Below are 144179 nucleotides of genomic sequence, written 5' to 3'. Positions count from 1 at the left end.
ATCCGGCTCTAAAACGGAACATCTACTCATCCGACAGGACTCTCCGCAGCAAATGTCGCCGAACTGCGGAAGGGCCACCAGCGGCGGAGGAAAAGTTACAAGGAAAATTTGAACGGCCAGCAACGAGGTCCAAGCAGGAACGCGAAAGAAGTCTCCCGGTTCCGCCAAGACCAGCTGCCATCAAACGGCCAAGACCACAGGCAGAGGCGAAAAAGAAGGTATTCAAGGGTGACCGAACGGGAGAAAAAAAGAAAGCTTCTAGAGGAAATCACTGAAGGGCGAGCCCGCACAAGAAGGAGGATAAATCAAACGAGAATCTCTGCTACCTTCCAGGACTGGGCTCAGAAAAGAATGTCCGAATATAACAAAGATAAGTAAAATTTTATGTCACTTTGCAAACTTAAGTTAATCTTTCATTCTTACTGCAAGTGGCAGATTTCAAGAAGTTTTACGTCATGCGAGGTCTACCTTTATCGCCAAAAAGGCGAGAAATGAGTTGTTACCGATTTTGGTATTATGTTTTTCAATTACTCGCGCGTAAAACTAAAGTTGATGTATAATAGGAATATGTAAAGACTTAAATAAGCTAAAAGTTACTGTGTAAATTTTATTTAAAACATTCTGGCAAGAAAGAAGTTTTAGTCTGAAAGACTTTTTGAAATGTAGTATTTCAATGTAGAAGAATTGGCACTTGATTTGAAAAGAACAGAAGTTAACAATGTGCTACTAATGTATGTTTTCAAATGCGTAAAATTAACGGCATGTTAATATGTTCTTATATACAATGTGAACTGTTATTTTAAATGTTAAGAAATACCGTGATATGGTAAAAGTGAAAGTAATGTTAAATTTTTTTTTTATTCGTGTGACTGTAAAAGGACCAAATCATGGTGAATATGTGTTAAAGGTTGAATGAATGTAGTTAGGCTCTCTGACGCTACACTTCACAGTTAGCCACTTTCAGAATAGTACCTCAGGGTTTAGAGTTGAAGTTAGGGTGTGTTATGAGGTCTTGGTATGTTGAAGGTTTAACACGTTAGTTTTTTGATTGTAGGAGGAAGTGTTGAACACGTATACATAAACACATTCGTGTTTGGTGTTCTTTTACAACACATGTCAGAGAGCACGGGGAGAGATAATTAAAATAAAGTCATGAATGAAATAAGAATGTTAAGAGAAATATAAATATGCATGTTACTTGCCATTTCATTGTGTAACATTTCATTAAACTAGTTTTCCTTCCAGATCTCTGGAAGGAACCAGATTTGAATAAAAGCTCCTGTTTAGATGCAGTACAGATGAAAAATTGCGTGTCCTTGGAGCTGCTATTGTAAAAACAAATTTCTTTTTTTTTTTTTTTTTTTTTTTTTTTTTTAATTTCTAGTTTCTAGTGAGAAATGTTTGTAAAAGATTGGCCTCGCGTTAGATTCTAGAGCTAAAAGTTTTCAACAAGGTCGTTTTAGACCTCAGTTTAAAACTAATTAACTCTGGCGGGAAGTATGTAAGGATCTTAAGTTTTATTAACGTTTATTTTATTTTAAATCTTTACTATCACTTCTTATTTTCTACTTCCGGCCAGAATTAAAAGCGTTAACTTATTTATGCAAAATTTGTCTGGCGAACGCCAAGTACTTAAGTTGTGGCTTTTTGCCAAGGGAGAGAGAGGATGGAGTTAGTCGAAGCAGGCCGCTTACCTTAGAAGTTTTACTCAGTTGCTGGTTGCCTTCCAGGCCAGAGGTTTAATCCTCGTGATAATTTTTAAACGTATTGTAGTGTTAACAGTTCTCTGTACTACATACGGCTTCCTGTTAATATAAGGCCAATCTTCCACGTTTATTATTCCAAAGTTAAGTTAGAGTTTAGTTAAATATTTTTATATTCTTACGTTTAGACCACAAGTAGTTTGTCTTTGTATTCCGAAGTACGGAAATTATTGTAAAGAGAGAAAGACAAAGGGTTTTGTATACCCTTCTTGTGTATCCTGTCTACTTCCCACAGTTATTGAACATAGCTTTAGTAAGCTCTCTGTTCCGAGTCAGGTCCTTGCATGTTCCCGAAGAAAGTAAGAGAGAACATTGAACCTGATACCGTCACCAATATAAGAAGTATATTTTACACCCCTTTTTTCCATGGAACATGAAAAATTGTTTATCTTTCCATTCATTGCCATTTTTCCTGAAGAACCAGCATGATTCTCTAAACAGGCCTTGTGTTCACTTACGCCATTTCCTAGAAATGACTCGCAACCTTTGCAATATAAAGACAGTATTTCTGTATCGATTACTGTGTTGCTTTCTGACCCTATTACGGAACAGACTCCAACCAAAGACGTATGTCCTCGAGTCTTCCACGTACCGTCTCCACTTACAGTCACATATAACGACGAATTTGAAAGAACGATGTGCAATCACAGGAGGGAGATCCATAACGCAGCAGAATTTCTGCATAGCAGCTTTCCCTTGACCAAGAGTTCGCATTGCATACGTAAATCTTCTGTTTAGCTCTGATATATTTTTTTGGAAACCCATCATATTAGAGTTTCTGAAAGTTCTTTTACATGAACACTTTGAGCATAGTAACTCAAATTTTGACCTTAAACCATGATGAAATAGTTCACTTAAATGAACATTACAAATTTTAGAACATAAATTATTTTCAATAAATTGAAATAGGATATCCAAATCAAATAGTCTATAACCACTAATATTAGGCTCTAAAGTTATCTTTATCTCTTGGTGGCAAAACAGTGTCACTATTTAATTTTTTAAACGAAGAACTGACACCACACTTCTTATTCATTGTATCATTATGCTGATTTCCCTGGAACTTTCTTTTCTTTGGTCGATGACCATAGGATCTTTTATTTTTTACATCTTCCTCACAATTTTCCATAATTATCAGGTGATAAAAATACTAAACAAAAACTGCAATGTTATAATAAAAACACCTTCAAAAAAGTCAAAAGAAATTTAGAAATCGCAAAAGAGCTTGTAAACAATCACGTTTCACGCTAATCCAAAGCTGGAGTAAGATTTCAACACATGCCTATGTTAGATGCCTATGTTAGAATAGTGCTATGTATAAATCTAATATATTCCTAAGTCGCGCTTTCGAGACATGAAAAACGCAGTGTGAATTTTGTCAATCGGCCCAGTAGAACGGGAGATATAGCACAGTCCTCCCCCCGTTTTTTTTTTTTTTTTTTTTTAGCTTGATAACACATCAGCACTGCTTTTCCTCCATCTCAAAATAAATTATGAAGATTTGTGCTTTTGCAACTAGTTGAATTTCAACAGAAATACACGTTCATATGAAAACGTTGAAGCTCTTTTAAGGGGCCGGTTTTATACCTTTATGCAAATGTAATTCTACCGCATATAGCAGTACTTCCCTGTTAGCTGAATTACTTTCACACTGAGTCTTCCGATGAGAATTTTCCTAATTAAATACCAAAGGATGAATGATTATAAATTTCAAAGCACCTACTATCTTAACGATCGTTTCACTCAAAATCAAATATTCGAAAAGTGAGCAGAAAGGCAAAATAGACAATAGCTAAACATGGGAACATTGAATTTGAATAGCACTTTATTGTTGGTCTGCTGCCTTTTACCAGAGATAGTACTTGCCAGAAACCGAAGATTATCCAACTGTGGGCATTGTGGTAAGAAGTCCTTTACTGAGTTCTCCAGCCGAGTAAATGGAAATGCGATTAAACTCTCGAAGCCGGCTCGTACAGCAGTTGTACAAGGAGAATGACTTTCTCAGACGCCGGCATTGGTACAACTGTCGTACCATCCATGCCCTCCCCATTTTAGAGAATCGCCTATCTGTAGATCTTTGGGTGGTCCATTGTCGCTGCTCAGAGTAGCCGCTGGCTACGCATTATTTCCCTCTTATTATCAGTTTAGCTACATTTTGGCAAAAACCGCAGGTTTCGTCTCGCGCCAATATACTTGAAAATTAAATAGAGGCCATCTCTTTCTCAATCTGTCTCATAATTTTAATGCTACTTTTTTTAGTACTGACTTTTGCTATGATTAATACGTCAGCGATTTTGCACGCTCTTTAAGCATACCATATTTAATGTTCTTTAATCATAACAAATAAGAATAGATTAATATTTTAGATTTAGTGCCCTTCTAGAAAATAGGTAAAACCGTTTTTATCGTTTACTCGTTTACTTCATTTTCATACTTATGAATAATAAGATTTTATTTTGACATTGTTTTGTGGAGTGCATAAAACCCTTAAGAACTGCCAACTCTTTCAAAGTGCTTCTATTATGCAGGCAATTTTGTCTGATTTATCAGGAGATAAATAAGAGACAATTGTATGCATAATAGTTTTACCGATTTTCATTCATTCAGTGATTGCTTTCAATGATTTTCATTGATTGTAAATTAAAAAAATCAATTTATCTTTACACCCTATTTTAGGATGAGATCTGCCAAAAAATATTTAAATATCAGTAAAGCTCACGTTACTTCTAAACTGAATCAAAACATCAGTTAAATGTTATAAAATATTGGCCAGTTTTATTTGCTGAAATTCTTATACTCTTCAAGAGATAGAGAGAATTCAGACAAGTTGATAAAAAAATATCTTAAAAAAGTTGTTATTTTGTCTGTAATAAGGTGTATGTCAACTTACTACTAAATGTATGAAAATTAGGATTGGATTACGGAAAAGCACGCGAACGCTATCTGCTTAAGGGAATGGATGCTTTCGTGTAAACCTTTTTAAGAGAAACTTGCTCGCATTTAAATTCCTGGTGGAAACCTCCACATGTAATCAACCCGTTCTTCGGTATTGATTGGATTAATTTGTTCGCTTACTGAATTACATCAAAGCACCCAACGATTACCTGTATAAGGGGAGTTATGTCTTCGCGGAGGACTTTCTAAGAGAAGCTGGCTTGCATTTACGTTACACAAAAACCATGAATCCAACTATTTATCCGGGATTCAAATCCAAGCGAGCTTTAAGTGATCAGCCACCTTTACCGCTTTACTGAAGAGCAGGTAAAAATATTGATAAAGGAAAAGTATTGAATTAACCGATTTAATTTACTAACCTATATTTCTCAATCGGCAGTATATAAATTACGCATATGAGGGGGATTATTTGTGAATAAATAAACTGTATTGGACTTTTATCCACTATGTCATATTACAATGGAATTATTGCATTTCAAAGTTATTTCTCATGAATTAATTTTGCTCTTCATGATTTTTGATATTTTCAAAGAGAAAATTCCACACTTTAAATAAAAATATACACGAGAAGATACTTTATGCAAAATTTGGCGTAAACGGTTTTCTTAATTTTGCTTTGAAAATATTGCAGGGTAATCGTTTTCATTACTGGAAGAAATATAAAAAACAAATTTACTGCATGGTATCAACACCCAATATTTCCTTATTCTTTTGAAAACGTGAAAGATTACTCTTTCTAAAATAAATTGGAAAATATATTATGTGCAAATAGAATATTCGTTGAAAATGAAATAGACTTCAACTTTTGGATATAACGATAGTTTTAGACGAAATTTCTACCTATGGAAAGAAATTGACGTATAATTAATTCTTCATGAACATTTAAAACTGTTCTCAAAACTCGTTTGATGATTGCATGTATAAGTCACGAATTTTTTCTCGGCTAACATAAACAAAAGCCAATTTTACAAAGAAAAATTCTCGTTAAAGATATACCTTCTTTGCCTGATAGTCCAATGTAATATTTGTTAAAATTAATTATTAAACGCAACCAATGTATCTCGGATTTTGATTTATATATTATAATAACAAAATTATCGAAAAAAGCAGATTTAAATCTCTGTTATTGTTATGTAAAGCTTTATTATTGCTGTCAGTTCATCTCAAAATCTATTTGTATTGAATCTCATTCTAATCATCTAATGGTAATAAATATTATTATTATTATTTCATTAAATTAGTCATTACCATTATTTTATTAATGAAAATATGTTATTAAAAATCGCATTCCGGCCTGCAGACTTACAGATCTAGTCTGTATTTACTATATTTTGTTAAATTTTGTTCTCGCTTTCTAATTTCTAATACGAAAATACGCGAATATAAATGAAGAGTGAAAACAAAGTTAAAAAATTCACAAATTATTTACGAGATTGATTAGAAATAATGAATGAAATATAAACATTGCATACATTTTGTTCTAAATAAAGTGTGCACTGGATATGCATCCAGTACTGCACATTTATTTACGCACTATTTATTTAGAATTTTGCTTTCATTTAAATATGAAAACAAAATAATCATCGAAAAAATTGCAAATCTTGCAACTCCTCTACTATGGGACGTAGGCGTCCGACAAACATGTAAATTTTACTTCATCCATGGAGGGGAACTGACGACTTTTCTCATTAGGAAAATGTCAAAGAGGGGGCAAAACTGTTTCGGATCGCGCTGGTCTGAAAGCTATAATATGAGAATTTCGGCTCGGTTTTAGAAGGTTAAGCGGGTAATGCTTGAGAAACTATCGTAATAATTTTGTGGAAACATTTATTTGGAAGAACGTTTATAAAAGTATAAAGAAACATTACAATGAGAGAGAAAATATAAATTATTATCAGGTTTTAGTCAAATTATCTGTATATGAAACGTCGAAATGGTAATATGAGGAGGATTTTATTCATTTGTGTAAGCATTTTATTAACTTGCATACCAACGAGTTCTGACGAAAAGTCTGCATAGATTTATTACCTAATTATTAGCACTTCTTAAAGACGCAAATGAGATCTAATCAGAAAATAATCAAGCATCTGAATCAGTCAATCATCAACACGCACATTCTAAATCAGATTTCTGAATTACTTTCTTGAAGAGTTTACGGTCCAAATAAAACTGAAGAAACATTTTTAACACAAAACAAAGCAGCAGAAGTGTGAGAAGTATATATTACTATAAAGCCAACACTCTGTCAGTTAAAGACAAAGTAGTTTGATTAAATAAACAAGGTGAACAGAGACACAGTTGTAGCCGTTTGTAATTTTAAAGTACATAAAGCGCAGGAGTATATGAGAAAACTAGTGAGTAGCACATTGGTTACAATTTTTATTATAAACATGCTGAAACTGTGAATATAATTTCAAGCATCGGTGGCAACATCGAATGGAGACATGCTTCAGTGTCAGATGTATTTCATTAAAAGATATGAAATATTTTTAAACGTTTAAGAACACAGTTTCTGAAGTACTTGACAGTACTGGGATTGATCAATCATAACGACAATAACATACATTGTTATGGAAAGAGAGAAAGTACTTGTGAGGCTTTCTGAAAGACCGAGTCTCAGTTTTAATATTTTAATATTAATCTCTACAAGTCTGACCTAACTGACACTACTGAAATAGTTACGAAAAACTGATTCCCACTGTTAAAAAATTGATCTGCATTTTTTTTTTCGTAAATTTTATTTTTTTAAACAACATGTCTGTAATCAATGTGCGCACCTCATTAATGCTGGAAAAACACTAAAATTTGAATCATCGTTGTACAAGCTAAAGAAAAAAAAACAATATTTAATTGTGAGAATAAAATATTCTAACGACTATAATGATAAGTCAAGAATAAAATCAAATCTGTAGCTGCAAGCCTTTTTTAGCGTTATGGTGGTTAGGGAAAACTGAGTGCGATACCGAAGCGCTCGGGTTCGAATCCCGGAGAAGGCGTGGATGTAAAATTGTATGTCCCTTCATAGGAGGCAATGATGGCCCGCCTACTAGGCGCCTCCATGATAAAGAGACTACCGATCTGGCCTTAGGGCAGCACGATGCCGACATAGGCAAGTACCAACCATAAGAAAAAAAATTTGATTGTAATTTTATTCAAAAATTCCTAATTATAAGACGCAAATTTTTAGACACCTTTCTCATGTTCGTTTTTAATGGTAATCAAACTAATATGAAAGTGGACTGAAAAGTCATTTTTAAATGAACCCCATAATCTTATACGTCTCTGTACATTTGCATAAATCCATAATGGGCCAGGTATTATTTTGTCGAAGGACAAGAGTCTAAATGGAACGATTACTTCGCTTGCTTGCGAGTGAATTCTAGGAGGTCCGACGAAGACATCGCGGACGAAAACGTAGCGGAGAAAACAACGTAAGACGGAAACTTCGTTGTAGAAAACATGTGGGAGAAAAGAAGGCAGGAAAACATATCGTAAGTCTAAAACATCATCGAAGAAAACAATCGTGGTACAAAACATCGACGAAGAACAGAAAGCGGTTCCAAAACTTCGCAGTTTAAAAATATCGTCGTGGAAAATATATTCCTATAAAAGAGAGTAAATAAAATAATCGCATGACGATTATTCTGCAGATATATCTTTTCTACTTTTAAAAGGTGCTGGTGCGTATTCGAGTAATGAATTCTAGGTGCGAGTAAGAATGAGGAATATTTTTACCTCTATATTTCATATATTTCCTTTCATTAATAATTTTTTGCTAAAAATCCAAGAAGGAACTCTTGCATTGAAAAGTTGAAAGGAAGTAGAAAATTAATGATACGTATGGGAGTACTACGCAGTTTTTTATTTTTTATTTTAAGAGAATTTTAAATTTATTTACTTAACTATTAAACGTTATTATTTAATTAAGTCATTTCATAAAGTTGTATTGGCAGTTCTTCATGAACAATATATTTTTAAAAAATTAAAAAAGGGAAAAGGAGCATTTACTTTAGATTAAATGTATTTAAAAGTTTTATGCATGTCTGAAATTTCTAATATTATGTTCTTTGAATAAATTAAGACTTCTTTTGTTCTTTTTCCTTCAGCTTCTTCAAAGTAAACCTTTTATATGAATATCCTTTGCATGTTGCGATTCGTTAGTTGTGATGACACAAGTCAGGATGAACTACGTAATATTTCAGTACCGTATTTATATTTATTGGATTATTGGAAGAGCACGTTAGGGCTCTTTTCCTAAGGGGAGGGAAGCGTTTGGGGAGGACTTTCTCAGGAAAAGTTTCGTACGCACATTACACATTAGAAAAACCACAAAATTATCAAGCAGCGTGTTTTTGTGCTGGGTCTAGCTACCAGCGTTCAACGACTTTACCTCTGGACCACTGCAGCCAGATAGAGTTATTAACGGAATAGATTATTAACGGAAATGCATTCATTTTCACACTATCTTTTTGAGAAAGATCAAATTTAAATTTAGATCTAGAAAATGTAAACGCAGAATTTTACAAAAAGAAAACATAGGTACAATAAATCCTCTTGTCGATTACCATCCTAAGATGACCGATGTTTCTGAGAAAATAAGTAAATATAGGTTTTTCACAATGTCTCTCTAAGATGACCGCATCAACGGAAGACTAAAGGGATATGGAATCGTCAACGATCGCTTTGAAACGAATATTTTATATTTAACTTTACATTTATATATTTTTATAAATGATTCTAAAATATGGTTAAGCTTTTGTGTCTCAGTGTGCCACTACATGGAACACCCAAATTGAATCGCTTCGAAAGCCTCTAAATTCAACCGTAAATAGATAAAAATGCTTTTATAATATACTTTGAACTTTTCGTTTTAAACCGTAGATAGCAGCATATCACAAGGAGACACATAACTTTAATTTATTATGTGTTATTAAAATCCATTTTTTCAAGTAATTTTCTCTGTTTTTTTAATGATATAAAAATTTTATTTGGAGAAAAAATAGGCATAATTTTTTTGGCTGTACTCCAAATTATTTTTTTAATCTTTCATACAAAAATCATACGCAGAATCATTGAATAAAACCAGGTGTTCCATTAGCGGGAACACTGCGCCTTTAGCAATCTCATGCTCTTACTAATCAGAACATCTGTGCTCTTAGGAGAGAACATCCGTTGTTTTCGTTTTCTGTTTCCGTTGATTTTTTTTGGGGAGGGAATGAATTCAAACAAAGCAGCATTGAGGGGCGAGGTGGTTTTTGTGTTATGAAAGCATTAATATTGGCATCTCGAAATTTTTGGGGGAATTTTTAGGCGGGAATTTCATTAGTAGCTTGACTCATCTTTACTTAGACCTACGCGAATTTTTTGCTGTCTTTTTAGTCTCATTCCCGTTTATTTTCAATAATTGTGTAGATATATTTCGTGTATCTCTATATTATAAGCTTATTTTTCTTTTTTGTTAATATTAATCGTAGTTAATTATTTTAATCTTAGTTGGTTTGTGCTTCCATAAAAAAGGTGTGACTTGCTTTGAACAATTTCACGAAGCTAAGAAATAGGAAAATTTATAAACATTTTTGTATATAGGACTTGTGTATATAGATATGTATCTCATTTATCCGTATATATTCAAGAATATTGTGTATATCCAGGGAACCATGTATACAGCCATAATACAGAGTTTTTTCATTCTTATGCAAACGCTTCTACTCATTTTCGTGCTTCACTGCAATGCTCGCTTAGTCGCACTTTTAAAAGCTCTGGCGGCGCAGTGTTCCACCTCATGGAACACCCACAGAATTAAAACGGTAAGTGCAATTTTTACAATATTTTACCTGTATACTTATTTAGGACTAAATAGACTGAATACAACGTTTCTTGCTGAAATTCCGACTTTAACGTACAGTGCGCCGCAAAGGATTAAATATTTTAGTTCTATGTTACGCAAATTGTATTTCTCTCTTTGTACCGAAGAGAGGCGCAGACACAAATTTGTTAGGATCGTAAAGCTCGGGTTTAGAGCTTTTAAGTTGCGGTGAGTTTTAACTAAGACGAGGTTCTCCTGAGTTTACTTGGTGAGCCGCTACTGAAGTCGGAGATTTCAAAGTGTTCTTTGCCGTTCCTCAGCCAACTTAATGTTTGAAAGCCAATAAAGTAGTTTCGGTCAACATTATGACTCTGAGATTTCTTGGGTTCTACACTGAGGGAACATCAAGTGAATTTACAGTCCACTACTTTTGAACGACGAAACATACAGTTTTCACACACAATTTATTCGAAAATGTTTTAGTTATTGCTTGAACTTTTAGAACGAAGTTCTCAGCGAACCACTTTTTTTTACGACCACTTCTTAAAAGTATAGCTGTGGAATTCTGGTACTAATTCTCATCTTTTTAAGATTTCCCATTTAGGTAATATTTTATTACTGTATTTTACAGTATAAAGGAAGTATTATAATTACGAAAATTTTTAAATATCACATTTCAGTGGAAATATCCATTTTGTCCATATCTGAATCCATTTGGATGATTTTTGTGCGACATCTCATACGGACAGAATAAAGACTTCTTCCTTTTCATAATATATTTTATAATGCATTCAAAAGGGATTTTTTCGTGTTCTCTGTATGTATGTAGATATAATATATGTGTGTATGTATCTCGCATAACTCAAAAACGTTTAGCCGAAGAATATTGAAATTTTCTAAAGAGTAGGCTTGCTTCTCTCTTTATATTGCAGGTTAGCTGTACCAACCGTATATGTATATGCTCACGTATATGTACACCAACATCCTTTATCCGGCTTAAAAGTCCCTACACGACCTTTATTTTTGCAATCGTTGCTTGTAGTAATATACTTCCAGTTATCGAAATGTTTTTAAATCACGAAAATATTCATGTTTTGGCGATGTCAAATTTTTAAAAAAATTCTTTTTTGACAAATAAGTAAATCCAAATTTTAATACAGTCTCGCGGTTCGTATACTTACACTTGGGAAAGTTTCATACTTGTTATCTATATAGTATATAAAGAAGAAAGTTTGTGTGTTTGTCCTTTCATAACTAGGTCACTACTATACTTATCACCACCAAACTTTCTACAATTCTTTTATCGTTCCCGGAATAGGTCGACGTCACTTTTCTCCAAAAAAAAAAAAAAAAAAAAAAAAAAAAGTAGCTAAAATCAGAGCTATAAATTAAAAACTCGGAAAAACGATAATTTTCTTTCTCATTTTTCGAGTGGCAACAGTCTCGCAAGCTGGAGACGAAAATCTGCTTTATTTCGAAAGTTGTTACCATTGCTCTCTTTCAAATCCTAGAGTTTGTTAAAATACGAAAATAGACAAAAGATGAAATAAAAATAGCTTTCCCAAACATTAAATACGTTATTCCCGACTCCGAAAATTCGAGGGAAGCCATTTCGACTATTCTCATCTTAACTACTTTCATGAGCCAAAATACTAATTAAAAATTCTGAAAGTTCTAATTTTCGCACTCATTTTTCCTAGTGGTAACAGTCTCGGGCGTTGGAGATAGAATTGTTTTATTTCGAAAAGTGTTGCTACTGCTCGCTTGCAAATCGTACATTTTGTTAATAAAAAAATTTGTAAATTTTACATAACCTATATATATAAAGAAGAATGTCTGTTGTGTGTTTGTTTGTTTGTTTGCGTTATTGATTTCTGATCAATTATGATAAATATTTTGCGACATTGAATCGACTAAAGTTGAATATAGGTGAAATATTGGATGGAACTTGAGCTTTTATGGCCATTTGATTAGAAAGACGAAAATCACTAAAAGCTGAGTGACATTGCTTCTGATACAATGAGAGAGAATTATATTTTTCTATCGAAATTTTTTATGTGGGGTTGCATATCGCACCAGACTGAAAAATGTATAACTATGAATCGTATTTTTTACATCGTTAGAGAAGGATTACAACGGTATCGTTCTCTCTGTTGTTAGATACATTGCTTTCAATCTAACTTAATTGACATCGGGTACTTCCGCTAATAAAGAAATAAAATTAGAAAAAATTCATAAACGCACGACCAAAATTGTGCAGTATACGTAATTTCAAAATCAGCAACTTTCTTTTAGGAATCGGGTATTCAAGTTTGAAAGAGCAATTCGAAGAAATAAATTTAAATGATCAGCAGCAACAAGTGTGTATAATTTAATAGGCCTTATAAGGAAATTCACATAACTTATAAGGAACAACACGTAAGGCATTACAAGGCCTTATTTGTTGTTCGCCTTAGATTTTTGATTTTAGTAAGCACATAATTTTTCGATTTTTTTCATTCGAAAAAATATGCGTCTGTTTCTCGTACTTTTCTAATATACAGTGAATTATTTCATAAGGGCATTACGCGGAAGTTTCTAATTATTAGTTTATATATAGTATATAGACATTGTCAAACATTCGTTTTCTCCAGATGTAAACCACCTGTTTCTCGACCTGGCCCAAACAGCTTTTTGCATATTGTTAACTGCAAACAATCATTCGATTTACTGCATAGTTAAATGGAATGTATTCTGAGAGCTGAAAAATGTCATCTAAGCAATTTGCAATTTGATTCATTACTAGTAAATCTGAAATCAGTTTCGTTATTTTAACAAGAAAGGGCATTTTTATGCATAGTGCTGGAAATAGAATAAAGATTTAATAAAAATTAAATTTTAGGTTCGAGTTCCATTTGACGAATATCAAAATGTTTACCTTGAAATATTAATAAAAGTTTTTTGAAAATAGGAATGTAATTTTTAATTATTTTAAATCTATTTACTCTAAAGCAAAATGCCGTTACATTAAATATCAGAGGCACAAGTAGAAGATATAGAACTGGATATAGATGGCTAGAAGTAAGAAACAAACAGAAAAGAAAGAGAGAGATCAGAGTAAAATTATTCATGTTAAATTCAAATGGAAAGAATTTTAAAATGCTATATTTCAATAGCTAAGATTTAGTTAACTCTAACAGGGAGAAGTACCTCATATGGGCATAGTATACATCATAAGTGAAGTGGTGAAAGCATACGGTATCGTGTTTTTACTATTTGAACACTTTCGAAGATCTGAATGATGAGTTTATATATGTCAAATACTCTATTAATTACTTATCTCTATCTATCTCTAATTTTACACGTACTGTCCACCAATGAATGCTCGATGTATAGGTCACAGCCACTATCCCACCAAAAGAGAAAACTTTCATTTATGAAACTTCCTAGTACGTCTGCCAGGGAAACGAAAACTGGCTTTACATCTAACATTATCCTGCACATTTTTATGAAACATTAACATTTTGATTCGACCCTTTTGTTTTATTTTGTTTTGAGTTTTGTTCAAGCAAACGTTTCGAAAATCATTCCTACTTGTAAATACCTGTTTGTTTCTTGTATGTTTGGGGCACCATTGGTCATGTGGTTAGGATTGCAGAATACTGAGAGTTTTATGGAACTGATCATCCCAATTGTAATTTCCATTATTTATATACAAAAACAATATAGGAGCATGAAAAACACCAATATGGATAGTTTAATAAGACGAAACTTCAGCTCGTAAGTGCTGATAAAAAACAATGTACAATAACTAAATGTTACTGTAGGATGTTTATTATAGCTTAAATAAACAATATTCTGTTTTTGCTCAAACACAGCGTTAAAAATACCAAGTGGTTGACACGAAGCCACATAAATTTCGTTTGACTAATTATTAATATATTATTATATCATAATATTAGTTAGCAGTGGTAAATCTAGGTATTAAAAAACCGTAAACACGAATTTTTGAAAATTTTAATATTTCTCCTTTGACCACGTTTGAATTATCCATTTGAAGGTGGCAAGGGGCCTTCATTTTCAAGGAATGATTTCTACCGGCAGTAATTTTACAATAATATTATAAGATTAGACATAATAAATCTGACAGCATGAATGCATTATATGGAAAAAACCAGGAATTTGCATTATTTTGCTGTAGAATGTTATACTAATTCTCGATTATCCGTGTGTGGAATACCCGTCTTGCAATTTGGAACTAGGTACCGTTGAAGCAATTTTAAGCGACCAGCGAATATATTTTTCATTTAGTCAATTTGTCGAAATTTTAATCTTTTTAATTGCAGTTTTACATATTTTGATTACCATTAAAAACGAACGTGAGTAACACATCTGAAAATCTATAAGCTGTGAGAGAAATCATATTGAATGATCTGAGCATACAGAGGAGACTAATTATATGCCTTTGGCTTTACAATCCTTGTTAGAATATTTCATTTTCAGAGTTGTGTTTTTCTGTTTATTGCAGCTTGTAGGATGATGAGTGAAATTGCTTGGAACTCCGTGCATTAAATAAGTGCAAACATTGATTACAGACCTTGTTAATTAAAAAAAAATAAACTTTTAAAAAATAATATTACAGAATACATATACTTCTTTTACATTCCGAATCAATTTTCCGTACCTAGTTGAGTCACATAAATTATGACAAACTTTGAGAAATGAATTTAAAAGAATTAAATATGAAAAAAAGAATTTAACAAAACAATTATAACTTGGCTGTGCGAGAAATCTCACAAATACTACGTTTATGTTTCTGAACAAATGCATAATATTCCCTTCATTTCTATCCATCAATTTTATCATTTATCTCTCACACACTTTTTTATAAAAATCTGTGATAACACTTTACAAACATTTAAACAAATAAATGAAACTTATACAGATTGGACTGTCAAATACCTCGAAAAATTAGTTGTTAAATTTCAAAAAATTTCAGATTTGATTACGAGATATATCTCATAGATATCTGACATCGAAACAGGTCTCAATTCGATGATGTCATGGATTTTTAGAATTATGTTTACAGTTTGAAATTATCCTCATTATACGAAAAATATTAAATAAATTTGTTAATTATTAGTTTCCTTGCACACTCTTGTGCTATATGTACTTTAACGTACAAAGAACGTTATAGAATAGTGTTATCAAGGGTTATTTAAATCAAACTGCTCTGCGTTTTAAGGCTGAGCGGTGACTTTCCAATTAACACGCTGAGTTCGGCGCCGAATTTGCTGTCCTTTCCATTCAGCCGGCAGCGAGTTAAACCTTAAAGCTAAGCCGTATTATTGTTTAGAATGTTTCAATACATTTCATTAAAGCTAAATTTGATCACATTTCATTGACACTATGTTTATTAACTTATACTGTCGGTCCCGTGGAACGACGCCAGGCAAACGAAAATTCCAGTGCCGGTCCCCAGGGACCGACGCCGGCCACACGGAAAGTTCACTGTCGGTCCCCAGAGAGCGGCGCCGCGATCAACGTGTTAAGAAAGTTTCGGGCCGGTAAGTAAATATGTATTTAATTCAAATATATGAATTAATATGTAATCTATATATATGATTGATTGCATTTGAGTTCCATTTCGAATACTCAAAACTTAAACACAAAGAACTAGAGCCAGCAGATACATAAATCAGTTTATTGAACGCAATTTAACAGAATCGTTACAGGTGATGAGATGTGGGTAGCTCACTTCACCACAGAAACCAGCAACTCACGATTGATTGGCGTCACAGGGATCCACGCGCCGGACGATCCTCAGTCTATGCACGGAAATTGATGAGCACGGTATTCTGGGATAGTAAAGACATTCTGCTCATTGACGTATTGGCGAGTGGTGCTCCGGTGAAAGCTGATCTTTATTACGCTTTACTAGAGAACATCTGAAGAGCCATTCAGAACAAATGGCTTGGGATGTTAAGTGCTGGTGTTGTGGTGTCCAAAGACAACATCGGACGCATACGGGGAATTCCACAAAATATATGTTGTAGACGTTTCGCTGGGAGATGTCTGACCATCATGGCTCCGATCTTGCTGTCAAGTACTTTCACGTGTTATTGCACCTGAAGACGTTCTTGTCTGGGCACACTTTCCTACAAGTGAAATGTTGCAGACAACTGTGACGGGCTTCCTTTCTTCCCAGGCGACAGACTTCTATGACACTCTAATGGAAATAGGTAACCGACGCTATGACAATTGGTATAGTTCCGATGTTTCTTATGCTGAGAAGTAGCAGAAATATAGCTGTATCTTTTGCAATAGATCTTTCCAGGTAATAAGACTTTGTTTTTATGGTTTACGGCAAAGTAATTTTTCGGACGACCCTCTTATTGTTTAAATAATCATTATCAAATGAATATACCTTCATCTAAATAAATATCTAACTCATTGAAATCATCATCTATATAAATTTCCTTCTAAATCCAATCAACTTCATCTGCTAAATTTAAATCATCATCTAAGACATCTAACTAAGCATAACTACCCAAAACACATCTTCATGTTAAACCATCATATATATATTATCATCATCATCGTCATTGAAAATATCGCCAAATTAAGATAAATCATCATAGCTCAAATCAACTAAATAAAAAGCAGTATCATCTAAATCACCACCATCAACAATATGATTCTCATTTGATCATCGTCTTCATCACCACAACCGTCTAAATCACCATCAAAATTGTTATCTGAATAACCAAGAAAGAAATTATAAAATTATCACCAGATAATTCAAAACCATCATTTAAATAATCATCATCATCGAAATCATACCTTCAGTTTAAACCGTCGTATGTGTCATCATCACCATTATCATCGTCGAGATAGATAAATCATAATCCTCCAGATCATCTAAATAGAAAGCAATATCAACCAAATCATCATCTTCTTCATCCTCATTTAATCATCGTCTTCATTGCCTAACTCCTCTAAATTATTATATAAATCACTCTCACATCATGTATAAAATCGTCATCAGTCAAAACTATGTCACCATCAAATTCATCTAAATATTTATTATCACTTAATACACATCGTCATTTTAACCATCATGTATATCGCGTCACCATGATCATCCTCAGAATAAGATAAACCATCATCACCCAAATCACAAAATTTTAAACCATCCTATGTATCATCTTCATCATCATCATTGAAGTGGTCGTCAAAATAAAAGATCTTCACCTAGATACAAAGCCCAATCACCTCAAGTTTTATTATCATCCTACTCAAATATTCATACTCTTCATCATTAAACCATATACTCACGATCACCTAAATAAAAAATCATCAGCAGTTAATCTAAATCCTCGTCCTTAAAATACCAGTTAAATTATTTAAATCATGATTTTTTAGTGTTTCGCTAGTGTGCCGTCAAAAAGAGCCAGTTTCGTTCAGGTACAGACACAAGGATATCACCGGAAGTTCACTATCTTTGGTACAGGTGTAGTAACCAAACGCCCTCAGGAGATGCCAGAGGCTTGGGTACGTAGCCGAAACCTATGCCATCTTAGATAACGTGACACTCGGAAGTGACATAAGAGTTTAAATAACGTAATGTTTCAAAAAGTTTTGTTTTTGTGACAACGAAAATATTTTTTTAAGTTTCATGTCAAAACGACGAATTGTTTTCTTTTTTTTTAGGCAACGGCCTCTTGAATCTCTTGAAATCTTGTTTGTAATGACATTAAAAATTTCCCTTTTATCATTAAATCTGTATTTGATTTTAATTGAGCATCTCATTACTTACTGTTTGTTCATTTTGCATAATTTTAATATAATAATAATAAGCAAAATGCAAAATGTTAATCGTTAATGAAAAATGCGACCAGAGATATAAAATAAAAAATTAAAAGACAAAGAATTAAATTTATATATAAAGTTTTACCAGAATAGAAAAAAAAGAGAAAGGACTTTAAAGAATAGAATAGTTGAAGGGGTGTTGTTTATAGGAGTATCGTTTGCTTCATTTTATTGTTGCAAACAGCGTAAATTCCTTTTGCTTTTCTTCCTTTAGTTTTGAACTTTATGTGTGGCAACAAGATAATTGATTGATAGAATTGTGTTTGTGACAGCCATGTAGAATGGCTCGCTTATTTTGTATCAATTATTTTGCATCGCTGACAAGTGTAATTTAATAAAAGTGTAGGAATACAGTTCATTTGTTGATTGATTATAGTTTGTGAAACATATTAATTTAATAGAATACAGGTGTTGAAAGCCAAAACATTTCATAAAATGAGGATTTCTGATATTTGCATTTTCAAATTCTCTATAATTTTAGCTTTCTTAAAACACCATTCTTTAATCTCTATGAAAATTAGGACTGTACAAAATCTAGCTTTAATTTGACATTGAATGCTTTGATAATTGAGAATTTTTACATAAAATCGCCTTTTTCGAACGTGATTTTTTTATACTCGATGTAGTACCTGTTCTCAAGAACTACTGCTCACAGGTATCCGAAATGTTTATACCTTATTTACTACGTTTCCAAATATTTGCCGAATTGAGCTTTTGATTATAATCAGTGCTAAATTTTACTATGCGTAACAAAATATTCTGTAAAATACTCTAAAATTTAAAATGATAAAAAAGCTCGTTTCAGGATATTCAGCTAGGTATTGTGATGTTCCTTCCCTTAGCGAAAGACGTTTCCAGAACATTTTATCCGCGAGGGGCGAAAGACGTTTCCAGAACATTTTATTCGCGAGGGGCGAAAGACGGTTAAAGGAAGGGATGTAGTTACGCCGGAAAACAGAGTGGAGGCAAGCTGGTGGGAAGAATACGAGACTTGTGACTTTTGCGGTTGGACCGGCAGTCATGCCGTGTGCAAAGAGGTAACTTAAGCTAAATGTATAGTAGTGGTATCTGTTTTATTGTGTATTGTGTAATAAATTAGTGGTTAAAATTTCAAAGCTGATGGAGATTATTTTCCTATTATGGCGAGTGCATGAGGAATAGACAAACCCGCCTCGGAGTTGGAACGGCGCGAGGTGCAAATCGGCGCAGTCCATAGGATAAGATTGTGAAAAAGGAAATCACTGAATAGTGAAAATAATAAATAAATATTATCGTAAAAAGTTACTGAAAATTATAAAATGAAATTCGGTGATAGTTCACGAATGGATCTACGGTATGAGAAGATTTTTATGACGAAAGAAAATGGCGCGTTTAAGGCAATGTGTGCGAATAAATCATCAGATTTTGAAAGCGTGATGTGCTAAAACGTTCACAGCCAGTAAGTGGTAAAATGTGATCATCAGTGTTCATCATCCTAGTGAAATCGTGAAAAGTTAAATCAGGGTAACGTGAATTACCGTGTTGTAATCATGTCAAGTTACGTGCCAGTGCAGTGTGCTCATGATTAAAGTTTACAACGTCAAGTTGTGCTCTTCGTTCGACATTTTCACTATCGGGATCAAAGGTAAGTCCTTCTTAATTTATATATTAACCATATTAACTTGGAAAATTAAAATTGTTTTTATGTCTGGTAATAACATGATTCGAATGTCAGGCGTTAAAACCAGTAGACGCCGAGAAAGTATTTTTTATATGCAAATGAGAAATTAAGGTTCTTATTTTTATCAAGATATAGGAGATATTGATTGTTAAATGAAAGTTAAAATAGTTCGGAAATATGATATCAGAAGTGATTCTGAAGCATTTGATTGTTTACTCAGATTACTAAGCAAGGTCGAACGGACTTGTTTGTTGTCTTGTTTTACCAAAATGTTTTAGTCACTGAAGTTAATAAGTTGATTAAAAATTAATTCGTTTAACCATTTGAAACAATACGTTTAATATGTGTGTCAAAAAGAGCCAGTTTCATTCAGGTACAGACAGAAAGATATCACCGGAAGTTCACTATCGTTGGTACAGGTGTAGTAACCAACCGCCCTCAGGAGATGCCAGAGGCATGGGTACGTAGCCGAAACCTATGCCATCTTAGATAACGTGACACTCGGAAGTGACATAAGAGTTTGAATAACGTAATGTTTCAAAAAGTTTTGTTTTTGTGACAACGAAAATATTTTTTAAAGTTTCATGTCAAAACGACGAATTGTTTTCTTTTTTTTTAGGCAACGGCCTCTTGAACCTCTTGAAATCTTATGCTGCTGCATTGCCGTGCGCAATGCAGCAGTCAGTACAGGAATGCGTAAATGCGATACGGCGCAATGCAGCAGTATTCAAAACATTTTATTTTCAGGATAATTTAAAAGATTAGCATATTTCTTTTTGCATTTATGTGTTTAACAATATATGGTTAAATATATGTTAAAAGTTTCATATGAGAATCTATTATTCATTATTGTGTTCCCTAATGATATTGTATGCTAAGTGAATAATGGTAGTATTCAGTAGTAAAGAAATATGTACGTTTGCCTATAATCAAGTGTTATTATTGTATTGCATGTGTAACGCTGTAAAACGGAAATATCACAGATTAATAAGGGTCTTAAAAGGAGAAATAGGGTGGCAGAAGAATCAGACGAAGTCATAAAATCCATGCAGACTTAAATTAAGTTAAAGGAAATGGGGCTACAGCTAGAAAAGTGTAAGTTGGAGGAAGATGCGGCTAAAAAGCGGTTAAAAGAGATGGGATTTAGGGAAACACAATTAGAGAGAGAGCGAGATAAAAATTAAAGAAATAGAGCGTAGGAAAATAGATAAAGAAGGAAGCGTATCGCAATCAGAGGAGGATGGGGTTTCAGATTCTTAGAGCAAGGGAAACGATTATTGAAACATTTGAAAATAATGAAAGGAGTTATGATTGACCCACCATCGAAAGCTGAGAAATGGCCGTTCTTTTTACATCATGCTGAAGTGATTCTTAATCTCTATAAAATTTCTGAAGAAGGGAAAATTATTTTGCAGAGTTTAAAAAAAAAAGTTAAAAATTTGATCGCGACTCTCGATGAAATGGATTTAAATAACTATATTATGATTAAAGACACCGTATTAAAAAAATTCGAGATTCCTCGGAAAAACCGATCGAGGCAGGGTGGTGGGGTGAATACGAGACTTGGTACATTAGCGATTGGACCGGCAGCCATGCCGTGTGGAAAGAGATTACTTAAAACATGTTTTGCGCGTCTTATATTATGTATATAGATGATATTACTTAAAACATGTTTTGCACGCCTTATATTATGTATATAATTGAATGTATACTATACTAGTGATATTTGTTTTATTGTATATTGCGTACCGTTATGTGTAATAAATTAGAGGATAAAATTTCAAAGATAGAGATTATTTTTTTACTATGGCGAGTGCATAGACGAACCTGCCTCGTGCTTGAAAGAGCGCGAGGTGATAGATGTACTTTAATTACGTAAAAACCTTAAAGCCTGTAAGAACAGTAGATTTTTCAGAAATCCAAAAATGGCCAATTTAACATTGTTGCTATAGGGTTTCCAACACCCCTTAATAAAAAGGAGTAAAATATTTTTAAAAAATGGCATTTATGGAAATAAGAAAAAGAAATATGTTTAGCTTATAAGAGTATATAATATTTCTGTAAAATAAATAAAGTGAGCATTTAAAAGTAATTTTTTAAAATAAAAAACCAAAAGGAAATATTTATAGTTTTTAAAATCAGTATTACGTTTGTAAAATGAAAGAACTTAAAATCTTTTTAAAGTAAAAATAGCGAAAAGAAAAATTTAAATGAAAGTTTCACGTTAGTAAAGTTAAATATTAAAGAGAAAAACATTTTTGACACGAGAAAGGGAAAATAAAAGAATTTTAAAGTCAAAATTACATTTGCACAAGTTGCAAATTTGATAGAGATTCGCGTTCCTTTAAGCCTCGGGCGCATCCCTATGACGGTCGGTTACTATTAAGCTTGTTATTGTAAACTGGCTATTCAAATTACAGTCGGTATGCGCAAAGGGGGCCTGAATCTTCATCCTGAAAAATAAACAAAATTATTGTTACACGTCACATAAAAATATCAGTTAAAATGATAATTCAATTCTGAGTCACAAGCATGAGAATATTTGAGAAGGTTATATCGCATACGCAAATAACCAAAATGAAAGATACTCGAAACGGATGACTGTGCACTGTCTGCAAAATTTTAGACCGGATCTTGGTCGTTTGTGGTGGGCATTGACTTCCAAGTACAAAAGTGTTTTGAAAAACGTAAATGTTTGCGCTTTGGTACTTTTAAATTTAAAATAATTTGTTTTGTAAAAATTACGAAGCCTAGCTCTTCATATGTTTCTCCGACACTCATGATTTTATGAGGAAAAAGTTTGCACTCGTTATGAAATAATTTTGAACATAAGTATCTCCGTCTGATTTCGATGGACATCAGTCAATTGTTTTGTGATTTATTTCTTATAACCAAATACCTAGACAGAAGTCTAGGTATTCGAGGAAAAAATAATTAGTCAGATTTCGTACTTTGTGCAATAATAACCGTTTATTATTCGAAAAGACAAAAAGTTGCGTCATTTAAAACAGATCATTAATTGAAGTATATCCACGGTTGCACAAATAAAGAGCGAGTGAATATTTTGTGGACAGAGCGTGTACAATTTGATGAAAGGCATATGCAGTAGAAAAGTGCCCAAACTGGCGTAAATAGATAAAACGGCTTTTGTGGGAGTAAAATCTTTTTTATAATTAAATTTTAAATTAGTAAGTTATTTATTATGATATAAATAGTAAAATATAGATAACTGGTACTTTTATTTTCAGCTTTTTTGAAATAAACTCATTACGCATCGTGCCAAAAGAAAATAAAAAACTTCTTTCAAAATTTAATGCTTAACGTTTTTTTTTTGGAAATGAAAATATCAATTAACAATAGACAAAACTCTTCCTTGACCTTGCAAATTATTCTAGAAATCCTTAACTTCCTTTAGCTGGTAAAAACCTGAAATCTCTTACTAAATTTGGCATGGAATATGCCAGTAAATTTCAAACGTAAAAATGTGCGCCATTTGTTTTTTCATAAAATTTCTCATATAAATAACTCTTGGATTAGACTTTTTTTGAAAAGTATCTTGACCCAAAACGTCTAAACTGTTTTCTTAAAACATTCGTTTGCTATTGAAAATTTTATAAATATAACTAGACTGAGTTTTGAATAAATGAAATTACAACGCATAAGCACATTGTTGGAACATTTTGTATAAGAAAACGTAATCGCATATAAATCAAGTTCTTATATCGCTTAATTACAATGCATCAGGTCTTTAGTAAATAAAGAAAGCAATAAAATACACATGGTGGTTTGGCAATACCAAAAACATCATATCCCGCAACAGCTCTTCTTGATTATTTCATACCTTAGGAAACACGAGCAAATATGTCAATTGCGGAAACATTGCAGTTTGGCAAGCGATAAGGTGGTGCGCAGGAGAAATGATTATCGTTGAAAATATTTCTGCAAGGTAGGAGGTGATTTGTATTCATTCTGGATGTGGAAGAGAATGTTATTCTAGGACTTCGAGAAACAAGGAACATAATTTGGATAAGAGTGCACTTTCGACCAAAGTGAATTTTCGGAATTAGGAGTCATGTTCTTCTTTCTGTAGTCATTTGAAACCGTGGTTCTGATGTCAACATCAAAGACTTAACGATATCACATTTGATTTTAGTGAAGTGTAGTTCATCCAGTGCTTTCTTCAGCAGTAGTTATGGCTTTTGCCGAACGAAACAAACACAATGCAAGTTTCAAATGTTAAGTCATTCAGTTTGCGAAAGAAAATGGAAATCATGCAGTTTGGTTTTCGTGAGTGCTTCGTACACGAGTGGAGGAAACATGAAATTTTACAATGATTATTGCGCCAAAGAATAACTGTGCATTGCATAAAGAAGTAATGAAATAGCTTACCGTCGGCGAAAGTGTTGGAAACTGCATTGTAGAAAATCCCCATCATCACTAGAATGGATTAATTGTAACAAGAAACAGCGTACGTTTCTAAATCAGTTGCCCTCTGCTGAAACAAACCCAAATGTTCCTGAAATCCCATTTATTCCTGAAACAAGCCCAGATGTTCCTGAAATGCCATTTATTCCTGAAACAAACCCAGATGTTCCTGAAATCCCATTTATTCCTGAAAAAAGCTCAGATGTTCCTGAAATGCCATTTATTCCTGAAACAAACCCAGATGTTATTGAAATGCCATTTTTTCCTGAAACAAACCCAAGCGTTCCTGAAATCCTATTTATTCCTGAAACAAGCCCAGACGTTCCTGAAATCCTATTTGGATTAAGAATGAGGAAAAAAGTGTTATTAAATTTTTAAATCTATAATGTTTGAAAACGTTAGTGACTTTTGATTAATAAAAACTACATAAAAAGAATTGCTGTTACCTGAATACCTCTCTCTCACTTATGTGTTCCTGTTACGAATATTAGGAGATTAAAAGTAAATAACCCAGGAAAAGTGTAAGCAATGTGAAAACGTCTTGATATCAAATTATGCGCTAAATTAGAAATATAATGTTAAGGTTAATAATTGCGTTCAATGTTATTTTTGATCCGTGATTAAACACGCAATCACAATTATTCTTATAGAGGCTACAGGATTAGTGTGTATTTATTATTGTAGAAATAATTATTCTATCTAGCATTACTATCTGCACATTCTTGACATCGAATTCCATGTGTAAATTTAATGTAAGTAATTTTTTCTTTAAAAACCTTTCATAACAGTATCCGTACTAAAGGTTTCCGAATCGATTAATATAAGCTAATTTATCCACATTACCTCACATGGATGTTCCTCATAACTGCAACCCTGCAGAATAAAGAATATGCAAAATAAATATGACTCTATTAAAAATACGTATTTGAAAATTAAATTGTGTTAACATTCAGTTGTTAAAAGTGTGTAAATTTCTTATTAATTTGAATAACCAACTAGTTATCATGAACTGAATATGCAAAGTAAATGCATCTTTATTCAAATTACATAACTGAAAGTTTAATTGTTACATTTAGGTTTTTAAAGTGTGTAAATTTATTATTTTTTGAATAACTAATTGATTTATGGCACAGATCTTTACTGTTACTTTTCTTTCCGTTTCCGTTCCAAAATTCAAATTAGTGCGAGATTATATAACGTGCTATTTTCGGATTGTAAGAGAAATCAAGTTTCTACATTTCGAGGCCATGTTACTAGCTTTCTCAAGCTCAGAAAAGATTGTAGTTTTCAGCTTTGCATTATAGTTGCCGACAGTTAAATGGTTGAGCCAATTTCGCGTTAATGCTTTTTGCAGCCCTTGTTTACTTGACTTACTTAAATCTGTTTGATTACTTAAATCTGTTACTTTTAAGTTACATTACCACAAGTGATTGGCAGATCTCAATTTCGAATCCTGCATTTATGTTTCAATTTTGACTTTATAAAAAAGACCACTGGAAGGAATTGAGTGCCAGTCATTCTTTTTGCTGAATGCAACGAATTTATATTCCTCGAGAACGGTCTAGCAATCTGTATCGCCTGTAGAAATAACTGTAGTTTAGATTTAGAAATTTCTTACTTGAAAAAAGTTGGTTCTTGTTTAGGTCTAGAATTTGTAATCTTATCAATATCATTAAAGATTTTCGTTGTGATTATTTAAATTATATTGGAGAAATACGTAAGGTTAGTATTATTTTATACAACCAGTTATTTTATGATTTATATCTTTCCTGTCACTTCTCGTTCGTTTTCCGAACAGGAATACAGATTTGTTCGATAGTAAATTACTCGAAATTTTCTAATTGTAAGAGAGAATGTGTCCCTGTCTCTCGAGACCACCTTATGGGATTTCGCTAGCTCTGTTAAGATTGCATTTTTCGCCACAAGATATGGCGGTGTGTATGAGCTTGAGAAGAGCATTTATGTTCAAGTTCCGTTTTAATAAAACATGTTTGTTTCAAAACGGAAAAAAGTTTTTTGCAGATGGCGCGATTGTCCCCTCCAATTCCATGACTGCCTCCATGGTAGCAGGGAAGACTAAATTCTCTAAATAGATCATTGAACTGTTTGAGTATCCAATCTGAAACAGGACTATTACCTGTTGAAGGGGAAAACTGTACAATTGTCGACCATATTTAAAATCTTCAAGATGATATTCGGCGCGTTTTTTCGGGAGAGCCACTGTTAAGAAAATAACTATTTTTTGTGGATTTTTATATTTTATATTCTTTACTTCTGGCAACGAAACGTAGTTTGTTAAATATAAGCTATTTTATAACAAGAGATTATGCTTGAGATATTTCGTTTGAAAATTCATTATTGTTTTGGAATCAGCATCCATTACTAAAAGAGACTGTATTTAGAGGAAGTTAACTGAAGAATAAGAATGAATACATTTATGCCGTAAAATTCTGCTTCAGTGTTTATTTTTTCTTGTACAATTATGACAACATATAATTGAAAATTATATGCTGTATCAAATCTTGCGAAATAAGTGAAATAGTCACATTTATGGAATATATACACTAGAATTTTTTAAAAGCGTAATAAATTATAAATTTTTTATTGTTTTAAAATATAAGGCTAGGAAGCACCTGTTGAGAACATATTGTATATTTACTGAAAGATTTTCGTCTCCTGTTTGTTTTAATTTCTGACTGGAGACAACCATCTTATATCTGACTAGAGATTACTTTTTTTTTTTTTTTTTTTTTTTTTTTTTTTTGGTTGTGGTTTTCCCTATTCTTTCAGACGATTTTTTTAACATAATTTGATTAGTTGCTACCTGATGTTGCAACATCCATAAATCATGACTTCTGGTTTTAATTTACGTATCATTGCAAATGGCTCTACCTTCCTGGTAAAATATGTAATACCGTATTTATGCGAATCTAATGCGCCATCGAATCTAATGCGCATCCCCATTTTAAAACTTTAAATAATAAAACAATTTTTTGTCGGCGAATGTAATGCGCATCAATGGTATGAGGAATTTATTGAATCTTATTTTATACAACAATGGATTTGTATATAAACTATCAATCAATGGTATGATAATTTTATTTAAATTTAGATACTATATTTTATACAACAATGGATTTATACATAAAGTAGCAGAACATAGAATTAACCTATTAGTGGGCTATTGTTATGTGAAACAATCATTGTTAATTACCACTACTGTATATACGGTACATATCGTAAAGTATGAACATGAAATAAATCGTAACATTTCTATCTAGCTAACAGTTTCTACAATCAGTGATTAATAGTAAACGTCTTTATTCACTATTTTGATGATAGCTTCCTTAGTCCCCTTCTACGTAATGGTGTAGTTAGGAGGCATATCAAACCAAATTGGCGTCTCGTCAGCATTGCCAATTTGCCCCATTGAAAAATTCTTTTCCTTCCGAAGTGTGATGACATACCGCTAAAATGTTAGTAGTTTTCCCTCAAAATCTGCAGGAAGCTTTTGGCATATTGTTGTACGGCGTCTTAGAGATAAGCCCATCCGCTTCATCAACCGATCCACCCATCCACGGCTAGCTTTAAACTCTGGTTTCGGTATTCCAAGAACTTCAGCCTCCTCTTTTGCTTTATTTCTTATAGTGTCACTAGTCACAGGTTGTCCATTCTTCCTCCTTTCACGTACAAATTCCAAAACTTTTTCTTCAATTTTAGGGTGTCTTCCTTTGCGAAGGCCAGTGAATTTCTTTCTACTAGTTTTAGTTGCAAACAGTGGCAATTTCTGTTGCCGCCACAAGCGAACATTGCTCTCAGCTACGTTTAACTCTCTCCCAGCCTTTCTATTGCCATTTCTTTCAGGATAAAGAATTACTTTACGTTTGAAAGTAGCGTCATATGACATTCTTCTCTGCTAGCCCTCCATTTCGTGACTACGTACTCTGCAGTTTGTATCCTCTATGCAATAATGTGTCAACCATAAATGTAACGGTAAATGTAGTCGAGAAATACAGTAATCCATTGTTACGATTTAAATTTGGTTGACGTCATCGGCGAACTTTGCACTCGAATCTAATGCGCCATCGAATCTAATGCGCACCCCAATTTTGAGTACTACATTTGGCCAAAAACGATGAGCATTAGATTCGCGTAAATACGGTAATCAGATATTGTGATTGCATACGATGCGGTTACATTTCATAGATGTCGCATTTTATAGATACAATTTTTCGTAAGATACAATTTATGGAATAGCTTCAGTATAGCTCACTTTTATAGTTTGGCGAATGTGTTTTGGCGCAAAAGCACATGAAATACGTTGTTTTGAAAATGGTTGCCATACAGATTCTCGACGAAACTCCGTGTTTCAAAAATTGGCGGCCATCTTGATTTCACCAGAAATTGTGGATAATAGAAATAAATTTACCACTATTATACACTATTTTAAGAGAAAGAAATATTAAGAAATGATTAATAAAAATGATTAAGGTTAAAAGGTTGTAATTTTAGAAGAATACCGAAAACCTTTAGCTATTTCATCCTTAATAAATAATTTGGTAAAAGTGTAGAATAGGCTGCATCAACAAAGTTGAGAAGGCGGAACTGTGTGACATCTATAAACGGACGGGAATAAGCTTGTGACGTCACAATCTGTTCTCGCATTTATGCTTCGCGTACTTTCTATTAGACTCAACTAGGCGTAGTCCCCCTTTCTTCGCTTCTAAGTTCCTGCTTCACTAACATATCGTAGTCGCTTGTCAGCTTTGTCCATTGTTTCAAAATGTGATACGTTGGATAGCTATTGAAAGTGTTTATTGCATTAATAAAGTTGTCCCAGCACAGCAGATATGTATTTCTAAGAAATCTTTTCCCAGAAAATAAATTGATGCTTTGAAAAAACGTTGTTTTGTGATTTCCCAAAAGTGCAGTCATCAACTACTCAGCATAATTGCAAGGAGTAATTATCTATCACTATCCGGTTAAATGCAAGACAGCTGACGTCATCTCTTCATAGGCATGGACCTTATAAGAGATAGACTAACCCAGTGGGCGGGTCGAGCGTCACCGACATGTGCGCATGAGAGTAGGGACGATCTGGTTTACTTTGACACTGAAACCTATGGCGTTTGTATCACATAACTGACTTATAACTGTTTTAATTATTAAATGTGATACGTTGTATAGTAATGAGATTATGAAAGTCACAGTTTTTTTCATATAGGATTTAATACATCTCATTAAAGCACTTTTTACTGCATTTCGCTCATTTTTTCATGCGTAATTCCTGTACAAACATCTTTACTTTGATAAAACGGTAAAAACTCTAAGCACAAAATTTATGAACTTAATTGTGAGTAAAAATAAAGTAAAATTAGATAAGATCGATAGCACGTGACGCTTTGAAATAAGTAAGGTAAAATTAAACAAGATCTGATAATTTTTGTTTTTAATTTAATGAATATTTTCAGGCAGTGATTTTTAAAACTATAATAACATTACAAAACGATTATTTATTTGATTATATCATCATTAAATTATTAACATTAAAGTGGATTATTTATTTTAGTAATTCATAAAATTCGGAGCATAAAATTTTCTGAGTGTAATGAACGGGGGGAAAAAAAGATAAAATAAAATCTGGAAGCACACAGATTTTAGTATACGCCCAAAAGGAGCCTGTTTTAACATTTTGTGTGTTACCTATATTTATTGAATATCATGTTCTTCGCCCGTAAACCACATTTGAAACATCGTAACATTTGAAAACAGCATATCTTTAGAATTTCCGCACTGGAGATAAAAATTTTATTTTCTGTGCAGTGTTGCCATTACTCGCTTTAAGATCGTTGAATTTGTTAATCAAAAATAGGTTAATGTTTTACAAAATATGAAATAGATAATGAAACAAATTCGAAATTCGGCTGTCCAGATGCCGGGGTTCGGGTGCAGGATTACATTATTCAAAATTTGATGGCTCTAGATACCGTCGTTTTTGTCACAGTGAGAGTAACATACATGTATTCCAGAGATAAATAGAAGGGCTAGGTCATTTCTTTGTTCGACTCCTCGCCGACGCGAGCCTCGTGGAGGGGCTTAACTAGAAGTAATCTGACGTGTCTCTGTTGCACCTTCTCTGACTTCGCGCGTTTAAAACTGTAGTTTCATTCAATTGCGAGACGATTTTCTGAAGGTCGCATATCCCAAATTAATTTTAATTATATATATTTGTTTTCTAATAATGCAAATATTTAATAATTTGTGTATATATAGTTTTAGTCAGTTTTCCTTTTAAATTCTATATTTAACAATACAATATACAGTGTATGGACAAAAATATGGAAACACCTTGTGAAATGCATGTTTGAAAAGAAAGATTGATTTTAATGAAATACGTAGGTGGCGCTGGCATTTTTTACTACTGACGCCACCTATACAACTTCGTAAATGTGCTAAACAGTTCAGTTGGTGTCGGAGTACTGTTATGTGAGGTTGTCATTGCATTATGTCAGAGTTAACAGACTTCGAACGTGGGCAAATTGTTGGAGCACGTATGGTAGGTGCTTCCGTAAGCAAGGTAGCCGAGGTGTTTAGTGTTTCAAGAGGTACTGTATCGAAGATTTATTCCGCATATTTGCAAAGCGGAAATACATCATCTGCTAAATCACAGCGCGGACGAAAGTGTGTCCTGAGTGATCGGGACTGACGATCATTAAGGGCAATTGTGACGAAAAATAAGAAGACCACAGCTGCAAAAGTTACTGCTGAAATGAATGTTGTGTTACCGAACCCTGTGAGTACCAAAACAATTCGAAGGGAGCTTCATAAACAGGGAATTGCTGGCCGTGCTGCAATTGAGAAGCCACTCATCAGTGATGCTAATGCCCGTAACAAGAAAAGGTGGTGTTTAAGTCATAAAGCCTGGACTATAGAGCAGTGGAAGCGAGTAATATGGTCTGACGAGTCTTCTTTCACATTGTTTCCCACTTCTGGCCGAGTTTACGTCTGGAGAACGCCTTCTCAAGCCTATAATACAGACTGCTTGTTGCCAAGAGTGAAACATGGCGGGGGTTCTGTTATGGTTTGGGCAGCCATATCGTGGTTCTCTGCTAGCCCCATGATAACTGTGTCAGGGCACATGACTGCCAAGACTTATGTGAACATTTTGGCCGATCAAGTTCATCCCACGGTACAAACTTTGTTCCCCGATGGTGATGGTGTCTTCCAAGACGACAAAGCATTGTCACATTGTCCAGGACTGGTTTTCTGAGCACGAGGATGAGTTGTCCCATCTTTCCTGGCCACCACAGTCACCAGACCTGAATATTATCGAACCTTTGTGGTCTACATTGGAACGGAAAATTGCGTTCTCGTTATCCACCGCCAACATAATTATCTGAACTTGCCACCGTTTTGCAGGAAGAATGGTATAATATTCCCTTGGCAAACATACAGGAACTGTATTTATCCATTCCGAGAAGACTGCAAGCTGTTTTGGATGCCAACGGGTTTCCTACACCATATTAAGCAAAGAAACATGTTTTTTTAAAGGTGTTTCCATATTTTTGTCCAACCCCTGTATCTTTGTATCCTTTATGTAATATGGTTTCTTGTGCTGTAGCAACGTGCCGTAACACTTATAGAAATACGAAAAGAAGATATATTGTATTTCATGCTTTTCCAAAGGACAATTTTCTTTTGTCGAAAGAATGGATACATAAATGTCGAAGACAGGATTCTATTAATGTGAAAAACGCAAGAATTTGCAGCGAACATTTTCTGTGCAGTGATTATGAAGATGACATGAGAAATCGCTTGCTTGGATTGCCGCAAAAGAAACTGTTGAAATCCAATACTGTGCCGAAAGTAAATTTATCGTGTGCAGTAACACCAAGAAATCGGTGACATTTGAAAAGAAAACGAATTAAGCCAAAAAAAATTTATTTTGAGGCCGAGAACGAAATAGAAGCTGACAGTAATAAATCAAGTGTTAATGATTTTGAAATAAAACTCACAAGTAACAATGCCTAAGTGACAATATCCCTGAATGACCTAAGTGTTAAGATAAACAAGAATGTATTGATAATTTGAAGAACAAAATAATATCCTTAGAAAATTGTAATAAAATACTGAAAAGAAAAACTTTATAGAATGTTTGCTCAGCGACAAAGAAGGTGAACGACATCTAGAAAGAAATTTGTATCGGAAATTCAGAAATTAAAATACCAAACAACGAAATTTAGAAAAAAACAGCACAGATCGGAGAATTTGGAAAAACGTCTAAAGCATATTTTTACAAAGACGCAAATTAACGCATTGCTAGAAAAGAAGGAAAAAATCAGGTGGACTAGTGAAGATATTTCACGTTGCATTGTCATAAGAGCTCTGTGGAATACGTTTCTTAAATAGAAATGCATATGTTTTTTCCCAAAGAAAAGCAACCCAAAAGGCAAAAAGTAGATTTTTTTCGAATGTGGTAGCCAATAAATAATATTTCAACAGCATGTAGTTGCATTGTGACTGTACAAGTAAGCATATATAATATGTTTCGATTTGAAATATTTCTAGATGACATTTTAGAAGTTAATAGCGTAAAGCATATTTCAAATGAGAACTAATTTTGTTAAGTTATTTTTATTGTATCCTATGTTATTATTGATTCTATTTTGTGCTAGCTTAGCATTCTAGATAAAATATAATAATATAACATTAAAGTAATTGGCATAAGAAAACCTGCCTCCTTAATCCCCACTTTTGAAAAATTAAATAATTTTTTTTAGGTACTGTGAGCAAAGTTGTTTTGTCTAAATTAAAATAACAATCTTAATGCATTTATTTAAATGCAATATTGATGTAAGCCTAAGTTACAAAATTATTCAAAAAAATATATGTTATTATATTGAATAGGGAGAAAAATATGCCAATGTAAATTTACAATTAGGCTGAAACTCAAACTTAGATTAGCAGAAATTTTGAAAACTATGCCAATTTAAGGTTATTTTTTTGATTAATTTTAAATAGCTGTTATTATAGTTATCTTAGAAGCAGTAGTACAGTTAAGTAACATGCTGTTAACATGCAGTTAAAGTTAGTTAACTTAACTTGCAGTTAAAGTTAGTAACTCTTAGTTAACATGCAGATAAAGAAATGATTAGAAATAAACAGGCATTTAAAGAAAAAAAAAATCCCTGCAAATTAAAAAAAGGGAACTTTATGCTAATAGCAGCGCATTTTATCTGTTATTTTAAAATTGAGTAAGTACTATTAAATTTTTTAATGTTCAGTGTAAAATGCATACTGCAGCAACATTGTCTCTTCTAAATTATATCTATCTTTCACACGCAACTCATTTTAAACGCTGGTTCTTCAGATTAAAAAGGCTAATTTCTATGTTGTCAGTTGCATCTCCGCGCTCAGTGTTATCATGGCTACGTCATCCCTCTCCACTGCCTGTTTCAGGGGGAAAGCTCTATGCTAGCCCTTCTCTTTTAAGTCCTGCATGTATTCATGCAGATTCTTCATTATTTCATTTCTTTAAATATAATACAGGGCGATAATATTTGGTAACAACAATTTGCAACGAGACGCGGACATTTATAGCGCAAAATGCCGCTTCGAGCTAATAAATTAAATTAACCGTAAATAAAAAAAATCTTATGCAGAACTAAAAATAATCACTGTAAAATACAAGCAAAATTAATTATTACGGTTAGATACAATTTTAATATTAGAATTAAATGTATAAAAATTAAGGAGTCAAAAGTGTTTATCACTATGATGTTTCATGAAATATAATTGAAATAAAATTCCTTATAGAAATTGTGCTATAACACTCATCTGTAATTTTAAAAACGCAGCACAATTTAGAATTTTAAACAAAACTTTCAAAAATTCGTTTTTAAATATTTTAGTATTTTTTATTTATTTACACCAATAAAAAGCATAAAAATTGCTTGTTTGAAATTTTCTATTAATTAAGATTAAAAATATTATTTTCTAAAAGAAGTAGTTACAAATTTCCTTACAGCATAGGAAAAGTTAAAAAAATATCCAGCCCTGAAAGCGTGCAATAGCTCTATAATTACTGGGAACGATAATTATGCTTGATAAATATGCTAAATTTTTAAAAATGAATCTCAGTTTCAAAAATAAAAATATGGAGAAAATCTAATTTGTGAAATGACGCGCTACAACCAGTTTTTTCATGACAATTATAGACGCTGCAATAGGCAACCACTGTTAAATTTCTGCAAGTCGTCCCTACTCCTCCGGATGTGATCAAGGTGACAGCCCGAAACGCGTCAGATGAGGGAGAAAACCCATTTGGGTTAGTCTATTTCTTATAAGGTCCATGTTCATAGGCATGGACCTTATAAGAAATAGACCAACCCAGATAGCTTTTCTTCCTTTTCTGATGCATTCCCGGTTGTCACCTTCATCACATCTGGAGGAGTAGGGACGACTTGCAGAAACTTACGATGGTTGGCTATTGCAGTGTGTATAATTGTCAAGAAAACGTTAGTTGTAGCGCCTCATTTCACAAATTAGAATTTTTCCATATTTTTATTTTTGAAACTGAGATCGATTTAAAAAAATTTAGTACATTTATCAAGCATAATTAACGTTCCAAATAATTATAAAGCTGTTGCATGCTTTTAGGACCGGGTATTTTTTTAGCTTTTTCTATGCTTTAAGGAAATTTGTAACTACTTCTTTTAGAAAATAATATTTTAAATCTGAACTAATGGAAAATTTGAAATAAGCAATTTTCTCTTGCAATTTTTATGCTTTCTATTGGTATAAATAAGTAAAAAAATACTAAAATACTTTAAAACGAATTTTTAAAAGTTTTGTTTAAAATTCTATATTATGCCACTTTTTTTAAATTATAGATGAGTATTGTAGTTCAGTTTCTATAAAGGAATTTTATTTCAATTATATTTCATAATACATCATAGTGATAAACACTTTATAATTAATTTGATTATATTTTATAGTGATTATTTTTTAAATTTATTTTTAGTTCTGCATAAGATTTTTTTTTAACTGTTAATTTAATTTATTAGCCCAAAGGGGCGGTAGCCTAGAAAGGCTGTTAGTTTCGAAGCGGCATTTTCCGCTGTTTCACTTTAAATGTCCGTGTCTTGCAAATTGTTGTTACCAAATATTATCGCCCTGTATTATATTTAAAGAAATTAAATAATGAATCTGAATAAATGTTTCTCGCACTGTGATAAAAACGACGGTATCTAGAGCTTTCGAATTTTGAATAACGTAATCCTCCACCCGAACATGGGCATCAGGACGGCCGAATTTCGAATTTGTTTTCATCTATTTCCTATTTTGTAAACCTTTAACGAATTTTTGATTAAAAAACTCGACGATTTCAAAGCGGGCAATGGTAACGCTGTACGGAAAATAACATTTTTATCTCCAACGCGGAAATTCTAAAGATATGCTGTTTTCAAATATTTTGTGACATTGCTGTTGAATTGAATTTTATGTGGTTTACGGGCGAAGAACGTGACATTCAATAAATATAGGCAACACACAAAACATGAAAAAAGGTCCCTTTTGGGCGTAATATAAAATCTGAGGGCTTCTACATTTCATTTTACCTTTTTTTTTCCCTTCATTACACTCAGAAATTTTATGCTCCGAATTTTACGAATTATTAATATTAATAATTCACTTTAATGTTAATAATTTAATGATAATATAATCAAATAAATAATCGTTTTGTAATGTTATTATAGTTTGAAAAATCATTGCCTGAAAATGTTCATTAAATTAAAAAAAAATTATCAGATCTTGTTTAATTTTACCTTATTTGTTTCAAAGCATCACGTACTATCAATCTTATTTAATTTTTCTTTATTTGTACGCAAAATTAAGTTCATAAATTTTGTGCTTAGAGTTTTTACCGTTTTACCAAAGTAAAGATGTTCATACAAAATTTACGCGTGAAAAAAATGCGCGAAATGCAGTAAAATGTGCTTTAATGAGATATATTAAATCCTGTCTGAAAAAACTTTGACTTTCATAATCTCATCACTATACAACGTATCACATTTAATAATTAAAAACAGTTATGTGGTACAAACGCCGTAGGTTTCAGTGTTAAAGTAAACCAGATCGTCCCTACTCTTTCTTGCGGACATGTCGGTGACGCGCGCCCCGCCCCATTGGGTGTCTATCTCTTATAAGGTCCATGTTTGCCTCCACTTGACATCATAATGTTTTCCGTACATGTTTGTAAATACATTGTACATGTTTGTAAATACAATGTTTGTAATTACAATTGTATTTACAAACATGTTTCCGTACATGTTTGTAAATACAATTAAAAATACATTGTCAAGGTTTTCTAATTATATATTTTGAAAAGTGACTTCAACAGCATCAATTAAGTTGTCAATATTCTTTGTAGGCATCTGATGTTGCAATAACTGTACTGCGTTAAAACCCAAGTACATTTAAATCCGGACAATTTGGAGATTGATATTGCAGTTGCAAATTTCATCTATTTTTTAAACATTCATCTGTGATACTGGGATCATCCATTGCCAAATGAGGCTTGCCATTGACCTTTTGTATTTATACAGGACTCCATTTTTCGCTACTTGAAACTTTTTTTCGTATAGCTGGCAAAACGTGTTCTGAAATAATTTTTCGGGTTTCCTCTTTGTTTACAATTTCTGCAACTTTTGTCACAGAAGTTCCTTTTGCACGATTTTTTTAGTTTCTTTTTGCATTTTCTGAATAAACAAAAGGCCCTATTCCAATTTTTCCATCAAAATTTCGTTTCTATTCGAGTTCCATCTTGGTCTTGCCATCGCTGCTTTAACATTACTTTGGTAATAAACCTTTTGCTTTCGAAATGCTTCAAAGGTGAGAAGGTAGAAAAAAACTTAAGTACATGGTTCAAAGAATCGAAAGAAAGTTTTTCTAAGGGATTCATGATTGTTGCTGGTTTTTCTTATAATGGCAAGTTAAAAATAAAGAGAGTGCAAACCAATGTCAAGATTAACTCCAACTACTATCAGGAACACATTTTATCGCCAATTTTTCTGAATGAAATAACATCGCTTTACCCACAGTGCCATCCATCTGTGAGACTCCATCAGGACAAAGCTAGTAGTCACACATCAAAATCCACTGTAAATTTCCTAAAAGAAATGGAACAAAAAACTGGTATCAAGGCCATACCCTTCACTGATATCCCTACTAAATCTCCCGATGTGTCACCTGTGGATTTTTATGCTTTCGGACTTTTAAAAACTGCATTATCCAAACGTTGTCCCAAAACCCTAACAGGACTCTGGAAAGTTGTTCGGGTGGAATACCTCTTCTGCCACTTCAAAAGGTATTATTATCTTGGAAATTGCGGTGTCGAAAGGTAGTTCAGAATAAGGAATGTCAAATAGACCATTTAAAACACAAGAATTTTATGTAATTTAGTTTTGTGAATACAATATACATCGTCTAAAAAAATGTGTGAATAGCCTCTGTAGTTTATAGGTTCTTATATTTCCTTATTTCTAAAGTCTTTGAATGCTCTATGAAATTTCACTGAGATTTTGTTAAAAGTAAAAATTTATGTTTCTGAACTGTGTTTTTTTAATTTTTGTTTTGTGAAAAGAATGATGTCAGATATTAATCACACTAAGTAAGAGAACTTCTATGAAAGCCTATAAACATGAATTGGCACTATTTTTAACCCGAAAAGGACGTTAATCCCGAATGGGATATTAGTGTCGAAACGGCATTTTGCGTCGAAACACTTAAAAGCGTTGTGTCATTTGTCATATTCTTGCCACTATATATTATAGCCCTATTTAGAGAAATAAAATAATGAAGAATTTTCAAGAATTTATGCATGTTTCTTGCATTGAAAAAAAAAAAAAATCTGAAATGTTTCAGATTTTAAATTACGTCCAAAGGGGCGTTTTTTTAACATTTTGTGTGTTACCTTTCTTTATTAAATATCATGTTCCTCGCACTTAAACCATAAGATCCAATGCAACAGCAATATCGCGAATAGTTTTAAAACGAGCATATCTTTAGAATTTCCGATACAGAGACTCACGCGCTGGAGATAAAAATGTTTTTTCTGCACAACGTTGCCATTGCTCGCTTTGAAATCCTTGAGTTTGTTAATCAAAAATTCGTCAAAGTTTTAAAAAATAGGAAATCGATCATAAAACAAATTTCAAATTTCAAATTGGGTCTTCCACATGCTCATATTCGTTGGAGGATTACGTTATTCAAAATTCGATGACTCTATGTACCGTTGTTTTATCACAATACGAGAAATATACATACATTTACGCAGATTTTTCATTATTTAATTTCTTCAAATATAATGCAGGACTCTAACATTTTGTGGCAACAGTTTGAAAAGTGAACCGACATTTATGAGTCCGACGCAAAATGCCAAAACGAAACTAATAGTCCTTCGGGATTCAAATCCCTTTGGACTAAAAAAAACAACGGTACCCAGAGAAATCATATTTTGAATGATGTAATCCTCCACCCAAACATGGGCACCTGGAATTCCGAATTTGTTTTACTATCTATTTTGTATTTTTTAAAACTTTGAAGAATTTTTGATTAACAATCTCAATGATTTCAAAGCGAGCAGTGGCAAAACACTGTAACGGAATAAAGCATTTTTATCTCCAGCGCGCGAGAATGTAAACATCGGAAAATGTAAACATATGCTGTTCTTAAATATTTTGTGATTTTTTTGTTGAATCGAATTTTATGTGACGTAAGCGCCAAGAACGTGATGTGAATAAATAAACACACCAAGCGTTAATAATAAAAAGACAAAAAAAAATTTGTAAAGCCATGTTAGTAAGAAAACTGAACATTGATATGATGAACTGAGAAAAACCGAAAAAAAAAAAAAAAAAAAAAAAAAACAGAAAAATGCATGCCAACGCTTAATTGTGCATCGCGAATTCTTAACGTATATTGCTAAGCTGCTTTCAAATTTATCGGATCGGATCTTCACTCCATGAATGGTCTACGTCCACTGATATCCTTTAGATATTGATCGTAATACCTAGGCAGCATTTTTAGAAAACTTACAAATCCCACTGAATGGAGAACCTATGCACAATTTGTGCTGAAAACTCGCAAGAGCATTTCTTAATAAAGTCTTCATAGCAGTTCTAAAGCAATTATAGCATTCATGAATTGCATAGAGTTGTGCAATCCGCATATTTGAAAGTATTGTGATTTGTAAAGTACTTTTATATTTGAGTCTTTAATATGTGGTTGAATCCTTTCACCACGGAATCTTTGTAGAACTAAACGCTGTGAAAAATCGCACATTATTTTCTTTCAAAAAATTTGGATACCTTGTAAGGATTATGTTAATTGTATTAACAGTTAAATTTTGGTTTAAAATTCCTTTCCTGTCGATTCTTAACTTCAGCTTGCCACTTCCGGCCATAACGTAGTTGTAGAATTACGTCTGAATACATAATGAGGAAGAGCGGTATTTAACCGCGAAGTTCTTCGCTCTTAGTGAGAGAGATACTAGATATTATGGATAGCACGCGTCCGCCTTTTTCTAGGCTACTCTCTCGTAAGCTATTATCACGATCGGCCGTATTTTAGGCCCTTGATAACTTCGCTTTAGGCCCTTGATAGCTTAGCAGTCTATTAACGTTAAGGGGCCAACTCTATTAGAATCTTGATAGCTTCGGCTGTATCTCTTTAGTTAAGATTAGTTTAGTTTAATTCTTAGTCTCTTAAGTTCAAGCCCAAGTGTCGACTTTATTGTACACTCCAAGACGCAGTTTTGTTAAACTTTAGTTGGAATAATAAAGGGTTAGTTTACCCTTATATATTGTTGTTTCCTGTCACACGAACTCAAGCGATTATTCCCTTATCAGTTATTCCCTTAAGATTCTTTACTTCCAACAGTAACTTAGAATTACAAAGTGAAAAACTCTACAATTACAAGTGAAGAATTCTTAAATTCTGTTCCCCGATCTGTTTACAATAATTTCGGCTTAACGGTCTCAGTAAATTTCAGTAAAAGCCTTTATCACATCTTCTCATTTCTGTTTGAGCGCAATCGCCCAGGCAAATTTTGATATTTCTATGCATGTTAAAGTATCGAAAGCCATCATTATGCAAACGTAAATACAAGATATCCACTAAATCAGCTTGCTATTGACTGTCCTTATAGTAACGACGAAATTCGTGGGAAATTGGTGATAAAGGAGGCTTGTGTAGATTGTAAGCATCTACACCTTCCAACCATTTCTTGATCGCTCTCATTGGTATTTTGCCTTGAACAGCAAGATATAAAGCATCCAAATTTCTGTGTCTTGTGACTTGTAGCGGATCTTGAGACGATTTTTCATTGCAACAGAAAATATGATTATTCGATACAGTAATACGAATCGGCATGATCAATGGCATGTTCTTCATAGTTTTCTCGAAATATAATTCAAAATCACTCAAATACTTTGATTCTCCCGTTAAAATATATATTAGACTTTATAAAACACATATTATACCATATAAACTCATAATGCATCTATTCACCTTCGGTGACGTCACCTTATCAACTAAATTAAAAATCATAAAACACCTATCAGTTAGCTGCAACTCCACCTGCTCGTTTCACCTATTGGTTCATTGGCAATTCGCCTCCTACCCCTGAACTCTCATTTTCCTACTAATAAAAAGTTGCTGTTAAGTGAATCCTGTAGAAGTTCCAGTTCTGCACGGGGAAGACTCACTGCATCTTAGTAGTAAGAAAAATAATCTCATAACAGAGACACGCCTCCGATAGGAACGAAGTGGAATCTGCGCCATTCCTTTCAGGGCTGGAAAACTTAAGAAAATTCTAAGTGTCTGTGAAAACTTATCACCAAGCTGCCACTTCAAAAAGTCACCAAAAAGTCACTTTTTAGAATTCCGAAAGGAGACATTTTTTGCCTAAATTTACAGTAAAATTAAACCACTTGTGTAAGTTAAGATACATAAAACTAGGCAGTTTACTGCTTTTTCACAGCAGCTGGCGAATAAAATACTCTCTGATTTTTCAAGGCATGTGGTGGCGCCATCTGCTGGAGAATTTAGATACTGTGTATCAAAGAAAGTTACGGTTTCTGAATGGGTCTACAGAGGAATCAATGAGCTATTAAAAAAAGTCTTCATAGAAATGATCAGTAAATCACTTCTAAAAAGTGGTTGAATTCTATATAGAAATACTTCAACAAGAAATTCCCTCTGCAATTTTATGTGATTTCGTAATGAAATTGATCAATGGATTATTATATTCCATGTTAACTACTGCTCCTGTTTTCCATAGTTTAAATTAGGCGTCCAAAATTCTTACGTCAAGTACGCGCTGCAAAACTATTTCATTCGGCTGGATACGTTGCACTTTGGTGCGATACTAGCGGTTATATGTTTCATGTTCTCTAAGAAGATAATTCCTGAGCTTACAGGACATTCTAAGGAATTCCTTCCCCTTTCTCGTATTTGTGAGTTTAAATTTCAGGCGTATTTCATCATGGATTTCTCCAAATTCCTCTGTGAGACACTGATTTATTAGTCTGAAACCTATAGGTAACTAATTATGACCATTATGGTATAATTAACTCTAGCTGATTATGACCATGACAACAGTGCAAGGCGCAAATATAGTGTGAAACAAGCTGAAAAGGCACATGACGATGAATTAATCATAATCGAACTTAGAAGAAATCAGAGGAAGGAAAGGAAAAAGAAGACAGCAAAATCTCGCAGGGGAATCTGCTACCAATAATTCAACGAAATTTTATTGAATAAACTACCTACAGATATGACGAAGATGAATTTAAAGAAATCAATAATTACCATTATATTCAAAAACGAATATATAGGAATCAAACTGGTACAAAATTGAGTAAATTTAAAGAATATAAAGCAAATCTTTAATAAAGCAAAAGACAATGGAACAGATAATCATGTCAATATAATTTTCAATTTTAATGGTTTTATATTAAACAGCATTTGCGTAAAAAAGTAAAAAGTATAATAAAATAAATTCACAAAATGGTTACAAATATTCATACGGCAGTTTCGATGATACCACTTACACGCAGGAACACTGAACACAACTGATAACCAATTGACTTATCGACGCCAAATTTACTAAGGAAGAAAGTTGCATTTCCTTTACCTATTAAGTGCAAAACTACCCACCTCACAGGACTGAGAGAAAAACTAGATAAATCCAACAAACTGAAGAGTAATCTCTTCTGACTTGTGATGCCATCTTCTGAGCTCCAAAACAATAACATTAGTCACCGTTTAAAAGTGATGGAAAAATTAGTTTCTCGCGCTGTCGAGAAGACGAAAGTTCAATGACCTTCTATTTTTAGCTGCAAGAGAGACAGACAATTTTTCTGCTCCTTGAAATTCGGAATGCGTATGAACGAGGGCACGATTTTTCTTTTACTTATTCACTTATTTCACTTACAAATATTTCAGTACTCAGATACTTAAATGCATTAATTTAATCCCTCTCGAAGGGATGATATCGTTTGCTCCGTAAAAATCAGTACCGTTTCTAAAGCTTAACTTGTATTAGGGATTTATTGCCAGAAGTTGTTTTTTTTTTTTTTTTTTTTTTTTTCTGTATGAATGTTGAAGTTTTACTTGGAAATGTTTCAGCTGATTTATCCCTATCATTTCCTTTAATTTTTTTAAGGTGATTATTGATTATTTCGTAATGCTGGTGCTTTACTCCAATTATTTAGTACTTTCATCTAAAGCTTCACTATGCGTTCTAATTGCCAGTTACTTTGAACACAGCTATGTACGGATGTCTTTCTGTATTTCTCTGTTTTTTTAATTAATATTATTATTTATTTATTTATTTTAAATTTTGTTGGGGGTGGCTGATGTGGTCTTGTACTGTGTATGGATATCTGGTTTTTTCAGCTGCTGGATTCTGAAAAATGTATGGACCTATGCCCTTATGTATGATGTTGTGTTTCGTTTTTGCTGTTGTGTCTTAACAGAAAAAGCAAGCAAGGGGAAGCAAGCGTGTTGCCTTTTATTCCATATCCCCCCTTTTTCACTTTTATTGTCCTGTCTCAGCTTAAAGTAGCTTCCTAACTAGATTTTGAATTATGAAACTAACCTTCCCCCCCCCCATTGTTTTTCTTTGGTTTTGACGGCGCTTTCAACTAGCTCAAGCACACTTAGCAATTTTCAAAGCGCCACACTTCTGATCAGAGGATTTTAGCTTGATTCCCACCCCCCTCCTGTGGCAAAAAACAAATATTCAGGAGTGCTCAATTTACTGGAACGAGCATTCCCCTTTTTTTAACCCCTTTCATTTAAAATAACGTTAGTAATTTCAACATCTCATTCAGCATACTATACATTTATAACAGCACATTAGGGACTTCATTATAACGTGATAGGTTGTGGGGGCTTCTCCCTCAAGGAAAGGAGGTACCACAAAATTTTCCACTGCCGTTTTTTCACGCAAGGCGCAGCTAAGTTCGATATAGAAGAAATGGGAGAAAAACAGGAGTAAATGTAGGGTGGGCACCAAAATTTTATTAGTTCTAGTAGCCTCTAGAAGTTTTAATCCGGCTCTGTTTCGAGGAGATTCAAACTTAAATTGCTCCTAATTTTTTTATACTTCCATAATGAGAAACTGATTCATAGTAATTACATGAATACTGGTAAAATGTAACTGCGGGGCCTATTACATTCTTATATTAAGGCATCAAAAATGTCTTTGTGTAATTAATAGCAACAGAGGAATAACAGTCCTCATTGCCTAAGATTTATGATATATATATATTATTCTCTAATAACCCACTTAGTATTTTTCTTCAGATTAGGGTAAAATTCACTTCTTGTTATAATCCGTCAGTAGTGAAATTGTACAAACCCCGTTTTGTTTTCTATATGAAGAAAAATTTATTTCAAATTTAATTAAGCTAATTCATTTATAATTTCCATTATCTATTAATTTTTACTTTTATTTTTATTAAAACTATAAAAAAGGGTTTCGAGAATAGCCATCAAAATTTCTATACTACGAAGCAGAGCAGCTTGCAGAATCATATTAAAAAAAAAAAGTGAAAAGAGGACGGAATAAATAAAATTTCGAATAATTTTGAGATAAAGAACCTGCTAAAAATGAGTATCCCAAACATCTGCTTCAGCCAATAACAGCAGAATCTAACAAACTTTGGATGGTATTATGAGTATTGTAGTCCATGCATCATCAGTTCTATGTCAGAGTTCATCTATGGAATTGGCTGGCAGATGTTATCGTGCCAGTTTCTGGCACCACTGACCAGATATTTTGAGCCTGTGAAAGATATGAAAAACGCCCCGGCCAAGACATGATTCGACATATACACTGGTGTGCAAAAATTAAGGACGAGACGGTTTTTTTCAATATAACTTTGTACAAAAGCTTTCCAAATCAACACATTTAATACCGTAAGATCCTCAATACTTAAGGACATAAGTAATGTAAGCAACACTTACTAAAAGAGAAATCAGAGGGATAAAAAGAAGCTTTATTGAAAAAGTAGCATGGAGCGCAATGCGACTGAAGGCCGAAACATCCCTGTGATGGGTGTCCAGCAAGAAACATCCTGTCTTTAATAGGGGATATGATCTCCCCTGTCTGCTAGGCAGGTTTCACAGCGTCTGCCCATGCTGCGAATGAGGGTGTCAATTAGTTGGTGAGGCACTGCTGCCCATTCGTCTTGCAGCGCCAATCAAAGCTTCGGAATCGTTACTGGTGGTAAGGTACGAGCTGCCAAGCGTCTGCCAAGAAAATCCCATACATGCTCGATGGGATTGAGATCCGGAGATCGTGCCGGCCAATCCATACGTTCAATATCCTCACTTTCTAAGAGCTGTTCGGCAGCTACTGTGCGATGACATGGTGCATTGTCGTCCATGAAAAGGAACTGCGGACCCATAGCGCCTCTAAAAAGACGCACATGTGGAAGAAGAATCTTGTTACAATAACGGGCCCCGTTGACTGAACCTGCGTCGAAGATGTGAAGGTCTGTACGACTACCAAGCATGATGACTCCCCAAACGAGAACACCGCCACCTCCATACCTATCCCTTTCAATGATGCTCGAGGGATGATTGCGGCTTCCCCGCTCTCTCCAGATGAGTATGCGATGAGAATCGCTACTCAGACTGAATCTGCTCTCATCTGTAAAGAGTACTTGTCCCCATTCATTGTCTGTCCAATTCCTGTGTTCCCGGCACCACAGAGAACGCCTTCTCCGATGGACAGGCGTTAGAGGTACACACCGTACAGGGCGTCGTGCAAACAGACCACCACCGTGCAGTCTTCTGGCCACGGTAAAACGCGATATCGGTCGTCCAGTCGCCTTGTCGTGTGTCTAGCGATTTCTCCCGCTGTCTGCCGCCTGTTTCTTCTGGCCTGTAAGGCAATATACCAGTCATCTGCGGGTGTGGTTCCTCGTGGACGACCACTACTAAACCCCCGGATAGCTGTTCCTGTAATTTGAAATTGTCTCCAAAGTCGTGAAACGATGCTGTGAGCAATTCCGAACTCTGCAGCCACACTTGTCACACTGCGGCCTTCCTCCAACTTCCCAATGATTCGACCTCGGGTAAAAGCATCCAGATGTTGTCTAAAAGATTGATTATCCGCCATTTCTCGCTGAGGCAGCAACTCGGTGTGATTTTTACTGCTATACGGCGTGCAATCTCTTTGCCAGAAATACTGATCTTACACCGTATATATACTTTATACTACTCAGACACTCCCCCATTACGTCTAACTGCATATCTGCGCATGTGCTACCGTACATCACCTTACTTAATCTCCTGATTGGTCTTTCTGTCTGCTCTGCCTCTTCGTTCAGCTGATATGCTAATTTTTCGACTTCTTCCTTAATTTTTGCACACCAGTGTATGTTAAGGAAAAGTAGGACATTGCGGAAAACATGTGGTTCTGACTATCTAGTTGACAGGTTCGGCGGCGTTACCACGAACAGCAATATAATAGTGTTTAGTCTCACTTTCGGATGTGACTGACAGCACGCAGGGCCAATGAGTATACATCAGTTTCATCTCTAAGAAACTGATGTATAACTCATTCGCCCTACGTGCTGTCAGTCTAAGGGCTGGGCCGGTATGCCGAAGAAGAATGCAAGGTTAAAACTATTGTTCTTCTTGGAGTAGCAAAAGCTAGAGGCAATGCAAGCAAAAATAGGATTCGGCAGGAAAAACAGCATTCTGCCACTAATTCGATGCGCGTTGCTGAGCACTGGGTCCACTGTCATAAGCGCTGATTCCATGCGCTATCTTAGCGTCAAGGGTAGCCAACGCAATGTTCACTTTGATGACAATTCGTCGTGTTGCAGACATTGCTCCGTAAGTATGTATATTTGTTGCAGTACAACACACCCAATTTCCTACTCCGGGTGTAAACGGAGAACATTGGGACTATACCTGTCTGACTATCCAGTATTACGGCAAAGTACTACTATCTTCGTTTTTCGTTTCCTATTACTGCGTTAAACATGAGGCAGATTATTATCGGCGAGGAGGGTTGAAGTGCACTCGTATATTACATTACCTGGTACTACGAGTATATGATGCTGCTATACGATCCAAACAATGATGCAGACAAGATTCTGCCATTTCCGATATCGGTAAGTGTGAGCCATTGCATCCTACATTTTGCTGTGTGTATTTCATCTAGACTTATCGATTGCAAGTACGCATAACAGTCACTGGATCTCGAACAATGTGAGAAACATTTGCACGATACGATAATTCACAGTTTCGGTAGACTGCGATTCTCTCCCAATCGAATTCTGAAACGTGATATCATGAGACCTCCTTGTGGGAAACATCACAATGACTTCTAACTAACAAGTATGTGAGACTTTCTAATAAAACACCCACCAATATGCCTTTTCATACCGCTTTAAAGGGTTCCCTTACCTGTAATCTGCACATGCAGTAGAATTCTAATCATTTCTGTATGCCAGCATATTCTACTGTTCATGCAGATTTCAACTTTATTGTGCGCTTCATGCACAGTGTAAGAATTTCGATGCTCCACAGCAAACTTTCAATGCCAATTCCATTATTATTGAATTATATTGCATTTAAAATATTGCACAATGCCTGCATTTACTACGATAATTGTTTTATTATTATTAAAATTACATTGTAATTGATTAATCATGACATTTTTATGTATATAATGTATAATATATAAAAATGCAATTTAGTATATCACGGCAAGATTGTAATTGGTTTAAGCGAAACGAAGTCAAACGTTGGTAATTGCTTTAAGTCAAACGATTGATTACATTGAAATATCTGGGAAATATATCATCGTTTGTAAAATTCTTAAAAAATTTTCAATTTAGCTTAGATTACCAGAGTGATGCAAGCAGTGAAAAAAGACGTTCTCCAATATTTGAATGCGACAGAGAAATAAATATTGTTTCGAAGTCGTTTGAAAATTTTTTCGGCATCTTAACTCTTTCGCATCGAGAGACGACCAAATCTGTTTTCAACAAACATCGAAAACGCCCGTGTTTACGAATTTGTCTTAGAATAGTTTTCCTTTCCCCCTGCCTGGTAGATCCATTGTGTGCAGTTTCACCTTAGGGCCGTTTCACCTGCGAACGTCAATAGCTTTCCGTATTTCTCCTTTATTTGCTTCAAAAGAATGATTGACATGTCTTTTAACAACTCAAACCAATGAGCCATACATTAACGTGGAGGGGAAAGAACTAGGTAGAAAATAAACGAGGCGTTGGGGCGGTTTGCCGTTGCCTGAATGAACGGACGCTACGGGCGACTTCGATGCGAAAGAGTTAAATAAGAAAATTATTTTGTAGGAACTGGTAGTATCATCTCCCATAAAACTCATATCTTATAATTAAAAAAATAATTTTAATTAATTCAATTATGCAAAATTAAACAAATCAAATTATTGCGAGGTTTTTCCCTTTTCTATTAAATTTGGTGCTATTTTGGTGCTTCTCTTCTCTAACTTTTCTTTTTCTTTAATTTTATACTGTAGGTACTTTTTTTAGGAACTATTAAAAAGAATTATTAAGCAAATGGGTCATCATAGAACCATTTTATTGAATCTTGGTATCCGGAAAGTTAGATAGGCTAATCACTGTTTAATTTACAAAGAACTTTATCTCATTACAGATTATTATGAGAGACATATATTATTACAATATAACAGTTGTTATCATATTAAAATGAATTCTGAAATAATCATGCAATGGATCGGTAATTTGAGTTGTTACATATTCGTTGGATTCGTGCGAAAGTTCTAAAAAGAGAATTGCCTGAAATAGATATTGTACAGAAAGGAAAAACAAAACTGAAAGACAAAAAGTAAAAAAAAAAAAATAATATAAAAGAATTCAGATTATCGAACCCTTCAGTTTAAAAAATAACACCTCTAAAAAGAACAATTGGATTCTGATAATTCACTCGAGTGTTGTATATTGAAAATAGAGAGGTTATCTTATCTTTTGAACTGATAACCATAGTTAAATAGCATGTTATAGTTCGCTCAGTTAAAGGAAACTTACTTGCAGGAAAAACGTGGTAAAGCTCTCAAACATTGTAAAATGGGCAATATATTATTAATGTTATTAAATTTGCATCAGCACCTATATTAACATCAGGATAGACGCTAGCTTGTTACATTTAGAGCGGTTAAAAGAAACTTACTTCTCAGGAAAATATAGCTCTTAAACATTGTAAAATAGGCAACATTTTATTAATTTGCTTCAATTTGAATTAGCACCTATATTAGCATCAGGACCGAAGCTGCCATGTTATAGTTGGATCGATTAAAAGAAACGTATTTCTGGGGGAAAATATGATTCTCTAACATTGTAAAATGGGTAACATATTATTAATTTGACTGAATTTGAATTAGCACATATACTAGGATAAGGACCGACGTTAGCATGTTATATTTGAATCAGTTAAAGAAACGTATTTCTGGAAAATATCGCTCTTAAACATTGTAAAAGAAGCAATATTTTATTAATGTTATTAAATTTGCATCAGGACCTATATTAGCAACAGGACCAACGATTGTACGTTATAATTCAAGCGGTTAATAGAAAATTACTTCTGGGAAAAATATGGCTTTAAACATTGTAAAATGGGCAATATATTATTAATGTGATTAAATTTGCGTCAGCATCTATATTAGCATCAGAACTGACGCTACCAGCTTTGGATCGATTAAACGAAACGTATTTCTGAGAAAATTACGATTCTTAAACATTGTAAAATGGGTAATATATTAATTTGATTCAGTTTGAATTAGCACGCATACTAGCAGCAGGACCGACGATATCATAGTATATTTGGATCAGTTAAAAGAAACCTATTTCTGTAAAATATCACTGTTAAAAATTGTAAAATGGGCAATATTTTATTAATGTTATTAAATTTGCATCAGAACCTATATTAGCATGTTCCAGTTGGAACGGTTAAAAGAAATTTACTTTTTGGAAAATTACGTTTCTTAAACATTGTAAAATGGGCAATATATTAATTTGATTCAATTTGATTCACGCATACTAGCAGCAGGGCCGAGGATAGGATTAGGACCGACGATAGCGTAGTATATTTTGATCAGTTAAAAGAAACCTATTTCTGTAAAATATCACAGTTAAAAATTGTAAAATGGGCAATATTTTATTAATGTTACTAATTTGCATCAGCACCTATATTAACATGTTCCAGTTGGAGCGGTTAAAAGACATTTACTTTTTAGAAAATTATGGTTCATAAACATTGCAAAATGGGTAGTGTAGTATTAATGTTATTAAATTTGAATCAGCACTTATATGAGCATCAGGATTGACGCTGGCATGTTACAGGTGGATCAATTAACAAAAACTTATTTCTGATAAAAGTTTGACTCTTAAACATTGTAAAATGGGCAACATATTATTAATGTGCTTAAATTTGAATCAGAACCCATACTAGCGTCAGGAACAACGCTAGAAAAACTGATGACCTAATTTCATCTTGAAAATAAAATCTTATCGATTGATAAATAATTAGAAGGAACATTTGAAACCGAAGTCTCTTTATTTATGTTTTATAAGAAATGTTTCAAGCTTTGTTATTTGAAGATAGATAAATGGCGTTCATGTTCTTTACATAATTTATGTAAAGCTGATATTTGAAAAATCTCGAAGTTCAAAAATATTTAATTTTTTTGCATATATTATTTTCTATTGATAATAATGTCTAGCTACTTAACTTCTTTACATACTATTGAATGTACACAATTTCTTATTAATTTTAATCGTGAAAAAAAGAGCTGATATTTAACTAGTTTTTAATAATATAAAATAATTTTCAATCTTTTTAGAAATTTTACATATTCATAGTAAAGTTAATAACTATGGTTAATTTCCCATTTTAATCTGTATCGTTTATATCTTTACCGATGCCGTCATCGCACTGCCGAATACTGCATAATTATCCTGCAAGTCATTATCATTAATTTCAAACAAAAGGAAAAATTATTGCTATCATCCATTTGCTCTAGCCATTTATTTAATAAGGGTAACGTTGTATTAAAAATTTCATGAAAGAGCAACTAGAAGCAGTTTTTAAAAAATATAGTCCTGTATCCTACATATTGTTCGTCACATTTTCTATATTTCCATTTTTGTTCAATTCTTTTTACGACTTAAAATTATCTTCTTCCCTTCTTCAGCATCTGATTTACCATAAAGCTCTCTTACTCGTAATAAACCTACGGAAATCTTTATTTCAATGGCATTTTAAACAAATATTCACAATTACTTCAAACTTTGCTCAAAATTATTGCATTAAATCAATTCGTATAACGAATCGTCCATCATATTCCATTCACATGCCATCATATTCATTGAAAACACCGTATGCAGCACGTGCATCGGAGAACGAAATGACGTAGAGGTTTTTATAAAAACTTTACAACTAATGATTAACCAGATATTTAACAGAAATCAGTCCAATATGGAAATTCATTCAGGAGGGTACTCTTGATTGCTTGATTGATTAATGACGTACACTTGCTTGCTTGATTGCTCAAAATAAAGTGTAAGGACTATATATTATCAGTTTAAAAATATTCGTAGACCATTACGCCTGCTACCAATAGAACTGATAAGCTATTATCTCCTCTGTTTATCAAATTTCTTGAATAAAAGCACACTTTTAGGAGCTACCATGCATAAAAAATTATTTTAAGCAAATAATATTAATACTATTTCTTCTAAATCGGGAAAAATGGGCAGAAAATAATTAATAACATAGCTATTAAATGTATATTTTAAAAACACTCCATATTTAGGATTATTACTTGTGAACCGAGATTTGATTCAAAGAGTCACAACTATTGGAAAAACTTTCAAAAATGACACTAATTCCACAGCTTAATAAATAAGAATATTGTATTTGAAAAAAGGTGTTTCGGAAATTGTTTGATATCTTAACAGCTAACTAATTGTCACGCGATATGGTTTAACGGAGCAATGCTTTCAAAATACCAGCTACTATACACTGGTGTGCAAAAATTAAGGACGAGACGGTTTTTTCAATATAACTTTGTACAAAAGCTTTCCAAATCAACACATTTAATACCGTAAGATCCCCAATACGTAAGGACATGAGTAATGTAAGCAACACTTACTAAAAGAGAAATCAGGGATAAAAGGAAGCTTTATTGAAAAAGTAGCATGGAGCGCAATGCGACTGAAGGCCGAAACATCTCTGTGATGGGTGTCCAGCAAGAAACATCCGGTCTTTAATAGGGGATATGATCTCCCCTGTCTGCTAGGCAGGTTTCACAGCGTCTGCCCATGCTGCGAATGAGGGTGTCAATGAGTTGTTGAGGCATTGCTGCCCATTCGTCTTGCAGCCCCAATCGAAGCTCCGGAATCGTTACTGGTGGTAAGGTACGAGCTGCCAAGCGTCTGCCTAGAAAATCCCATACATGCTCGATGGGATTGAGATCCGGAGATCGTGCCGGCCAATCCATGCGTTCAATATCCTCACTCTCTAAGAGCTGTTCGGCAGCTACTGTGCGATGACATGGTGCATTGTCGTCCATGAAAAGGAACTGCGGACCCATAGCGCCTCTAAAAAGACGCACATATGGAAGAAGAATCTCGTTACAATAACGCGCCCCGTTGACTGAACCTGCGTCGAAGATGTGAAGGTCTGTACGACTACCAAGCATGATGCCTCCCCAAACGAGAACACCGCCACCTCCATACCTATCCCTTTCAATGATGTCCGAGGGATGATTGCGGCTTCCCCGCTCTCTCCAGATGAGTATGCGATGAGAATCGCTACTCAGACTGAATCTGCTCTCATCTGTAAAGAGTACTCGTCCCCATTCATTGTCTCTCCAATTCCGGTGTTCCCGGCACCACAGAGAACGTCTTCTTCGATGGGCAGGCGTTAGAGGTACACGCCGTACAGGCCGTCGTGCAAACAGATCACCGCCGTGCAGTCTTCTGGCCGCGGTAAAACGCGATATTTGTCGTCCAGTCGCCCGTGTCGTGTGTCTAGCGATTTCTCCCGCTGTCTGCCGCCTGTTTCTTCTGGCCTGTTAGGCAATATACCGGTCATCTGCGGGTGTGTTTCCTCGTGGATGACCACTACTAAACCCCCGGATAGCTGTTCCTGTAGTTTGAAATTGTCTTCAAAGTCGTGAAACGATGCTGTGAGCAATTCCGAACTCTGCAGCCACACTTGTCACACTGCGGCCTTCCTCCAACTTCCCAATGATTCGACCTCGGGGAAAAGCATCCAGATGTCGTCTAACAGATTGATTATTCGCCATTTCTCGCTGAGGCAGCAACTCGGTGTGATTTTAACTGCTATACGGCGTGCAATCTCTTTGCCAGAAATACTGACCTTACACCGACAACATGCTTTATACTACTCAGACACTCCCCCATTACGTCTACCTGCATATCTGCGCATGTGCTACCGTACATCACCTTACTTAATCTCCTGATTGGTCTTTCTGTCCGCTCTGCCTCTTCGTTCAGCTGATATGTACTAATTTTTCGAATTCGTCCTTAATTTTTGCACACCAGTGTAGACAGTCAGTTTACCATCGCCTCGTTACTGAATACGTGGTAGGTCTAAGATGCATGTTTATATACAAATGGCAACCCAGGTTAGTTCGAAAATCAGGCTGAATTAGTTTTTTTAAATCAAAACTTACCTTGTGAAACTAACGATTTGCAGTTATAAGATTACGATTTAGTTTACTATATGCAGTTAGTGTAAAACAGATAACTGCTTTGAATTTTTTAACTTGTATAATTAAATCCACAGTCAGTGTATTTAGTATCACATTCAAATCACTATTTGAAGACCCAGATGTAACACTGACATGAGTTTTAAGAGTTCATTGACATGAGTTTTAATAAAAATGAAATTTTATTTCGTGTAATTTTAGTGATAAGGAAAATATTGTTATAAATCATACAAAATATTCGTAAGAAACTTTCGATCTTTACGAAAGGAAATTTCTGTTAGAAACAATACATATATGTTATGACAGCACATTTTCAGAATGAAACTAAGGTTCGACGACACGACATGAATGATTTGATTATGAATGCGGCACAAACGTGCATTAAAATTTTCGGTACACAAGACTTTTCCCATGATTCTCTGTGAACATAGAATAACAAACTCATGTAGATTTCTTCATAATTAGAATTGGCCGAAAAATGTAATAAAAGCACAATTTTGAAGGTACTGAGATATTTTTTAGCGTAGATACTTGATGCTTAGAGCGTCCATTCATTTTGAAGAAAAAACAGTCGAGCCGGATTAAATTCCATATTTATTTAAATTCAGTTGTGACCACAATTCACTTGGCTCTCCAATCGTACCCATTTCCAAAACATTTTTGATACTATGGCAATGTAAGCGAATACAGGTGATAGCAGAAGGGTCTTAACAGGATGAAAGTATAAGCGAGAAAGAGTGTCGCAGTACTTCAGAGGAAGAACGAAGGGAGTCAAAAAAGGTTTTGATTTACAAATTACTATGATTGGTCAAGAGATATGTGCGTTATAGGCTACGTAAGATTTCATGATTAATTTGAATGACGTAGTTTAGACATATGGCGCTATTTCTAAGACAGAGAGAGATAAGTCCACAAATTAAATGAAAAATAAAAGATGTTATGGGCAATTAAAATTAGAAGTTTGCTTTCATATTTTTTAGCTTACATATATATATAAAGACGAAACACCTTCGTATTTATTTATTAATTATTGTTCATTGAACGTGAGTTGGTTTGTTTTCCTTGAAAAGTCAATTGATGTCCGATCAATGACAATGATTACATGCATTTAATTTAATTCTTGCCTTTAATTTATTCCTTTTACATTGAAATTTTGTTATTCCAGTCCCCGTTAAAACATTTTTAACATTTTACTTTCAAGTTACTTCAAAACATCTTTCACAATATAACTTACTGGTATGGATTCACTCTTTTAAGATAATCCTACAATAATTAAACTTAGGAGATAATATAATCAACTCATCAATATTTTTAGTAAATAAATTATATATATATATATACATAGCATATATATATAGCACAAATTTTGGAAGCACTATGCGCAGAAATGCTGATTGCGTACAGACTTGATACTTAGAGCGTCCATCCATTTTGAAGAAGAAGCAGTCGAGCCGGATTAAATTCCTTTTTTTATTTAAATTCTCATTTTGTGGCCACGATTCCCTTGGCATTCTACTCGTGCCTATTAAAGAACTTTTACAGTTTTAATATTATTACCATAGAAGCGAATATAGCAGGACACACATGATTGCAGAAAGACGTCTTGCCAAGAGGAAAGCACAAGCAAAAGTGACGTACCAGTTCATAGAAAGAAGGGACGGAGTCAAAAGCTTCAGTTTTTAGTTTTGGCTTACAATTTGGTGATTGGTCAAGAGGCATCTGCATTAAGGGTTACGTAAGATCGCGTGATTAATTTGAATGACGCAGTTTAGATTTACACGGCAATTTTCGAATCCTGTCGACTAATTAATAAGCTGTAATATTTTGGCAGTCAGGCACATGAATGAAGACACAGAAGTTAATTGTTTTGATTCCACATCTTTATTCAATTGAAAGGCATATCATCACTCGTTACTAAATAAAATTTAAAAAGTTAATTAGACGTTGCTTGTTCCCATTGAGCAAAGACATCGTGTTTTTTTTTTTTTTTTTTTTTTTACATATATATATATCTTAAAAGCATTTTTACTGATAATTCTAAATAACTTATAATTTGAATGCCGACACAAATTTATTACAATAAAATTCTTAATCGCATTAATTAAATTAAAATTCCTTGAAGATGATATATAGAAAAGTTTTTCAAATAAGACATAGCAAAGTTGATGGCGTAGAACGCAGATAGCTTAGAATCTATATTGAAAAGGAAGAATTCCAATTGCGTAGAGTGCTAAAATGTTGAATCCGTAATGACTAGGAAGCTTGGAAGCCGATTAAGATTAAATGCTCATTTTTTATTGTAACTGACATTTGTGGCCACAGCTCGCTTAGCATTTTAAGCTTGCCTATTTCCAGAATCTTTACATTTTTGATATTAATGTGAAAGAAGAGAGCGAGGGAAATAGCGTCTCAAAAGGGAGAGAAGCAGAGGCCAAGGTGCGCAGTTATCCAAGATGGAGGCCTACCAACAGAAGGTTTTGGTTTAGATTATAAAGTTTTCAGTTCTCAAAATTTTGAGATCCCGTTCCGAATTAGATACGTCATCAGCTTTACGCAGGTCATGTGACATAGCTTAATCTAGAAATGGCGCAGTCCAGAAATGTTATTGCTTCTTTTAGTATACAGAAAGGAAATACCCAAATTAAAATTAAGGCATTGAGAGGCTATTACTAAATTAAATTATAAAGCTGATTTACATATTTTTACCTAACATTTACATACATATATAAATATATAATAGAAGAGAAACGAATTAGGAGATTCTTTAAGTGACTAAAATTCTTCTTCCCCAGTTTCTTCTGTTAATCTTGGGAACACATCTTCTTCATTGTCATAATATTTACCATTGGCAACATCATTTGTCCGACTGAGAAACCTATGAACATTAAAAAAAACTGTTAATACTACTTTGTTAATATTTATAAAGAATGACTGCATAATGATAAAATTCTGCATATCTCTCTAAATGCTGTAGGTCTTTCTAACTTTAACACTTTTATTAAAAGTTTTCCATCGTATAGTTTCTGAGGTTTATATCTGAAATATCAGAAATGAAGCAGATTCTGTATGAAACCCGACTTAAGTTTACTCCAAACTTTACGTATTTTTTTTATTAGCTAAAGATTGGATAATTAATTAGATCTCAGACAGAATTTATCATACGACTGTTCGTTTGGTACATGCGGTGTAATTTTTACGATGTTAAACTCTTTTCGGCATGTATATTTTCGTATTCCTTTTAAGAAATAATGAGACTTTCTCCCTCTCATTATTCCGTTTTCGTTTTGTAAGTTTTTGTTTGTGTCTACCGGTGCTTTTTCGTCAACGGACAAAGCTTCTGTCATCTTTTTAATCCAGTTCTCTCGTTAAGCATTGGAATGAAGCAAAACGCGTTTATACAGACTTGTAGATCTTGCATTGTCCGTTTAGAAAGCAACGAACTCGATAAGAGTAAAACGATACGTTAAAGCTTTAAAGCAGCGTCTTAAATTGAGCCAAAAGGAATGCAAATGAAAGTGAAATTAAAGCAACTTGGCATTGGTTATAGGGGATTTATGGCGCAGATTAATTTAGTTCTATGAGAAAAAACAAAAACTTAACTTCGCAAAAGTTTCCGAAACATTTGGACAACAAACTGATAAGTTTCGAGAAGTATATTTCCCTTTGTAGATCAATAATAATAGGCCTACGAAGGGAAAAAATTACTGTAACATAATAGAAATATGTTTGATATGATAGAAAGCAATTGTCGTAAAAGGAACAAAAACATTATATATAAAAACAACACGTCAAGAAAACTTCTCACTTCACCATACTGCTTTCCTGCTTAGCAGACGATACAAACTTAAAATCCGTAGTAATTTTAAAAGAAAGATAATAACGAAATGTAATTTTCCAAATGGTAATGTAATTTTCGAATCGAAATGTTATTTTCATTCATGTTCACGAGAAAGGTTTGGTTTGTTTTATTCGATTATGGCAATATACTCGAAGGGCTATCTGCCTAAAGGGAAGGGATGCCTTCGTGGAAGCCTTTCTAAAAGAAACGGAATCGTGTACATTTGGGGAAAATGTACACGAGTACTCCCATGCAGCCAACCCGTTCGAGGGAATGGATTTGGATTAGGAATGGATTATTCAGTTATGGCAAAGCACACGAGGGCTATCTGCCTAAAGGGAGGGATGCCTTTCGTGGAGGACTTTCCAAGGGAAACTGGCTCGTATACACGTTACACATGGGGAAAACTACGAAAACGCCCATGCAGCCAGCCCGTTCGCGGGATTCGGACCTCAGACCGAACTACCAGTGTTCAGCGTCTTTACCGCTCGGCCGCTGGTGGGCCTCGAGGGAATGGAACCTCGGACCGAACTACCAGTGTTCAGCGATTTTACCGATCGGCAGCTGGTAGACCTTTGCGAGAAAGGATAGATGGATGAAAATGGTGGGAAACTCTGGACAACAAATGTTTGACAAAAGCGCCTTGTTCCTATAAAGAATTTGGAAAGTTGTTTTAGTTTGGGACATGTTTAGATGCCATCTAACGGATAATACGAGGAAATTTTTGAAAGCGTGTAATACAAACATGGCAGTTATTCCAAGCGACTTAACGCCATTAGTTTAGCCTTTAGATGTGTATCAATAAAGCATTTAAAGATTAGCAGTTATTCCAAGCGAATTAACGCCGTTATTTCAGCCTTTTGATGTGTGTATCAATAAATTATTCAAAGAAAATTTTAAATAACAGTGCAATACGTGGATGTTAGAAGATGGAAAAACATTTAGAAAAGAAGTTCTTCATGGCAATCTAAAAAATAGTGTGTAAGTGGATAATAAAAGCATGGGATGAAATTAAACTCGACATAATTCAAAAGTCGTCTAAAAAGTGTAGTATATCTAACAATCTACATAGAATGGAAGACGGTTATTTATTTATGGATCAGAGTAACAGTGATAGCGAAGATGAAACAGAATTGGATGATGTGCCTGAAGATATATGGAATGATAATGGAAGAAGAATTTGACGACCTTTTCATGTTATCTGACAACGAAAATTGTTAAGTTCATAAGGTAAGTTCATTTCTTTTAAATAAACAGCCCTTAGGTACATGTAAAAATTTCATTTTTGTATGCTTCATCTTTTCCTTAATTTTAAATCTATCATTTTTATGTCTGCCGTATAACACGCATCCGTAAATATCGAACTTATTTCTTTGTATTAAAAGTGCGTGTTATATGCAGTATATATAGTTTTTAGTTCTTTATAATAGTTTTCTAATATTCATTACATATTTTCGTTATGTAAATAGATCAGCTTGGCTGCTGCCCAAATTTTCAAAACAGCATTTTGAAAGTTTGGAATGTCACCAAAGCGGTTATTAGCAAATGTCGTTATTTTATTTATTTATTTTGTATCTATTTTATTATTTATTATTATTTTTAACTATTTAACTATTTTTTTTAGTTCAATCCTATTAGAAGTTGCAAGTGACTCTACTATGTATTTGTAAATCAGTAGTTTCGTTGATTATGGCACAGAACACTAAAGCTGCCTGCATAAGAGGTGGTATACCTTCGAGGAGGACTGTCTAAGGAGAATCAGCTCGTATACACAATTTTTACACATTGGGAAAATTTTATCAAGCTAACATCGGTTCTGTGTGCATTCAATCCATTATGAACTCATGCGCAAGCAACAATACAATAAATCTGTAAGTGTTCAGTGTTTTCTAGAACTTTGAAGATTTGGCGATAAAAATTAATAAAAACGCCCATGCAGCCAGTCCGTTCGTCTAAGGAGAATCAGCTCGTATACACAATTTTTACACATTGGGAAAATTTTATCAAGCTAACATCGGTTCTGTGTGCATTCAATCCATTATGAACTCATGCGCAAGCAACAATACAATAAATCTGTAAGTGTTCAGTGTTTTCTAGAACTTTGAAGATTTGGCGATAAAAATTAATAAAAACGCCCATGCAGCCAGTCCGTTCGACTTGGATCGAACCCTGGTCGGAACTATCAATGTCCAGCAGTTGTACCACTCGCCCGCTGGTGAGCTCCAGGAAATTTCAAAATTCGAGGTCTGGATACCTTCCTTGTGAGATAAATACCCACTATTCTAGATATAATTCTGATCTTCTGAGTAAGTGGTCTTCTTAGGCAACTTGACTATCGGTAATATTCAATAAATGTAATTATTGGTACATGATTACAATTGGGTACCCCTTGTTTTTGGGCGATTCTTTTTTCACGCCAAGATCGGCGCAAGGAAAGCACAATTTCGAGATGGCCGCTACAAAAACCAAAATAGGAAGTCAAAGAATTGCACAAACTTTGTGTCTATGTACACATTAATCTGTTTTCACTTAAAAAAAACATCCTAGAATTGCAAAAACTAGGCATTGTGCACTGCCTTAAATTTGTCCATGTACACATCAAACTATTTTCATTTAAATAAAATCAGGAAGCTAAAACAAAGTTAAAACTATCATAGTAACCAGAAGTGAGGTTTCATAGCCAAAATTTGTCAAAAATTGTCGCTAATCGCAGGGGCACCCAATTCTACACTAGAGCCTAGTTATTTAATGAAGTTCTAAAAAACACTGAACACTTACAGATTTATTGTATTGTTGCTTGCGCATGAGTTCATAATGGATTGAATGCCCACAGAACCGATGTTAGCTTGATAAAATTTGTTTTCCAAAAGAATCATTTTACAGTTCTAGAATTTCACACAGATGTACTCGTACAGCTCTTCTCAGTGTGACAGAGCACAATCAGTAGTTACCACTTCACACTACTAAGAGCGTTAAACACAACGCAATGCAAAGCGTATCTAAAGAAAGAAGCTCTCACGGAGATCTCAATATTCCGAAGTCTGAATTGGAAAACTGAGAACTAATGTTCTCTCCAAGGTTGTACAGTTAAGCCTCGGTCGCCGAGAAATCTCTAATATCTCCCATTTCTCGAAATTGCAGGGAGATATATAAAGTAATAGATAACAGCCGGGTACGGTTACGTATAGGGGTTAATTACATTTATTCGATTACATTAATTACAATTATATACGGACCAGAAATGGTCACCAAGTTTGGTGACATATAGCAATTTCCTGTCAGATTTGGCGACAAAAATTAATCGCCAAAACCATCGTCACCTTGGCGATATTTCGCCAATTTAGCGAGAGAGACATTTGATTCAGTGTTAAGTAAGCTCGCCCTCCAATCTTATTTTTTTGGCACAGCTCCGCTTTTTCAGGCATTTCATGTTACATTATGCGAAACATACTGAAAATTAACATATAATTTCACTGAAATTATTTACATATAAAATTATTTACACTAAAATTATTTACAAATAAAAATTCGTAATAGTATTTATAAATTTTATGATGTTCTAAAAAAAGTATCTTTGCTTGTTTTTTGCATAGTTTGCCGGCATTTTATAGCTTGATGATAAGACAAACATAGCTTTTAGTTTCCTAAAAGAACGACTTGTCACGTGTTCACATTTAAATCGTCAAACTTTAGTAGACAAAATTTCTTAAAACGTGATATGTTATAGACTAATTTGCTGGCTGTGTGTATTCTGACGCAGTATTCATGTCTGTCAATAAGCGACTTTTTTTATTATATTTTTTTTAATTTGGATTCTGTTATTTTCAATGCAATTATTCATGACTTTATACAGATCTAAACATTTATTACATTACCTGACATTTTAAAGCTATTTTCTTATACAAAGTTTATAAGCATGATTTTACATTCATGTCGCTTTACTACTTATTTTTATCTTCCAGGTGTCACGATAGTGAAATTATTTCAAGCTTTATAATGGCGACTGTAAATAAAACAACAGATTCTAGGAAAATAAAAAATCGGATGAGAATACCACATAACTTCCTTGAACGCCATATTAAATTATACACTTTTATTGCGCAGCAATAAACTAATACTTAATATTGTTAGGTATTTACAACAATAAACTGATGTTAAATATTGTCAGATATTTACAACAATAAACTGATGCTGAATATTGTTAGATATTTACAACAATAAACTGATGTTAAATGTTGTTAGATATTTACAACAATAAACTGATGTTAAATATTGTTAGATATTTACAACAATAAACTGATGCTGAATATTGTTAGATATTTACAACAATAAACTGATGTTAAATATTGTTAGATATTTACAACAATAAACTGATGTTAAATGTTGTTAGATATTTACAACAATAAACTGATGCTGAATATTGTTAGATATTTACAACAATAAACTGATGTTAAATGTTGTTAGATATTTACAACAATAAACTGATGTTAAATATTGTTAGATATTTACAACAATAAACTGATGTTAAATGTTGTTAAATATATTTATTGTTAGACTTACTACATATACAAACTATTATTATGTATGTAGTTAGATTTCGTTTGTTATCGAAAAAAAATTTTTATATTTTACATTTCCAAAATATGAATATTTTCGTCATTTGAAACACTTCTGTAATTGAAAATGTATATAACTAAGACCAACGGTTATGAAAATAAAGACTAGGAAAGTACTTTTAAGCCAGGAAAAGGAATGGGTACATATATATATATGGTACTCTTGATTGGTTATATTGGTATTACAGATTGCAATAGAAAACGGAAGTGCAGAGCTAGATCATCAACTAGCAGTCTCATACACAAAATTTAAATGTTCTACGGCTAATCATTTTAAGTTGTGGGAGATTTATACATACATATGTACGTACAAACGTCACAAAAATTTCCCTTTTGAATCCGTTTTGAAAAAAAGTGCCCTTTATTCTGCTCATACCTGCAAAAGTAGCGCAAAGAGATTGATTGTCTAAATGGATTCGGGAACGACAAAAATGTATATTTCCGTTAAAATATGATACCCGAAATTTTTCGCACTTACAGTACTTCCCTTTTTCTTTTAAGGAAGTGAAAAGAATGATGTAATAAGTGGTAGACTAAACTTAATTCTAAATTTTCACTTATTAAATCAGCAGTAAACTTGCGTATTAAAATAATTTTGTAAACAATTTTATACAAAAGTAAAAATGACATTCGTCTTACGTACAAAATGTCTTATGTACGGCCGCCCAACCGGTATAGCGGTTAGCGTCGCTGATTGCCGTGAGAAAGGGCCCAAGTTCGAATCCCGGAGAAGGCATGGATATTTATAAATGTATAGTGTCGGTGCCGAAAGTCCCCTCGTGTGGTTTGGTGGAAGGAAGAGGAATGAGAAACCCACGAACCCATCCCCCGGGGTGTTCTCCATCAAAATTGCGGGACGGAACTGAGCTAAATCGCACTGTCACTCGTAAGGTGCTCAAGGCTGTTGCCAACGGCAGGCACAATCTTGCGCCCCTTGCCACGAGGAATTGCGGGGGCTTGGGCTGAGTACGTCAGACTAGTGAGCATAAGTAACAACAGCATCAATCACGTCAATCGCTTTTGTAAAAAGCCATTTGCTTTATGTACAACAGATGTAAATACTAAAAAAAAAAAAAAAAAAAAAAAAAAAAAAAAAAAAAATCTGAAATGTTTCAGATTTTAAATTACGTCCAAAGGGGCGTTTTTTAACATTTTGTGTGTTACCTTTCTTTATTAAATATCATGTTCCTCGCACTTAAACCATAAGATCCAGTGCAACAGCAATATCGCAAAATAGTTTTAAAACGAGCATATTTTTAGAATTTCCGATACAGAGACTCACGCGCTGGAGATAAAAATGTTTTTTCTGCACAACGTTGCCATTGCTCGCTTTGAAATCCTTGAGTTTGTTAATCAAAAATTCGTCAAAGTTTTAAAAAATAGGAAATCGATCATAAAACAAATTTCAAATTTCAAATTGGGTCTTCCACATGCTCATATTCGTTGGAGGATTACGTTATTCAAAATTCGATGACTCTATGTACCGTTATTTTATGACAATGTGAGAAATATACATACATTTATGCAGATTTTTCATTATTTAATTTCTTCAAATATAATGCAGGACTCTAACATTTTGTGGCAACAGTTTGAAAAGTGAACCGACATTTATGAGTCCGACGCAAAATGCCAAAACGAAACTAATAGTCCTTCGGGATTCAAATCCCTTTGGACTAAAAAAAAAAAAAAAAAAAAAACGCTTCACAATCACATAAAACGAGAATTCTGTTTACCATTTTAAGTCCATACTTAGTACAGTCACTACGAGGATCAAATGAAACAAATGCTTTTAAGTATCATAAATTGATTATGAACTCAAAAAAATGCTTTTACATACCATAAATTCATTATGAACTCTAATGCAAATCTGCTGTTATTTAAAACCCCAGTGCAAATTCGTTATGGATACAATCAGATTCTTTTAAAGAAGTAAGCAACGTAATATCGTATGCGCCTTTTGCAACCGTAACGGTCCATTTTAAATGCCCACTTAAGAGCTTTAATAATTTATTGTTTGTTATAGCCTTTGTGTTGCTACTTTCTGGAACATATTTTGTATGTATGATTTCGAATAGTTGAATGTTCGGCATGTTGAAGTAGTAGAATCTTTTGTTCTGGAAGCATGTTCACAAGATATTGGGTAAGTAGAAGTACTGATGTTTTATAATATCTATTTAATTGATCTAGAGTAAATATATTTATCACAATTTACTTATAATTTATTTTCTAATGAATGCAGCTAAACTATTTACGGGAGTGCAATGGTTTTATGCTTATTAAGGCCCTAAAATTTCAAATCTCTAACAAAAAACTTATGTGAATATTAACCATCCTATCGGCATGATGGCAGAGCAATCGGTTGTTATAGCCCTAGGCCCGATTTGAATCCAGAAGGCATGATGTTTTCAGGCAGATAGCCATCGAGTGCTTTGCCATAATCAAATAAACCAAATTAAACCATGCAAATCTGCGGAGACATGTAGGATTTCAGATGAGAAATTATGGTGAATTAACTTGTACTAACACTGGTTAAAGAGGCAAATAAGTTTTACAGCTTGAGTGTTTTAGACATTTATAAACTGTACAAAATGAAAAATATACAATCATTACTAATAAACTTCGTTTAATGAAGGAAAAAACAGGCACATTTCAGCTACTCTATCAGAAATGACTGCAGAAAACTATAAGAGCAGAGGAATAGTATGTTTCTTAATTACTAAATGTTGAAGTATTAGCTTCCACTAAAGCCGTTATTAAGTGTTAAACCCACTCCGCAATAGGCTGGTTTGGTTTAATCGATTTTGGAAAAGCGTTGGAAGGATAACTGCCTAAAGGGAGCGAAGATTTCTTGTAGGACTTTCTAAGGGAAACCGACTCGAGCACAAGTTACACATTGGGAAAACCACGAAAACACCCATGCAGCCAGCTCGTTCGCAGGGCCCACCAGCGGCCGAGCGGTAAAGTCGCTGAACACTGGTAGTTCGGTCCGAGGTTCGAATCCCGCGGACGGGCTGGCTGCATGGGTGTTTTCGTGGTTTTCCCCATGTGTAACGTGTATACGAGCCAGTTTCCCTTAGAAAGTCCTCCACAAAGGCATCCCTCCCCTTAGGCAGATAGCCCTAGTGTGCTTTGCCATAATTAAATACACACGTTCGCAGGATTTGAGCATCGAACCGAACGGCCGGTCAGCCACTCGTGGGTCCACACGGCAGTAGCATCAAACCAGTTAGGTTATCGAAAACGAGGCTAATCAACAGAACTCTTATTTTAATGAAAATTCGTGGGATCAACAAAACTACAGCCACTGATAGTTATGTTTCTTCTGAATTAAATCTGTATACGTAGATATAGAAATAAATTAAAATCGCAGGAACTGATGATACTCGTAACTGCGTTTTAAACCACGCACTTTGCATCATTTTCTGTTGTACCTGTAATAAACTGAAACTAAACACATTTATTTTTCTGAATGAAATTTCATTCTGCATTTTTTACACAGATGATACGCTAAAAACAATGGGAAGAAAAAGTAATGTTGCCAAAAAGTTCCTGAAATTGGCTGTTGTCATAATATGCTTGACAGGATTCTTGCTGCAGACTTTAGAGTTCTTATTCCTGTACTGGACGTACCCAACTGTCGTGGACATCCAAGTGTCAGTTCCTTCAGATATCGAGATGCCTGGAATATCCTTATGTAGTCACAATGGGTGAGTTATACTATATTCATTTAGATAGTCTTAATGATATTTATCAGAAAGTTACTTTTGTTACCTTATGTTCATGATTTATATTCAATTCAGCAGTTCTTTTATCTTAAACGCATTAATTAATTCCTTATAATGTTCATTAATTAATTGATTTATATATTCAAGAGTATTCATATTTATTAAATCACCGAATTTTAATGATTCACTCTTGTGTAAAATCTTGCTATACATAATTCTTCGCTGCGTTTTCCGTTTGTAATATGAACTAGATCCAAATCATTTTAAGAAAGGATAATCTCTCTAAGTTCAGCTAATATGCATATGCAATTATTTGATAAACGTATAAAGTATTTCTCCTGTCTTCTTGGCATGCCTTCGTGGTGTGGTGGTCAGCACGCTGGGCGCATATTCCAGAGGTCCGTGGTTCGATTCCCAGCGAAGCCGTTGCTAATATTTTGTCTTGCATTTACGAAAGCAATATTCCTAAATGATCCGTTTTCCATATTAACCATAGCTTTATTGCCCATATCAAAAAATAAATAACTCGGTCACTTTTGTTACAGAATTTTCTTATATCTGTGAAAATATGGAAAAAACTTTGATTTCCTAGAACTTCAAATACTTCACTTTGTCTCAAATTCTATAAAATTTTGAATAAAAGCGATGAATAGCTTTGGTTAAAAGAATCTTTATTACTGTGAACCCGTAGAAGCTAAGATAAAGTGCCTGAATATTTACCTCTTTCGACCTGGCTGGTGGCGTTTGCACCTTCATTCGTAAAGTTCTATTCATCAACAGTAGACATTATATACATTATATGACTTACAATAGTTCAGGTTGTCAAATGGATTTATTACAATTCAGTATGGCAATTGCAGAAAGTTTACATTTTCTGGCTTCGCTGTCTACACGCCATCACGTCGAGGTAGACCGTAATCAGGGACTACAAGTCCTAAGAGGTCATCCATTCCAGCAAATCGTTAAAAACCTCACGTGCATCCTATACGTAACATATGACAATATTTGACACTGACCAATACATAAAGGGCGTACTAAACTGGAAACTTGCAAAATGGTTCCAGAATTTAGTAAGAAAAATGCAAAGTACAGCTTAGTTTATCTATATTGTGTTAAAATTTCTATACACAACAAATATTAGTAACATAGTAGTTGGTATTTTTATGAATTTTGAGGCTTGATGGTGGCAATTACCGCGGCATACTAATATCTACAGCTCAAGTAGAACTTGTTAATATGTTACAAGGGAGTTCTTAATACTTATAAACAACGTTTTTAGACTTTTTCCCCTCGTATAAAAAAAATCCAAGGCTGAAAGGAATAACTTGATAATTCATTATTCGAGTATTTTTCATACTGTGATAGTTTTACTTTTCCAATGATAATATTGCCAAGGTATTATAGCCTCTTACTAAAATTTTTATAAAGCAGGTAATATTTTTAACATTTTCTTAACATGCATGCAAATCTTACAAAAAACAGACGATCACATGTATTTATGTATTTCATGTGTTATTCTGAATCGTTAATTTACAGCTTCAAGCCGGACGTCGTGTGCAAGTTGAGAGGATGGTGTACTATGCCTCGGATGTTTAATTTTATTGATTTATGTGCTCCTTTCCCAATTGTTTGCGGCTCTCATGGAAAGCCACCGGAAGATTTTCGAGTAAGTCCATTGAAAAGATATAAAAGATTTCACACACAAATTAAGTTTTTGCATAGACATTAATGAAATTTTGTTTATTATACAGACTGGTCAAAGTGTAGATATTTTTGTGATTTTTATTTAATTTACTTTTTTATGTTTTGACATAAAAAGCCATAGCAAACATCTAATTAAAATTTTAAAACGACTTTTCAAATGTACAAGATTAAAGAATAAAAGAAATGACATGAAAATAAATGAATGATTTACGTTCACAACATAAACCTTACAAGGGAGGATTTTAAGTAAGGTTTACAACATAAACCTTACTTAAACTACAAGGGTGTTGTTTCATTCTTGAACTCTCAGATTTTCTCAATATTAAATAAAGGAATGTGGTGGAGTGGCCGAAACCGCTACGCAAACCCTGGGTTGTGACACAGGGTTTGCGTACCTTGCATAATAGCCTACAGTACCAAGATAGCTACGTATCTGTGTTTTAGTAGCGGGAGTCGGAAAATGTCTGAGTGCTTGAATCTTGGCCTCACTAGGCGACCTTTTCCCAGACCCTACTTCATGACCCAGAACTTTCACATTTTCTTGGGCAAATTTGCATTTCGAGGGCTTAATAATCAATTTAGCCTCCTGAAAGCGACCTAAAACCACATCCAAATCTTCCATATGTCTGTCCCAAGTCGGCGAAAAGACTGCAATGTCGTCAATATACGGTAGAACAAAATTGTCCAAACCTCCTAAAACTTGAACGATTAAGGCGCATTTAAAATCCCAAACATCATTTTCTTCGGGATGAAAGATCCAAAAGGCGTCACAAATGCAGTATACCTCTGTGCACGCTCTGTGAGTGGTATCTGGAAATATCTTTTGGTTAGATCCATGATTGTGATAAATGGAGCTGCGCTGACCTTTTCGATTAACTTCATCAATATTGGAAAGAGGGAAAAATTCGTTCATAGTTTTTGAATTTGATTTCCTATAGTCTATACAAGGACGAGAATACTTTTCCTGGGACCTATACTAAGATCATAAGAGATGCATAATCAGATTGCCCGACTTCTATAACTCCTAACTCAAGCAACCGCTTAATTTCTTCCCTTAAGATGTCGGTCTGTCTCGTCGACATTCGGTAAGGCCTGACTCTAACCGGAGTCTAATCCAGCAATTCAATATCCATTTCGACCAAAGACGTACAGCCGGGGTCGGACGAAAACACCGCTCCATACTTCCCTATAACTTCCTAGAATTTTCCTATTTCCTCTGCCGAAGCTCTTTTTCTGGCTTACTATCTCCAACTATTCAATACAAAGCCTTCAATACCCTTTTCAAGGTGGAATGCAACCTTTCAACAGAATTGCTTTGAGGGTGACACACAGAAGAATGATACACTTTAATTACAAACTTACTAAAAAACTAAGATGTAAGTTTACTGGTAAACGATCTACCCAAATCACACTGAATTTCCTTAGGGTAACCTGTTCTAGAAAAGATTTGTATCAAGGCTTGACTCAAACTTTTAGAGCTTAAATTCTGTACATTAATGGCATCTGGATATTTATAGAAGCAACACAAATTGACATAATTAAGTATTTAATTTCACGTGAAATAGGGATCAGAGGTCCTACTGCGTCAATATTTAATCTGCTATGTACACTTCTGATACAACAGGCACAATCTTCATTGGGGCTTTATTTTATCCCTATTGTGATCTACACGCTGACAAATATCGCATGTCTTCACAAATTCTTCAATTTCCTGGTAACAATTTGGCTAGAAATAGTGTGTCAAAACTCTATCCTTGGTTTTTGTTACCCCTAAATGACCAGAGATTTCCTCGTGGCATACTTCAAGATCCCTTTCCTAAAAACAAAAGGCACACACAGCTGAAGCTTAACTTCCCTTTTTTTAGAACCTGCCACTCTGAGTAGTCTCTCCTTTATAATTTATAAACTTTATAATTTATAAAGAAAGGAGAAAATGAAAGTGAAAACACTTTCACTTTCTCCTTTCTTCTAAACTAGCGCATGAGTTTTGTGCTTCCGAGAATTCTACTGGTGAAACATCTGCAAGGATAGACCTTTCTTCTGAACTGATGATTGGAATTTCAATAGATTCCTCCGCACTACTTGTTAACTTCTCTTCTTCCGAAAGCTCATTATTCACAACAATTTCACTTTCTATCTCTTCCTCGTGTTCCGATCTGGAATTTAAGTCTTCCGCGCTCGCTCGCTCTAAACTCCTGCGCGCATGCGCCTGACTACGAGTTTCCACAGCAATTAAGAGAACCGGTCGTTCCCTAATTTCTTCTATCAACTGTGCAGTTTTATTTCTTAACAAATAGTTCTCTTTATCTAATTCCTCTAGAGTAACCGCTGCCTCTGTGGTGACCAGACTAGAATCACCTTCAATGGTGACTTTCGCCAAAGGTAAACATTTCCATTCTGTGTCCAAAGGCTGTTTCACCCAAACAGTTTCCACTAATAAGTCACTAGTATTAATCCAAGTACTATTACACAGATCTATTTCAGCTACACTATCTCTTAGATATTCTCTCTCTACCCCATTAATTACTGCTTTCTTTAAATACGGCTCAAAAGACTTTCCTAAACTCTCCGTTCATAAATTATTCACCAGATTAGCCTTATTCTTTTCCAACAATGGACAGTTAGATCGGATATGTCCGTGCCTTCCACATTGGTAACACCTTATTTTCCGCTGTTTCTCGAAACCCGCTTCATTAAAAGCTTGCTCTTTTCTAGGAGCCTCCACTTTTCTGTGCTCCTCTGATTTAATTCTTGACCACTACTTTTCTGGTTATAACTACCATTAGAATTTACATACCCCTCTCTAACTTTCTGAAATTGTTTCTTAAACCCCACTCTCTGTTCTAACCTCCTCGTAACTCTTCGCAAAGCCTCATACCTGTCGCATTTCTCTGGTAAAATGGAAGCTGTTTTAAATTCTTCCCAATTATCTAAGTAGTGCTCTCTTATTTCTAGAGGGACTCACCGCTTAATTTGCTCAGTGAGCATAAGTTTCTTAAGACTTTCAAAATCTTGAACTTCCACCGAATCCAACCAATTCTCTAAAAACACTCTCAAAATGCCACGCATAACATTCCATTTTTTCTAGAATGTTCTTCAAATTTTGTTTTTAGAGCCAAAGAACTGAGCTTGAGTCTATGCATGAGTAATTTCTTAACATGCTGATAATCACCTCCTTTATCCGCTGGTTCTTTACTATTAACTGCGCTACATCATGAGATAATAAAGGAATTAATTGCGAGATTAATGTTCTCCTTTTGAGCCTGTTTAATCTCATTAATGTTCTCCTTTTGAGCCTGTTTCTCAAATAGAGTACCTCGGTTCAAAACGCGGTACTAGATCTTTCAAATTAACCTTTTTTTTGGGGGGGGTTGTTCAACTATCGAAACGGTGGACGCTAAGCTATTACTCAACTACGTTCATCATCTTTAACTTTTCAAATTCAAAAATTCGTTCACGTTCCCGTTTTGTTCTCTCGCGTTCACGTTCACATTCCTCTTTTTCGGCTACTTCTGCTTTTTTCTGCTTAGCCGCAGCCCAAATTCTCGTCGCGTATTCTTTCGCCGCTTCCTCTTCGAATTGCTTGAGACACATTTGTATCAAACTCCTCCGCTAACTCCAACAGCAGAGCTTTAGTAAATTTCCTCATAAACTCACCCATTATGAAAAACTAAAGAAAAAATACTCAAATCCCAAAGACACATTTTCGTAGCACTAAAAAATGACGTAAAAAATCAGCAAACGTAAAAAATTTCGTAGCACTAAAAAATGACGTAAAAAATCAGTAAAAAATCAGCAAGGCAAAAAGGAATCTAAAGATAATTGCGTGCGAACAACAGGACTGAGTGCTTAGTGCTCAGTGCGCTCAAAAAATGCGCTCAGTGCAGTAGAAGAAAACACTAATGGCTGTTGAATCTTGAAAGTGAAAACATAGCATATCGGCGCTTATCTGTGTTACCACATAAATAAGTTTGCGTGAGATTATGCACTGCCTTTTTTAAATTTTTTTAAAGGGATGTTTTCTTAGCATGTTCATAATGTGATTCTCATTCATGCGCTGAATAACAGGAATTAATCTGGTCAAAGCTACTTTGCATTAAGAATTCCTATTTTATTGCAGCCCGTAGATTTTCCAGAATATAATTTACAGAAAAATTAACAAAACGTTAAGAGTACAATCTCAGTACAAAATTAAGCATGAAATAATTGGCACCTTGATGATTGAAGTAAAAACTATGCTACCGTAAGAATGAACTGCTTTAAACTTTCCATATTACTATTTTATTCGTTAATGGTTTGAGTTTCTATTAAATGGATATTCAGTTTCAAATAATTCAATCTCAAGGTTTTAAAATTTAAATGGTTATGCTATATAATTTTAAATTTCGAAGTCTAAAGTCATTTTAATAGTGAACAAATCAACCCATTGCTATGCCTCACCACCGGGGGGGGTCACTAAACCCAGGTAGTTCGACCCAGGTTGAAATCCCGGCAAACGATTGAATGGGCGTTTACGTGGTTTTTACCATGTGTATGTGGATACGTGCCAATTTCTCTTACATCCACGAAGGTTTTCCTACCCTTAGGCCTTCACATGCTTTGCTATAATCAATCAAACCAAACCAACGCGTAGAGAAACTTTAAGAACTTTTCGTAGTTGCTTGCTGAAATTATTTTATGATATCAACTCTTTCTGTAATCCTCCACGAAGGCATCCTTTCCGTACGAAGATAGCTTTACCGTAATCAATCATATGCTTTGCAGTAATCAAATAAATCACACACCGTAAACTTTTGGTAATGCAAAGAATGCCGCTTGTACTGTTCCTACGAAACTACATTTTCTCACATCATTCTGGAGCCCACCAGTGGCCGAACGGTAGAGTCGCTGAACACTGGTAGTTTAGTCCGAGATTCGAATCCCGAGAAAGGGTTGGCTGCATGTGCATTTTCATGGTTTTCTCCATATTTAACCTGCATACGAGCCAGTTGTCATAATAAAATAAACCAAACATTATTGTTGAAGATTTTATTTTACTAAGAATTTCATAATTTTTATTTTAAAAAATGAGTTACCGGGCAGAATTAAAGCTATTGGCCGTGTATTGGATAATCATGCTCTATATTATGCGACTGTTAAATACCATTCGATATAATGAACAACATAAACTAAAACAGTTAAAAAAAATATATTGTATCCCTTAGAACGTTCTCCACGAAGGCATCCCCTCTCTTAGAAAGCATTTGATTGCTCTGCTTAAGTTAGGTCAGGTTATTCGAAGCAAGCAAAGCACATGCGATTGCATTCCTTTAATAAATTAAAACAAAAGGGAAAAGAAAATAAAAGTAATTTCCTTGGCTTAGAAAGTAGCTCACGGTACTAGGATTCACAAAACAGACTTCTCAAAACCACAGATATGTGTCTTCAGTAAACTTCGAAACTGATGCTTTAGAAAAACTGGTTAGTAATTTCAAGTGTTTCTTAACAATGAATCAAATCAAACGGAAAAGGAAAAGTTTCAATGTATGAAAAGAAAACTAGATGATATAGAAATCCAGTCGAATACAATGTTAGTAACTAAATTCTTGCTTTTAGTCCGTGCTGTATCTTAGCGACTATCATAATTTTCATATCATCATTCTTACAAAAACCGTATGATAATGTTCTTTTTGTTCCTTTGCATTGAAAATGTACTAAATTCAGTTTCATGAAAGATACTGCTTTTATCACTTGTCTTCTAATCTGTTTCGCTCTTCTTCAGGATTTTTTCTGAATTCAGTTTCGTTTCTTTTTTGCAGGCAGTTTCGGTTCATGGATTTATGTCACAAAACGATCTTAATCAGACAGTTTTGGATATGCTGAGAATACCACTGAAAGATTTCTTTAAATGCAAGATCACTTCCGGAGCTCAAAAACGGGACTGCGAGTAAGTCAGAATTACCAAATGTGACTTTTATTTCTACATATAATAAAAGAAAGAGTCTGTCTGTGTGTCAGTGTGTATGTCTTTCGTTCGCGCTGCGCGCAAGCTAACAGACCCACGGCTACGAAATTTGGTACATAGGTGCATCTAGACAAGAGCCAGTGCTCCTCGAAGCGATTTCTTCGAAATTCGAATCAGAATTTTTTTTTATTTTATGTTTTGGGACGAAATCTCGTCATTTTTAGACATAATGCGCTATAGGAAAGCGAGATTTTACTCTACACACTCCATTTTCACATCGTCATGAAATGTAGGCACTTCGCTATTTTACGAACTTAAAATAAATTCCGTGTTTCAATAAATCGATTAAATACGAATTTATTTAGCAAAGTGAGCTTAACACCTTTTCAAGGGATTTTTTCTAAAAGTTTATTTTTAAAAATGTACAATTTATTTATTTATTTATTTATTTATTTATTAGTCCAAAGGGATTTGAATCCCGAAGGACTATTAGTTTCGTTTTGGCATTTTGCGTCGGACTCATAAATGTCGGTTCACTTTTCAAACTGTTGCCACAAAATGTTAGAGTCCTGCATTATATTTGAAGAAATTAAATAATGAAAAATCTGCATAAATGTATGTATATTTCTCGTATTGTGATAAAACAACGGTACATACAGTCATCGAATTTTGAATAACGTAATCCTCCAACGAATATGAGCATGTGGAAGACCCAATTTGAAATTTGAAATTTGTTTTATGATCGATTTCCTATTTTTTAAAACTTTGACGAATTTTTGATTAATAAACTCAAGGATTTCAAAGCGAGCAATGGCCACGTTGTGCAGAAAAAACATTTTTATCTCCAGCGCGTGAGTCTCTGTATCGGAAATTCTAAAGATATGCTCGTTTTAAAACTATTTTGCGATATTGCTGTTGCACTGGATCTTATGGTTTAAGTGCGAGGAACATGATATTTAATAAAGAAAGGTAACACACAAAATGTTTAAAAACGCCCCTTTGGACGTAATTTAAAATCTGAAACATTTCAGATTTTTTATTTTTTTTTATTTTTTTTTGGGGGGGGGGGACACGTTAAACTTTCATCCTTGTGACTGCTTTTACAAAAAGAATTTTGAAAAAATGATAATATTTTGTATTAAAAAAAAATTTAAATGAAGCTTCCGAGTACACTTCTCACATGTCACATCTTTAAAAATGTGATTTTGGCAACAATTTTCCTTTCCTATTGTTGTTGATAGATTTTTCATGAAATCGCATCATTTTGAATAGTTTCATTCTTTTAGAAATATGGGTTTGGCAACAACTTTTCATCGCATTTCTTAAGTCACTGTTTTTAAGAGATTGGCATATTTCTTTGTCTTTTTTACTTCCTTGTACGAAGTAAAAAGGAAGTATTGTAATCGCAAAAAGTTTCAGGCAGCATATTTCAACGAAAATATCCATTTTGACCGCTATCGAATGCAATTTAACGATGTCTTTGCGTGATATCTGTACGTAAGGACAGAATAAAATACTCTTTTCCTTCAAAAAAATTATAAAACTGCTTTAAAATGAATTCTGAAGAGAATTTTTCGTGGCGTCTGTACGAACGTATGAACGTACGTACGTTCGTGCGTACGTACGTATCTCGTATAACTCAAAAACGAGTTGCCTCAGAACGTTGAAATTTTGTATATAGGACTGCTATAACATGTAGATGTGCACCTCGTATTTTGGTTGCAACCGGCCGCACCAAACGTATATAAATATATTTATAAATATATCCACTCTGTTACCCGGCTCAGTGATCTCAGTTTCTTTACTCTTATATGTTGGTAAATTGTACATTTTTTGCTTTAAAAATGATTGAATTATGTTGTTTTTTATCTTCCGGTTAAGGATTTTATGCCTTAACCGGAAGGTACGGAAGTACATCATTCTAGCTTTATTATAGTATTTGAATAGAACATGTGGCAACGATTAGATAATTCTATTCTTTAAATGATATAAATTTTGTGCATTGAGTTATAATATGAACGAAATATATAAGTTAACTGTTATATAATTACTGGATTATATAACAGTTAACTTAGTTTCCGTTATAAAATTATTATATAAGTTATCTGTTATATAATTATTAATACTGTTAAGTGAATCTAGCGCCAGAGTGTCGCTATCGTAAACAAATACTAGAGTGAATTTTAAAGAATGCATTTATTCTATTGTGGTTTATGCGCTGTCGGCGAAGTAGGTTTAATTCAATCCAATAAGTTTAAATGAAATGCAAGAAAAAATGCTTATAATTTAATATTCCAATACAAGGAAGTCACGTGGTGTACACATCAGATTTTTTTAAGTGAAAATAGGTCGATGTGCACATGGATACCAAGTTAGTGATTTCTTAAAAACGCGCCGAGCAGTGGGCGATTCTGTACTTTCCTCTTTCTATCTTCGAAGAAAATAATTGCTTATCCTCATTTCACAAATTTCTACAACTGAAATGCTAGTACCTTCAATATTCGAAAAGTGATTTAGTAAATCTGTGTGCAATATTTGTAGAATTATCAGCAAATTTAAAGTTGTTTAATTGCCGCTAAGGCCTGTTTTTAATGGCGGCCATTGATGTTTACATTTGAAACAGGAGACTAGTGGATTTGTTGCCAATCTAGAGAAACTTAGCTTCGCAACAACAAAGATAACGCATTCATTTATTATTGCCAATTAAATCATGCTTAATTCTTTGTGGAATTTTTTCGAGGAAATAAGCGTTTGAAATTTACTTCGTAATTTTAATATAGATATTTTGAGTGTTTATGTATTTTTGCCTTCTCGCGAAGTAAGAACTGAATTAATTAAATGAGAAGTACTCAATCGTCCGTGAAAAACTGTTTCTTTTTTGTTTTATTTGCTTAATTTCTTTTATAGATCATTCTAGCTTTATTATAGTATTTGAATAGAACATGTGGCAACGATTAGATAATTCTATTCTTTAAATGATATAAATTTTGTGCATTATGAGTTATAATATGAACGAAATATGTAAGTTAACTGTTATATAATTATTGGATTATATAACAGTTAACTTAGTTTCCGTTATAAAATTATTATATAAGTTAACTGTTATATAATTATTAATACTGTTAAGTGAATCTAGCGCAGAGTGTCGCTATCGTAAACAAATACTAGAGTGAATTTTAAAAAATGCATTTATTCTATTGTGGTTTATGCGCTGTCGGCGAAGTAGATTTAATTCATTCCAATAAGTTTAAATGAAATGCAAGAAAAAATGCGTATAATTTAATATTCCAATACAAGGAATTCATATGGTGTACACATCAGATTTTTTTAAGTGAAAATAGGTCGATGATCACATGGATACCGAGTTGGTGCATTTCTTAAAAACGCGCCAAGCAGTGGGCGATTCTGCACTTTCCTCTTTCCATCTTCGAAGAAAATAATTGCTTATCCTCTCTTCACAAATTTCTACAACTGAAATGCTAGTACCTTCAATATTCGAAAAGTGATTGCAACGTCGAATAGGATTGGGCTGTCCTCACCTAGGCGCCCGTTGCTACGAGCTGCTTGTTAGTGGATGAAGGGTTACAAACTGTGCATCCAAAATATTTTTACATTAAAAGAACTTTTGGGATAATGAATTCCATGTCTGTTAAATAATAATGATTATATTGTTAATTTGTTTTCTTTCCTGTACTTGAACAACATGCAAAATAAAAGAATACTATGCCATAAAAATAATAAGCAAAATGCTTTCTTTTCTCCCTAAATGAGATTCTCATGTTTGGACATTCAGTGTAAGGGAAAGAAATGTTTTAGATTTCATATTTAAATTATTATTTTTAAAAAATCTGAAAAGTTTCAGATTTTAAATTACGTCCAAAGGGGCGTTTTTTTAACATTTTGTGTGTGACTTTTATTTATTAAATATCATGTTCTTCGTACATAAACTATAAAATTCAGTTCAACTGCAATATCTAAAAATAATTTTAAAATGAGCATATCTTTAGAATTTCTGATACAGAGTCTCTCGCGTTGGAGATAAAAACGTTTTACTTTTTTCCGTACAGTGTTACCATTGCTCGCTTTGAAATCCTTGAATTTTTTAATCAAAAATTCGTTGAAGTGTTTCGAAATATGAAATCGATAATAAAACAAATTTCAAATTCAAATTACGGCTTCCACATGCCCTTATTCTATGGAAGATTACGTTATTCAAATTTTGATGGCTCTGGGTACCGTTGTTTTATCGCAATGCGAGATACATACATATATTCATGCAGATCCTTCATTATTTAATTTCTTTAAATATAACGCAGGGCTCTAAGATTTGGTGGCAATATTTTGAAAAATGAAACAACGCTTATCGTGAATCAACGCAAAATGTCAAAACGAAATTAATAGTCCTTCTGGGCAAAATGCCCCTATAGACTAATAAAAGTTAGTAAAAATTGCACATTGTTACTAAAGGGCTAAATAGTAGTAGTTAAGTTGTTTCAGTTGAAAACTAAACTGGTTCTCTAATACAGTGTAGGGCTCACCAGCGGCCGAGCGGTAACGTCGCTGAACACTGGTAGTTCGGTCCGAGGTTCGAATCCCGTGAACGAGCTGACTGCATGGGCGTTTTCGTAGTTTTCCCCAAGTGTAACGTGTATACGATTCAGTTTCCCTCAGAAAGTCCTCCACGAAGGAATCAACCCCCTAGGCAGATAGCCCTAGTGTACTTTGCCGTAATTCAATAAACCAAACTAAACCAAAACTAATAGAGTGTAGAACTGGAAAAACGTACACTTCGACTGTGAGGAAGTTTCTGTAGATGATAAGACAATAGATAATAAATACGACAATAGACAATTTCCTCGGAAACCTGTATAAGTTCTTTGTATATACAGTGTAGAAATGTTTAGATTCTTCAAGTGCGTTGCATGACGCAGACTTGTTTAATAATTCTAAGATCTGGTGACCTACCTGGCCAAGACACAAGTCCATAGTCAAAGATGAAGTGTGGTCCTCTATATATAACTTGAGTCTCTCGACTTTTACAGCTGCTTTTTTAACTTTTGCAACAATCCAATCTAACAGAATGAATGCGGGATATGAAAATGTGCAACTCATCCGATTAGATGAGCACATAGTGTTTACCTGTCAGAGACGTTAGTAAATACTCCGTTGAATTCCAGAACAGGAAACTCCTCATCATTATGGAGGCATCATAGTTTGCGCAGTCGTCTGTGTTTATGTGGAATCCATATATTCATGGGAGTTTTTGCAGCTCATAGCATTTTACTCGTCCAAAGCGTTAGAAACGGGATTGATCATACTAGGCTGTATTCATTTTCAATTATCAATCGTGCAATATCGAGATTACCAAATTCAAGCGAACTGCATAATTCTGCGAAGTTCATGTTGCATAGTACATCTTGCATCATAGAAGGCAGGCTCTAAATTTTAATAATTTTCTCCAAAAATTCGAGGAACGAAAGATTAGAGCAATTAACTTATATTTCTCTCAAAATAAAATTTTAAAAAACGGTGCCTTTGACCGTGAAACTGTCGCCAAGCAGCGAGATTTAGTGCCAATTATGGATAAGCGTGATGCAATAGCAAACTCATAACATCTGTGCTTTCGTTTGATGTAACCCTGATTAATTGTCGATAGACATCTTGGGTTTTTATGAATAAGGTTATAAATTAAATGTTATTTCTGTATTTTTCTTTAGCATTTTGAAAGAAATGATTAAAATTCGGTATCTACCATCTATAGAACAGCTAGTACTGAATTATTTTCGACGTTACGTGATCCTATGATCAAAGCTTTATGTATTAATGGACAACATATGGTCAGCTGAATGCGGCCGACAAAAATGTAATAAGCTGGAACAATTATCTACAGGAAGTTTGTATACATAATATTGTAACCAGAGCTTTTGGTATAATGGGAAAGGCCAACGAAAACACAGTGTGGCTCACTTAAAACGAGCCCTGATTTAACGAGAACTCGGATTTAACGAGGAAATCAAAAATACCTGTTTGGTACAATGCTAAGTCTATGGAACATAATTCGCTTTTAACGAGCAAATCCCGGTTACAGCGAGTAATATTTTTGCGATTCGTAAAATTTCTATTGACTTCCATCTCTGCAGCTCAGATAATTCTATCTTGGAAAAATTTCTTTAACATTCCGAAGTCAAGCGAAAATTAGCGATGAGTCATAAATGCTGTGCGGTATTTTTTATCTTGGGGAGTATTGAAATAGGATTCAATTTTTACTACCGAATTCTACAAATGTTACCCAGCCTATCATCAGAAATTTTAATTCAAACTTTTATAAGCACTTGAGTTTGATGTTCATGGATAGAAGAGAAAAAATAAGCATAAAGTGCTAATGTGAACGTACTCGAAGCGATAACTTTGATGCATTATGCATGGAAAACGTTACATGAATATGCATTACCAATTGCTTCCGTAAACCTGGAATGGACATTTTTCAAGAGAGGCAATTGACTGTAGAAAAAGAAGAAGTAGACATCTTGGGAAATTTGGAAATGAGTAGAGAAGAAACTGAAAATTATGTATCTCATGACATCAATATTAACACTTCGAGATAACTCCTCCCGAGGACATTGTAGCTGAAATTCAAGCTAAAGATTCAAGCAGATGAAAAAAATAATGAAAGCGAAGCTGATAACGACGAATATAAAGAACTTCAAGTTAAACCGCCCTCCAACATACTCAATGGCTTTTGACTGCGCAGAAAATCTTCAAATAATTTTTGAACCTAAAGGTGCAAATTATAATGTTTTTCGGGTCAAGAGACTCCTCCGAAGAACAATAACACAAGAAAGAGACAACTTGTACTGTAGAAAAGATAGAGACATTTGTACTGTACAGAAATAAAAATTATATAATATGACATATATTTTTATGATTTTTTACAAACCTGATTTTTACAAGCATTGATTGTAACGAACAAATATCACCCTCCCTTCTAGCTCGTTATAAACGAGTTCAACTGTAACAGAAGTTGACGAAAACCTTTTTACAAAGAGCAAAAGCGAATAAAATACTGCTTGTATATTAACACATTAACTGGAACGAGTATTTGTAAGAAAAAATCTCCTCAACTGTAACAGAAGTTGACGAAAGCCTTTTTAGAAAGAGGAAAAGCGAATGAAATACTGCTTGTACTCGTATATTAACACGTTGACTGGCCCGAGAATTTGTAAGAAAAATCTCCTTTAGGACACGAGCACTGCTATACCGTGCCTCAAAAGTTTTCGGTCGTAGGTGTTTAGAACGTCTAAAATAAAACATTTTGGGATATGCATGCAGTTTAAAACTTTTTCTCAAGAACGAAGTATCTAAGAAAGGGTGAGAAATTCTAAAATTATTTCTTCTTTTCCAAATATTTTTTCTGTAGTGACAAATGGTTGAAATTTTTTTTTTGTGTTAAAATTGTTTGCCCAATTTTTTGCATTGTCTGAAAAAAAAAATAAAAGAGTAATTTTTAAGAAGAAAACTGTTGCGAGGATTACAGAAATTCGAAAAGTAGCAAAGAGGAGCAGTCGAGATTTTTCAGAAAGATAATTATAAACAAGATTATGTCTTTAAATTCTCATTATAATACTAATAAATGCAATGATAATATTTGTGTAGATACTACTAATTATATTTTACAAGAATTGATTGTTTAGAGAGAAACAAAAATTTGATTATCGAAGAAAACTCAATTCAGTTTAGTGAACGGAATGAATTTTGCTGTCAGCAACAATCATTTTCGTTTTTTTCTTTCAACAATTAATAATCTTTTTTTTTTAATATCTTCTTTACCACGTAAGTACTCAAAGAATTTTCACCCGAATACGGATGGCACGGCAGTTAAAGTGTTAAAAAGAAGCTTCAGTTCCTCTAGAAGATTCGCGCAACTTTTACGACATCCCACCAACCTTTCATGAATGAAACACTAATGAAGACTAATGAACACATAACGAACACTAATGAAATATTTCTAAGCAGAGCGGAGTATAAAAAGGTTTGAGAATCATTGACATAACAGTGAATCGTTTTATAAATAGACAGTTGAAATCGTTAAAAATGTCCATTCGGAAGGCATAAACAGTTCTAGAAGCTTTCACAGATATCTATCATTTTATGTACTTATTGGCGGAAGCAGCGGTGGGGTGCTTGGATAACGCTATTATGCTATCTCAATAGAAATTATCTGTATCAATGTTTTGGCACTTCAGTTGAAAATCAGCAACGAAAAACAATAGTTTTTCATCGCTTGTAATGTTTATGTGGTTAATTTCGGATTTCAAATACTGACAATAGGAAGAATTGTATAATGGCTGTTAAAATCAAAAATACGAATTAACTTCTTGCAGACGAAAAAAAAAGAGTTATTTTACGTTACTATGGAGATGGAGAATGGCGCAAACAATTTTTCTTTAAAAGCAGGCAAATTGCCACTAAGCCTAATAGACAGGAACAAAATCAAAGATTTAAAATTTTAAATCCATATTCCCTTTCTTCAGGGCTTAGTTGTTTTATTTAGTAGCTCGAGCATAAATATTATTTTCTTACTCCCACCATTAAAGTTGAAAGAAAAAAATTATTAATAATGGCTGTTACAATCAAAAATAAGAATTAACTTCCTGCAGACGAAAAAAAGGGTTATTTATATGGGAGAATGCCGCAAAAAAAATTTTTTTAAAGCAGGCAAATTGCAACTAAGCCTAATCTACAGAAACAAAATCAAAGATTTAAAATTTTAAATCCATATTTCCTTTCTTTAAGGCTTAATTGTTTTATTTAGTATCTCGAGCATAAATATTATTTTTTTACTCCCACCATTAAAGTTGAAAGAAAAAAGTTATTAATTCATGTATTCAACTGTTTTGTTGAAAAGTTTAAGTATCAGAAAGGGAAATAACGAAATTATCCACCTCAATGAAAAATGGTTGTTGATAGAAAAAATGATCGAATCTTTAAAATGAATTTTCAAAATTTTCTTTTTTCGAATGGCACCAACTGTTGGTGATTATTCGCTATTTAACACTAAAGCCTTTCTGAAATAATGTTACTGATTGAAAGTATTCTCTCTCAAAAAATCACTATATTACAATATCCATAGCGATGATTTCTTTAAAGCAAAGGCGCGAATGGCTCAAAATTTTAGACAGATGCTTATTACGGAAAAACTTGCGATATCCGTTTAAAACACACAATCATCCAAATACTTACAAATTACGGATTCTGGATTACGAACTTTGTACTGTACAACAATTTCACATATGATTGCGCCAAAACCATCTATCTGTGTACAAAATTCGTAACACTATTTATATTTTAATACGGGTAATGGATCTAATATTGAATCAACTATCGAAATCAAAATATTTCACAACTGTGACACTGCACTTCCCTTTTCCCATAGTCAATACATTTGATATTAGATATCTATTGAGTAATTTATATTTTTGAATTTTGATATATTTCATTAAAACATTAACGTGGTTGAAAATATGAGATCCATATAAAAGAAAGAGAAATAAACTAAATAAAATGGTATATTTGTGATATTTTACAATCTCCTTGTTTCTTACAGTATGGATAATGTCATCTATGGTTCATACTATAGTGATTCCAAAATATTAAATTTCTGCTTCACTCTAAATTCACTTTGGTCTGACCCCACAAGAAAAATTCAGAAAATCAAGAAATCTGAGAGTAAGTATGAAATATCCAATTTCTCATTTAATAACACGCTTTTATTAAAATTGAATTAAACTGAAGATTTTAATAGGAAATAGTAATTTGCTACTTAAAAGAGAGAGTTTTCCTACGTAAAAGAAATGGCAATTCGCTACTTAACCATTTGGGACTAATGTCCCTTTTAAGGCTAAAAGAAAAAAATCAGCAACAATAGTGAAACTATCAGAATGTGAGCATTTTATATTGAATTTGTACAATGTGATTAACACTAACATCTTGAGGCTTGATATCATCCTTGTTTGTTTAACAAATTATAATTATATTTTATTAATGAATTCCTTTTTCAGAAATCGAAATGGAATTCTACATGGATATCTCAAACCGGGATACAGACGCTCCACCGGATTTGCCTCAAAGACCAAAATATAATTATCCTGGTTCTCCGGCAGTCCAATTGGCTATCCATTCTCCATATCTTACAGTAAATCCTTTCGTATCTGGACAAGGCTTTCTTGCAGGAAAAAGATACCAGATCAAAGTAAAGCAGGTACTCCAGTTTCTTATACACACGAATGTTTATACTATAACTTGTTACTTTAAAATAGGAACTTCAAGGTTACTTTCCGCCACTCAATTTGACTTGTTACCATGGAAATAACAGCTGCGGAAAAAATGTGGACTCGTTTAAATTTTTTGCCCTACTGCATTCCACTTTAGCATACTTCACTTCGTGAAAAGAAAGCTTATTAAGGCTGACTTGAATTACAGTCTCATATACGGTGAAGATAACACGAGTTACTATCGCAAATGGGAAGGGCTGACAACGACCTTGAAGTACCCGTCTTAAATTAACATGCAAATGACAAGCCCTGTTCATGTTTCGGGCTAATAGTTAACAAAATTATTTAATACGTTGGAGAAGAGACCAGCAGCACTCATTTTCAGACGTTTGTTACTTTGCTTGAGCATATAATGTATTTTCTCCCTTCTTTCCGCATGCCTTCGTGGTGTAATTGGAAGCAAACTCGATACGTATTCGAGAGATCCGGGTTTCTTGTCCCGGTGAGGACACTGCATATTTTAACGTCCCTTGCTTCAGAATAACCTAATGACTCTACAAGGGTAGAAATTTCTTTCTATCTGAATAGTACTAACAAATATCACGGCCGGCGAAACCAGTGCAGCCTCGCCGAATTGCAAAATACCTAGTGCTTTAGTGAATTAAGTCAGTTGGTGCTGCTCAGTGGGACCGGAAGTTATCTTTAAACATTTGTGCACCGAACATTTTGTCTTTCTGCCCGCCACCTGAATTGCTTATTTTCCTCTAGAATAATTTTCATTGTAAAAATGGTATTTTTTTTTAACTGTATTAAACTATAGTCGGTGTTTTAGGGGTTTCTGTGTATTATAATTTTTAATTGAGATTTTTTAAGTTTTTATATATTTTTCCCTTGCCACGAAGTCAGAACTGAATTGCTGAGTAAGAAATATACCTCTAATAAAATTCGAGGAAGCGGGGAGTTTAAATGAAATATAGCAAAAAATGTGTGTTTTAACCAATCCTTTAATATAAACTCTGCTGCTAATATAAACTGCTGGACTAACTGTAACAACAAGGGTGCCCTCTGGTGAATTGCCAAAAAAGGACTTCAGGAAAAGCCAAGTGTTTAACCTGATAGGTTGTTTCAGTCTCTTGCTCTGTGATTTTCTTAAATTTAATGTAATTTCCATGTGTAACGTAAACCTGTTAATAAATAATTGTTACACTATAAAGGACTTCCTTCTTCTTATATGACCTTATTCAACACGCCCCCTTTATAGTATAATTTAATAGGCCTTACAAGGAAGTCATTTGGTGTTCATATTAGATTCTTTTTTCTTTTTATTAATGCAGCACCAAAGCAACATTTACGTTAGCATTTTTAATATCAATTTTTACTTATTTCCCGCATGCTGTTTATCGCTATTGTCAGAAGTTGTCATCTATTTTTAAACTTCCTGATAAGCTGTCGAGTTCAAATTTTACACTTACACTGCTTGTAGTCGATAATACACAATGTGGTGAAGCGATTCATTCAAAATTCGATTTACTTATCTTTTGATTTAATGTTTAAATGATTCTCACGCAATATCGACGAACAAATTAAAAAACTCAGAATTGTACTCTTTGCACTATCGGATATAGCGGAAAAACATGTTTTAAATAATATTATGAGATTTTAACGCAATTTCTCATTGTTTAGCAAAATCACTGACTTATTTACGATTACCGGAAATACAAAAGTGATAATTCATTGTTTAAAAATTATTTTTCAGTTGAATATATCGATTAATAATATGTCAGACTAAAAAGATAAAAGTAATAAAAATGTTTTTTATAATTTTAATGCTTTTATTTAAAACTCAGTAGTATTTTTGTTGGTTCTGTTAAACTATACGATTTATTATTTTTCAATTTTTAGTTAAATTGTTAAATTTCTTTTTCATGTGTATGTAAGAGACACAAAGAGAGAGAGAGACAGGCTATTAAATTATATATCCCTAAAATTAAAAAAAAATTGTATGGGAATACTATTCATAAATTTTTAACATTTCGAAGCAAATTATTTCTATAAAAACAGTTTTAGCCTACTAGAAGTAAAATATTATAAATACCAGTAAATCATTAAAGAATACCACTGAAAGCCATTAAATGAAGGGGGGGGAATCAACTTCGAACGATTCTAATTTATTTTTAACTGATATCTGAATGAAAGCGATAAAACTTTTTGATCTGAAAAATCTGAAGTATCCCAAACTTTAGAATCAAATTTCGCAGTAAATTTTTGTAGTACAGGATTCCTACATTTTGTGTTCCATCATTTAGATTAAATATAAATTTTTACTAATTGTTTAAATAGAAAGAAACGTGGAAACGGAAGAAAAACGTGGAAAAAGTTACGTTTCGTAATTTTTTTAATTAAAAAATATCATAGCATGAATTTTTTTGAAGCTGGAAGTATAAGTAGATGGCAACGGCAGTGAAAATACAGGCCACGTAAAAACGATTTTGAACGTACACCTTTCGCTCTTGAATTTGGCAAGACCTGACTTTAACTATTAATACTAATATCTCTCATGCAGACATTTCGCTCTGATATTTGTTTTTCTCCATGTTTAACGTGAATAAGAATTAATTTCTTTAGAAAGTTCTCCTCGAAAGCATTCCTTCACCTCGCCAGATAGCACTTATTTGCTCTTAGAATATTCACTGACTTCACCTAACCTAACCTTCTGATATTCGTGCAAACTGGATCTGGTTCCAAGTGGTCGATTAAACTTAAAATAAAGCATTAAGTGCACATTTTACTCAATACTCCGGTTTCATTTCATAACCAATAACACTAGCGTGTAATCAATAACTCCTTATCATTAACATAGTATGAAACGAGGATTTTATATAGTTTTATTTTCTGAAAATCGAAAAACAGAAGAATCACAACTTTGAATGCGATGTTTTTGATTCATAGAACAAGTAGGAGGCAAGAATTCATTAACCCATCAGTTGCCTGGCGTTATGAATACACAATGTTTTTCTGACAGTCTATTTTTAGCATTGTTCCGTTTTGCCTGCGTTACGTACGTGCCAAGTGTTGGAATAGGCACACGAGGAAGGTTTCAAGGCCGTTCGAGTTTGTATGTGTTACACGTGCTTTTAAGCCTAATTCGTTGATCAAACGGAAGTTTTCTTTTTTTAGTCAAAATGAAATGACTAAAAATTAACCTGAATTGACCGCGAAAGAATAACTAATTTCTCTATCTCATTATTTAACCAAAACGTTTTAAAAAATTAGTGAGATTCATATAGTCTATTTTATATAAAAACATGCTTCTTCTGTGTTAAACGAAAAGAATTTAAATCTAGATTTTAGGTTTTCAAGGATTTATTAATTCAATTAATAAAAATAAAAAAAGAAACTTGGCTTGCGAATATCCAAGCCATATTATTAGCCCAAAAGGGACATTAGTGCCAAATGGGATATTAGTTTCAAACCGGCATTTTTCGATGAATCATTATAAACGAGTAACGCTTTTCAAATTATTGCCACCAAATACTATCTCCCTGTATCATACTTAAAGGAATTAAATAATGAAGAACCTGCACCAATGCATGCATGTTTCTCCCATTGTCAAAAAACAACAGTACCTACAGCCATCAAAGTTTGAATAGCGTAGTCCTCCACTCCAATTTGGGCACCTGGAAGGTTGAATTTTGAATTCCGAATTTGTTTTATTATCTATATCATATTTTGTAAAATTTAACTAATTTTTGATTAACAAACTCAACAATTTCAAAGCGTGCAGTGGCAACACTGTACGAAAAAAAAAACATTTTTATCTTTAGAGCGCAAGATTTTCTATGGGATATTCTAGAGATATGTTGTTTTTAAATATTTTGAGATTTAGATCTTCAGTCGAACTTTACATGGTGTAAGCGCCAAGAACGTGATATTTAAAACACGCCAAACGTTAGTATTAATAAAAAATGGAAATATAAAATCTGAAAGCTTTCAGGTTCTTAAACGATTAATAAAAATAATTTTTTATAACTTAAAAAGGATTTTAACTTTTCGTTCAGATTATAGCAGAATTATTACTTAGAGAAAGTTGATGAGCAGTTTTGAAACAATAGTTAATATGTCTTAAGAACATGTATCATACCAGTATTATAAGGAATCAGAAATAAATTGGATACAATACAACGGCCGTGGCTGCTGCTTTTGACCAGATGCTTTAAATCAGTTTCGACGGAAGTCGTTTGCATATTGGACGGTCGGTATATCACCCCTCTCGATATTTTATCCTTTTCATTATGATAAGCCGCCCGTCTCGATATACAGGGTGTTTATAAAGTCTTGGACCCATTTTGATGTTTAATAACTCATAAAATAATAAAGATAGATTAAAATTAATAACATAAATGGTTAGATGGATTCAAAAAGTTTCATGATACTTGTCAATAAATTTCCACGTGTGTCCCCTTCGTTGGACGGAGAATATCAAGTCGATATTCATTTTCATGCCAGGTACCGGCAAGCATGTCGGCATCCACAGAGGCTATTGCAGTTGTAATTCTGGCTTTTAGGTCATCCATGTTCGACACTCTCCTCCTGTAAACGTTGTCCTTTACAAATCCCCAAAGGAAAAAGTCCATAACATTGCAATAGTTGCCAAAAACAAAAGAGAGAAAAATGCAATTAATAAGCAGAGGATGAAAAGTGCAGATATTTAGACTGGAAAATGAAATTATCTGAAATTAACCACACGCGCAGACGATATTTACAAAAGTAAAGATATTCAAACCTGAAAAGGAAAATATATAAGTCATTCCATCAATAAATGCCATAAGTTTGTTCCTATCTTCATTATTTTATGAGTTATTAAACATCAAAATGGGTCCGGGACTTTATAAACGCCCTGTATTATGATAAATTTAAACTACGTTCACAAAATGTTGGTTTTATTACTTACGGAAGTTGTGCTTCATATAATACATATTTTTCTGTCTTTAATGTTAGCAGTATACATCCTGCATTAAGAAAAGCAGTGGAATATTGGAGAAGAAAAAAATGTTTGTGTCGGAGAACTGGACTTATTTACTGACGGTTCGGGTTATGACAATAATGGAATTGGTGTAACATATGTGGTTTACTTGTTTGGTACAGAAATAGACTTGAACCTTACAATTCGGTTTTCCAAGCCGAATTGGTTGCTATCATATTTGCTCTTAAATGGATTGATGAAAACTTGACTGTAAAAAACGTGTGTTAATATATGTACAGTCTTCATTATCTGGTTATAATCTTTATTATCTGGAAGCACTAGATGTTGATAACACCAATATTTCGGTTTCATACATAAAAGATCTCCATGTAAAAGTTGAGAAAATACATGAAGTAAAAACGAACTGGATGAAAGCCCATATCGGTGTTAAAGGCAATGATGAGAGGGCCCACATGCTGGCCAAAGAGGCTGCTTATGGGTAATGCCGGGGATGCGTTCGATATTCAAGCATCAAAAAGAACTGTTATTGGAAAAATCAAGGATTTCTATTACGATTGCTGGAAAAAGAAATGGAAGATTTCGAGAAAAAAAAATTATTTGTTGAACTTTGAAGTTTCTAAAAATATAACAATGATATGTGATTTTGATTACAATCAAATAATTATTGCATTTAATGAAAAGATTGGTACTTTTCCGTTTTGTCGGCGCAAACGATAAAGTCGCCAAGAATGGTACAACTGATGCCTTCGCTGGTAACCTTTCACGCCTCATTTTCAAAACAAATCGCAGCCATTTCTTATCAGATTGATTGTTTCTATCAATACTGGCATACAATTACATAGAATTTTTACAAGATAGTTAAATTTTATGCTCTAAGACAATTCGCGGTAATTAAGTCAATTAGAATGCAATCACACCGCTCACTCGAAGGCGAAAATATAGAAAAGGGCAAAATCAAGGGTTAAATTCATCAATTCTAATGAAAATGCATTAGCAAAGTAAAGCACTGCGGTGTTACGTAATTTCTGAGTAAGCTATTGGTACGAATTGAAATAATTCTTGCGTTTAAACTTGTATTCCAAACGAAGATTTAACTTGAAATTAATGTAGATAATTACTGAGAGAATCATATTTTTGTAGTGTAGTTTACGTGAGATGAGATCACTTTCGGTCACGTGATACGAACCGGCGAATCAGGATGTTGAACCGTTAAAGCATAGTAAACTCTTAAATGTCTTAATGTCTTTTTACAAATTTATTGTCTTTATTTATTAGCTTTTTAGAAAATTTTAAACCATATTAAAATGTTTATGCCTTCAAAATAAAAAATTCTTAGCATTAACACTTGCTAACATTTTTTATGTGTATACTGTATGTTGTCGCCAATAAAGTCTGCTTCGCAAGATTTGCGTCGGCGAAACGAAAAAGTACCAAAAGATTTAATTTGCAAAATAATAGTTTTTGTAGTGCTGAAGGCAATGCACGACATTTCGTAGAAGACTGAGTATTATAGCGACATATTAGGGAAAAACATGGTAACATAAAGGAATTCTAGTGTCGCAATAAAAGAGTTTAGATTTGATGATCTTTATAAATGGCAATAGAACAATACTGGTGAATTTTGGTTTGATGTTTTTGATTCTATTTCTGTTTTAATGTGTTTTCATCTTTTGTTTTAATCTTTTAACTGTATTTTTCTTTGTTTGTGTTGGGTGTGCTGCGTTAACCACGAGGCCGATTATTATCAGCTAAGAGGGTTGCTGAACTCGTATATTACATTACATTACCAGCATTATTAATAAAATTAGTTTCTACTATCGTTTCTTACGTAAGAATGATTTATTTATTTATTAGTTTATTTTTTAAATGCTTTAGCTTAATTCGATTAGAAAATATTGTTAATTATAATGGTTAATTTTAAAATTTATTTATTTTTAAAATTTATTTTATTTTATTTATTTATCTTACAGGATGAAAAACATCTACTTCCGCCGCCGTATCAGACCAACTGCACCGACTACATGCCACTCTGGCTTGCAAGAGGAGGTGTTGGACCCCTTAATCAAATCGTAATTATTTTGTCGGAACCTATTTTAAAAGATATAAATTTAAAATCAAACATCTAAAATGTATCTTTTTTGTGCGTCTAAATTTTTTTAATTATTTTTTGTTTGTTTGTTATTGATGGTAGTGCTGGGAGGATTAAATTTTCCCCATTGTAAAATAGTTTCTTTGTTAAGTATTTTTCATAATTACTCATTTCAAATCAGGGGATTCTTTTTTAAACACCTTGTACTATAATACTAAAGAACTACAAACCCTCCTTCATCAGAAACATGTGAAAGCCCAAACGAGAATTAGAGCTGATAAGGAGAATGACCCTCCAGTAAGGAGGATGAGAAAACAAATGATCTATCCCAACTGCAATTACCAATCTCTTTCTGAAAAAAATGTGTTTAATTAGAAGTGGCGAAAAGATCCAACTCACAGACAAGCAGTAACGTCACAATAAGCTCGGATGAATAGACTTACTGCTGTGCTTAATAATAATGGCCATGAAATAATTTAAGACAGTCTTAAAGACACGTAAACAACTTTTAAAAAGTCGAGACATTTCAGAATGCTACTAAACCTCTTGATAATCTAAAATGTATCGAGTCTTTTGCTCACGAGAGAACAATTGATATACTAAATCTCAAGCTAGATCAATCACAGCGAATCACGCCTAACGACTTTTTAACAGTTGGTATTTGAAACCAGTAGATCTGCAACTCACACTCAGACGTAACGTATTGCGCCTTGAAAATGAGTTAACTTCCCTCAAAACTGCCCTACATTTTGTAATTTTTTTAAGGTACAAATGCCGTGCAGATCTGTGAAGAAATGCTGTTTATGGACAAGATGATTCAACGACCAAAAGAAGATTTAATCGCCTTCATTCTGGAAATTTCGATGTTCAAGACGCTTCTTGCAGTGAGCGATCAATCACAGTAAAAGTGGACGATATACTCAGAAAAGCAGGCAAGACTGGCATGTGAGCAAGTATGATGTCGCCAAGGGCCTAAATATCCATAATCAAATAGCGTTACAACCATTTGGGAAAAGATCTAGCTACAAAAAGAAACTTGACGTTTGAATGCCACATGATGTCGCAAAAAAAAAAGAAGTTACGATCCATCGAATTTCTGTTTACTAAACTCTACTGGAAACATAACGAAATCGAACCATTTCTGGTGTGGCTGATAACAAGTGATGAAAAGTGGATAACCTACGACGACAAGGCCCAAAAAGGATCGCAGTCGAAGCAACTAAATGTTCCTGGCGCCCAGGAAGGTTATGCTATACGTTTGGTGAGAATGGATGGGCATCGTGTACCACGAGCTGCTGCCACCAGGTTGAGTGATAACTCTCGGATCTGTTCTGTCAACAATTACAGTCACTGTTCCTACAGACCTGCAAAACAAAAGGCCGGAAGTTGTCAAATAGAAAGGGTGTCGTATACCATGCTGACAAGGCCATACCGCGTCTTTTATTCTTTAACGACAAATCAGAAATTATATTAAAGCCAGAAGTTAAGAGAACTCGGTTGAAAGTTTGCACCGTCAGCCTATCTTTTATTTCCTTCTCTGCAAAACGCTCTGAATGTATTGAATTAGTTTCAAAAGAGGCCTGTAAAAACCACGCAGCCTAATTATTTACTAGAAACCACAGGAGTTCTAGTATGAAGAAATTATGGAGTTGCCGGAAACATGGAAGAAGGTCATCGAGCAAAATGGTACATGAATGATTTCATAATCATATTTTCTAATTACATTAAAGGCATTCTCAATTTTGACTTCCAATGTTTGAGCACTTTTTAGACAACCTTTACAATGTTACTGGAAACCTAGAACTTCTATAAAATCAAAAGCAGAGTAAGTAAAAAGGCTAGGGGTAGCTAGGCTTTAACATCTAACGGAAAAGTCCGACTAAATTAAATTATATTAAATATATATGAGATTGTGTACCTTTCTGGTGTTAACTAAATCTATTTCCGCTGCGAACTACCGTTTCTGGTATAACATAAATTAATAAATTCCTAGCATTTCGAACACTGATGGTATTTTTAATATCCTCTGAATTCTTTTGTACATTTAACGATTTTGAGCCAGTCTAGGAACGGTTTAAAATTAAAATAGTAGCTACATAAACGTAACTCATTTACGTTACGTAAAACAAAGTAACGAACGTACATTATACTTTTGATATAGATAATTATTATATTACATACATAATTATTATGTATAATAGTTACAAAAGAATTTTTTTAAACAAAATATAAACATGCTTAGTATTTTCGCACATATTTAAGTAATCATTTATATATAGCCCACCAGCGGCCGAGCGGTAAAGTCGCTGAACACTGGTAGTTCGGTCCGAGGTTCGAATCCCGCGAACGGGCTGGCTGCATGGGCGTTTTCGTGGTTTTCCTCATGTGTAACGTGTATACGAGCCAGTTTCCCTTAGAAAGTCCTCCACGAAGGCATCCCTCCTCTTAGGCAGATAGCCCTCGTGTGCTTTGCCATAATTAAATACACCAACACATTTATATATATATATATATTATTATTATTATTATTATTATTATTATTATTAACGAATATGTAATTCGTTCCGCAACGGCGTTCATTATATGAAGTGCTAGTTACTCGGTTTAAAGTTAACACACTACTTACATAAACGTAACTAATTTACGTTACCTTACGTACGTTACGTAGAACAAAGTAACGAACGAACGTAGACGAACGTAAAACAAAGTAACGAACGTACGTTACGTAGAACAAAGTAACGAACGAACGTTATATTTTTATATAGATAATTATTTTATTTATTGTATTACATGTATATATCGGGGAAGTACCAGAATAGGCTGAGGGTTTCTAAATTACTTTGGATTTATACTCTAATTAGCGATGTACTTTTTAATTAATGATTTTTTTATTAGTGAATTAATTTACTAAATTTCTCGAAATTCTTTTAAAGATAAATTTCTAATTTTGGCAATTCACCACTTTTTGGTTTGTAATTATTCTTTACCCATGCCTTTATGGTTGACGAAACACGAATTGAGTAATTGAAAAGTTCGGTTTGGGGGCAACTTCCCCTTGAAGAGATCTGTCTCCTGCCTGCTCAACAATTATTCACTTTATGCAACAAAATTTAGTCTTAAAAAAATTCTTTAAAGTTTTTAGGATTAATTTACGGATTGTTAAATATTTTTCATGTGTTAAGATGCTTGCATTTAATTTACATATGCTTTCTGAATTTGAATGATATTGCAAATTAGTTTGCAGCAATAAGTAATTTTTTATTTGTTTATTTACAATTGAATTTTCATAATTAAAAAAATTAAAATAGCTTTATATGAATGAGACAATGCTTTTGTGTTTGTTATATGTATATAATATATATAAGTAATTATTATATACATATTATTAACGAATATGTAATTTGTTCCGAAGTGGCATTCGTTATATGAATTGATATTTACGCGATTTAAAATTAACACTATAGCTACTATATAAAACAACGTAACTAATTTACGTTACGTAAAACAACGTAACGAACGCACGTTGCATTATTTTGGTATAGATACTGTGTTAATTTTAAACCGCATAACCAGCAATTCATATAACAAACGCCATTGCGAAACCAATTACATTCGTTGTGCAATATGCAAGGTATAGTTCGACCGTCTGAAGCGCAACCCTGGTTGGCATTCTGCCAAAACACATAGACTCGTCCGAAAGGGGCGGTATTACTTGCTGCGACGTGAAAGGTCTTCTCTTCTCCGGAAAGAGCTATGCTGGAGGGAAAGAAAGTCTCCATCCTTCCACCCTATTTTGAAAATAATTCGGTCCGAATGGCGCATGCGTGTTTGCGCTCATGGTCGCGGTTGAGGCGGTTGAACTATACCAGTCTTTCTTTGACCTAACTGGAGATATACTTTTCGACAAAACTGCATCACAAATATACAAATTTATGACACAATTTAATGATGGCATTGGTTATTTCCATAAGAATACGATCTATTTCTAACTGAGCTATGCTACAAATTGTTTCTGATGTGCCGTAGTAACTAGCTTATGGTCATCACGTTGTTTAGTCTATTTTCAGAAACGAGAATCTTCATAGAGTAAACAAGGAAGAATAGATGCATATACAATGAGCAGTTCTTTTCCCATATATATTTAGAGATTTTATGTTTGTTGAGTATTGTGGCCAAACTATATGTCGTACAAATTTATTTAAATTAAATTAGGAGTTTCGTAAAATTATTTAAATGGAAGACATGTTTAAGACCTACAATCAATTAGCAAACTTATTTTCTGACCCTACAGAGATAAGTTTGGTTTCGTTTACTGGATTTTGGCAAAGCACTTGAGGGATATTTACCTAAAGGACGGGATGCCTTCGTGGAGAATTTCAAAGGGAACTGGCTCGTATGCACGTTACATGTAACGAGACCACAAAAAATGAGCATGCAGCCAGCCCGTTTGCCGGAATTCGAACCCCAATGTTCAGCGAACCATTCGAACTACCAGTGCTCAGCGACTTTATCGCTCTGCTGCTGGTGCTATAAGCGCCATCCAGATGATTACACTGTAGTGATTATTATACAGAAAAATGTAAACCAAAAATCAAAACATCGTGAAAATGGTTAAATTAAGTAAATAAAAGCTTTAACTGACTATGCATAGTTCTTCTTAGATTCGTCAGTTGCCTTTAAATATAATTCATTTCTACAAATATGATGTATTATCTTTTATCTTTTCCTTTATTTCATCGTCCTGCAGTAGTTTATTCGAGCAGACACTTAACTAAGAGAAATTACAAAAGACATAAATGAAGATTGCTATAATAATTGAAAAAGATTATTATTACTACTATTAAATTATTTTACTGAGAATTTTTCTATTAAATTAACCTACTAGCTCAAAAATGTTTCTTAGTTATGATAAAATATTTTTGATGTTCCTCAGATTTCTCTTTCGCAAACCAAATGCCATTTCGTAACCACACTGGGCACTGCCATATTTGCTTATATGAAAAAAGCTATTTTCTGTAAATTATAGTGGTAGGATTTAAAATTCAGTGTCTTTCGGAATGAATTTTGATGCGCATTTGGACTAAAGTGTTCGAGCAACAGAATTTCATACACTTTGGTAATGGCATGAGGCAGTGGCGTGCTGTCAGTGTACTAGAGGGACTAAGCTAAACCCCTAATATTTTATGCATTAAACCTTTCAAGTATATGCTTAGATAACATTCAAAAGCATTAAAAGGAAATCACTACCTCTTTACGGGTTATTCGGAAGTACTAATCGCTTTTCGCACGAAATGGAGTAGGTGGAATTGTTTGGCTCCATGCCAGGAAGAATTCGCTCGCTTTCACATGTTCCCATAGCTACCGGAAACATATTGCAAACTACTTGCGGTATATTATAAAACTACCGGAAACATATTTGCAAACTACTTGCGGTATATTATAAAACTACCGGAAACATATTTGCAAACTACTTGCGGTATATTATAAAACTACCGGAAACATATTTGCAAACTACTTGCGGTATATTACAAAACTACCGGAAACATATTTGCAAACTACTTGCGGTATATTATAAAACTACCGGAAACATATTGCAAACTACTGGCGGTATATTATAAGAGGTTTTGATTTGCTTAAGCAAATCAGTTTACCTTTTAGCGCTGTATTTTAGTTCGCCTACATGAAAGCAATCTTATGGTACGTGAACGAATTCGAAGGAAAACATATTGATATAATAAATCCAAGTTAAACTTGTTAAAGACAAGCGATAGGGAAAAATAGTCTTCACGCAAGGTATCATTACGAAACAATCTCTGAAGTTGTATGATAACATATTAACATACTTATCAGCTGCCAGTGTTACACCTTAAGGACTATCATTGTAAATGCTTGAAACATTATACATGTCATTCCAAAGTTGAATACTAAATATTACGTAATTAAGTAATTTCAAAATTATTAGTAATAAAATTGTGAAAAAAAATCTGAAAGCATTCAGATTTTATATTAAGCTCAAAGGGGCGATTTTTTAACTTTTCGTGAGTCACTTTCTTCATTAAATATCATGTTCTTCGCATGTAAACCATAAAATTTAATTCAACAGCAATATCGCAAAATAATTTAAAAAGAACATATATTTACAATTTCCGTCGGACAGTCTCGCACTCTAGAGATAAAAACGCTTTTTTTTTTTTTTTTTTTTTTCGTGCAATGTTGCCATTGCTCGCTTTGAAATCGTTGAGTCTTTTAATCACAAATTTGTTAAAGTTTTACAAAATATGAAATAGAAAATAAAACAAGTTCCAAATTCGGGCTTCCAGATGCCATATTTGAGTGGAGGACTAGGTTATTCAAAACCTGATGTCTCTACGTACCTTTGCTTTTTCACAGTGCGGGAAACATGCATACATTCATGCAGAGTCTTCATTATTTAATTTCTTTAAATATAATGCAGGGCTTTAATATTTGGTGGCAACAATTTGAAAAATGAACCAACGCAAAATGCTAAAACGAAATTAATAGCCCTTCTTGGCAAATTGCCCCTTTTGCCCTAATTTGGAGCTAGTAATCTCTTTTCCTGAGTTTATGCTCTTTTTGACATAAAACGCTATTAATGAATCACTTATTATGTCATTCATCAGATTAAAACAATATTTATTTATTATTATATGATCACTTTGACTTTCCCTCTTTATCTGATTTTCATAAATACCAACCATTCTTGTAGTCAAATTATATCATTAGTCTTCGTATTCAAAATATAATCAACCCTGTCGTAACGACGATATCTCTAAGACGACCATTTCTGAAAGTGACCAGTATTTCCGAAAACGTAACTAAACATTAGTACTGAGTTTCACCTCTCTAAGACGATCACCATCACCATTAGTGCGCGGTCTTCTTAAGGAGGTTTATAATTTTTCTCCAGACCTAGTCCTCTTTCGTAACAATATGACCCGCCATTGATGTAATGAAAAATTCCTAAGTACTAGAGAAGGACGATCCGCTTCGGAACCGATTCAAAGAGCGATTCACTTTCTAAACAAATGAACAGCGCTCCGGCGAAAACGGAACGAGAGTTCTTTAACAGTTCATGAGAGCTATTGTTGGGAAACGTTCCTGTTATTGTAAGAGCCTCGTTCATGCATTCCTTGAGCATGCTTTCTTTTATTAATACCGGAAACATCCCTAATTTATTTTTTATGTGTGTATGTGTGTTATGTATGTATATATGTGCGCTTTTGGTTTGGTTCTGTTCCATCTAGAATTTCAAAAACAAAACATTAAATAAACCGATGCATCTCAACAAAACTGATCACCCCTGCTTGCAAGTTTTATTTTATTTATTTTTTGCTTCCTTGTACGAAGTAAAAAGGAAGTATTGTAATCGCGAAAAGCTTCAGGCAGCATATTTCAACGAAAATATCCATTTTGACCGCTATCGAATGCAATTTAACGATGTTTTTGCGTGATATCTGTACTTAAGGACAGAATAAAAGACTCTTTTCCTCCAAAAAAATTAAAAAACTGCTTTAAAATGAATTCTGAAGAGAATTTTTCGTAACGTCCGTACGAACGTATGTACGTACGCACGTATCTCACATAACTCAAAAACGAGTAGCCTCAGAACGTTGAAATTTTGTATATAGGACTACTATAACATGTAGATGTGCACCTCGTATGTTGGTTGCAATCGGCTGCACCAAAAGTATGTATATATATGTACATATATATATCCACTCTGTTACTTGGCTCAGTGATCTCAATTTCTTTATTTTTATATGTTTGTAAATTGTGCATTTTTTGCTTTAAAAATGATTGAATTATGTTGTTCTTATCTTCCGGTTAAGGTTTTTATGCCTTTAGTAAATCTGTATGCAATATTTTTAGAATTATCAGCAATTTTAAAGTTGCTTACGTGCCGCTAAGCCTAATGTGTTTTTTTTTTTTTTTTTTTTTTTTTTTTTTGATGGCGGCCATCGCTTGTTTACATTTGAAACAGCAGAATAGTGGATTTGTTGCCAATCTAGAGAAACTTAGCTTCGCAACAACAAAGATAACGCTTTCATTTATTATTGCGAATTAAATCATGCTTAATCCTTTCTGGAATTTTTTCGAGGAAATAAGTGTTTAAGATTTACTTCGTAATTTTTAATACAGATATTTTGAGTTTTTATGTATGTTTGCCTTGTCGCGAAGTGTGAACTGAATTAATTGAATGAGAAATACTCAATCGTCTGTGAAAAACTGTTTCTTTTTTGTTTTGTTTGCTTAAATTTCTTTTATGCATCGTTCTAGCTTTATTGTAGTATTTGAATAGAACATGTGGCAACGATTAGATAATTCTTTAAATAATATCAATTTTGTGCATTCTGAGTTATAATATGAACGAAATATAATACTGTTAAGTGAACCTAGCGCCAGAGTGTCGCTATGGTAAACAAATAGAGTGAATATTAAAGAATGCACTTATTCTATTGTGGTTTATGCGCGGTCGGCGAAGTAGATTTAATTCAATCCAATAAGTTTAAGCGAAATGCAGGAAAAAAAATGAGTATAATTTAATATACCGTACAAGAAAGTCATGTGGTGTACACATCAGATTTTTAAAGGGCGACCCAGTCACCAAATCCTCTTGGTGACGAATTATCTTCCGGGTGCCACTTGAAGAATCATCAGAATCTTCTCGAAGTCAGGAAACTGAAATCCGTAAATGCCTCGCCGGGATTCGAAGTATGGAACTCCCCAGTATACGTCGAGCTTACTTCCACACACCCGCGAATTCACGTGGAAAGAAGGGAGAAAGACCTTGTACCAAAACTTTATACTTAATGCACTTTATGGTTTTCTGACTCTGTTAAAAAATAAATAAATAAATAAAAGATATAAATTTTTGATTTTACTAATGGTAGTCATTTAATGTACTTTTCTCACGAACAGATGGTGATAGAAGAATGCAAACTAAATGCCACGATTGAAGAAATGGGATGTGTCCCTTTCTCTGTGGATTATCCTCATAACGAAACCGTCTGCAGATACGCTGAAACATATCCCAGTAAGTATATCTGTTTCTCACCTCATTTCCAATCGATAAGGACATACATTATTCAGTTTTCTAAGTAATATATGAAATTCAATGATCCGATGTATGAGTGACTTGGTAAGGAAAGAAAATATTATTGAACTGTCTTGAGACAATACATTTTTTTTTTATTAAAAGAAACACAAGAAGTTCCCCGTGTACCACATAGGGCTTACAGAAGTAAGTATGAAACACATTACAAAATGAACAAAAGACAAAATTAAGAAGGATTACTAAATTTTACAATGAATTGACAAAACCTGTTAAAGACACTTCAAAATTCTGGGGACTAGTTAATATTAAAATTTTTCAATTCCAGTTTCACGATGTTTCTTCCGCTCTCATATTTTGGAGAGAATTCGACAACAAAGAACTAATGATTTTGGGATATCGTTAAAAGGTACATTATACTTCCATAATAACGCCACGTCTGGCGTTATTGTGGAAAGATGGATCTTTTTACATAGTGTCATAAAAAGAATACATTGAAGATAAAAATTTGACAACAAAGAGCTAATGATTTTGGGATATCTTTAAAAGGTATATTATACTTCCACAATAATCCACACGCCATGAGTGGCGTTATTGTGGAAAGATGAATCTTTTTACATACTGTCATAAAAAGAATGCATTGAAGATAAAATTTGACAACAAGGAACTAATGATTACGGGATATCATTAAAAGATACCCATATGTGGAGTAATTGTGCAAAGATGGATCTTTTTACATACTGTCATAAAAAGGCAAAAAAATATTTTTGTGGAATAGGAAGGGAAGCAATTTATCCAGTTTTGATTCTAAGATTTCAAAGTGAAAAAGAGAATTTCATAGTGAAAAGGGCTTCACTCTTCCCACTAATTGCAAATCATTAATTCCTTCAAATGATTATTCAAAATGTATATTTACTCGTTACTTTTATGTAAATTGTTTCTGAATCTGAAGTACATGTTTGTTTATTTTTATAACCATATATACCGAGTCAGCGCTGCAATGTAACTATTAGGTAGACGTATAATCTGGCTCTCTGCCACGTAAAAATATTTTGATCTATTAAAAGGCAGGGAAACCGAAAATATTTGTAACGACTGGGTTATTTGAATGAGGTGTGTCAAACTGGCTGTTAGGGATGCTTCCAAGAATTTTTGTTCTTGTTGTGGTTATTATTTAAAAAGGAATGATGGCCATATTTGGCCACAGTAAATGCATCACGTATTGGGTTTAGTGACAGGAAAGGCAAATTCTAAAGAAAATTGAAATTACTGATGTTCATAAATGAAGAATGCACTTTTAACAATGCACACTGCTCAAAAAAAAAAAAAAGGGGGGGCAGTTCTATATCTCCCGTTTTACTGGGCCGATTGACAAACTTCAACTTGCATTTTGATGGCTCGAAAGCGTGACTTAGGATATATATTAGATTTATATAAAGCGTTGTTCTAATATATTTATTTGGACACAAATATCGGACTTTTCCTAAAATGACATGCCAGTTTTTTTTTTTTGTTGTTTTGTTTTTTGTTTTTTCCCCCATATTTCTATTTTACGACCCAAATTATGCCTAAATATCATATTTTGAAAATTTTTGGGCGAAATTTATGGATAAATTGAGAAATTTATCTTTGCGCATTTTTTTCAATTTGCGCCAAGGATGGCCCTTGGCGAACTTTTTAAATTGGCCCTTGGCTATTTTCCTTTCTTCTTTTTTCATTGCAAACGAACAGGGGGAAAGTTGTCGTTCATCATTTCAAATAATTTTAACAAAGTGGTGCGTAAACCACATTTGGGGTTATTATCCCTTATAACAAATTTCAAAACGCGCCAATATGTAAATTCATGTACAACTTAGGAAATTGTACAACTTAGGAATTGTACAAATTCATGTACAACTTAGGAACAATGAAAATTTTTTTGCAGATATGCTTAGAAATACATCTACTTTAAGATGATGGTAAAAGTTTTATACGTTATAACTCAAAGTGTTTTTCAAAAAAATTTATAAAAATTATTTAAAATTACAAATTTTAAAAATAGATCATAAAAAATGGGCCGATCTTATTTGGAATGAACCTAAATTTCGAATGCTGGAAGAAAGAATCAAGTCATTTCAGTAAAAAAAGAAATATTAATAAATACATATCAAATCCAATTAACATTGAAGAGCTAAAATTTTGAGAGCTAGTTTTTTAAAAACTACTCGAGCGATTTTTACAAAATTTGACAGTTCGGCATAATGAGTCGTAAAATCGAAATATGGAAAACAATTGGCAGGTGATTTCGGAAAAGTCCGGTTTTGTGTCGAAAAACCTATACTAGAACAATGCTATATGTAAATCAAATACATATCCTAACTCAATAAAACATGTCACGCGACAAAAATTGTCATAGTCACCTATTAAAGCCTAGTTATGAATCCAAACGTATTATACTGCAAAATTTCGCTGACAAAAAAATTAATATTTAACCAGCATTAAAAGAAAGAAACAGTTTATTTAGTGATTTGGGGCATTACAATCTTTTTCATAAATTAAATGGCAACGGCTCTGTTATTTCGCAATCATTTGGAAATTCATTAACCGCGTATAACATAAGTTATAGCAGTTTCACAGACACGTTTTTAAAGGCAAATAATAAAGAAAGCAAAGCATTGCTTAGAAGATAACGACAAACTGCCCTGATTACTAATCAGCTTTGAGACAGGTTAAGCTTTTATATCTTTTTTTAAGGTTACCAAGGAAACCAAGGTTCTCAAAGTCGTCGGGCTAAAGCAGACAAGTGAGTTATTTCCACAACCTGCAGTTTAATTCTTCAAAAGAATTTCAATGTATGAAAGACACTTGTTTTGTTGCTAGGCCTGTTAATCTGGGATCGCGTTATTTTCCAAAAACGAAAAAAGAAAAATTGAAAAATTTTAAAAAATAAAAATCTGAAAGCTTTTAGGTTTTATATTGCGCCTAAACGTGCGTTTTATTATTATTATTATTATTATTATTTTACAGTCCCATACATGTTTTGAGAGCATTTGAATTAACGCAACATTTGGTAAAAACATTTGAAAACTGCATATCTTTAGAATTTCCGATAGACAGTCTGGCACGCTAGAGATAAAAATATTTTATTTCCTACAGTGTTGCCACTGTTCGCTGTGAAATTGTTGAGTTTCTTAATCAAAAATTCGTTAAAGTTTCACAAAATATGAAATAATAAAAAAATAAATAAAAAATAAATAAAATAAAAAATAAAATATATATATATATATATATTCCAGATGACCATGTTCGTTCGTGTTCATATTATTCAAAATTTAATGACTTTATTTTTTTTTTTTTTTTTTTTTTTTTACGGTGGGAGAAACATACATGCATCCATCTCTGTATATTCTTCATTATTTATTTTCTTTTAAATATAATGCGAGGCGATTATATTTAGTGGCAACAATTTGAAAAATGATTCTGACATTTAAAATGATTCGACGCAAAATGCCGTTTCGAGACTTATAGTCAGTCCTCTGTGCTAAGGCCCATTTGCACTAAAAAATCTGGAAGTTTTCGGATTTTATATTACGCCCAAAGGGTTTTCTTTAACGTTTTGTGTGTTACCTTTATTTATTAAATATCACGTTCTTTGCCCTTAAACCATGAAATTCAATTCAACAAAACTATCATAAAATAATTTTAAAAAAGCATATCTTTAGAATTTCCGATACACAATCTCGCGCTCTAAAGAATTATTTATTTATTTATTTATTTATTTATTTGGTAAATCTTGCCATTGCTGGCTTTGAAATCGTTGAGTTTCTTAATTAAAAACTCATAAATGCTTTACAAAATATGAAACAAATTCCAAAGTCCAAATTTGGGCTCCCAGATACTCATATTCGGTTGGAGATGTACGTTATTCAAAATTGGATGACTCTAGGTAACGTTGTTTTATCACAGTGCGAGAAACACACATACAATTATGCAGATTCTTCATTATTTAATTTCTTTAAATATAATACATAATTAAAATATTTGGTGGCAACAATCTGAAAAGTGAAACGCCTCTTATAGTGAAACGCCACAAAATGCCAAAACGAAATTAATATCCCTTATGGGCTAACGGCCTTTGGACTAATAATTTTTAGGCAACACTCGCATAATAGCAGACAGTACGCTACATCAAACAACTTTACAGCAATGGAATTCTATATAATACCATATGAATTGCACGTACGTGAAAAATGGCCGCGACTTTGACGTCTTCCTTATAATGAACAGTCTTCAAATGATAGGATAATACACGAATATGTTTACATCCATTAGCAAATTGCTTTAGCATTTATAGTTATAGATACTATAAATGAGACTAGACATTACAGAGCGGGAAATTTGGAAAATCAGTTGTGCTATAGCTGCAAATAAGTCACCATACTATCTCCCAGTTGTCGGTTGATTGCCCTAATTGTAGCATTACAACAGGGCACGGAAGAATAGCTTCAATTCCTTCCAAAATCACATCACAAAATTAGTTCAATCTCGCTTTACAACATTTTTAATATCATCATGAATGATTTAAGCTTGGAATTGGATTCGAATACTAGATTCAGTAATATCACATGAACTGAAGCTTTGTTCAGTTATACCTAGGCCTAATTATTTTAAGTAGCACATTGTTAGAAATAGCAATTCTAAATTTTGCCAGGATTTTCGTTAACTAGATGCATCCTCACAGCCATCTAATCAGTTCTGTATTATTTTAATACCTTAGATAATTTTTTCATATTTAATGATGAGAATTAAATTATAAATTTTATTTTATTAATGAAATTTATTAGACATACTTCCTTGCACTATTTAATATGAAGAAAAAGAGACGAAAGGGCTTCGAATATTTGTTACTTTTGTCTAAATTCCATAACTATTACACAAACCCTCGACTGAAATACACTCAATTCCATTAAATGCGAAACCAGAAACTTCACACTACTATTTCAGAAACTTCACACTACTTGGCTTAAAAATGCTATCTTTTACAATATTTATCGTATATCGAATGTTGCCAAAGATTGTTACACGAATTGAACTGTATTGCATGAATACTAGACCTGATTGCATTGATTATTGCAATAGAGTAATAATGACATAAAATTAATTAAATTAACATAAAATTATATAGCATGAATAGCAGTCCGGATTGCACTGATTATAACAATAGCGTAAATGGCATAAAATTAAGTGCTTTGGATTGATTCGTTTGTATGTTTTAATCATAAGTAAAAGAAATTCGAAACAGTCATTTTGCAAAGACGATCTCTTTCCATTATTTGCCAAATAAATTGCGGTTAATTGCCGCCCTGACTTACTGACCCTTTAATCTTGATATAGAGAGCAGCTCAATTCAGCGTACAATCACACGAAATGGAATGCGGATTATTGGTAGTCTGTATTCGTTCTAGATGAATGTGCATATTAATTTCAGACATTTCAAAACATTGTTTCATGTAGATAGAGTTTAAAAAATGCTAAAACGAGCTATCGTAGAAATAATAAGCTTAAAAGAAATCCTTTTTCGCACAAATTATATGCATATTTTATGCGTACTTTTCTCAGTAGACTCATAGCTCCAGTGAGCTGGCAAGTAGTCCGCAAAAAGGACCAGAACAAAATCTCGTGTTTAAATTCTTAATATCGATATGCAGGTACAATGGGTGAAATATTCATATTACAAGGTATCTTTCGCTTTCGTTATTGTTGTTGCTAATCCTCAACTGTCTGGTCTATAGTCAGCCCAAGGCCACGAAATTCCTTGTGGCTAGAATCGCAAGTTTACGCCTGTAGCTGGCAACACCTTTGAGCACCATACAGGTGACAGCTCAGTTCCACCCCCAATTTTGATGGAGATCACCCCGGAGCACGCGTCTGAAGGTCTTCCATTTCTTTCCCCTACCACCAACCTCTCAAGAGGACTTTCGGGTCACTGCATATTCAGAGTGCCCCCATGCAGCACGAACACTACAGATTTACAAACACCCATGCCTTCTCCGGGATTCGAAACCGGGCCCTTCGGCACGGCAGTCAAGGACGCTAACCACTATACCGGTTGGGCGGCTCTTTCACTTTTACAGAACAATACCTTTAAAAGCCGAACAATATCTTTAAAAGCTAACCAGTGTTCACTTTTTAAATTTCAGCATGTGTGGTATTTTCCTAGAAAGGCATGTTTCTCATTCCCAAACTGCCAGCTGATACCAGCCAACCGATGCTAGCTTGTTTTTATTCCAGCAATGATGAACAAATAAATACCTTTTAATTTCTTTTTCGTTTCATGTAACTATCTTCTCCCTAAATTTTCAAGATCTATGAATTTGTGTTATATAGGCAAGATCGCTCTCACAAAGAATTTATCAGCGCCTCATAAATGAAGGTCCAGTACGTCGTTCTCCACCAGTGACAATTTGATGTTATTGATAGGTTTAAAAGTACAGTGGTACCTCGACATACGAGTTTAATTCGTTCTGTAACCTTGTTCGTATGTCAAACTGCTCGTATCTGAAAGCAATTTTCCGCATTGAAATTAATTGAAATGCCATTAATCCGTTCCAGCTCCCAAAACACCACCTTAGTTGTTTTTGTTAAGTGTTTTTGAATAAGAAAAATGTATTTACTAGAAGAAACATTTATAAATAACAAATACATATTCTATAAAAGTGTAATTAAAAGAAAAAGTGAAGTGCTTACGGAAGCGCTTAATTTTCGTCACGCTTTCCTCGTTTTCACCTGCAGATCGTTTCAAAAAACTGTCCAAGGAGGTTTGTTTCTTCCTCCCTTTCAGGATATTGCGGAAATGAATTAGGCAAATTTCGTTGAGCAACTCCGATGCATGGCCAGTTGCAACTTTGCATCCTTGCCAAGTCAATTACTCGCACACCTTGCTCATGTTTTTATATGATTTCACGCTTTAATTCAATAGACATCATCTTCTTTTTCGGACCCATGGTTATAAAAATAAATGTGATAATGTTTCGTAAATGTACAAAAAGGAAAAAACGCGAACCCAGCTTATCAAAAGTGCTTCGAAAAAGAGGGAAACAAGACTGAGATCTAGTCTGAGGTGGGAGAAACTGTTAGACGCTGCACACGACACCAACATGCGCGCGCATGTTGCGGTCGTGTGCAGCGGTGTAGTGTGCCATTCCTCGTATCTCAAATCTTGCTCTCATCTCAAAGGAAAATATCGCTCGCTCGGCAGCTCGTATCTCAAAACACTCATATATCAGGGCACTCGTATATCGAGGTACCACTGTAATCTTAAAACCAATTGTTCCAAACATTTGGAAAAGATAGGGCTATATTTAATTATGAATGTCAAGTAAGTGGATGGAACTAAAAACAACATTCTTAGTATGAAGACATAAAGGAGATGCAGGTCTTTTTGAAAGTTTTTTAAATACGATGTTAATATTGGTAAAAAGATAATCCCGTAAACTCCGCAGCACGTTTCTGAATGCGAAAATCTTTTGTCAAAGTAAAAGCAATGAAACAGTCTAACGAGATGAAGAGTTCTGTTGCGGTAGCACAGTCGGAGTTATAATGCGCCTCGTGCTGATTGGAATATCAGATCCAAAGAAGAGAGCTGCAAGAATCTGGTTACTGACGTACCTTCTGATCCATTCCCATCAAAGGCGTGGAAAATCCTGTTCCAAGTCATACCTCTATTGTTTCAATCTAATATTCCAAACTGAAAGTATATTCACCTGTGACTCAGCGCTAAAGTCGTTGAATACCGATCATTCGCTCTGAGCCTTGAATTATGGCGAATGGGTTATCTTGCATGGAAGTTTTCGTTGTTTGCCCAATGTGTAACGTGTGTGTGAGCCCTTTTTTGTTAAGAAGCCCTCCAGGAAGGCATCCCTTTCCTAAGCCCTCGAGTTCTTTGCCATAATTAAATAATTAAACCGAACTTCAAAGTAAACATTAGAACTTCTGCAGTGTTTATCGTAATAGCATTATGACAGTGCTGGACTAGTTTCGACGAAACTGCGGTCAGCGATTCATCTTTATTTATGTTCATATTTACATGAAAACACTTTTTGTTTATTTTAAACTGCACAAAGCTGATTTATTCATGTATTAAAGGCTTATATTTTAGTTAATACAGTAATCATCTGATAATAGATTTAATAAAAGATTTAATTTGTACATCTACAACAAATACAGGGTGTTTATAAAGTCCCGGACCCATTTTGATGTTTAATAACTCCTAAAATAATAAAGATAGATTAAAATTAATAACATTAATGGTTAGATAGACTCAAAAAGTTTCGTGACCCTTGTCAATGAACTTCTACGTGTGTCCCCTTCGTCGCACGGAGAATATCAAGTCGATATTCAATTTCACGCCAAGTACCGGCAAGCATGTCGGCATCCACAGAGACTATTGCGGTTGCAATTCTGGCTTTTAGGTCATCCATGTTCGACACTCTCCTCCTGTAAACGTTGTCCTTTACAAATCCCCGAAGGAAAAAGTCCAGCGGCATTAAATCAGGTGATCTGGGTGGCCGAGGAATTGGACCTCCTCGCCCAATCCATCTTCCTGTAAAATGGTCATTCAAAGAACTACGAACGATAGTACCCCAATGAAGGTGGTGCACCATCTTGTTGCAAACAGACTTGTGACTGAAGCTCTTCTGGTTGTGGATATAGGAAGTTTCCCAACATGTCTAAGTATACGACTGATGAGACCGTCTTTTCTGTAAAAAAGAAAGGCCCTAGTGACTCGGTCGTGCATTAGTCTACACCAAACATTAACCTTTGGAGAATCCCTTTGTGCCTCACGGTATTCATGGGGGTTTTCAGATACCCATATGCGCACGTTATGGCGATTAACAATGCCAGAAAGATGCCAAAAACAAAAGAGAGAAAAATGCAATTAATAAGCAGACGATATTTAGAAAAGTACAGATATTTAGACTGGAAAATGAAATTATCTGAAATTAACCACACGCGCAGACGATATTTCCGAAAGTAAAGATATTCAAACCCGAAAAGGAAATTATATTAAGTTATTCCATCAATAAATGCCATAAGTTTGTTTATATCTTCATTATTTTATGAGTTATTAAACATCAAAATGGGTCCGGGACTTTATAAACACCCTGTACAATTTTACTCTCCGAATGCTTTCTTTTTCGTTCTTTATTACTTTTAATTTTCAATATATATTTTGAATTTTTCTCTAAGAAAAAGTACTTTATTTGTAGATATGAGCCGAATAGGAGAAATATGTACAGAGTTGCTGCAGTATTACAATCAGCCATGCGAGTAAGTGTTCCATTCCATTTAAATTTTCAGCTACAAATTTTGCATTATAATCACTTTAATATAATTGTAATTATGTATAAGAAAACGTATTTAAAAACAACTTCCTTTGAAACTAATTCTTTTAACGCTGAATTGTCTGAAATTGAGTGTTTGTCCTGGGTATCAGTCTTATTACCACAAAGAGCAGCTGAATAAACTTGAACTTTCGAGGCAAAATACCAGATGTTTCATACTGAATGGAATAAAACGAATAGCTTAGTATAAGTTCTGTAGCTTATTTATTAAGCCGAAACAAATTAATTCTAAAACTACAATTATAAATCTGGAAAAGCGAAAACTCCTCCAGTTACGAAGCCGTTAGAGGTACTGCTAAATCAAATTGGCACCAGCCATGCAGGTGAAAGCATACTCAGTTTCGGAATTACGCCAAAACATCTTCGCTTATCGTCGTTCAAAGACATTTTCGCACGTAATTTTGTAAAGAATGACCACATCGTCGCAGCATCGAACGGTGGGTGAAGCAGTTTCAAGACGCAAACTGCTTGTATAAGACCCCAGCCCAAAACGAAGAGCAGCCAAAACCGAAGTGGTTGAAAAAATTCGTGAAACGTTTTTACGAAGTCCCATAAAATCACCACGTCGTGCGAGTTCTCAACTAAATTTGCCTCATGTAACGGTGTGGATTGTATTACTAAAACACCTATAACTCTGGCCACACAGCTTTCAAATGGTGCAGGAGTTAAATCCTTCCGACAAGTTGTATAGAGCTTTCTGTGAGAATTTGCAAAATAAACTGGAGGTAGATGGTTTCGCCAACAGATTTGTGTTTACAGATGAAGCCACTTTTCCCGTTTCTGGCATAGTTTATCGCCTTAATTTAGGATTTTTCGGAGCAAGGGAAACCCACGTGATGCAGTGGAACATGAGCGTGATTCTCCAAAGGTGAACATTTTCTGCGCCATTCCCCAAAGTAGTGTTTTTGATTCTTTTTCGTCTTGAAAAAATCAATTAAAGAGTGCATTTACCACGATATGTTATCGTAGTATTTGTTTTCTCAGTTGCAGGCAGCGATTCCCGGCTTCATTCTGCTGCAAGACCACACTGGCATAAAATGTACACTTGATGAAGAATCGAAACACAGTTTATTTGCCAGTATTACACAGAAACGTTCCAAAGACATGTTTACACTCAGCGAAAAACTTCATTAAACACGCTGAAACAATCAGCAACATAACCTACAGGTTATAACAGTAAAGACAGCTTCACGGCAAAGCACTAAGCACAGCTCCCGACTCGTTCGATCGCTCTCAAGCTAATCTCTGAGCTCAAGACACTACTACAATACTGAATTCAAGATACTTTAATCTCTGCGTACAAGCATGGTATATATAGCTTATTTTATTAAGCCGAAACAAATTAATATTCGAGAATATTCCCAAGAAAACCGCTAAGAAAGCGTTCTATAATGTTCTCGTTCCGTCTGTGGCATATCGCCAAATGGACGATTTCGCGCCAAATCTCCCAACCTTGCCTTTTTCTGTCCCTTCCTGGCAACCCTAAACCCGTTTTCCTGGCAACCATAGCTGGCCATTTTGCAGCAGTATGTTTTAAATGTATCAAAATACACGAAATGCAAATTAATAAGTATCCTTTCTTTCAGCTTTATTACTTACGACATGCAAATCGAAGAGAAGCTGGTCTACGTAGAAAAGGTTTTGGTAAGTACCATGATTTTAATATTTTCTTAATTTAATTTAGCTTTCTTTGAGCACATATTTTTCAGGTTTTCTTGCGCACGTATTTTCTACAGCTAATTACGTTTTGTACAAATTTACTATCAAGTATAATGTCACCTCAAATTTTTTATTACCTTATTTGGTTCAATTTCAAACTGAAATCACTCGCCTACGAACAAACGCTTAGAAGATATTTTAAATTACGCCAATCGTTTTAAACTGGTAAAATAATAATAATAATAACAACAATAAATAGCCCCTAAATATTGACAGTTTAATTTTGAGCTCCATACACAAAAATAACATGTTGGCCGCATACAATTATTTCTAATTTACTTAACTAGTATTTACATCTGGAACTGTAAACACAAACCATTTCTGTTTACGAAAATTTCAGCGTTATTTTTCCTAAGACCTACGTCTTAAAATGTGTTTTCGTTTAAATACCTAGACAATTTTATTTTCGAAAAATAACCTCAAAACCAAATATTTGAAAAATTAAACAAATAGTACTTACGTATTAAAGCAACTGCCTTGGTCCAATTTGGCGATTTTTTAAGATAAAAATATAAACGTTGCTAATGACTGCAAGTTGGCAGTTTTCGCGTCTTTTTTTAGAAAGGTTCCTAAATTATCGATATTTATGGTAAATCAGTAAACATTATCAGTATATGAAAAGAAAACATACTTTAGCAATTTAAAACACAAATTTGAGTTATTAAATAAGGATTACATGATACATTAAAAAAGTATATACTTACATTCTTCTCCAAATCTTTCTGTAATTTTTCTGCGCTATTCTTTTCCCGAAGTACACAACGATTTGTTTTCGCTTAAAAAAAAACGGAGAATTGCGAAGGCTCTGCTTCCTGCAGTCCTTGACAATAGTGGCTTCATAGGAAAAGCATTTCCTAGATGTTTTCTTTAGGAAATTTTCAACAATATTCTATACTCTTGCAGAAATTTTATTGCAGTTTCTTCCATTGCTAGCAAATTCTTCACGCTCATTAGTCGGAAAATATCACGATTTGTTTATAAAAACCACTGAAACATTGACTGAACAATAGGGTTTCCATAACATTCAACTACTCAGGCTACCATAAATGAAACAACAACTTGGCGATAAATTAAACAACAATTTCGCCATAATACAAGGGGTACCTTAAAGTCTACTCTACTCCTCAAAACTTCCTTTATTTTTTTATTGATATTTGTAAATGCTAAGCTAAACAGCATCTTAAAATGTAAGGGACCATTCTTCTTCTATATTTTTTACTTATGAAATATTTATTGAGAAGGTTTTATTGTTTGAATACAGTTTTAGAAATAGAATTAAAATAAATAATTTTAATAAAATTGAATAAATAGTTTTATATATTTATTTTTCATTACTTGTATTTGTGATAATGTTTATATTTATAACATATTTATCTATTGAATATAATTTTTCAGGAAAGCAGGATGATGAGAGTAAAAGAAGTATGTATTTCAAAAAGTTTTATCAGAAATACTCCTTTTAGTATTCATTTGTAATTATCAATATTTCGTTCAGATTTAATGAAGAACTAATCACTTAAATCATTTGACACCTTAAGCAATAAAAACAGAGATGTTAATCCATGTACTGAGGAATTTGATTAGTATCATTTTCAGTCGGTTTTGTATTCACTTGGCGCCACTTGTTTTCCGTTTAGGCATCGCTCACATTAGTGTACTATAGCTGATCCATCAAATACTTACCAACATCTAACTCGATGATGTACGGATCTTTTAATAATGTGTATTGGAGGAAATTAATAATAATATCGAATGAAATCACCCTTACAAAAGCACTGATATATTACTTAAAATTCCTCTCACTGACTTTAATATCAAAACAAGTGTTAGGTTTTCTTTATGAATAAAATATATCGTATATTCCGGCGTATAACGCAAACCTGTAATTTCAAGCTTTAGTTTTTTAAATGTTTAGGTCTATTCGCTATATAACGCACACCCTTTTCTTTACAAAGAAACTTGAAACATGCATGTGCGATGCTGTTATCTTCTGAAGTCATTCAAACGAAGATTCTTCGCAGACTTTCGATCAATGGTATTCCGAATTGACAAAAGATAAGGGGAACAATATGTATGTAAGGAATGTGCTCGAGGGAGTAAATCTGCAAAAAGATGGGGTTGGTTGTATTCAATGCAGGGGTGCACAAGAATTTTATTCTAAGGTTTCAAGGGGAACATAACTTGGTATACGAATGAATTCACGGAATAAGGAGTGGGAAGTTCTCTCTCTTTTGTCATTTGCAGCCGTGATTTTGAAGTGAACATCGAAGGTTTTTGTAAATTGAATATGCTTGAGTAGAAATGCAGTTGATCTTGTATTCCTTTTAGTAGTAAATGTGGCTCCTGCCAAGCGAAACAAACATAGTGCTGGTTTCAAATGCAAAGTCATTCCGCTTGCAAAAGAAAATGGAAATCGTGTTGGCAGCAAGGATGTTCGATATTGGTAAAAGCTCAATACGCGAGTAGAAGAAAAATGACATCATCATTCTAAGTACAGTAAGACCCCGCTTAGCGCTGTTACGGTTTAGCGCTCTTTTATTTCAACCCGGGGATTCCCCGAAATTGTGCGCAACGCTAGGTTTCCAAATAACATATCCGAAACAGTGTAGTTGTGTTTTTTGTTTGGTGCGGTGCTGTACGGACGCATTTTTATTATTTGAAACATTTGTTGACATTATTGTAAGTATAAATTTATATAATACTATAACGATTAATACAGTGACAAATATTATGATATTTAGTTTTTATCATGGGTGATAATAAAAAACAAGAAAAGAAAGCCACCAGAAAAAGCATTTCACTGGAAACTAAAATGCAAGTGATCAGAAGATTAGATTCTGGTAAACGTCAATCTCAAATTACTGCTGCATTGAATTTGGCAACTTCAACAATAAAGACGATTCTTAAGAATAAAGAAAAAATACTGTCATCGGCAACTGCAACTACGTCAAGCTCTACAACTAGAATTACCCGTTTTAGAAATAGCATTATAGAGGAAATGGAAAAAACGACTGTCTATACGGATTGACGACGAAATTGAACGCAATATGCCATTAAGACAATCTATTATAATGCCTTAACCTCGCTTGATTTTTGACAAAAAGGCAGAAAATTGGAAACACAGAATAGACTGAATGATCTAACTGACTGAGAATTTTATTTGTTTTTATAAGTATATTCGTTTATATTGTTTTCATTTTTGTAAGAAATAAATGTTTGGTTTTATTTTTATTAAAAAAAACATTATTAAATTTAATACCTAACCAATTCTCTATCCATCTTCCCCTAACCCCATTATTTACATGTTAAGATAGCCTCGTTTAGCGCTGTTTCGCTTTACGCTCTACTTAGTACTGTGATGGAACGTATCCTCCGCGTCAAGCGGGGTCTTACTGTAATTAATATGATTTATGGAAAAGGGTAATGAAATGGCCTTTCCCAAAAGAAAGTGTTGCCAACTGGGTCCTAGAAAATCACCAAAATTGCTGCTAACAGCATTTAGGTACATGTAGAAACCAGATTTTTTTAATGCTCATCTTTTCCTTACTTTTAAACTATCATTTTTATATCTGGCGCACCCGTAAATTTCGATCTTATTTTTTGTATTAAAAGGGAGCGTTATATGCCGGAAATATACGTATATCAAATTAACTGCTGCCCTCTGCCTAACTCTTGTTAGATTCTCTGAATGAAAAATCCAATACAATGAAAAATTTAAGCTTTATTGGAGCTTTGAAATATTACGCTCAGTATAGAGTTATGAAAGAAGAGAAAATTATTCCTTTTAAACGAGATATTTGTATATATGTTATCGTGAAAGACTGAAATTTGAGAATGTCGACTTTCACCAGAGAATATCAACATTCACCAAATACGTCGGTGAAAGACCGAATATTTCACTACATTCTTGTATATTCGGACCCTCACCGGTGTATGTCGACAATCACAGATATGCTCTGGTGAAAGTGGAAAAGAGAAGTCATAAAGTGCCATAATAGTTTAAGTTGTTGCAATAAATAAGATTTGAATCACATAATTTAGTAAGTTTTTTATTGCTGTTATTTTATTTCCTCATTTAGAACGTACTATATAATTAAGTAAGTTTTTAACTTCTATTATTTTCTTTTCTCATTTTGAATGTATTGTGTGTTTTAGGTTCTCATGTTCTTAAGTTCTTATTTCAAGTTTCAAGTGCGTTTATTCGCGACTGAATTACGGAGAAGAAAATATAATATTGTTATATGTTCAACATTCACCATTAGTGCATGGTGAATGTCGACATTGACCGGTGTAAGTCAGAAATAAGAGTATTTGGAAAATATTTCGGACATACACCAAGAGACTATGTGAATGTTGACATTCACCAGTGAAAGTCGACATTCTCCAGATTTCGGTGTTTCATCGTAACATATGTACAAGAAAAATTAAAAATTCCGTAATTTTTTGTCATTAAACGCGCTTTTCATTAGGGATGTTATTCTTTCAGTTGGTTGTATGCATATCAGATAATAAAACCGAAAAAACAGCTTTTTTTCTTGCCACAGAAAGTAAAGAGATCTTGCTAATCTTCGTCAGATAACTAGAAGAGTATTATTTGATCTTAATATATACGAATATCGCAGAATTGAATCACCTGAAGTAGTCATATGGAATCAAAGAAACGTCTTTTCCAAAATAGGGCATTATTTTGTGTCCTAAATACTTAAACAGAAGTTCGAAATAGCTTTCACAAAAAGATGCTAGAGACATTCTTTCCTAAACAGCCTGTAACGGAAAAGTACGGGCCGGCTCAAGTTATACTATAGTCAGATAATTAAGGGTTGAATTTTGGTTTATCACAATTGGAGAAACTGAATCAGTTTCTAAGCACGGATTCCATGCACTGAAATTTCTTTCGAGTTAGGACAAATGTATAATATGAAGGTGTGTGTGTATGTGTGTGTGTATTTAATTATGGCAAAGCACACTAGGGCTATCTGCCTAAGGGGAGGGGTGCCTTTCGTGGAGGACTTTCTAAGGGAAACTGGCTCGTATACACGTTACACAGTATAATATGAAGGAGAAAAGGGCAACTCCTATTCAATTTTGATCCTGTCTAGCAGCATCTACCAGAAATCCCTGTTATTCGTAGATAACTTCTTAATCAAGTGTTCTATAATACGCTACACTAATAATCATTTTCGGACCTTGTAAGGATCCTAAGTTTTACTAACGTTTATTTTATTTTAAAACTGTACTATCACTTCTTATTTTCTACTTCCGGCCAGAATTAAATGCTTTAACTTGTTTATGCAAATTGTCTTGCTAACGCCCAAGTACTTAAGTTATGGCTTTTTGCCAAGCGAGAGAGAGAAGGAGTTTTTCCCGCTTGCAAACCGCTTGCCACTGTAGTTTTACGAGTTTTCACTCGGTTGTTGGTTGCCTTTAAGGCCAGAGGTTTAGCCCTCTTGATAGTTGCAAACGTATTGTAGTTTCAGCAGCTCGGCGTACTACATACGTACCTTTTTTAAATAAAGGCCAGTCTTAGTGCTAGGCATTTGTATACTAATTCAAAGTTAGTTTTTTAGTTAGAGTTTTTATATTCTTACGTTCAGACCACAAGTGGTTGGTCTTTGTATTCCGAAGTTCGGAAGATCCTGTAAAAGATTGAAAATAAAGGGTTTCGTATACCCTTCCTGCTTGTGCTATCTACTTCACACCTTCTTGAACATAGCTTGAGTAAGCTCCCTGTTCCTATTCAGGATCATTTATGTTTCCAAAGCAAATCAAGAGAAACACAAGTCCTGACAACCTCTTACTTGATTCTGCAAGAAAGATCAAATCGATGGCGCCCATAATCGTGTGAAATGGATTAAATTCCAACATTGTAGAGACATTAGGATTTTTTGGAAGCCAGAGAGATGAAACATTAGCAACCGCCTTCGCCGGGAATCGAACCACGGACCTCTGGAATACCGGCCCAGTGTGCAGAACCACTACACCACGAAGGACGCTAGGAAAGTGGGAGAAATACCTTATAACATTATCTAAATCTTTTACATATAAGTTCAAGCCCAAATACTGAGTGCAGTAAATAAATTCTTTTGATTGAGATAACATGGCATTTGTTATTATTTCAGTAACTGATGTTAATCGAAGCTTCCATAATGCTTTCATTATTTCTTTGTGGGCATGTGAACGCGTACCTATGTGTATTTTAAGTGTATTTGAATGTGAGTTTGGTATGCAGTTTCTTAAAATGTTAAAATGCATGCATAAATCATCTTTATGTTGAACTTATGTACCTCAGGACGTAAAAATATGAATAGGATAGTTTCAACTCTGGCAACAGCTGCAGGAAAGTACTCATGTTGCAACATGATAACACTCATTCACATTGAGAATGCCTAACGAAACAATATTTCCAAGGGAAGATGAGTATGAACAGAGACTGTCGAGCATGAAGCCTTAACACAAACATTAAACACCTGCACGATGTCTAGAGAGAATTGCTGGTCTTCTATCTGTTATCATCCAGCTTCAAAGGAGTACTTAGCCCTGCGTAGGGGAGTACTTTTGTGTTGTACCATTAGACGCATGGGTGACAGGTGTTATCCACCCATTAAAATGTATCTAGAACAAGGAAAATTATTTTTGTTCGACTGACAGCACAACAAACAGGAAGAATTAACGTCCAGCTGTTTGAAAGGCGCGACTCCGAAAGACAAGTCAGCACACGGTGTTTCAAACTTGCAACAAATATCGCTGTGGGGACACCTGTCACCCACGCATTTCATCTGGGATAAAATGGCTTTAGGAAAACAATGGCTGATACCCTGACCTGAGCTGACAGAGTTTCTCATACGCAGCGTACATCGTTGCGGAGTCTGCATTGATGAAAGAGGGACCCATCCTCTACAGCTAAAAGATTCCATTTCATATCCGTCTTTCATTTTAGGACTTATATATCGTGTAAGTCCATAAGTTCGTGTGCATTAACCAGTTAACTGTGGCGGCCTCGTTTAAGGGTGCGCACCGTTTTGTGCCCCCAGAATCGAGCCATGACGAGTATATTCGTCAATCACTTAGTAAGTTTCGCTGGTAAGATATTGGATAAAAAAGATGGGTTTATTTTATAAAATTGAAAATTTTATTACTAATATTTACTTATTTGGTTAACATAAGCATATATTACATACATATTAAACTAAAAACGCAATAAATTAAATTAAATATTATACATTTAAAAGTAAGAATTTAAATTCTTCCTGTAGAGTGATATTCGTCGAAACAGGATACTATACACAATGGGACTTTGCAAATTGAACACCAGTAACGCAATTCCTTCCTGATCTTACGTTTGTAACAATGCGAACACCTTCGCGTAGGGTTTTTTTTTTTTTTTCAATGTTCCGGGTATATAATCCGGAACATGATTCCCGCCTAATTCGTTTATATTAGGTCTAAATGGCCGAGTTTGTGTCGATTTATTTCTCTCAAATGGATACGTCGCAAAAGTGTCTTCAATAAATTTGAGCAAAAAGTTGATACGCGATAATGTTCCATTATTTTTATATAATATGAATGCATTCAGACACATAATGTCTAAGAAATGGAGAAATATCTTTTTATAGTACTTTTTGAGTCATTTTCTTGCTGTGGAGTACGCTACGATAATCCCATCGCTCATATTCACTCCACCCAATTTTTTATTATAATCAATAACTAGCTCTGGTTTCTTTGTTATTATTTTTATCTCTGTTTCTATTACGTTGTCATTGTCTACAGTACTTACTAAATAAACATCCCTCTTATCTTTCCATTTCATTATACGCATGACGAGTATACTCGTCAATACACAAAATCGTGCCGCTTCTCCATGACGAGTATACTCGTCAATCACAGTTAACTGGTTAAGAGTATGCGTGGAATTCACTATGACGCATTTATTAAAACAATACAATTTTGAACCTGTTGAAACTTGTCATCGTTTGACTAACATATTATTCAGTTCATCACCAACTTTCGTAAATATCGAACGCATTTTAGTACCCATAGAAGATGAATATAGATAATCAGTACAAACGTGTTGTGCTACATTTTTTATTTTCGTGTGGCGAATCTGCCAGGTTTGCAGCGATAAAAATTAATAGTGTACATGGTGAGCACACTATTAGTGTAAGAACTAAGTAGAAATGGTTTAAAAAATTTAAAGTTGGAAAAAGCAGCATTGATGATGAACCCCGTTCAGGACATTTGGAACTGTTAGAACAAATCAAACGATTAATTCAGAAGTTTATATTGATCAACCTTGCTGTCTAAGCTCAAAATTGATCGAAAACCGCCCACGATTGGTGAATATCCAGAAAGTGTTGTTTCATCATGATAACGCTAGACCGCATACGGCTCGAACAACGTTGCAAAAAAATGAGTGAATTTAATTGCAAGCTTTTGCCACATCATACTTACTCCCCAGATATGGATGGCCCCAAGTGATTTTCACTTATTTCGTGCCTTACAAAATTTTTTACTGGGAAAAAATTAAATTCCAAACAGGATCTACACAATGAACTTTCAAGTTTTTTTGCATCAAATACAGAGTCTTTCTACAGCAATGGCATAAAAAAGCTGCCTGTAAGATGGCGAGACATTGTAGATAATGGTGGAAAATATATAATTGATTAAAATGTTAAATTGTGTTTTTGTATATTATTTAAACAGTTACCAAAAAATGCTTACGAATTTATGGAGTGGCCCAATAAGTCTTCGCATGCATCTAACAACAGTTTTCTCTTGTATGAAAGAACTTCATCCCATCCTTAAACTGACAATGTGATTTCACAATGTTTGTTTAACAAGTTTTTTTTTTTTTTTTTTTCCTACGATTTTTCTTTCATTTGTATTTATGTCTCGTCGAAAATACTTTTAGGCTATTCTGATACTAACAATGTTAATTTTAATGCTTTTGCATATATTTAACAGATTTTATTTTAGAATTTTTCTTTTATTTATTTTTCTTTCCTTATTTATTTTTCCTTTAGCTCTAGAAGCTAGTAAATATGCATTTTTTATTTTAAAAAGTATAACTTTCAAAGCATTAAACACTTATATTTTAGAAATAATATGTTTATAGACCTCTCTTTCTTTTTCTAACTCTGTGTGTACGAGCCAGTTTCCCTTAGACAGTCCTCCACGAAGGCATCCCTCCTCTTAGGCAGTTACCCCTCGAGGCTTTGCCATAATCACACACACACTTTTTCTAACTCAAAAGGCAAGTTAGTCCCGAATGGGATATCAGCCTCGAAAAGGCATTTTGCAATCAATCCCTATAAACGGCGTATCACTTTTCAAATTTTTATCGCCAAATATCATCGCCCTGTATTACATTTAAAGAAATTAAATAATGAAGAACTGCATAAATGTGTGTACGTTTCTCGCGTTTTGGAAAACCAGCGGTACTTGGAGCTATCAAATTTTGAATAACGTAGTCCTCCACCCGAACATGAGCACCTGGAAACCCGAATTTTGAATTTGTTTTATTACTTTTTTCACATTTTTAATTCCTTTCAAGAATTTTTTACTAACAAACTCAACGATTTCAAAGACAGCAATGGCAATATTATACGGAATAAAACATTTTTATATCCAGCGAGCGAGATTGTCTATGATAAATTATAAAGATATGCTGTTTTTAAATATTTTGCGAGTTTGCTGTTGAATGAATTTTATGTGCCTTAAAATCCAAGAACCTGATATTTAATAAATAAAGTACACATACGAAACGTTAATAATAAAAGACAAAAAAAAAAGTTTTGTAAAGCCATCTTATTAAAAAAAACTGAACATTGATATGCTGAACTGAGAAAAGACTGGGAAAATAAAAAACAGAAAAATGTAGGCCATAACTTAAAGCTGCATCAGAAATTCTAAGCATATACTGCTATGCTACTTTTAAAATTTCTGTAATTTTGCTCTTGAGTTGTATTTGGCGTAAGTGCAAAGAAAATATTGCTTAATAATAAAGCTAAAAAGGCAAAAAAGATGAGTTAGTAGGAGTGAGTATAACAATACACTACTGGACTGCGAGCTAAGCGAGAGCATAAAAGACTTTGACAATCCCTTTTGGGCCACCAGTTAAAATCCGAAACCTTTCAGATTTAAATTATTGTTATTTTAATATATGTTTATTGTGAATTCAGCTTATTATTTCTATATTTATATTTATATTTTAGTATAAATGACACGTTTTTAATCAAATTATTGATAATATTATTATTTTAATTTCAGTCACTGACTTTCAAAGAAAAAGGGGTAAGTAACTTCTTTAGCTTCCTGAATATATGTATCTAATTAAATAACCCATTTGTTCTGAAATATTTGTTTCTAACAAAGAATTAACTATCTGCCTAGGTATGAATTGTTCCTATTGTGTTCAAAATGCTTTCCGCTTATAAAATAGTGACCAGATAGAGGTGTAACTAAAAAAGGATCTATTATTCTTATTAAAAAGAATAATAGTTTCCATAACTCCTCCTACTGGAACTAGGTTTATGAAAGCTGATCTGAAAACATTGCGAAGGTAATAAGTGAAATAAGATTAGGTGCGTAAAATTTCAGATGAAAATATGGTGGGAATACAAATTTCTGAACTACGCGTTTATTTTAAACTCAAATTGGGAAACTAGATTTTTACCTACCGTACCGAAAGGACGTCTGGTGTATTCTAAATTGATCTCAAGTCAGAACTCACTTAAGTTTAAGCTAATTTATCCAGAATATACTGTACTATACTCGCTCATGAATTTACTTACTATATTTAAAACTTAAATAATTCCGTTTAACGAATATTTGCTGAACATTATAATATTTTATGTAATTCAAATGAAAATATTTCACACGAAGTACACACAACAGAGGGTGTTTGCACATTTTTAGAATGATTTCGAGGCCGTTTAATTAATATTTTAAATATAAATAATATTTTTTAATGTTCTATCTGAGTACCCTGATAAAAATGCCCCATAGAAACCAGTAAACCTTTTTATGGGTTTCTATTGACGTTTACTGGTTTCTGTGGTATTTTCTTACTGGTTTCAAAATGTCCATAAAGAAAACCAGTGAAACTTTCAACTGGTACCTATAGATTTCGTTTATGGTGCCTACAGTTCTACAGGTTTCTACAGAGATTTGGCCTACTCGTATCCGTATAGTCGTACAGGTTTCTGTTTATAGGTTTTTTGCGGGGATTTGGCCTATGGATACCCTAACAGTTATACGCGTTTCTGTTTATGAATTGGGGATTTGGCCTACGGGTACCCGTACGGGTTTCTTTCTCTGTGTTTTTACGGGGACCGGTAGGCCAATTCCCCTTAAAGAAAATTTTATGGGTTTCTACGGGATCTTTTTAGCCTTTTTTCTGAATTATAAGCCTGAATAGTGATTTCCCTAATAATACGACTTTTTTGCAAAATTTTCAATGCTATTGCTTTACATTCCTCTTCCACTACATTCGAGAGTCCAAATATCGTGGTGGGTTTGAGCTTAGAAAGAGCTATTTTAAGATGCTAAAGGCAATGAAGTTTAACTAACTGAAAGTTACTGGGATAAAGAAATAGGATTTCTCCTGTAAACAAACACAGGGGTAAAACGTTTTCTTTATAGTACACTGAACTGGATTTTAATATTTTCCCCACTCTTCTTATTTTTAATTTCCCGTTGTAACAGAATCCTGCGACAATCATAAACTTCTTAAACTTTCTTTGACGGAACCATGTGTGCACATTTTTCTTCCTCGGTTTTCGATAGTAAATAGCCCGTTTTTTTGTTAGTCATTTAAGAAAGCCCGTGCTTCATCAAGGGTCACAATCTTGTATTACCATTTATCTCCTGCTAAATAGTTTTCATACAGAGTTCTACAAATTCTTCTGCTTTGAGTCCATGCCTGGGTAAAACCTTGTGAACATTTCTTTTTTAACTTTTATAAGGTGTAAATCTTCGCTTAGCTACAGATATATTTAAAGACTCTGCAAATGATTTCTGCAAGGGTAGATTTTTCTCTTGTTGGCTAGATTTAAATTTCGAAACAATAGAAACAGCACGTACCATTTTCGGGTGTTCGTTTGGAGTCTTCTCTCCACGCAGAAGCAATAATTGACGAATAAACTTCCTATAAGAAGAAACGGCACAGCTGAATTTCTAAACTAGACCGCTCAATCATAATGATATTTTATTATGAACTCATATTACGCCAAATTCAATACTTTATTTTGCAGAAATGCTAGATAATGCTATGGTCGCTGTTCTTAGAACTATAGGTGTACTTTCTAACTATGGGATTAATATACCTTGGATGAAATTCTCAGTATAATAATACTAAAAGTAGTACTTTTTTATATGTTATACTCGATACATATACAGTAGAATTTTTCAGTATTAAATCATTTCCTCTGCAGTTAGGAACACAAGTAAAAACCATTCTTCAACAGATTATTACCAAATAAAATATTATAAATTCTTTTATAAACGTTTATATAATTTACAAATCTTCTGCTGAAAATACTACGAGGTGAGTTAGTTTGTTATCACCAACACAACCTTGACGGTTTGTTATGCCTATTAGTTTCCTCTCCAAATCCGTTACTCGAGGCAAAAGAAAGACCTTGTTTCGGTGGGTAAAGGTTTGACGTAGTCGAACTATATGGCATTGACCCAGGCATACGACAGACGACGAAGAAGAAACTTCGATAATGCTGTAATAATGAAAAAAAGAATTTATGCTCGTTTGTCATCTGCACAGAATAGTTGCAGCCGTATGATTTACATCAATACCGGCATACAATTCACAATGAAATGGCGCAGATAACGCTTATAATCAGTAACAGTGCATAATCAAGATGGTTAGAAATTTGATTATTTGTTATTTTAAAGGTAGCTGCATAGCCCCGAAACCGGCAGGGCAAGATACTTTTCCAAGCACTCTTAGACACCCTAAGTAATTAAATAAAAAATCTTTAAAGGTAATCTCGCCACATATATCTACGCCAGTTTTACCCTATTCCTTCTCTCCCTGTGTTTTCCTTTAGCTGAACCACGATTAAATTTTCTAGTGCTTCTTTTCCTGAGTACCTAAATAAGATCGATACCGGTATTCAATCGAAATCGGCATATTATTCAATCGAAATCGGCATACATTATTGACACCGGCATAGGATCGATACCGCCAAAGGGTCGATACTGGCATAGGATTGAAATCGGTTTTTAAGTTGTACTGGTTAAGTTGTACTTTCGACACTATGTTCCCAGCATCAATCCTGGTCAGCATTCTCGAAATGTATCCGATGGCACGTTATAAGACAACTGAACATCAAATAAAATAAGAATAAGAATGAGAAAATTGGCATCAGTATATCTATGAACTCAAGAATTCCTCGCTATCCACTATCCAGAAACGCTCCCATATCGAAATGCGAGGAAGCAGAGGACATTTATGGAAATATGGCAAGTGCCTATCTTCCTTAAGATTGCATAATGGGCAGGGAGCGTCTGCAGCAACATTAATGCATTGGTTTGCTTCCGAGTTCCGAAGGCAGCCATGGCCAGATATAAGACGAAATAATGCGACAGATTTCTTTCCAGGCCATTCGGGTACTCCAAGAATCTGTCTAAACCATAATTTATATCTATTTCTATTCACTAGTTCTTGGAAAAAGTAGGTTTTGAAGGCTTTCCTAACAAGTGGCTTAAAGGAGCTGTAGAGAAGAAATCCGCGGCCTTAGTACACTGAACTTCACAATAGGCAGGAATCCATTGAAGTGGAACATCTTTGTCATTACTTTTAGGGCCAATTCAGAAGATCAAAACAGCAATCGACAATTGCAGAATGGAAAATCACTCTAAGTCAAACTCTTGAAGGGCGGATCTCGAATCTGATAACAAGACCACCTATGAAAAATGCCCGAAACAGTCTATAGTTTTTGCAGAGCTGGGGTGGATGTCCGCAATTTCGCCGTCAAGAGCAGTTTCATAGGGGTAAATGGGTGCGTATAAAGAAAATAACTCACAATGAACACCTGCACCGGCGTTAGTGAAATCTCCCATTCTGGAACCATCAACATTCACTCGCAAACAACATTCTTCCGGATAAGAAGAATTAACAGTTTCGTAAGCCAAAGCTTTGAGCAAATTTCCATTAGTCTCAGTTTTCAACACTTCTTGTTCAAGTTCAACTCGTACGGAGAAACCCTTGTTTTCAATTGGGGTAAGAGTGAGTAAGAAATGTTAAGTCTCCAAATTCAGGCTCAAACTTGAAATCGCTTCATAAACGCTCTGGATAAAACCACTTTGTGTCTTCAGATTCCGCTCAGGCTTAAAGGAAATAATTTTCTCCCAAAGAAGTGCAGCGCTTTCCCGGGTAATCACAGTTATAGGGCTGTTATTAGTATATAATTGAATACAATCAATATTGGTTGCTTTCACTGCACTAGTAACTAGTCGCAGTTCCTGATTTTGGAAAGTTTCCTGATTATTGAGGATTTTCTTATAGGAAGTGATTAATGGTTCACAGCAGTATGTCAATACGGGTAAAATGTAATTATTATAAGTCGTGTTTAGAGTAGTTCTTGAACAACCCCACTTGGAACCTGCTAAAATTTTCAAGTGATACTGTCTTCTCGAAGCGTTCTCGAAATATTGTTATCATTAGCTTACTTGGATTTTGCATAATGCTTTTTTTAACAGTAACGTTCTAGAGAGCTGTCTGCCAATATGCAAAAAATGTGTTAGAAGTTATGAATTAATATAGTTTTTGTATTTTTATTCATTTTGTTACGAAATGTCCAGGCGCGGTAAGATAGCTTCCCCACAAAGCAGGTTTAGGGTTTCCATAAAATGGCAAAGAAAGACACGGTTGCCACATTTGGCAAGAAATCGCCATTTGGTGACAAAATAGACGATATGCCATAGACGGATGGAGAACCTTCTGGAACGAATTCTTACTGGTTTAGCCCAGAATGTTCTCGAACACAAGCCTAAAGGTATATAAACCCTGCTGGTACGCGAAAAGTCAGTTAATGACGAGTTAGTCAGTTAGTCCATGCTGAGTTAGTGATAGTCCATCGAGTTGATAGTAAGTTGTGAGTGCCGAGTTGGTCGTCAAGTGCACCGAAAGAGTCTCTTAGTGTGCCGTGGTTAGCGCATTGTCGAGAGAATGTGTTGAGTTCCGGGACTGAACCGAGGAGTAGGGAGCTGTACTCTAGTGTATCGTCGAGTGCATCGTGAGTTGTAGCCTGGAGAGTCTCGAGAGTACGTGGAGTTCCAAGAATGACCGTGCAGAGACGGGAGCTGTACTCTGGTGCTTTGCCGGGAAGCTGTCTTCATCGTTATAGCCTAACTGCCTGAAGACTGTGTCGCTGATTGTTACAGCGCGTCTATAGTAGCTCTTCGACGACTGTAAAACCTGCTTTTGGAGCTGTCCTGAGAATACTGGCCAATAAAGTGTATTTCGATACTTCATCAAGCGTTGTTCACTCCAAATCGCACGAACCACTTAAACGTAACAACTGATGTCAAAAAATAAAGTAACAATTTCTTATTTTTAAAAGCAAATAAAATGTAAGTAACGTTTTTCTAAGCATTTCTTTTGCAGTCAAGTAAAATTTTACATTTTCAGATGCCTAATGTAATGTAAATTTTTTTCTTCTATTAGCACAACTGTACTTTTGAAAGACTGTGGACTCGCGAGTAAGTAATTGATATTTAAGTAAATAATTCGACAAATTAATTTAGTTAAATTTAATTTCAAAAGAAATTTAATTTTTAGAGATTATTAAAATACCAGAAAATGTCTTAAATAACAGGCATTAGTGTACAATTGTTTGGAAATTTTGATACCGAGAAATGACCTGTAAAATGCTAAGAAAATGCAATATAAAATTTTTAAAAAAATTGCTTACATTGAACTGATCGATCTTAACATTTTTTAATTATGAGAGATCTTTCTCTTTTTTTGTATTTGAAAAACAATGTGAGGGGTCTATCAATTTTTATTACGAACAACAATCACTTTGAAACAATGTTGATATGAACGATGTGGACGTTAATGAAATGTAATAATAATAAGTAAAGATGCAAAGAATAATGCAAAGAGGTTTGCATAGCTTTGCATTATTCTGTAGGTAAAAAGTCATTCGTATCGGATCCTGCAAATGATGAGGACACATTTCAGCTTAACCAAATATTTTCGTAAGCTGTTCGCGTACGACCACTTATACACTCTATAAAGTAGTAGCGCATTTATAAAGCGTTACTACTGAACCCTGGAAATGATGATGACACATTTCAAGCTTAACCAAGTATTTTCGTAAACTCTTCATGTACGACCACTTAACATGCCCTAATAATAAGTAGTAGCGCATTTTAGTTACATACTGTAAAGAAAGCAGATTTTATCTATTATTTCGTGTCCATTACTTATGTTTGTCCTCCTGATCTCAGAAATCATGGTCAGGTCCACATATTTATTCATCATGGCCAACAGGAAGCGAGGTCAGTTGGTAGCTAAGGATTACAAACGAAAACATCGCCGAGAAAACAACACAAAGTGAAAACATCGCAGAAGAAAAAGTCGAGGAACTTGTAAAATTGTAAAATTATTTTCTTTCATTTTGTTTATCTGATATTTTTTTGTAAAAAATTAAATCTAGTTCGTTTTTTTTAATTAGTTAAATAATTTTAATATGGTTAACTTCATGTGGTTACTCATTTTCCTTTTTATAAATTATTTAGACTATATTTTTCATGAAAAATTGTCATTGCAACTTCAGAAAAGAGTTTAATTAAGTAATGACTTTTAATAGTTAAGGACATAAATTTAAAATTCTATTAACTGCTATATATAACATCAATTTTCTACTCATTTTCAATTTTTGAATGCCTAATTTTCCTTCTTGCACTTTTAGCAGAAAGTTATTAAACCAAAAATATGAAATATAGAGGTACAAATGTTCCTTATAACTTCGTGCGCTCCTAAATCATTATGCGAATATACAGTGGATGGACAAAAATATGGAAACACCTTGTGAAATGCATGTTTGAAAAGAAAGATTGATTTTAATGAAATATGTAGGTGGCGCTGGCGTTTTTGACTACTGACGCCACCTATACAACTTCGTAAATGTGCTAAACAGTTCAGTTGTTGTCGGAGTACTGTTATGTGAGGTTGTCATTGCATTATGTCAGTGTTAACAGACTTCGAACATGGGCAAATTGTTGGAGCACGTATGGTAGGTGCTTCCGTAAGCAAGGTAGCCGAGGTGTTTAGTGTTTCAAGAGGTACTGTATCGAAGATTTATTCCGCATATTTGCAAAGCGGAAATACATCATCTGCTAAATCACAGCGCGGACGAAAGTGTGTCCTGAGTGATCGGGACTGACGATCATTAAGGGCAATTGTGACGAAAAATAAGAAGACCACAGCTGCAAAAGTTACTGCTGAAATGAATGTTGTGTTACCGAACCCTGTGAGTACCAAAACAATTCGAAGGGAGCTTCATAAACAGGGAATTGCTGGCCGTGCTGCAATTGAGAAGCCACTCATCAGTGATGCTAATGCCCGTAACAAGAAAAGGTGGTGTTTAAGTCATAAAGCCTGGACTATAGAGCAGTGGAAGCGAGTAATATGGTCTGACGAGTCTTCTTTCACATTGTTTCCCACTTCTGGCCGAGTTTACGTCTGGAGAACGCCTTCTCAAGCCTATAATACAGACTGCTTGTTGCCAAGAGTGAAACATGGCGGGGGTTCTGTTATGGTTTGGGCAGCCATATCGTGGGTCTCTGCTAGCCCCATGATAACTGTGTCAAGGCACATGACTGCCAAGACTTATGTGAACATTTTGGCCGATCAAGTTCATCCCATGGTACAAACTTTGTTCCCCGGTGGTGATGGTGTCTTCCAAGACGACAAAGCCCCTGTTCACACAGCTCACATTATCCAGGACTGGTTTTCTGAGCACGAGGATGAGTTGTCCCATCTCCCCTGGCCACCACAGTCACCAGACCTGAATATTATCGAACCTTTGTGGTCTACATTGGAACGGAAAGTGCGTTCTCGTTATCCACCGCCAACATCGTTATCTGAACTTGCCACCGTTTTGCAGGAAGAATGGTATAATATTCCCTTGGCAAACATACAGGAACTGTATTTATCCATTCCGAGAAGACGGCAAGCTGTTTTGGATGCCAACGGGTTTCTTACACCATATTAAGCAAAGAAACGTGTTTTTTTAAAGGTGTTTCCATATTTTTGTCCAACCCCTGTACATTTACAACTTTTAAACGTTAAAAATACATATCTACGATGTTATCTTCATGCGACGATTATTTTATAGGTGCTTTATTTTTACCACGGTATTTTATACTGCCCATGTTGTAGAATTGTATTGTTTTCTCCTCACTTTCTTTTCTCCGACTGTATTTTATACGCCAACGTTTCGCCTTCTGTTGTTTTCTTCGTGACGTTTTCATGGATACGTAGCCGAGGCCTTGGACACTTCATAGGGACACAGCAATCTTGCTCCGATTTACTGAGTTTTAATGGTGAACAATCCGGGAACAGAATCCAAGCCACAACTACCCCGTCTTCCTCTACCATCAACTTTTCGAAAGGACTTACGCCTTGATGGTATTTTAAGTGCCACCATGCCGCGTAGATATTTACAAACATACTCCGGGATCCGAATACAGAACCGATGATATGGTAGTCGGTACTGCTAATCGCCGTACAAATTAGAATTACCATACCAATTAGATACATAAAATGTTAAATGCAATGTAATAGTAAATGCAATGTAACACAGTCAAAAGTAAGTAACACCCCATGTCTACATTAAACGTCATCATTTTATGTCAACAAATAAAAATTGTATGACTGAGCACACATTCGAATTTCTTTCAATATACAAATCTACAGTTTATTCCGATCTTTATGAAACTTTGCCACACTCGAACTTCAAAATAACAGGAAAGTCACTCTCTTTGTAAGATTTCTCAAAAACTAACCCATGCTATGGGGGCCGCACTCTTTATATACATAATTTTTACTTTAATTTAAGGAACTTTTGATTAAAAACTCAGCGATTTAAAAGCGCTGCGTTTCCATTCTGCAAAGCGTAAGATGTACATGTTCCAAATTGAATCAGAAAACTAGCGGATATAAAAAAAAAGTGTTGCCACTCGAAAAAAGGCAGTTATACTAATTTGTCTCAAATTTAGTAAACAAACCAAAGAGGTTATGGAGTAAGCATGACATCACAAAAATGAAGTCAAGGAAATGTCAGCAACATGACGTCAAGACTTATCATGGCCAACCATACAGCGTACGCATAAGACTAAGAAACATATTATTAAATAAAATTACGCTGAATTTGAAATCAAATATTAACATTCGCAGGCTCAAAATGTACATTTGTGTTATAGTTACCATTTATAGTACATTTCAATATACCTAAATTTTTATTAAATTTGGAAGAGGGATTTGCAATCCGTAAGATTTTATTACATACTAAACAGAAAATCTTTTATATTAAGTATTAAAATTAGAACGGGAGACTTATAAACATTCAACGATTAATAGCTAACATGTAGACGAAGCCGATTAAAATGTAAACGAAACCAACCAGACGTCCGTTTATGGCAGCAGCGATGATGAGTCGTGACGTCATACCGTGACGTTCGAGGCCTACGTGATAGACGTATATCACGTAGGCCTCCGTGACGTTCTAGTTCTTCATTTTCATTGCATGGGACATACAGAGAAGGCTTACCCCATCTAGTCTAACATTCATGAAACAAACTTGGTTATTTAAGAGAAATGTGTTGCCACTGCCCAAATTAAAATATTTTAAAATGTGTTATCGTTCAGCAAAGCGTGAAATAGTTAACTTTTCAAGCATTAACATGCGTGTTATTGCATCACACGCATTTTTGAAAATGAATTTGTAATAGTCGTCACAAAGTTTTGCTTTCGCTGTGAAATCAATTATGCTACGAAAACGAAAATCGATTGCTCGATCTACACCTCAGGCACAAAAGGAAAAGGCATCACGAGCTTCAGAAAGAAACGAGCAACAGAAAGCAAGACTGGAAAACGTTCCAGTATGCACTGTTCGATTCAAACCATCGCTGCAGGCTGATTTAAATTTTGATGCATTCCATTACAATGCTAATTATGATTACAGTCTTCATCTAAGTGCTGTTGTTGAGAAGATGGATAAATTATGCATGTATTGGAGACTCCTCAAATTTAAGACTAAAATACCAAGAATGTGCTGCGCGGGTGGAAAAAAGAAACTGCCAGAATTAAATTTACCATTCGAACTATTATCAACCTTGGTATCAGGTGATAAAAGCCGTATAAGCCCATCGTACTATAATGAATCAAGAATTTGTCAATTACCTAAGTGAATTCTTAAATTCACTTAAATTGCCAGGCATGCGCCTCACGTTTTAAACTGGAAACTGGTGTGCCTGTCATTCTTCTCCAAAACATATATCTCCACGACTTTGCAATGTTACCAGACCTTTCGGTTAAAACAAGGGTGAAGAATATCATCGAAGGTACTATTTTTAAATGGAAAATTTAAAGGAGAATATGTACTGTTGCCACGTATCATAATGATTCCGACAGATACGCCATTCGAATTTAAACGTTTGCAGCTAGCGGTGTGACTCGCATTTGCAATACCACCAACAAAGCGCGGGGACAATCGTTATAAGTTTGTGGAATAAATTTGGAAAATTCATGCTTTGTACGATCAGCTGTATGTGGGCTCCTCACGTGTCGGAAAATCTTCCGGTTTATTCGTGCACCCACAAAATAGAAAACCAAAAGATATTGTATATCCAAAAGCATTTCAATAAACAGAATTAAAACACAAACACTTCTTCCTATCCTTTAAGTAGCATGGCAACGCATGTAACGCTAGTATATTTATAAAACATTATTTGAGGATTTAATATTATTTGAGAATAAACGTTATTTGGGAATAAACATTATTTGAGTGCACGTAGCGCATCAGTTTGGGTGTAGAATTACTGAAATTTGAATTACTTTTGATGTGCCAATTCCTATTCTACGTTTTTCAAAGATACTTATTGGGAAAGCTACCTGGTACCAATTTAGATGCACAATTAGTTTTATTATGCTACTATAATTAATTACTATGATTATTCAGTTAATTACCCTCTTTCTTGAAAAGCTCCTTAAAATAATTATTATAAAAAAAAAGTATAAAGATTTTAAGGAGTTCAGAAAGTGTAATTACACGGGTCCAGGTAGTTATTAATAATAATAGAGGTGAAGTACTACGTTTATTGCTTTTAAATCGTTTAGTTTGTTACCCGTTTAATCAATTACAGACACATTAATTTAAGAGAAAAATTAAATATCTTACATTTTGCCGAATGGAAACACACTGGCACGGGGAAGATAAAAATATTTTATTTCCAGCAGTGGGAGCACATTTCTGTTAAATCAGAGTTTTCTGATTAAATGCGAAACAATTATCTTATACTTTGCCGAGTGGCAGCACAGTGCTTTTAAATCGTCGAGTTTGTTAACTAAAATGTTATTAAATACGCCTAAAATATGAAATAAATAAATAGAAAGAATTGGAATTTAGAGTTGCGTATGTTCGGATGTAGGACTAAGTGTGTTTAAAATATTTTGTGTCTCTAAGTGCTGCCGTTTTTTACAATACGAAAAACATACGTACAAACAGGTGCTTTTTTATTTAACAATATAGGTAGTTGTTTTAATTGTTTTCCTCATTCTTCAGATGCCAGACAGCGGAAATTGAAATTGTATTTGATGACTTCGAAATAACAAACGTGACCTACAATCCAAAATTCGAAGTAAGTGTTGAGTTTGAATGGATTTCACACTTTCATATTCGTTTATGATTGGTTAACAAATATAAATACAAGGAATATATTCGCATCAATAGAAACTATCTCCCTAAATTGTTAATTTAGAGAGACTTTGTTAATTTGCACTTCTTACCTCCTGCATTACTCCTGCTTAAGAAGCAAAGTCAAATATAAATCTGTTGCAGTCTTTCAGGAATTCGAAGATTATAGCAAAAGCGTACCCTTCCTGCATGAGACTTGAATATTTTTAGCATCAATAGCAAGAGAGCATTATATAAAGTATTGTCAAACATTATATAAAATTTCTACAATAAATGTAAAATTACTACAGTCAAAAGTCGTTAATCCGGACTCATCTGGACTTCGGCAACTCCGGATTATCGATTTTTCCGGATTATAGATCATCAGTTTAAATCTGGTAAAATGGCATGCAGAAATTATAAAATTAAAAATATGAAACCGTAATTTATGAAATAAAGAACAATTATGATCTAAAGGTTATCAAAATTTACAAAAAAAAAAGCTTAATATTTATTTGTTTACTTTATTAAACATTTCTTTCAATGTAAGTTGTTTAAGTTGCTTCGTTTTTTATGTGATAATACGTTCTCTTTAATTCTATAAACAGACATAATTTCTTGTTCAGTTACAAAGTTCCGCTGTTCAAGTCCTATAATTGCTGTGTCGAGAATACCGACTAATTTGTCAATCGAAATTTTTTCGTTTTCAATAACCTCTATCACTTTCTTCGCTATCGGAAGCGAATTATAATGACGAGGAATTTGATTTAAATCATATCAAGGACGGCGTACATCGAAATGAAATACTACATTTAGTAAGGAATTATAAGCCAAATAAAATAAAAACATCTGCCCTGATGATAAGGATAGTGCTGACAGATCAACTTCCAATTCATTGCGCGCCGCGGCGTTAAAGATAAACAAAGTTTAGATAAACAAACGTTAAAGTTTAGATAAACAAAGGATATACCTTTATCCATTTTTGCAGCAATTCCACTTTTTGTTTAATGGACTTCGAAACATACTTTCGCTTTGTAGATCCTTTACATATTAGTAAATATATATCAGAAATTCTCTTTGACATAATCGAAAGTTCATGCTTACTTTTATAAAATTGCTGTAACAGTCTACAAAAAATAATAAGCCGAATCCAATTCGAAGATTAAGGAACAACGCAGTCTGCAACATTAACTGAATTAGATAATTTTAGCTTAGCTTATACCGTCCGTTATACATTAAACGCGCATTCGTAAACGTATTTTGCGCACGCCCACACGCATATTCGCAGCCGTAAAGGTCTTATGCGCATGCGTCAAAGCGACGCATGCGCAGAAAGTTTGTAGCTTTGAGGTCCGGATTATGGGTGTCCGAATTAACGACTTTTGACAGTAGTAGATAACATCTACTGATTATGTAAACCTCTAAATTACCGTTAAAAATTTGCTTCACTTTGTTTATTGTTGATTGTTTTATCTGCAAATTGTGCTATTGGATAAACGTTGAGGAATGAACTCTATGAAATAAAATTTTAGGTATTTAAAATCAACTGTATTGATTCTTAACAAGAAAAAATTATTTCGGTTTCCGTGGCAAACAGAAAACAGGCTGAATGTAATAATGAACGTGAAGAGCTTTACATCTTTACCGCAATATGTATTCATACAGTGGCGTTTTATGACTTTTTAATCGAAAAGTAATACGCAAACAAACATATTACTGAACTAAATCGAAGTTATGTTGTTACGCTGTTTATTTCATTTAATTGATAGTTTGGATTAAGGAATGATACTCATATAAATTTTAGTAAATGAAAAGATATTATTTTCGTAACGTTAAACAATTTGTTAAAAGTATATATTAACAGAGGGCATCATTCTGCTAGGAAATTGTAATAATACATTTCTTTTGAAATATCCTTATTAACCAGCAGAAAAGATAAATTGAAACTGATCCACTTTCGACGAAGCTACGTATTTTTTTATCTGACAGTGTTATCATAGACTGCACCAATGATCGGGTGCTTAAGGCCATTGAATGAAGCGTTCTGCCTGGAATCGGTCCCAGGCGAATAGGCTGGTTCCATGTTTGCTTTTCTCCTTATGTAAATGTGAATATCAGCCGCCTGTTTCCCTTAGAAAATCTTTCACGAATGCATCACTTCCTTCAGGCAGATGAACTTTCGAGTGGTTTTTCAAATAACCCAATAAAGCTGTAGGGATTTATATTTATTTTAAATAACCAGTTTTATTAGTCCAAAGGGATTTGAGTCCCGAAGGACTATTACTTTCGTTTTGGCATTTTGCGTCGAGCTTCTATAAAAGTCGGTTCACTTTTTAAACTGTTGCCACAAAATGTTAGAGTCCTGTATTATATTTAAAGAAATTAAATAATGGAAAATCTGCACAAATGTATGTTTATTTCTCGCATTGTGACAAAACAACGGTATCTAGAGCCATCCAATTTTGAATGACGTAATCCTACTGCGAATATGGGCATCTGAAATCCCAAATTTGAAATTTGGAATTTGTTTTATTATCGATTTCATATTTTGTAAAACTTTAACAAATAGCAAGTAAGGAACAAACTTGTGTAACAAACTCAACGATTTACAAGAGATCAATGGCAACACTCTACGGCGGGGAAAAAAACCTTTTTATCTCCAGCGCGTCGAATTGTGTATCGGAAATTCTAAAGATAGGCTCATTTTAAAATTATTTTGCGACATTGCTATTGAACTAAATTTTATGGTTTAAGTGCAAAGAACATGATATTTAATAAATAAAGGTAACACACAAAATGATAAAAAAAAACCGCCCCTTTGGACGTAATTTAAAATCTGAAACCTTTCAAATTTATTTTATTTATTTTATTTTATTTTATTCAATTAACAACTTTAAAGTAATCACGTATGAGAAATTGTACAGTTTTATATCAAGGTTATTTAATTTACGTTTTTTTTTTTATAATTTATTTATTTTTTAATTTTAAGTTCTTTCCTATAAGGCTTCATTCCCCTAATTATCAATGCCAGAATATTTTACATTTGGTAGCGCGCGTGAAGAAATGCTAATTTTACCTTGAGGAGAAAAGGTTTAAATACCGAGTTTTTAGAAGGAAAGTGAGAGAATGTTAAAGCTATTGCCGTTACCTTTGTAGCGTAAGCTTCTACTTTCGCAGTTATTGCTGGTTTACGTGGCATTTTTTACTTTACTGTCACTAGTTTCGACGCGGTTTTAAGTAACAGGAGTTATCTGAGCCCTGTAACGTGATTCCTACTACTGCTTGTAAATATCTTCGACTTTTTATTTTAGTTCTTGTGATTTGAGATACCGCCCAAGTAAGGCATAGTGTGTTAGCGTCAAGTCGACGCAACGGGAATTTTAAAGAGTTTAATAAAGGGTACTTTTAACCTTTCTCTTGTGCGGTTCCTCCAACTTACTACACGTACAGTTGTCACTTAAAAGATAAGCAAGTGGTTCTCACAAAGCTATTGTGATAAAATGTTACACAAGAAAATGGAAAATCTAAAGGGAGTTTTATTTTATTCCGAACCTCTGCTATGTTTTTTAACTTAATAATCTGTTGTTAAACATATTTTTAACTGTTGTGCCCTAAAACAGTGCATTAACGTATTTTTAAGTACAAATATTATTTCTTTTTTACTATTCTAACCCAAGTCATAGTTCAGCCATTCAGAAAAATGCATTTTAGTACAACATAATTATTTGCAATTAATTCGATGGCAACTCCTTAATTATTAGAAGTTCATCCTGTAAGATTACGTAATTAAGAATACGTTAATACACTACTTTGGGCAGAACAACGGTTTAAAATATGTTTAGCGACAGATTATTAAGTTAAAAAACATGGCCGAAGTTCGGAGTAACGTTATGGTGTTAACGTAACTTGGGTAGATTTTCAATGACAAAATTCTAAACATTACCCTAAATCACTAGAAAATTTAGTTAAGAAGAGAATTATCTTCTACAGGAAAATAAGTCTCAGAAGGACAACTAGGCAAAGCTTAGATCTAATAGAAGTGAATTAATCCATCTTCATTGCACTTAGTCAGGATTCATCCTGCACCAAATGGAAAGAATGGAGTACTCACGCGTGACCCGACTGCTTAGTTGAGTCTTTAACTTTATATATCTTGTCATTAAATCGAATCGTTCGAATCCCGTTCTTAAGTTCAATTGCCTGAAGAGGGCTGTCTCAGTAGTAGCGATTCTATCCACTCTGAAAAAAGACTTTAGCCAGGAGGTCTTTAGATGTTACTTGTATTAAAATCAAATGTTTGAATGAAAAGTAATAAAAATTATAACAGTCATTTTAATTTGTTGGGATTTGATATGTTTCTGTTATTGTTTTAGAGTCTAGAATTGTTCAGCGTGATTGGTGGCTACATGGGAATGTATCTTGGTGTGTCAATAGTGGCAGTATACGACTTCGCCGAAATCCTAATGACTGCCATCTATAAGTTTTTTAAGAAGCGAGAAGCCGCAAAGAAGAAGACGAAAATTCAGCGGAAAAAAGACGTGAAACGGCATATGGATGACTTTCGGTACTCAGCTGCATTCCGACGGAGATCTGTAGTACCATACGCGTCAAGAGATGTTTATTAAAAAGACTGCACATGTTGTTTAATTATTTTTTAAATTCACTTACTGGTTTTATGAATGTAATAGCACGTTCAGTTAAAATTGTTTTCGCATGAAAGTTAATAATTTTTTGCCTGGAAATGATTAGTTTCAATGTTTACTTAAAGATATAATTTTTGAAATTACGTGAATGATTACTTTGGAATCTGACTGACATTCTGTTATCTTATAAATAATTTTCATTTCATTAATACCTGTATTAATATTTTCCTTGCAAAATCCACTTATGAAATGAAATTACTTTCCATTGAGACTCTGAATTAAAATCATTCAATGAATATACTGCTACCTACACATAAACTGTGCTTACTTACTTTCGTTATCAGATAAGAAAAGGCAGCATTTTATTTGAATATTACCTTTGTTAAAGTTTTACAAAATAGAAAAATATTAAAAGATACTCTTTTTAAAAAATGTTTGTCATATACTATTTGAAACAACTCAGAAACTAAAAAAATAATTTGTTTTTAAACTATTATAAAATGATTTATCGTTGAACTATTAAAAAGATCTTCTAAACAAGAATTTATAATTTATTTTCCTTTCTCTCAGTTACGAGATTACAAAAATTTAGCCATTTCTGCTCTCAATACCGAAACATAAATAAAACATTTAGTGTAAGAATAGCCAAAATTATTTCCTAAATTAATAAACATAATGTTTACAAGATTATTTAGAAAAATTAGTATTAATCTATAAACTATTTTGTAAGTTGAAAGATTTATTTAATTTTACTTATCGTTTTGTTAACTCTATGCTGTGTACAAATTGCCGTTTTATAACTTTCACCTCTTTTCCTTCTTCGTTACAGTAACCGATAACAATCATTTGCAGAACTAGTATTCTTAGTTTACCTTACAAATACGTAACTTTCTATACACTTTATGAATATGGTGCAAAAGTCACTGAAGTTCTTAACTCTAGAACTAGTGTCTGCTACAGGGAAAACTTTCTGTATACTTATGTGCATAAGTCACAGAAATTTTTACTTCTACAACTTGTATCCGCCATAGGGAAAACTTTTTATATCAATATAATTTTATTGGAAATTATAATTTTTTTTAATTTGGTTTCTTAGCTTTCTCTCATCAGTACTTTCACGTTCTATTAAAGTTTTGAATTCAGTATAATTTGTGGTCTTTATTTTATTGTATTTGTTATAATAGGCAGCCATTAATTAGTAAACATAAGGCAATGTTAATTTACTTTTCAATCTAATTTTCATGAGTTATACCTTAAAAAAGTGTTCGCTGAGTTTAATCTCTATAGTTCAGTAGGTATAAAAAAAATAATATAAAAGAACTTATATATTTATTCATTGAAATCACGTTTCTATCTTACCATTTACAACATAGAGAAACTCTTTCAATAATTAGTTATTCTTTAAACCAAGATGACTTTCGGACTATAGTTTCATTGAATGGTACTTTTCCGTTTCTCCGTCGCAAATCTCGCAAAGCAGACTTTATTGGCGGCAACATACAGTATGTACATAAAAAATGTTAACAAATGTTAGTTCTAAGAATTTTTAATTTTGAAGGCATAAACATTTTAATATCGTTTAAAATTTTGTAAAAAGTCAATAAATAAAGGCAATAAATTTGTAAAATAACATTAGTTTAAGAATTTACTATGCTTTCATAGTTCAACATCCTAATTCGCCGGTTCGTATCGCGTGACCCCAAGTGATTTCATCTCACGTAAATTACGCTAGTAAAATCTAATTCTCTCAGTAATTATCTACATTAATTTCAAGTTAAATCTTAATTTGGAATGCGTTTGAATGCAAGAATTACTTCAATTCGTAGGAATAGCTTATGTAAAACCGCAGTGCTTTATTTCGCTAGTGCATTCTCATTAGAATTTATGAATTTAACCCTTGACTTTGCCTTTTCTATATTTTCGCCTTCGGGTGAGCGGTTTGATAACATCTTAATTAACTTAATTACCGCGAGTGGCCTTAGGGCATAAAAATTGAACTATCTGGTAAAATTTCTATGTGATTGTATGCCAGGATTGAAAGAAACAGTTAATCTGATAAGAAATGGTTGCGGTTTGTTTTGAAAATGAGGTGTAAAAGGTTACCAGCGAGGATATTTCGTTTGGCATCAGTTGTACCATTATTGGCGACTTTATCGCCTGCGCCGGCAAAACGGAAAAGTACCCATCGAACAAACTACTGAGTAAATAAAACCTCTTATTCAGCTAATTAAGCCCATTTAACTTGACGGAGGTAATTGTTTTGGCTAAAATTCCATAAGGGGGTAAGTTGGCGCCAAACTATTTTGGCCTTCAAAATTTGGCGAATTTTTTAGGCGGCAATGAAAGCACTAAAATATGATTTTTAAATGTCAACAGAATAGTAACTTTTAAGTTTTGCAGTAGTGAAACGCCGTTATTTTATGTAAACAGAATAGTAAAATGAGATGATAAAATACTAGATGAGTAAAACAAAGTTCAACAGCTTTGCAAGCAAACGCATAGTCCTATATATATGTAATTCATCATAAAATAGTAGAATAAACAATTCTTGTAAATAATTATTGAGTAAATAAATGTATACACTTATCAGATCAGAGCACTACGAAGTGAGTTTTAAACGTAAACAGAATATCAAATTATGCGTATTCAGCATCATAAACTAAAAAAAAATATTCAAGTTACTATTGTCGTGGAATTCAACACACTAAACAACTTTCGTTCGCAGCTTTAAATATTCCACATCTTTCGATTGCCACATGCAAGAAACAAAACTAAAAAAAAAATTGACTAAATAAAATTAAATGAAAACATTTATAAATTATAAACTTCATGTCATATGAAATCCAACATTCTCCCACCAACAACAGCCTAACCTTCTGCAAATATGTATATAAGTATAACATTAAACATATATGTAACAATAATATTAAACAGTAAAACTTTTAAAAACAATCACGGTATTTCAAAATTAAATTTTAAAAAAGCTCTGGCTACACTAAATTCGCACTCTTACAGTTACCGAAATTATAGTGCACTATACCGAAATAAAGCTCTAGATTTGCCACAAGAAAACATACAGCCGAAAACCACAACCAAATTAAAATCGCGCCAAATAAAAAAACTCTCGCCAAGCTTGGCGCTCCCTCCGATTATGGAATTTTAACCATTGTTTTAATAGAACTGCTTTTAACAAAACTCTTTTATTTTATTATCATTATTAATCTATAAAACAAGTTCTTTGATGCAGGAAAAGACACCAAAACATTAATCATTGTTTTAATAGAACTGCTTTTAACAAAACTCTTTTATTTTATTATCATTATTAATCTATAAAACAAGTTCTTTGATGCAGGAAAAGACACCAAAACATTATAGGAATTATTTTTAACACATTGATAATTATTTTTAACACATAATCTGCCTGAATGATATGAATTCTGTTAAGAACAGGATGTACACGAAGCGGGCCGTAGAAATCTCAAAAGATATGTTCATCATTATCTGCAGTCCTATGCCACGAACAAATATATAAAGTAAAATTTATTTTAAATAATGATAATATGTCTAATATAATTAAAATTAAGTCTAATATAATTAAAATCGTCTTTCATTTCTTTCCTTATCTTCCAGATTTAAGAAAATGGTACTTTTCCGTTTCGCAGGCGCAAATCTCGCCAAGCAGACTTTATTGGCGACAACATATAGTATGAAAAATATTTAAAAAATTTTAGTTCCAAGAATTTTTTATTTTGAAGGCATAAACATTTTAATATCGCTTAAAATTTTATAAAAAGCCAATAAATAAAGACAATAAATTTGTAAAAAGACATTAATTTAAGAATTTGCTATGCTTTCATGGTTCAACATCCTGATTCGCCAGTTCATATCACGTGACCCCAAGCGATCTCATCTCAAGCAAACTATTCTACAAAAATCTAATGCTCTCAGTAATTATCTACATTAATTTCAAGTTCAATCTTCATTTGGTACACAAGGTTAAATGCAAGAAATATTTCAATTCGTACGAATAGCTTACTCAGAAATTATGTAAAACCGCAGTGCTTTACTTCGCTAATGCATTCTCATTAGAATGGATGAATTTAACCCTTGACTTTACCTTTTCTATATTTTCGGCTTCGGGTAAGTGCTGTGATTGCATCCTAATTGACTTAATTACCGAAAATGGCCTTAGACATAAAACTGTACTATCTGATAAAAATTCTATGTAATTATATGCTAGTATTGAAAGAAACAATCAATCTGATAAGAAAAAGCTGCCACTTGTTTTGAAAATGTGGCGTAAAAGGTTACCAGCGAGAATATTCCGTTTGGCATCGGTTGTACCATTATTGGCGACTTTATCGCTTGCGCCGGCAAAACAGAAAAGTACCAAGAAAATTTAGCTTATCATTTTATCCACGTTATCAATACCAATGTAAGAATAATTACTAAAATTTTGAATATCTACGACTTTTTTTCAAAATATTAATATTTTTTTCAAAAAATACATTCTGAGCAGGTTAACCAATTTTGCGCTACTCTGGAACTGTTATTTCAATTGGCTCAATATTTTTATTTAGACTTCATTCATCTGAAGCAGCATTTATTCCACAATGATTATTCATTATAAATTTCAGTATGCATAATGTCACTATCAGATATATTCCCCTCTTTATTAATAGAAATTTCTGTTGAAATTTTCTTTTTGTTCTTATCATACACAAAATTTCCTTTTGGAATTGAGCTGCTAGCACCAACAGGAAAACTTTCCCAGTTTTTCTGAAGCACAGAAGATTCTGAGCCTAAATATTTATTCCCAGCATCAGAATATTTTTTAGCCAAATGCATGTAATTCAAGAGTTCCGATAATGTAGGAAGCTTGTCTATGCTATTACTCCTATGAACGTTAAAACAATTACTCGAATTCTGAATAGCTTCAGGTATATTTTGATTTGTGTTCGAACGGAAATGCTCAGCGATTTTATGCTCATCTATAACTGATTTATCAGTTTGCTGTGAATGCTTGAAACAATTTCTGCTATTATCGTCTTGAGACAGAATATTGTTTCCATACTTCACATTTACATTAGTATCTGACAATTTATAATTACATGAAGGAGAAGATTCAGAAACAAAAATAACAGAATCAGAATTCAATCTTCGCAGTCAGCTTTAATATCTGCTTGCCCATTTGGTAATGACTTTTCATAATTGATATTTTGATTTATATTCGAACAGAAATGCTCAGCGATCTTACGTGCATCATCTATAAACGATTTATCAGTTTGCTCTGAATACTTAAAATGTTTAGCTTTGTTAACCTTTTGAGACTGAACATTATTTTTGTTCTGTGCATTCAAATTTTTATCAGGCAATTTATTACCGCACGAATTACAAGATTCATAAAGAAATATAACAGAATCAGTATCTGAATCTCCACAATCAGCTTCGGTATCTACTGGCCCATTTGGTAATAAAATTTCAAAATGACTTGTAGAATCATTTCTTAACTTATTACTAGAAAGCATGAGTTTGCTTGAAAGATTGAAACTTTCTAAATTACAAGAAATTTTATTCTTGTTTGACAATTCCAGGTTCTTATTCTCAATATTAGAACCAATTTCTAAACGTGAATCAAATGAAGACTTGGTACTTTTTGCAGTTGCGGGTAATATTTCAAATTTTTTGTTTTCACTACAAAGCGATTGTTTTGCTTTATTATTCTCCTTTACAGTATTATTAATGAACCATTTCCTATTTTCATCAAAATCTGTGTAGCTAATATTCATTTTTTTATATCCTGATATTTTAAAACCACCTTTATTGCTACTAGTATTCTTATCTGCTTCAGACTGGTAGATAGAAGAAACTTCAATAACCTCCCTGTCTTCTTTTTCTAAAATTGAAAGGATTGGGACGGACTTCTTACTATCAAATCTTGCTGCAAATTCACGTTTTCCAGAAATCTTCCAGTTTTACCTTCGTTTGGCTTTGGATGGTTTATTAACTATTTTTTCTGTTACAAATTTCCCATGATTCGTCATTCTTTTGCCATAACAATGACTAATATTGCAATCATCTGATTTTTCAGCAATCTCATTAATAGTCGTTTTAGGAATAGATTTAGTGATTATGTCAGATGTGAACAAAGCTTGATCAGGAATATTAATTTTAGGAGCTTTAAGTTTTTCATTTCGTTCATTTAACTTTAACTTTTTTACTTTCGACTTTACTTCCTTGGATCCAGTATAATATGGAACGCCTACTGTTTCTGACCTAGATCTTTTCAGGTTTTCAGGCAGGTGGAAAACAGTATCAATAATGCCACTATCAGATATAATCTCTCGATTATTAATAGAAATGTCTGTTGAAATTTTCGTTTTGTTCTTAATATCCGTGAAATTTCCTTTCGGACTAGAAATGCCAGCATCAACATAAATTCTTTCACAGTGTTTCTGAAGCATAGAAGCTTCAGAACATGAGTGCT

The 144179-nt window shown here is 33.7% G+C and overlaps 1 protein-coding gene and 1 long non-coding RNA gene across 2 annotated transcripts; one reads left to right on the top strand and one right to left on the bottom strand.

Moving 5' to 3' along the window:
• Positions 1-54359: 54359 nt before the first annotated feature.
• LOC146998947 (uncharacterized) lies at positions 54360-107108 on the bottom strand. The gene is made up of 2 exons (XR_015039845.1): positions 106754-107108; positions 54360-56658 (listed from the first exon to the last, which is right to left on the bottom strand). It is a non-coding gene; the product is annotated as an uncharacterized LOC146998947 (long non-coding RNA).
• LOC118197589 (uncharacterized) lies at positions 65746-138840 on the top strand. The gene is made up of 14 exons (XM_085812064.1): positions 65746-65944; positions 67499-67628; positions 73465-73592; positions 83215-83336; positions 83669-83868; positions 90836-90934; positions 99895-100009; positions 109276-109336; positions 110997-111054; positions 112525-112551; positions 121396-121419; positions 126812-126846; positions 132939-133014; positions 137423-138840. The coding sequence occupies exons 1-14, from the start codon at positions 65754-65756 to the stop codon at positions 137672-137674; spliced, it is 1518 nt and encodes a 505-aa protein (XP_085668190.1). The 5' UTR covers positions 65746-65753; the 3' UTR covers positions 137675-138840.
• The last annotated feature ends 5339 nt before the right edge of the window (positions 138841-144179 follow it).

Source organism: Stegodyphus dumicola, chromosome 2 (assembly GCF_044657685.1).
Source record: "Stegodyphus dumicola isolate Sdum_Otavi_A_Nest chromosome 2, ASM4465768v1".
NCBI classification, from domain to species: domain Eukaryota; kingdom Metazoa; phylum Arthropoda; class Arachnida; order Araneae; family Eresidae; genus Stegodyphus; species Stegodyphus dumicola.
The sequence above is the reverse complement of the archived record's forward strand: the minus strand, read 5'-3'. Positions and strand labels throughout refer to the sequence as shown.

Coding starts and splice junctions, on each gene's coding strand:
- LOC118197589 (XM_085812064.1), top strand. CDS start 65,754: ATGGGAAGAAAAAGTAATGTTGCCAAAAAGTTCCTGAAATTGGCTGTT. Junction 67,629..73,464: donor AGCCACCGGAAGATTTTCGA/GTAAGTCCATTG, acceptor TCTTTTTTGCAG/GCAGTTTCGGTTCATGGATT. Junction 100,010..109,275: donor ATACGCTGAAACATATCCCA/GTAAGTATATCT, acceptor CTTTATTTGTAG/ATATGAGCCGAATAGGAGAA.